Here is a 144,179-nt window from a genome sequence, read left to right as displayed (position 1 = left end):
AAAACTCAACTGGATACAACCCTGAGCAATCTGCTCTGTGTGGCTCTTCTCTGAGCAGAGTGATTGTACTTGACATTTTTCAGTGGTGTCTTCTAGCATCAGTCACTCTGTGATCCTGTGTAAAAAGCACACAAGCTTGTCACAAGCCAAGGTGGAGAGGGCACTAGGAACAAGCTGCAATCTGAAACACTACAATCATTTTAGGCAAATGGTGAAAAAAGGAAATGGTGAAAAAAATGGAGGCATGCAGATGCTAAATTACATCATGCAGTTGAGTAGTTTTCATAGCAATTCAAGATCTAGAAGGCACAAATGTAGCTTAAAACTTGTCAGAGGGACTCCTCTGTACCTCAGCCCCTATGTGTTGATTTCTGACCTGTTATAAGGATCTCCACCCCATGCACTTTCCTTAAATACTGAATTTAAGCCCAACGTAAAAGTTACTTGAGATAAAATTTTGTGCTATCAGAAAGACTACTTTCAGAACTCTCTGAACATCCTGGACAAGACTCTCATCTCTGTAACTTGAATAGCAACTAAACAGATGTAATTTCCTGTTGAGAGCTCAGCTGGGACATTCTAGCTAGAATTCTGCTGGCTAGCACTAAGAGCTACTTGTCTGTCTTGTACTCTGACATTGATCCATTTAGTATTCAGCACCTGTAATCTGCGTGCTCTTACTGCAGCACTAAAAGGATTTCCCTGACTTTACTTTCCTGTAATTCTATGCCCAGAAGCAATATGATTCCTTCCTGGTGCTGCACAGGATGACTCATTCTTCTCTTTTAAGAATTCCATTACCAACAAGCAGTGACTCATCATGACCAGATTAGCACTGCTGAGGTTTTGTGACTGGCCATTTCTCAAGGCTCATCCTCTGAATACCTGAAATTTTGCATGCCCACACTGTCTGGGTATTTGAAAAAGAGTGCTTATGTACATTGATCTGTTGGTTTTCACTTTGTGATAAACATGCATTTACATTGACCTATGTGTCACTCAACTCCTTGCAAACGAATAGTTTCTCCAGGGAGTCATTGTCATTTGGCAGACATCTGTGTGGGTATAGAAGCTAAGCCTTCAATAGTTCTGCCCCTCTCACCAGTTTTGGAGCCTATCATCTCCATCAAATGTTGATAGGGTTACCATTCTTCAGCCAAAATATCTGTTAGGCAAAATCAGACACTCTTGAAGAAAAAGCATCTTCACTCATTATGTTTGGAAATCAGTAGGAAAGTAATTTATTTCTGTAGTATAACTTTTTTTTGTGAAGAGAGTACATTAATAATCCAAGAAAAAAAATGCTTGTTGTAATAGAATGTGTTCTATTCAGGATTTTTAAAACTCAGCTTTCAAAACTGAAGCAGTGTTCTTTTGTTTTGCATATCCTCATCAGTAGAACATTTCATACCATGTTACTGTGGTAAATGTAGTATAGACTATTTGGACTTAATTTCAAAGGGAAACAAGTAGGATAGCTGAAAGTCGGGCCCAAGCAAGGGCATTGGGATACACTTCACCAGGAAATCCCAGTGACTGCTGGACCAGGACTCATCAAAGCACACCCAGGCTCTGCTGTCATATCACTGGAGTCGTTCATGTGAGGTGACCTTTAGTGTTACTACTAGTAGCACAATATCAAAGCATACACCACATGGAAGGAAATGGGTCTTTTATTTTAGCAGTTATGGATTACTGAAAGATGCTAAAACTGATTTTTTTGTTAATTAGCTCATACTGAGAAAAAGCTATTAGAGCTAAAAAAGGTAATCAGATAATTCCTGAAAGTACTACAATGAGGCAAGGTAGGAAATGTGATTGCTAAGATTTCCTCTAGATCCAAGACCTAAGTTCTAGAATCTTTATAATTTCTCTGCATAAATGATTCTCAGACTAATGCTGCTAGCAATACTAATGCTGCTAAACTTGTCAGAATGAAATAAAGCATCCATCAGCTCTTCCTTGAAGAAAAATAGAGAATGATGAAAATAACACTTTCTACAAAAAACATGCAAAAGGAGAATTAATTCCAGCTGCATTTCTAAATAGAGGTATCCAGCAAGACCAAAGAGAAAAATGAAAAAGACTTTCACTTGATTCTTCTTCTCTAAATACAGTAGAGACCCTTTGCTGCAGTTCTTCATCATTTCTTTTGGTTCGGATAAATTGCATTTGTAGATTGTTCAACCTCCTCGTCAGAACTGCTTTGTCTATTCTATTAAGATGATGGAGGAAAAAAAATAAACAAATAAAAAATTAAAATCTCTCTCCTATTTCACCTTTCTGCTGAACAGCTTCCTGTCACTATGTAAGCTTGTATTTGCCCACAGATTACACAATGTTTCTCAGGTCATTTGTCCACTTTACCAAGAGTGGCTGAACAGAGAATAAGTCATACAAACACCTAGCACTACTTTTTTTCTCCTCCAAAGGAAATAAAGCAGTTATTAAAGATGAAAATGTTTGAAACACTTTCACATGGACTCTGATCTAAATGCTATCTGCTATAGGATTTCAGAGCCAAGAATAAAATGGGAAGTTCTGAAAAGACTAAGCAATTTTTCTTTTTTCTTTGAAAACAACCAACCACACAAGAACAACAACAAATCTCTTAAAGTCTGTGAGTGCCTTTCTATTAAAGAAAGTGACTGAATTAAATTATGACTATATTGTGCCACATCAACTGTAGCAACCAACAGTAGACTTTATTTGTGTCAGACACTGGAGCATCCAACAGTGCACCTGGAGCAATGCTGGTTATTTGGCTGTCACTGTGTGCAAGTCCACAGTGGCAGGACATCTATTTAGTCCTCTGAGTCTCTTTCATCACTGTGAATATTTAGTTAGCACAAATAGGACAGAATCCAGGATATGGAAAGTGAAGGCATAATGAAAGCAAGTATTTTCTTTGGAAGCTTTTTACCTCTGCTTATGTTAAAATGTAAGTCTTCCCTATTAAGATTAAAATTGCTTGCTAATGTTAAAGTTGTGACCAAATAGCTGCATCTTTGTAGATTCTCATTCATTGCTACTGCTCTCATGTAGATTTTTTTATTTTTGAACCAGGATCCCACAGAACCAAAGGGCATGTCTTCTCCCAAAAAACGTTATTATAAGATGATGCAGAAAAGTTATGCATAGTGGTAGACAAGTAATGAAGAAGAAAATAGAAATTGTAATGAGAGATGTTTTGCAAAATAACTGCAGCTTAATCTGATAATTAATTTTTGTGCACATCTTTGTGAAGGCGAACATTCAGGGGAGCTATGCAGAGTGAAACTGAGATAGCTTTGAAGACAGTGTCTAAGTATCTTTCCTCCACCTTAGGCAAAAACGAGTCAAGAAGAAGGTAGAGGCTAGACTGAAAAAAAAATCTATCTATACAGGCTGATGTTGCTGATAAAATGGAAGCCAACACTGACTTTTCAATATTTAATAAGGAGGAATTATGTCTTGCTTGGCCTTTAAGAGAGTGTATATAGTCAGCACTTAACACTTTAGAGAAGGGAGATGAGCAGGGTCTGACGTGATCAGAGGAATGGAGCTGAGGCCGTGACATTTACAGCAAAGTCAGTCATTTTCAGCAGCATGTGGAAAATTTCCTCCAAAACATCTCCAAGATATCATGGCAATATACTGATTACTATCTGCCTTGCATTTTCTGTTACATAGCCCATAGAGACATCCAAGATTCCAAACCAGAAGCTGGACTCCACATTTTAGTTACCAGAGGATACTAGACTAATACAGATTGCATCAGATATCATGCAGTAATACGGCCAGAAATCATCACTGCCTGAGCACCGAAGACTTTTTATTTCATAAGCTTCATTTTGCTTTAGCATGTAAACTCTGAAATAATTTAATTCTATCAATACATTCATGAGCTCATCGAGAGAAATGACTGTATTAAAAGTAATACCAGAGAGCTGGCTTTGCCCAGTTTGCCAGAGCTTGAAGAAAGCAAAGCCTGAGGCCAATTCATGAGATCCTCAGCTACAGCAGATGGGATTATAATCATATAGCTAATACTATAAGGTCAAGTCACGCTGTGACACATAATTGAAAATACCTATTGCTGAGTCTAGCCACACTTTTAAGGCCTCAGAAGACACTTAAGCAGTTCATGGTAGTCAAACCTGGTGCACATACACCTGTCATAACGTAATTGTTCCCTCTTGTCTTCCATGTTATTAAAAAGTGGGTTGGAAAGACGCTATGTGTTGCAAACCTGTGTTCACTCACCCTGATGGAACATTCACCTATGTCTCATGGAAGTCAATGAAAATGTGTGCTGTTATACAAATTGTGCTAATTTGCCATTCATTTTCAGGCCATAACAAATTTAACAAGGCAAATGATTAGAGACATCTTCCTAATTCACAATTGCCCACTGGCCAAAAGTTTACAATGGGAGTTCAAGCTTGATTCTGCCAATCAGTAGGGTGCAATATCACTCCAGCTAGACCATAGAAAGTTTACCAGAACTTTTCCTGGGATAAACTGAATCTGTTCTCAGATGTAATACTTTGCTTATTATCCTTGCATTTTCCCAGCAGCTTTTTCTTTGTTTAAGCAATCTGTACCACATGTAATTTGCATTCCCTTGCTTTTCTCAGCTTTGTCTGAATTTAAGGAAAAATCATGATTTAACTCTGTACTTCTACAAATCACTCATGCCTTTCAAATTGTCAGAGATTAAGATTTTCCCTTCAAAAGTAAATGCTGGCTAATAATTGAAAAATCTGTACAGTGGGGTTCTTTTGCCGGTACTCTTTCTGACTATTTCTTTTTTCCTTATAGGTCCTCTGGGGCTTTTTTACAATTTTCTGTTCTTCTCCCGTTCCTAATTATGTTTTGAGAAAAAATAAAAAAATCTGTGCTACAAAATCTAGAGATTATTAATTATGATTTATTCCCATTTGCCATAGATCACCAGGTGTTATTATGATAGCGCTGAGCTTTCCATAATTCACAGTGTTCCCTCACTCCAGGACATTTGCACAATAAAAGAATCACATTTCATTTCAGACCAAGAAAATGGCATGGCAATTTTCATTAAAACACACTTCTATTTCTATCTCATGTTCCAGAAATATTGTATCCTTAAAGTCAAATGTGGCACATCAATGGTTGTACCATATTAATTATTTTCAGCAATTTTATTTGAGAACAGGAAGCTCAGTAGCCAAAGAAAGGGACTAATTTAATTACTACAACTTGGATTAATTCAAATGTTCATCTTATGTGCTTGCAGCCAAACCAGTTCAAATCTGAAAATGAAATTCACTCTGCTGTCATTGACTATACAAAATGATAAGAAATGGCAGACAGTTTGTTCAGGATTGCTAAAGGATGGTTTCTTTCTAATAAAGAGTAGTGATTAAGGAAAGGCTGAAAAGAACATCATTCTTTTAGTCCACTAATACAATTAAAGTTTACTTCCAGGGCATGGAGTCAGACATTTTATAGAACAAGTTATTGAAAACTGGCAACAAGATAACTTGGCTTTGACCTCCCTGGAAAACAGAGGAAGTATTATGACTGTGCAGCATCCAGCAACTTGCACTGCCCCGTTTACTTCAGGCACAAAGCGTACTGGAAATGTATTCATGGTCATACAACACAACCAGCCAGGGAGACTAGCATGTCTGACTGTTGAAGCGTGGATAACTCATGATATCAGCTGTCCAGTACTATTAGAACCTTATCAGCGATGTTTATATCTCTTCTGCAGATTTATGGAATCCCTTTTCTGTGTTACACTAGAGTGATAAATTATCAGAGTGGACTACCATGAGTCAGGCATAATTATTAAGGGGCTTTCTGTGCAGATTGCCTGACAGAACTCATTAAATGGCAAAAAGGAGGATCAATATCCCCAAAGAAGATACTGAGCCCCAGGTGGTAACTAATATGTGTCTCTTCACCTTTCTGGCCATGCACATCTCACATGTAATATTCCTGCAACCATGAACCATGCTGAAAAGATCCTGTGAAGGAGGAGGATAGAGCAATACCTCTAGCACTTCTGAAATTGCTACCCAAACAGGAAGACTGAGAGGAAGATGAGCAGAAAGACATGAGAACTGAAGGAGTAAAGGTCTGTATTTTGAAGCAGAAGTGAAGACCTGTGTCAGTGGTCTTGGGCTCAGTTCAGCCTGGTTTTGTGACTAATGGGATGGGGAACTCACAGACCCATGCCTCAGGAGAAGGGGAAAACACAAAAGGTAAAAGATGGAGAGATGAGTCTAAAAACAAAACAGCTGCAGCAAGCTAAGGAAGAAAAACTAATTTACTAAGTATGATAGCAGAATGAGAGATAACAAAATATAATACAATATACTGTATTGCCACTCACTGCAAGAAAGACATTGAGGCCCTGGAACATGTTCAAAGGAGGGCAACAAAGCTGGTGAGGGGTTTGGAGCACAGGCCATATGAGGAGAGGCTGAAGGAGCTGGGAGTGTTCAGCCTGGAGCAGATGAGACTCAGGGGAGACCTTATTTCTCTTTAATACTTCCTGAAGGGAGGTTGTAGTGAGCTGGGGGTTGACCTCTTCTCTCATGTCATTAGTGATAGGACTAGAAGGAATAGTTTCAAGCTGTGGCAGGGGAGATTCAGGATAGACATTAGGAAATATTACTTCTCAGAAAGGGTGGTCAGGCACTGGAATGGACTGCCCAGGGAGGTGGTGGAGTCACCAACCCTGGGGGTGTTCAAGGAAAGACTGGATGTTGTGTTGAGGGACATGGTTTAGTGGGAGCTATTGGTGATAGGTGAACAGTTGGACTGGGTGATCTTTTAGGTCTTTTCCATAGAATCTTGGTGATTCTATGATATGATTCTATGATTCTATGGTAATTGGAGTTGAAGCTAATAAATCAAATAAATGAGAGAAAGTGTCCAAAACCGATGACCTTACACTAATGCTGCAGGTGAGATGCCAGGAAGCACACACTGCATAGACAAGTGGTAGAAGAATAGGTGACAGTCTTGTTACTCCCAAACAGTTTTATCTTTCCCTCTGAATGGAAAATGGAAACAGAACAGTGAAGTATTTCAGGATTTGTAGTTCTTCTGAGAACCAAGTACCTGGAAATACTGACAACCCACAGGACTGGAGAATTAACTGCTTAACTCCCAGAGCATTTCATGATGTTATGACATGGAATTCCAGTAACAGAAATCATAAAATAGTGATGACCTGCAATCTCTTGGTTTGGTAAGTGCAGCTCCTTCTGCCCTTGCAAAGACAGCTAAACCCTTTTAAGATAAGGGAGGTCAAAGTCTTATGATTCTATCTGCAAGCTCTTCTCAGCAAAACAGTATTTCTGCCTGCATCAGTACTTCCACTCAACAAGCTTAAGGCTAAGCAGAAAAGTGAACAGTTGAGGGACAGGAGTGAAAGTTTCTTGGTACTCCATGGATGATGGCTCAAAGCTGACATACATAGCATCAGACCTAACCACCAGACAAAACCAATTCTTCCAGGAGGAATTTATCAGATGGGGAAGCCACATTGCAAGGAACTGTGCCTGAACAAGAAGTTGCTGCAACTGAAGTAGTTTCAAAAAGGTGCATAAGGTAATGTATATGAAATCAAAGAATAATGTAGGATGAGACTGATAGCAGCTGTTGCACAGCAAGAAGGTTTTATCTCAACACAAAGGGGATGAAGGGTGTTTTGGATAAACAGCTATGTCAGCTGAGTGGTACTCTTGACTGTATCAACATCTGAGTGGATCAACCAGAGAAGTAAATGTTATTCCGAGTTCCTTCTGAGTCTCTTGAGTTAGATAGACTAGCACAGAGGGGAGTGAACAAGTTCAGCGTAACACGGGGAGTAAAGCTAAACAAGAGAAGAATTTGGAAGAGAAAAACGGGCTTGAGCTACCTTCAATCTGTGTATTCCTTCTTTACGAATGGGTACACCTAGCATTATTACAGGAGCATATTAAGTATAGAGATCAGGAGTGGGATTCACATTGGTGCTGTAATTGAACTGTGTATTGCTGTTGATATATTTTGCTAAGTGTAACTTAATATTTGCATTGTGCTTTCTGTGCATTTTTGTTTCATTATTCTATATAAAAAAAAAAGTAATAATAATAATTAAAAAAAAATAAATGCCATGTGTAATCAATCAGTTTCAGACAAGTAGGTTTGATGTTAAACACTGTATCCCTCACACGTGGAATATCCAAAAGAACCTGGTCAGAGAGTATAGCTCTCCTTATGACACTAACCCAAATCATAATCAGTTCATCCAGAGACAAGAAATTCCAGACATAAAGAAAAAAGATTCATCAATGTGCAAACAGAAAATAAGGTGCCAAGCTAAAAATCTACCCTGTTAGTCAATGAGTGCCGGGAAACAGGCAAGTGCATGGATGGAATGATACCAAGGAAACAGAGAGAAGTGGTCACTATGGCAAAGCAGACAGAAAATGAAAGGATGTGTGTCTGTATGTTTCAGATTTCTCATTTCACTTTCAGAAGAGACAATCATTCTTCCTTGCTGTGCAAGAGATGAATTTAAATCCGAGTCTGACCTGAGCTGTTCTCCTACCAGGAAAATAATTTACAATGGAAATACAGAGAAGAAAAAAGGTTTTATGGGCTCCATCCAGGGTTATAAGTGTTGCATAAGCAACGTGATACGCTGAATTCATTTTAGAGAACCATTTTCCTTGGATAGGTAACTAAGGGACTGTATAGTATAGACATGACAACAAAAAACTGTATTCAATTTGCTTGATTTAATCATGGAAACAAAAGACAATGAAAATAAAAATTGCATTATAGTAAAAAGCAGAGGGAATACAACTGCATAAATTGATAAAACAGCCACAGCAACCATAGCCATTCTTCCACTTCTAACAGTGGAAGTGCATAACCCTATGATCTGAGACTCAAAGAAGAAAAAGGAAACAACCAGGCATCACTGAGGGCACTGCAGCAGGAAACTGCAAGGCAGAAATGGTATCTACATGGGCAGTAAACAAATGCATTCAAAACAGACTGAGCAAAAGATAAAGCTTGAGCAAAGATACAATATAGGCATCCAATCTTGACCATTTTCTTGCTATCAGATATGGGTCGTTCATACATTCATCCATAGCTCCACAATTAGACCAAGAACAAAAAACCAGGATGGGCAAGGTGGGAGACAGGCCAAGTATGTTCCACAGTTCTTTCCTAAGTTTCTTATCATAGTCAGCTCTGATAGACATCTGGATGGCTCTTCCAGAAGGGCTCCAGAACCATCCTCAATTGCCACCTACATCAGCAGCTGGATTAAGGGAGCTGGTCCACAGCACTCTCAGCATCTTTAACCTTGCAACTATAGCAGCACTTAGACAGATCCAGATACTTTCTGCTAATGAAATCACAGCACAGTGATTTCTTCCTGCTTCCTTCAGTTCTCTTGCTAGCAGCACATATACACCAGCAACTCAGAAAAAGATGTGCTGAACAGCAATATGCTGATGGATGAGCGGAGAAGCAAGTCCAGTGCTGCAGGGGACACAGGAATACATCCACAGTCATTGCTGGGAGGACTGCAGGAAAAATATTTGAAATGTGTGTATATGGACAATAGCTCTGGCCCTAGGTAGATGTACTCATTTGCAGGGGACCTAGTGACATGCTCAGCACCCTGTTTAACTTGAGTGTTATCAGCAGTGGAGGCAGGTGGCTGTAAATCTCACTGCTGCACTATGGTGGAACACAATAGAAACATGTCTACACTATTGAGGACAGGCTGCCAGGCTGCAGCAGCAGATGCTGCTGGTTTTCTCCTATTTAGTATAGATGCAGGAAGCTTTTTTTCTCAAAATCCTACTACGTAGTTTTAGAGAACCTGTGGAAATGTTTCTCATACTTGGTAAAATAAATAAATAAATAGGATCAACTCAAAAGGAATAGGGCAACCTGCAGATACTATGTAACAGGTCCATGCTTGTGTGTTGTCATATCATAGTGCTATGTTACACTGATTTTGAATGCAGAGGGAAACTCTCCTACAATATCTCTCCATCCATGCTCAGTCTTGCCAGGTTTATTGCATAATTTTCTTCCAGTGCACATACAGATCACTGACTATAGCATTCAGGAAAGCTTCAGTGAGTTTCTTACCCATAGTAGATCTCTTCAGCTTCACCAGGCTTCCATATGACCAGCTAGACTTGACACTGTGTCATGGTTTTGTGCTGTCAATATTCTACATCATGACATCATGTGCGGTATGAATCATTAACTGAGGGTACAAATAGTGGTAAACTGTTTTGGTGGTATAAGAAAGTGTAACAGAGGGTATGTGGAAGTGTAACAGAGGGTATGTGGAAGTGCAACAGAGGGTATGTGGAAGTGTGGAAGGTTCATGCTCCAGACCTGTGGAATGGCAGCATCCCGAGTACTCAGCTCTTGGAGGAAACTACATATCCCAGGGGACGACGCGGCCAGAGACGAATCACCAGAGGAGGAGGACACATATATAATCTCACTCCCAGGCTGGAACGTCCCTCTTTTCGCTCTGTCTATCGCTTTGGAGCGCTCCATCCCTGCCGTCTCCCTCTATCAGCAACGTTCCAGCCTGTCGTCTAGAGATCGCAGTAGGCCCCCCGGTTCTCGGGGACTCTTTTTCTCTCTTTCTTTTTCTCTGCCTTGTTTGATTTAGTAGTTGTAGTTATATTGTATCATATTGTATCACCTTGTATTCCAATATTATTCGTATTTAGTAAAATAAGTTCTTTCCTTAGATTGCTGCCATTGTTTTTGTTCATTTCCCTCCTTCTAGGGGCAGCAGCCTCTATCACGGGTAAATCTAGATAACCCGATTACACACTGAAAGGAATACCCTGTGAATCACTGTGCTTGGAAACAGCTGCTACAGATTACATTATACCTCCATGAATGAAATGTATCAGGCAGACAGGAGAAATTAACCTGCTGGGAAAACACGGTTAACGACCACTGGAAAGAGGGAGTCTCATACCAGGCCGCAGATCTGGCTTAAGTCAGATCTGGCTTGAGTCTAACTCAGATTGGCTTTGTAAGTCAGCTTCTTTTGATGAGCTTCCAAAAGCTACCCTACTTGCCAAAAAAAAAAAAAAAGAAAAAAAAAAGAAAAAGAAAAAAGCAAATCTCAGCAAATCTGTATATTTAGGGAGCTTGCTGGGAGAAGATTTGGTGATTGTTTTTAAGGGACACTAGAAATGCAGCTTTTGCATTTCTACCTTTACTGCTTGGTTTTCTTGCTGATGATTTATTGTTTATACACTTCTTCAGTCTTGAGTGGTAAAAGCTTCAGGGGGTAAATTCTAGATTCTTAGTCTCAAGGCTGCAAAGAAAGTGGTGCTTCTGTTGGAGCAGTGGCACAGAGTCTTGAGGGAAGACTGTGTCAAGCTTTTTCATACTAATGTTTAGGTTTCCAGTGAGATATAGTACAATTTGAAAGCACTGATTTTTCTCTTCTTGTTTTCCCTTTTGTTTTGGTAGGAGATTTTTTGCGTATGTTAAACTGACATATTATTTAAGTTATGTTTTGTAGTCTAATTACAATGGAATAAAGGAGATACAGGGAAGGGACTGAGTAAGAAGAAAGCTATGGAGGAGAAGCATCTTCCAGCAGATGTTTCAGGAGAATGTCACCATTCTCAGGTCCAGAATGTTTCTGCATGCTGTCAGACTGCTCAGCAGTGCCAGGCTTTCGGTGGCCCGAAGACTCCAGACTGTCTTTGAGTTCTGATATTTGTCCTTGTACAAACACTTGTCTTCATACTATGTAGAAAAGCAAATAAATAGATAGTTTTCCTCAAAATGTCCACATGATATCACTGGTCTTTACAGAGAAAGAGAAGAGAGGGCTGCTGCCATTCTGCAGGTACCATCATCATCATAGTATCATAGTATTGTGCGAGTTGGAAGGGACCTTAGAGATCATCGAGTTCAACTCCTGGAATTCGAGGCCCTCTGTGTAGCAGAGGGGCACTTCTACCCCTTGTGCCACAAGGGGGATTCGAACCTGGGCCCTCTGGTGTTACAAGCGGCAATTCTACCGCTGCGCCACCGGGGCACACATCATGAAGGCCCAGCTGTGGGCATTCTTCCCTTCACTGAGCTAAGGACAAAGACATAAATTCTGGTTCTCTACCTCTCCAAGCACTTCCAGTCAAACACAGCTCTAGGCTGAATGCACTCAAAACAATCGTCCATGAACAAAGTTGATGACAAAGACAGGCTATCCTCACCAAAATCAGTCCAGCCGCATTATGAAGAGGTACCAGACACACCTGCTTTGACTAACAGCATTCTCACTACAAATAAAAAGAATAAAAGAGCTTTGTTTTATGAAACTGTCTTCCCCATTCCTCTTTCTTTAAAGACTGTAAACTTTTGAACCCTTACGTCCCTGTTGCTCCTGAAGAGGCTGGTCCTAAAGAGCAGCATAGCAGGTAACAGACCTGCCAAACTATTTTCCTACTCCACCCAGACTGAAGTTTGAAGAAATTTTCCTGAAGTAACTCACTCCTCACTGTGGGAGCCCTTTATTATTTTACCTCGGACATCTTTAAGATACTTTGGAGATGGAGTGCACAGGAATAAACTTTCTAATATTCCTACATAGAATTTGCTCTCATCAGTTCATGCCTCCCTTCTCATTTGTTGGGCAGATTTGTGGTCTCTATGTGTTCTTGTCTGTGGCATCCTCCTTTCCTTATTAACCTTTTTTTACATTAAAAAGGTCCTTCACAAGATACTTTCAAAGGAGCACTCTCCTTCCACTTACCTTTATACAGACACATGGAGCTTTCAGACAGACAAATGGACAAAAAGCAGCTCCAGCCCTTCATATTCATAATGCATAAATCAGTTGGAGATGTTTAAGTCCAGAAGGAAAACAGTACAGAGAGCAGTCCAGGCAAGTAGGCATATCTCAGTGGTGGAAGCACAGCAAATCTAACAGAAGTTGTTCATTTAGCCAGCAAACTAGAAGCTGCAGGGAGAGTGCAACACAGTTACTTATTGCAGCAGTTCAATGAAATATGAAATACAACAGTATGTTTCTGTATGGCTCCCTGAGTCACTGAAGGCCGAAAGTGACCTGTTCCAATCTGTAAGTTTCTTATACTTCCAAAATGTGCACCAGAATCTCAAGGAATTAAATAAAAATGGACACTGGGAAAAAAACTTTCAGACAGATCCAAGCCCTATGACTTAAGCCTAAGTGAAACGAAACGAAAGACAGGAGAGCCAAAGAGAATGAAAACACTAGCAAAACGTTATGTCAGTTCCAGCGACAGAAAATCAACAAAGACCTACCTTTGCCCACCAGCAGATCATGGTTTACCCAGAGGGCCCAGTGACTGCAGAACCAGTAGCAAATTACCAAGTGCAAAAGGGAAAAAGTGACTCTGATTCTGCTTTAAAGTCCCCCTTTGTGCACACATGCGAATGAAATAAACAAACTCATAAAGCTGCTTAACTTCTCCATCCTACTCCTTCCTCCAGCAGAGTGAGCTTCTTATTTTAATTACTTATCTGTGTCATTTACACAGAGACTTGACATGAAGATATATGTCTAATAATTTTTTTTTGTTTGTTTGTTTGTTTCCAGAGTCTTGGCTGAAACATACCAAAATATTGCAGCACCATCAGTGCCTGCCAAAAAGTCTGTTGCCTTCAAAACCAACTTCAGCAAGTTTAGTCCCAGAAACTTCAGGACAGACCAATACAATTCTGTACAGTCAATACAAGTGTCTCAGTAAAGCTTGCAGTGCTCTTCAGCCTACCTCACATGTGACACAGCATTCCAAAGTAGTTTGACTACCAGAAAACATTCCTAGGCACCAACTTAAAGCACTTGTTATGTTAGATCCTGACCCAAAAGCCATCAGTCATCCTTTCTCTTCTTAATATCTCAAAAAAAGTAGTGGTAAGGCAGTAGGCAGTCAGAACCACAGCAGAAAGTGAGAAATTTTGTTAGGCATGCAGCGTCTGTGTCTTAAGAGGCCTCTTGGAATTCTCCTACTCTTATCTCTTAAGAGCTCACTACAGGAAGCAAGTAGTGCACCATCCTTAATCACAGTGCATGTTATTTTGTCAAATGTGCCTAATGTCTGTAGACAAATAAGAGATGCTATATTTAGACAAGAATTTCCAGCAATTATTAGAATTATTAGAGCTGTGTCTGGATCAGTCACCTCATCGTCTCTGCCCAGGATGGAAGAATGACACTGAAATTTATTTGTATCTGTTCTGAATAAAGACCCTAAGCTAAGTTACATGCTTCTCTAGCTGACCACCTACGCCACGTTTAACTGAATGGGAACTATGCCCAATACATTTGATTCTGAATAATGTTGTCAAGTTAAAAAAGAAAGAGGCAATGATTTGAGAGGGTTAAGTGTTTTATACAGTCTTTTGCAGATGTTTTAAAAATAAATTAATTAATTAACACCATATTACCTTAAACATTTTTTCCCTAGCAGCTACATGTCAGCTCAGCTGATTGTTTTTTTACACAGAAAAGAACAGACTGATGAAAAGATTTAGTTCTCTTTCTCTCATACTACTAAAAGAGAAGGGAATGGAAAGAAAAAAAAAAAAAAAAAAAAAAAAGGAAAAGAAGGGAACAGCAAATCAAGAAACAATTTAAACTAATTCAATATCAAAGTGTGAAACTGGATTATAGCTGCCATGAATGCCACTGACAAGTATTTTCCTCTTCATAATGACTATCAATTGGTAACTCTATTCTTATAAGTAATAACAAAGAATAAAGAAATGCACTCAGATGCCTTACACACAGCCAGAAAGGTAAGTCAAGTATATACTTCCAAAGTCTTATCCAGAGAGTACAACGTTCAGAGATGTGAACACACCAGATGAATTAGTAGCAGTTGAATAGAATATTCACTGGTCTTTTATAGTTACCAAAAAAATTGGACAAACCCAATGGGCCAGAACACCACAATTTCCTGCCTATTCTAAGCCCCTTTTCTGCCTAGGGCTTAACAACATATGCTGACAAATCATCTGTCTGGCTGAAAGTCCACTTGGTAAAGGGGATGTATTCCTTGCCCATAGCAAGATTGAGTTTAAGGGCTTGATCACTGCAGGGGCTAGGAAAGAGTAAGACCTCATTCTTTCAAACAGAGGATTTATGTTTAAACATAGTACATGAAAAAAATAAATTCAGGAGCTGCCCATGCTCAGTGCATTACAGGTGACTGTGCTCATTTCTTCACCTATGGAGAAATACAGGAGATATTCTACTTCTCCAGGGCAGTAACAATTCTGGCTGTCCTGTGCTGATCTTTGCCCCAGAGAAGTAGCATCCACAGAGAAAGTTCAGTCACCCACTTTGTGTTTGCCTTAGATGCGGTTTACTAAAAAGTCATTCTTTGACCCACAGGAGAAAAAAGGATAAGTGAAAAAGAAGAAAAGAAGAAGAGAGAAATGCAGGAAGGGCTTTGCAATATCAAGGACATAACTGCTTAGTTATTTTCATGATCTCCACAGAGAAAATACATCTTTTTTTTTTTTTTTTTTTTTTTTTTTTTTTTCAGTATGTTAAACATTTTTATGTTTGTATTGCCACATCTGTTCATAGGTTTTCAGTTTTCTGTTGAGCAGCAAGGAATGTTCTCAGAAAGGAAGGGTTACAAATGCACTCCAGGGTAAAAGTCACAAACCACAAAATTTTCTTTAAATTCCTCTTCCATGTTTTATTCTACTACCCTGAAGTTTTTGTAGCCCTGCAGTGAATTTCTGCTTTGCACATAGCAATGTGCTTGCCCCAGTGTGTCACCAAAGAACTAGTAATCCCTGTTAGTAATCCCTGTTGCCTGGTCAGAAAAGTCCTTCCTGTGACATATGCTGCGAGGGGAAGTTTCCCAAGAGTCACGAGAATAATATTTTCCCTTCTTGATCTAACTTTGAAAATTCTGACAGATGGTTGAGTTTTTCCACCTTCCTACATTCCCACATTCAGTTTAGCAAAGCCCTGCCTACATGAATCCAAAGCACACTGTGAAATGTTTTTTGACTTGCCCTTTGTGTTGCTGCCAGGAGGAAATAAAAACAGCATATACAGAATGCAAAGGGGCTGCCTACCAACTTGCCCTAGTAGAGCTGTTAACAATCTTTCCCGGGATTCGAGCCTTCTTTGTAGCAGAGCAGCACTTCTGCCACTTGCGCCACAGGGGGGATTCGAACCCAGGCCTCCGGTGTTGCAAGCGGCACTTCTACCACTGCGCCACCGAGGCACACGATAGATCTTTCCAACAGGAAAATAGGTTGATACCGGTCACAGTCATACCTGAACAGTAATAGGTCTTAGGAAGAGATTTTGTTTCCAAATAGGAACAGTCACCCTCCATATGCCTCTCTTTACACAAACACACACAAAGATGTGCTGAGATAGCACAGTTGCAGTACTGTGGAAACAATGAAGGGTTATGGAAATTTTCCAAAGTCACAGTGACATATCATCAAAATTTTACCCCACAGTTTTCAGTTTCAACTCTTGTGATTAAAAAAAAAAAAAAAAAAAAAAAAAAAAAAAAGCCCTCATGCTTTGGTAATAACTTATCAGCTTTGTTATTTTTTCACTAAAGATACATGAAAATGCTGCCATGATGTAGTTCCTGAATCTCCATGTGAATCTGAGCAGGTTAAGTTTACATCATCTAACATCCCACTAGGCCATTTGGGCTGGTGCTGGTGCTATGCAGTTTTCATGTCACATCTCATAGCAGCACGGCCACTTGTGGTGCATCAAGAGATAATGCTGCACAACCCAGTGGCGCAGTGGTATAAGCTGCCGCTTGCGGCACGGGAGGGCCCGGGTTCGAATCCCCCCTGTGGCGCAGGGGTAGAAGTGCCGCTTTGCTACACGGGGGGCTCGAAACCCGGGAGTTGGACTCGATGATCTCTAAGGTCCCTTCCAACTCGCATGATACTATGATACTATGATGATGATTACGTACCCAGTAAATCATACTGCTGTCTGGACAACCAACCAACCAGGGAGTATATTAGACTGGACCAATTAGACAAATTGTTCTTCCTGGATAACATCACACATTTTCACATAGTACAATCTACAGAAAAGAGTTTTGTGGATGTAAAATCATTCTGCCCCTCGTTCCATTTGGTGTAAAAAAATTATAGAGACAGAACCATCCCAGAATCCTAGCATCCCAGCCTACCCGCAGCAAGACTCATATGGATAGGCACTTGTTATCAGAACAAACAACATCCTAGCAGTTATATAGGCAAAAAATAAACAAAAGCAAAGATGCATGCTTCAAAATAAAAATCTCCTAGAGGATGAATTTGACTGTCATTGGGTGTCTTAATCATCAGCCAAGTTCCAGATACACTTTTGTATCTGCAACACCTCTTACATTTGGGCAGTTCTTTCACCCCTTCCCTCAATACAGGTATGCATGTATTTGTTTGTGTGCATATGAGGTTTATATACCAGCTTTTCTACTGACTGTTGTTTAATTTGCATTTAATTGTAGATATGCCACAGGAGAATTTTCACTGTGGCATGGTAGTGACCTGTACAGATTAGCTTAATTTCCTTTGACAAGAGTCAAGGCAAAGCCTAGAAAGGGAGAAATTTATGACTGTTCAGCACATTGGCTGGGAGACTCCCTTGGGATACAGTCCTGAAGGAGATGTGGCAGTAAACATCACTGCAAAGGACAAGGAAAAGGCCAAAATACTCAATGCTTTCTTTGCTTCTGTCTTCCATAGTGAGAACAGTAATCATCAGAGTACTCTGTGCAAGAGTAGAAGGAAGTTGCTAGGGTGCACAGAGAGAAAAGCCTAAGAGCAGAAATCCAGCAAGAACTTAATCTGTCCACTGCTTTAAAAGATACCAAAAATGTCTTTACAAATACATTAGCAACAAAAGGAAGGCTAAAGAGAATAATCATCCTTTATTGGATGTGGCAGGGAATGTTACCACCAAGGATGAGGAAAAATCTGAGGTACTCAATGCCTTCTTTGCTTCTGTCTTCAGTAGTGAGAGTGGTTACCTTCAGGGTACTCAGCCCCCTGAGCTGGAAGACAGGGATGGGGAGCAGAGTAACCACCCCCAGCAAAAAATAGAAAAACAGCTAGTGACGTGTTATACCACATGGAAAGTCACAGGTCCATGGCATAAACTGGGATCCATCTGAGGGTATTGAGGGAGCTGGTGGAAGTGATTGCTAAACCACTTTCCATCATTTATCAGCAGTCCTGTCGACTGTGGAGGTCCCAGGTGACTGGAGACTTGTCAGTGTGCTGTTCATATACAGGAAGTGTCAAAAGAAGGATCTGGAAAACTACAGGTCTGTCAGCCTGACCTTGGTATAAAGGGAAGGTCATGGAGCAAGTCATCTGGAGTGAGATAAAACGGCACATGTAGGTCAACCAGGGGGTGAGACCCAGTGAGCAAGTTCATGAAAGGATGAGGCACCCTTCAAGAGCACATCCTGAGCCTGCTGGCACGTGAGGGACCTGGCACAGCCTACTCAGCCCCTCCTGGGCTGCTCCTTGGACCATCCACACAAGAGAAGAAATGGATGGAGGCTGGCTGGGACCCTCACGAAGGGCAGCATTTGAGGTGACATTAAGATACTCATCCATGTTGGCTTCCCGGGTGCTGCTAGAGGGCTGTAGGCTGTGGTCAGCAGTTCCCGTTGAGGAGGCAGCTGCACCAGGGGCTGCTGCAGGGCTGCCCTCCTGCCCTGTGGAAGCATGCGAGGCCTCCAGACCAGGCAGATGTTGCACATCCCCGATGCACATCTGCACAGCTTGGAATACAAGCTGTCGCACAAAGCTGATGGCATGGCTTAATGGGGAGCTGAGCAGCCGCACAGTCAGCATTGCCTTGTACAGGCCAAAGAAGGACAGGCCAAAAATGACAAGCTGGAATGCTGAAAAGGCTGCCATATTATTAACCCCAAAGTGTTCACAGAAAGACATAGGTTTTGTTGAAGGTACCACAGTGCTGTATGGATAAGGAGATGTTTGTCACGGCTGGGACAAATTGGGGAGTCTCGATCAGTGCCTCAGACAATGCTGCAAAATGCCAACAGTAAGCAGATGAAACACAGGGAATGGAACAGACCAAGGCACAGTGGAGAACCCAGGCGCCATTGTAGCAGATGATGATCACCTGTTGTGATCAGTTGTGATGTGTTGTTGATGCAGCTACACCCTCAACAGGAACTGTGGACCACAGACTGCAGCCCTCCAGCAGCACCAGGGAAGCCAACGTGGAGGAGGAGCTTCCTGTCCCCTCAACCTCTGCCCTTCCTGAGGGTCCCAGCCAGCCACCATCCAACCCGACTCCGGTGCACGTGGTCCAAGAAGCAGCCCAGGAGGAGCCGGGGGAGGCAGTGCCAGGTCCCTCCAGTGCCAGCACGGGCAGGGAGCGCTCATGCAGGGCACCTCGGCGAGCCCCGAAGAGGAGGGCCCACAGCTCTGAGGCCTCTGCATCTCCTGCCAAGAGGCCACCCCGCAGGCGGCGCTAGGACACCACCCCAGCAGCTGGCCAGAACACGGCCGGGCCTGCAGCTGGGCCACAGGCAGCCCTCAGGGGCTCGGGCTGCACCAGACCACAGAGTTGAAGAATGGCCCAGGTTGGAAGGGGCCTCAACCATCACTAATCTTCAACTCCCCCCTTCCCCTTCCCCCGGCCACAGGCAGGGCCATCAGCCTCCACATTTATTAGACCAGGCTGCCCAGGGCCCCATCCAACCTGGCCTTGAACACCTCCAGGGCAAGGCATCCACAACCTCTCTGGGCAGCCTGTTCCAGCACCTCACCACTCTCATAGTACAGAACTTCCCCCTGACATCCATCCTAAATCTTCCCTCCCTCAGCCTAAAACCATTTCCCCTTGTCCTGCTCCTATCCACCCTTTCCAAGAGTTGATTCCCCAATAAAATTCCATAAAAATTATCCATGTTGCCACCAGTGCATCTGTCAATGCCGCACACAGGGCAGGTCTGACCTCTGCTGGGCCTGGAGGCCTCCCATGCTGCCGCTACCGTTCCCTTGGCACCTCTCACAACACATTGCAAAGGGAAATGTGGAGAGGGGAGGCACTGCTTTAATTCTACGCAGGGAACAAGGTGGTTCAACTCCACCATTTGAGCGCACCTGTGTCTTTACGCTGTCCTCTGCTTACAACCCAAAATGTTTCACTCTACTCCTACAGTAATGTTGTAATGCAATGAACAGTGCAGGAATGGTATCACAGTAGCAAAGTCCTGCTCTACAGCAAGTGGAGATATCCTCAAATACAGCAGCTGTGGGCAGAGAAAGAAAGGAAAAAAATCTGCTTTCCTTTGCAAGGCCTCAGGTAGGCAGGTTTCACAGGATCGCAGAATCATAGGGGTTGGAAGGGACCTCCAGAGACCATTGAGTCCAACCCCCTGCCAAAGCAGGTTTTCTACACTATGTCGCACAGTTGGGCATCCAGGCGTGTCTTGAATATCTCCAGAGAAGGTGTCTCCACAACCTCCCTTGGGCAGCCTGTTCCATTGCTTCGTCACCCTCACTGTAAACAAGTTCTTGTGCACATTCGTGTGGATCTTGCTATGCTCCAGTTTCTGGCCTTTTCCCTTTGTCCTCTGGCCTCTCCACTTTGCCTCTCACACCTTAGGTGTCTATAGACCTGGATCAGGTTCCCTTTCAGCCTACTTTTCTCGAGGCTAAACTGACCCAGTTCACATAGCCTTTCTTACTCCCCAGATCTCCAGCCTGTCCAGGTCTCACTGAATGGCAGAAAAACCCTCTGGTGTGTCAGCCAAGCATCCCAACTTTGTATCATCAGCAAACTTGATGAGGGTGGCCACTATCCCCTCGTCAAGGCCATTGATGAAGGTGGTGAACAAGACTGGACCCAGCAAATTATCCCATATCCATGTGCAGTTATTACATCTGCTTATTGTTGTCATTTCACAGCAGTGTCTGAGGTTTTGATTGAGTCTTCCCATGTCACCCCAGCCATGGTAAATCTCCAGATCCATACAGCACTGGGGTGCCTTCAGCAAAACCCATCTTCCTCTGAGGCAGCATTACACAGACCTATTGACTCTTCACACAAGCCAGCACTGCCCTCTGCATGCATTGGTTCCTTCCACACCAGGTCAAACATGGCCCATGGGTCACTCTTAGCTGGGGGCAGCAGGGGTGATCCACTCTGCCCAGCATGCACCAGGCCTAGTCCAGGCTCTGTCTCCCAACTGGACTGCAGACAGGAGTGACTCTGCCCATCCAGAGGGGCTCACTGTACTGTGTAATATGTGTGTGCAATGCCAGTGATTCACTTAGGTTTCAGGTTGTTACAGCAAACAATATTTCCCTTAATGTGTGGTTGGCTGCTCAGCCCAGGACACCTTCCTCCCTGCTGCATTGTCCATTGCAGCAATGCAGGAGCTCCTTTACTCCACCATGCACTGAAGCCTGGAAGGTGTTACAGCTGGGAAAGCAGTGGTAGGTCACAGTAATCTGAGTATAGTGCCACATACCCATAGAAAGCTCTGACATAGCAGTAAGTATTTGTTCTATGCCGTACTTTCTTCACCTAGTGATGAGGAGCACTACCAGGAGCTGTCAGTGATATCTGATGCCTAGACATACTTCAAACAAGTTGTATCAACTATTTGCGTGCATATGTTTGCATGCATGTGTGTATAATGTTTTTCTTTGCATCCAAAAATAATAGATTAAAATGCAATAAACAAAAACAATCTACCCTTTCATATTCTTTTCCAAATTATCAGCCAAGATTAATTTTTAATATTTTCAAGCTTTATCAGGCTGTCTTTCTTAATCATTTCATTGCAAATGCAAAGTGGAGTAAGGAACTTTACCGACATCCTGTACAACAGATAAAAACAACATATGCAGCAAGGCCCTCATGTTATTCTAAGGCACAAGCGAGAGATTTACTTGTCTTGACTGTTCTCTTTTGTAAATGCAGAGTGCAAAAGAAACACAAAAACACAGGACAAGATATTCCTGCCACTTCTCATTACTCATGTTGAAATACTGCCTTGTATCAGCACAAAAATACCTATACATCTCAGGAAATACCTGTATCAGAATATCAGTTCAGTCTGTAGCTGGAGCTAAGGAGAGAGGAGTTTAAAAAATGATGGGAAAGTAGCAGTGGATTGTCTCAACTCTCAAATTATTGACACATTATCATCACAAAAGGATTCAGTACATGAAGAAAAAATGAGAAAATTTTCTCTGTGGTGATGCCTTGACCAAAAGGTGGGTTTTCATTTCCTTACAAATGTAGAACCACAGACAAAATTCATGGCCATGCTTTTCCAGAACTTTCCTTTACATACTTCACACACAGGTACCAAGCTGGTTTCCAAACAGATTGCTTGGAAGACTCCAGTAGGTTTGTCTAAGAATCAAGGTTTACTTTTAGTGATTTGGCCATCTGTTCATTCAAGAAAAACTTTCAACATATGCAGCCTGCTCACATCTGCATTGTCAGCCTTCATTGTGCATATTTTCCACATGGACTTTGTCATTTGTCCCCTTTTTATCCCAGTACTCTGGAGGATAACAGCAGATGCAGAAAAATGGATGATGTAATCTTTCAAATCATCACAGGAAACCACTGTCCTACGGATACAAGGAGATAAGAGGAAAGAGCTGAGAGAAAGCACTTTTGAAAAATAATTCAGGGACAGATCCTAGTGCTTTGACTGGAGAACTGAGCTTGTGACACATACAGGAAGAGTTGAGACTACACTGACATTAAGAGTGCTGTAGACCATGTGGTGTAAGACTTAGTGTCCTTATTTTTCTCTGGTAAAGAGATTGCAGCAGATAACTTTACTTAACCTAACGTTATCACCCACCCTGACATCACCTTTTCCGAGCATCTCTATCTCTTCTACATCAATTCCTCTGTATCTGTGGGAAAGACACATAAATTTACGTGCCTAATGTCAAAGAACACCTATCCCCTTGTTCCCAGCCCAGTTGTGTCACACCTGGCACATGACATAGAACAAACTGTTTAAGAAAAGATAATTTTGTATGCATGTTTATTATAGAATACTGCTGCACAATACTGCTTGCTCCAAGAATCTAGAACACATCTCCATATCTTGGTAGTCCTCTTTCCCAAAAAAATGACTCCTCAGCTCCCCTGAGGATTTTGTTCCATAGTCCTCAAGCTGGGCTTTATTCTTGAAGGAACAATGCTTCTCAAAACTACACTCACTAAAGAAAAAAGAAGCAGCAGAAGTATAATAGAGCAGGGAAGAGGTACAGCCAGTCTCCACAAATGCGCACAGAAGGAAGAACTGCCATTGTCTGGAGGTCCAGAAGTCAGTCACACACCTCTTTACACAGCCATAGCAATATGTTGGGCAAAGCCACTTATGTTTGCTGTGTCTTGCCTGTCCAAACACAAGCTGTTTCAGTCTATTTATTCGTATTTGGACTGTAACACTTCTTATGGTCTGCACACCACAGTAAAGTAGTAAAATAGGACACTGAGTGTATCACAGGACCACAGTTCAGATGGAATGTCCACATGTTGAAGACTGAATTCAGTGTGCCCATATTTCCCATAAACTGCAACTTCCAGATGGAGTCTTAGCTTTACATCTAGAATTCAACAAAAAATATCCTCTGAGAAGTCAAAGCTCAGGCCTCTAGAATGTTCAAAGGAATTATCCTGCAGGAACTATTCACTGTATAATACAGTTTTTTGACAGACACAATTGCTCTTGACCTTTCTGAGAGGGGTGAGAGGAGCCCTGAACTCCTCTGAACAGAAATGCAAATAATTTCAACTATCAATGAACAAATCTAGACTCATCACTTTCCTACTCTGACCTCAGATATCCTTTACCAAAGGTAATGTTCAGGAGTTGTCCAAACAGTGCTCCCTCAGAACTGAGAGGAAAACTTCACAGTCAAGCACACAGTAAACAGCTACAAACAGCTTTTACCAGTGATTTTACTTCAGTTGCACCATGAACAAAAGCTTTTTGCACTACTACCAGGTCAAGTCCGGACACACTGAGCTCCATGCCAAAAAAAGGGGCAGAACTGCACTGCTGCTGCTGCCCTCCATTGCCAACAAAGAGGGAGGAACAACAGAGAAGTATTCCAGAGGGCACAAAGCCACACTTGTTTTATACTTGTACCAGGTACACACTCCCTCCAGGAAGAAACGTGTCTGATTAAACTGTGAGTGAATGCACTCCATCTTCAGCTGTGACTATGCAGATAAATCCCAAGATGAAAGAGAGTAAATTGGGAACGCTGTTATAAATTAATCATCAGCAAGGTATGCCTCATCTCATGCGCCAGAGCAACCTTGGTCAGATTTCAAGCCTTCTTCAGGGATCCTTCTGTAATTCAATCACATTCTAGCCAAGCAGTGGTGATTTTAGTTCTCACCTGGCTGTTAGGATGATGAGAAAATAATACATTTATATTCACACATGATGCTTCTGCAAGTACAGACGTGTAGAGGATTAATACTCGTACATTACTGTTTTATGAATTTTACATATCAGTTAATTATTGAAACAAAATATTTTAAAAATGATTATTTTTTTTTTAACAGAACTTGAGAAAAAAGTCCTTTCAGGAGGTCTAATAAATGCTCACCTATTTATATATATATATAGAACACACCTGCGTATGTTACTCACCTTAGCTGAGGACACCTGAATTTTTGTAGACAGACACTGGAGAGCATATTTAACAGAATCTGTCTCAAAGAGAAAACCAGTAACATCAAGAGATCTTCAGTCAGGTTTGCTACACTACAGTTAATGAATAATCATGACATGCCATGCATTACTAAGATACAAATATCCAAGCTTCTTCGGGCAGTCTATAATCAGTGCATAAACTAAAGAAGAGGAAGAACTGTGACTGAGAGAAATAACACCAACAGTAACACTGGTTTACTAAAATCATTCATCTTGAAAAGGAGTATGATCCATTGTTAGTGTCAGTGGACTCCATGATGTCACTCTGACAGGTGTTGTGCAATTGCGCTGGTCAGCTTATGCTTTAGAGCAGGCAGACGAAATGTGGACAGGTGGCCTGAGCTCAGCTGAAGCTGGAGCTACAGAAAAGTTTTTGGCAGAACTAGAATCTCTGAAGCCCTTTTCAGTGTTCCAGTCAGCTGCTGTGCTGAAGAAAACTGCCCTGCTTATTACTCTTGTTCAGGAGTTATCTCAGCTCATGTTTTCAGGAAGAAAGTCAAAACACAAAGGCTATGAAGTAAGACAGCATATATAGGATGAACATTCTAATGTTTCTTACATGGGTGAAGCATCAGGACAGATGCAGAAAATTTGTTTAATTAGGGTAGGTTTCTCTGGCCTGATCATTATTCTAATTCAGCTGTATTCATCCATATTTACTTTTATAGAGAAAATCAGTTACTCTCAGTGACTAAAACTTGTGACCAATTTTTAGACCTTCAGATGGTAGCAGTTAGATCCTCACAGCGCCTGTTCTTTGCAGCTCACTAAAAGTACAGGTAGAGATACATACATTCATTCAAACAGGTTCCAGACAGAACATCTTACACTGCCAGGCCTCAGAGAGGTGACAGTTTGCATCACTCATTATGGCTATGCAGATAATGTGCTGTAACTGGGGACAACAAAGTGCTCTCAGAGAGTTAAGACGTACATTTCTGACAGTTCGTGTTTGGCACCTATTCCCTTGTATTTGGGAGCAATGTCATGGTTGAAGGATGAGAAGGGAAATCAAATCCATGCTGTTCTTAAACTCATTTGCCAGTAGATGCTTGTATGGAGGGGAAGAGCAGAAATGGATGATGTAGAGAAGTATAACACTAGTGGACATGTATCAATGGGAAATGGTGATAATAAAAAATTAAAAAAAAAAAAAAAAAAAAAAGTTAAATTAGGCAAATCTGCACAGTATAGATATGATTTTCAGGTGCAGACAAATCACAGAATGGTCCAGGTTGGAAGGGACCTCAAGGATCGTGAGTCTCCAAACCTCTTGCCACACACAGGGCCACCAGCCTCCACATTTAATACTGCACCAGGCTGCCAGAACCCCATCCAACCTGGCCTTGAACACCTCCAGGGATGGGGCATCCACAGCCTCTCTGGGCAGCCTGTTCCAGCATCTCACCACTCTCACAGTAAAGAACTTCACTCTGACATTTAACCTAAATCTTCCCACCCTCAACTTAAAATCATTTCCCCTTGTCCTGCTGTTATCTACCCTTCCAAAGAGTTGCCTCCCCTACTGTTTATAGACTCCCTTTAAGTACTGAAAGGCTGCAACGAGGTCACCCTGCAGCCTTCTCCTCCTGGCTGAACAAGCCCAGCTCTCTCAGCCTGTCTTTGTAGGGTAGGTGCTCCAGCCCTCTGATCGTCTTTGTGGCCCTCCTCTGAACCCTCTTCAACAGCTCTCTGTCTTTCTTGTACTAAGGGCCCCAAACCTGGATGCAGTACTCCAGATCAGGCCTCACAAGGGCAAAGTAGAGAAGGACAGTCACCTCCCTGACCCTGCTGGCCACCCCTCTTCTGATGAAGTCCAGGATACCATTCACTTTCTGAGCTACAAGTGCTTATGTGAAGTTTTTCATCCACCAGGACTCCCAGGTCCTTGTCTGCAAAGCTACTCTCAAGGACTGCTTCTTCCAGTCCGTATATATGCCTGGGATTCCTCTGGACCATGTATGAAACCTTGCACTTTGCTATGTTGAACCTCATTAGATTCACCAAGGCCCGCATTTCAAATCTGTTGATGTCCCTCTGAATGCCATCCCTTCCACGGTGTCAACCATAACACTCATCTTAATGTCATCAGCAAACTTGCCAAGGGTGCACTCAATTCCATCATGGATGTAATTGATAAAGATGTTAAAGAGCACAGGTTCCAAGACAGTCCCCCGGGGGACACCACTCATTACCAGTCTCCACCTGGACAAAGAACTATTAATCACCACCCTCTGTCTGCAGCTTTTCAACTAATTCCCTATCCATTGGGTGGCCCCTGGAAGTATTCAAGAACTGCATCTTATTGGTCTTTTTCAGCCTGAGTGATTCTATTCTATGAAGATACTCAACTGACTGATCTCCAAGCTAATATAGAGGGGGCTCAAAGTCCTTGCTTTCCAGATGCACTGGGTTGTGTCTGACCAGCAAGAAACTCTGATGACTCCTTTTCAAACTTCAGAAAAAGTCTTTTTAAAAAACCTATCAATTAGGAGCTCTTCCAAAAGATTTTAATGGATCTGGCTGGGCTGGAGCTATCTCACCCACAGTGGCCCACACAATGCTATGACTTGCACCTGAAGTCAGAACAGCACTGTTTCTGAGCAGTTCTGGGGCTACAGCCAAGCAGTGTGGCACAGTGCTGGGGATGGCTCTCCAGCTGCCCCCAGGGGCCAGCAGAGCAAGGTGGGAAAGAGGTGGGAGGACGCAGGCAGGACAGTGACAAGTTGAATGGAGAGACACTCCATTCTGTGTGACATCAATCTCAGCAAAGAAAGATGGGGGAAGAAGTTGGGGACACTCATTTTGAAGGTATTTATCTTCCCAAACAACTGCTTTGTGTAATGACTCCCAAAAGGTGACTGGGCATCACTTGCTGGTGACAAGTAGATCATTATTTTTTTCCTTCATGACCTTACCTTTCCTTTCATTTAACTGCCACTACCTTGGACCCACAAGTATGTTTTTTCTCCATCTCATTTTCTTCCTCCCAACCCGCTGAGAAGGGAGAGTGATAGAGGGGTTGAGTGGTAATGTTGCTGCCTACCAGTGTTAAACCGTGAACTCAGTGTTGCATGTAGAAGTAGAAAACACCTGGGCTACTATCTTGATTGTATTCATGACAATAGTAAACAAGTATTAGAGCACAGCAAAGCGCACTTCTAATACAGGGAAAGGAGAAATACAGAATTTGTGTTTCTATCATATGCAGTTCACATTGCACTGAATTGGTTCCTTTTGCTAATCAGCTACTTCCTAGAGAAAGGAAACTTGCTAGTTCTCTTTCACCTGGATTTCAACTGCCAGACAGGAAATTTTTACTTAGAATGGAGAGATGGGGAAATAGCAAATGGTGCTGGAGTTAAGTAGATGACTGACAAAATGAAGGACAGGAGCAGACAGCACGAAAAGTGTTGAGAAAAGCTAAGGATCTGAAGCAATTTTCGAGAAATCACATCAACCACACTGATGCTGGTATGTGACAGAAGGTTTCCAGTACAAACAAGTACTTCTATGGCTAAGAAAAGGCAGCAGAGGAATATGTGTCTTTCAAGAAGGTTTCTGGTATCTTGAGTACTGACTCAAACACCAGTCTTTTGCATTCATCTAACTTTGATAACCATTTTATCAAAAGTTTAAAGTAATCTTTGCTTGAGACCTCTTGTGAAAACTTGGCTTAAAAGTAGCTGACAGCTTCAAAATTTTGGAAGGGAACAGAAAAACTGGCAAATACACCCACGCACATTTCTCCATAGTCTTTTCCCTACAGAAAGCTTGGCTTAAAATATTCATCTATGTATAAATAATGCATTAAATTATTTATAATGTAGCACATTTAATTATAATTAAATATTAATTATCATACTAAAAAGAAATAGACTTAAAAGATCATCTGGAGCACTGAAATTATAAAGCATTAAACAACGTTGTCATAAAGTGGTATTCTACATCACTAGCAGATGATCAGAGCTCTCACACATTAACCTCCACAGCTGGCAAACCTTTTGTTTGAAACCAAATTTGGGAGCTCTTTCCTATGGAGGACAGAGGGGAAAAGGATCATGTGGGATGGTATGGAGATGTTCTCTTCTGTTGCTGCTTACAGTGTTGGATCCACCTGCCTTGAAAACAGAATGAGGCAAATGTATAAAGGGAAGAGGAAAGCCAACATACAATTGAAAATAAATAAATAAATAAATAAATAGAGCTTCTGTGGCTCAGCACCAAGCGTCCAGCTTTGCAGTTCTCCTGTGGTGGTGTAGAGCATGATCAGCACCCGCGCAAAGCTTTTTTGTCAGACCTGGAAGACCTCATGCCAGTGTTGGACTGCTCTACGCCTTCCTCCAGATGCATCTTCGGTTACTGACTCACAACAGTGCTTCAGAACAAACAGCATAGTCCAGCTCAGTCAGACTATGCACATCACTGTGTGAAAAGCAAGGTTTTAATGGAAAATGGCCACAGTGAAGGCCAAGGAGACATCAGGAAGATACTTCTGTCCAAGCGCAGTACACTGCAGACTCAGTGGGGATATGCATGTTTTCTGGATTCTGCTCTTTTCTTTGCCTTAATCAGATTATTCAGAGATTCAAAGTGTCAAAATATGACCCAGGAAATGGGAGAATTTGTGTAATTGTATGCAATTAACAGGTCCATTTGGGAAACGTCCAAGTGCAGATGTAACACTTCACATTCTCTGTAATTCATTAACGAAATAACTCTAATTTTCAGGGAAACATTTTTGTTTCTTGCTATACAGGCCAACATTTTTTTCTCTTTTTTAGATTTTCTTTTATTTTTCCAAATCTGCTACCCATTTTTCTTTGAACACACCTCAGTCATCATCAACTGGCATTTCTGGCAGATGACTATTATCATTTTTTGCTGACTTTTATAAGCAGTGTAGTGTAAGACATTTGACCTGACTTTTGCTGCTCTGATGCATTTCAAACATGGAAGACTACACACTTGGGTAAAAATGTGAGACAGAAGCCATATTATAGAAATTAAGCTACACCAGCTCTATGCAGCTTCACTGTCTCTCTTTTTGTATTCTGCAGGACACAATCTCACATAAAAATCTTAATACAATCACACTAATGCCAGAGCTGAAGTAAGAATGAGCAAAGGCATTTAACGTACTTTGCATGTCTCGAAGTTTTATCTTTGTCAGTTACAGAATTTAGCTATTTGCTGTCACATGAAGACCACTGTCTTTCTTACACAAAACACTTCTACACCCACAAGCTTACCTTTAAACTCCTTTTTAGTAAACATTGTGATTCTCACCGAGTTTGCACATGGTAACATCTTTCTCTCTCGTTTTCCTGTAAAACATCTTCTGCACTTTTTCCTTTCTGTTATCATCATAATTAAATTGCAGGTAGTATGCATGTGACTAAGAGCCGCATGTGCATGAAGAAAAAATTCCCCCTTTCCAAAAAAAAAAAAAAAAAACAAAAAAAAAAAAACTGGGGAAGTAAGTTCAAATAATGCCTATAGATCTATAGATTTGGGTCCACTAAATTGAACAGCAACAAGCTAAAGTCCAAATTCTCAGTGAGATATATACATCCATTGTGATATTCATGAATTCATGGTTTTACTTGACAGAAAATATTGAAAGCTGAGCCTGCAATAATTAATTATAGGGGTCTTTAAGTATAGTTGCTGTTAAAAATGTTTCTGCAACAGACAAAAACTGTGTCATCTTCCACCAGTCCTTTGCTAATTTGGCAACTCCTAGTTCCAGCAAACAGGGGCTGTACTACCAGAAACCCTTCTGACAAAAGGATTCCCCAGAATCTGGGAGACGGTCCAATTATAAGTTAAAGAAACTCGCAGCAAGAGTGGCTGACTAAAGATAGCAGTGTCTGAGACTAACAAGAAAAGAGAAAGAAGGAATATAAAAAAGTGAGAGGTGGAGAGAAACGCAGCTTCAGTGTTTCATGTAAGTAAAGGGAGGAGAATTATAGGTGTTATATGTGGTGAGTGGAGTCAAGTTACCTGGGATAGGGTTTGGACTGGTTTGTCTTTCTTCTTCTTTTCTTCTGCTTCTCTCTCTCTTGCTATCTGCAAACTCTGTATTTATATGAAAAACTTGCAGTAATTCTTATCTTTATACTTCTTAGGTTTACATGGATTGACAAAATAGGGCTCGTAAATTAAAGGTCTGTTTGGAGTAGTACAGAAGAGCATGAAAGACTGGTGTCAATCCCACGTTGACCCAGGGAAATGGAAGATGGTGGCTTGTCCTGGAAACATGAGGGAAGTTACAGAGAGACATCACCCTGGAAATGCTTCCCAGAGAAGGATTATCCAGAGCTAGCTGCTCTTCCCAGTTCTCTCTGGTACTGGGAGATGTCCACAGAAGGGAATTGTAATGTCATGCCTAGAAGGCAAATTAAATGATCACAACTTCCCATCCCATGTCTGTCACAAACAGTTTGATTTTGAACTCTGAACTGGTACAGAGAAGTGTGTAGTTAATTCAGAAGCATTTGAGAGAGACTTCTGACCAAGCTCATTTACTCTTCTTTGTGATTAAAAGCTCCTGAGTCACACTTAGGCAGGCTAGGCAAACCTTACCGTTCAATCCTTGCAGGCTCAGAACTGTCCTTGCTTCAGATAGCAGTGAGTCAGCAGATCACCTGAGTACAAGATGGGAGCTATGTGTTAGATTGTTATTCTCACATGCACTCCTAAAAATGATTAAATAAACTACAAACTTCACTGGGCACAGCCTGTGTTGGCAGCACTGCTTCAGTCAAACACAGGACAGATGTTGCACAGTATTTTGCTAGCAGATGCAAGTTTAGTCCAGGAAATATACTTTACTGCATCCTCTGGAGTTAGAAATTATGATGTTCAGTGCAAAGGGGAAATAAAATGGAGAGGAAAACCTTGGCTGGAAACCCTGGTTGTCCTTCATCTGTTGAGTGATCAGACCTTCAAAGTATATTCCATAACTCTGGAGTCTCATAATTTGTCTTGGTATAGTGAGATTTTACTCTAGTTCAATGAGATTCTCATCTTAACAGCAATCTTTAGGAAATTGTCAGTATTTAATAAATAGTGATAACGCACACAGCACAGAACCATGGTAGGAAGGTCTGCATTGTCATTTTCTGCCTTTCAAATGCTTTTCCATACAACTTTATACCCTTTCAAAACAAGTTACCTGGGGGAGTTTAAAATTGTTTGTGAAGTACTCTGCACACAAAAAGCCTCTGTTTAAATGTCACATATCTATTACTCCTAGTAATAATGTGGGTGACACAGCAGACAAGAATAACTGCCTTTTTGAGGTTCATAGATACTTCCCATCAGTAAGAACAAAGAGGTGTCAAGTTCTAGCTTCAACATAAATATATACAACCCCCTTGGTGCTAAATTCTTCTTTTAGCACTAAATAAAGTAGAAGGATGCCAGAGAGGCACAAAGAACTGTTATGCAGGCAGGAGTTGAAGGTTAATATCCTCTACATTAGAGGCACTCAGCGGTCCATGATAAAAAAAGCCAACTAGCACTTAAGGTTGGAAGCAGAATTTTTAGGTCTTTGTACAGTGCAAAATAAAAAAGGTTGTAAAATGTACATTATTTCAGATTATACAAATAAGCGCAACACAGTTTCTAGAACAAGCAAACAAGCAGTATGCCAGCTGCTCCTTGCAAGTTCAGAGAACATCTTCCCAGAACATCGAGAGAGAGGACATCGTCCCAGGAAGCAATGTGTGAGAAAATTCTACTCTGAAGATGCCAGCAAGGTCTCCATCCTATTCTGCTTAGGAGGTCAAATTGTGACATCTCCTCCACTTTCATCCCATCTTTCCTATAGCCTCAATGAGCTGCTTGAAGACAAACTGATGGGAACAAGCCCAGACATCCACACACCTCCTCACACCATGCTGGCAAAATGAGGAGAAAAGTTGTCCTCTGTTTCCCTCCCTGGTCCTTGTGCCACAGCTGAGCACCCTTAGAAAAAAGAAACCCAAAGGCAGCCAATGTCCTCAGCATTCAGCAAGCAGAGCTTTTGTAAACGGCTGCTCTGAAGAGTCTGAAGGGAAACAAGCAGGGAGGACCAAGAGGCACACAGCCCCTGGAGCAACAGGCCAGCTGAGTCATGATGTCTCAGGACTCAGTGCTAGACTGTATGCTGTAGCCATTCAGCCATCAGTATTACTGGTCAACCGGCACCAGACAGCCTGCTCTCCTTCCAGTGGGCTGGAAATCAAATCTCTGATTTAATGGCTCCAATTAGCAAGCCTCAGCTAGACAAGCTCTGACAGACACAGGGGAGTTTCTAGCTCTGTTCTGCCCTGACAGACTAACCTCCTTCAGAAATAGTCCCGCAAAAGCTCTCTCTCCAGACTCACAGAGAGTGTGTGGGTAGGTCCTGAAGACAAAGAAATGAATATTAAGCAGTGCTCATCCCTGAGCTAGTGATTAGTTTCCTACACCTGCACTTGTCTAAATTAATCTTCAAATTACAAGCGGATAGATAGTCACATTTTCCTATACTTCCCTCCCATGGATATCTATATTCAGACACATGGGCACATCCCTCTGCTTCTCTGCATGAGTAAAGATGCCAGTGGGGCTGCTGGTTGATTGATGGCAACTTGCATAGCACATCCATGCCTGCCTCAAGCCAAGAATCACCACCAGTATTTGCTAGAGCTCCAAAATGCTGTCAAGTTATAAATTGACTGGTATGACAATTCTGCTTCCAGAACTTTGAGTAAGGACTGTTGTCAGTGCTGTGGCAGGAAAAGCTAACCAAGTGTGCCACTCAGAGAAGGAAGGTGGGTTAAGCATAGTGTCCCACATGCTCCCTACCCTGCAGCTCCATGGTAGGAACAGAACTGCAGGTCCAACACTGTTCCCACAGGCCAGATGGGTAAATCATGTGTTCACAGTGCTATGGCACTGCTCTCTTACTCCCACTCCACTGAGGGCTATGACAGGGGGAAAAAATAATAATAATAATAAAAAAATTAGTAAGGACAGCACAGATCCTTTCCCACCTTCAGAAGGCTGCATTTTCATTTCTCCCTAAAGAGACCAAACATAGTGTCCAACCAGTGAAAGGTCACCCTGTCAATTGATCGGGTCGCTGGAAGGCAGACATAACTTTTGCAAAGATGAGCACATGAATTAGACAAGCTGATGGCCAGGTATGATTTCAGTGGCATGCAACCTGTTCTGATGGGCAGCTTGGAATAAACAGAGCACAGCAACCTCCTGCAGTGTTGAGACACAGCCATTCCCAGAGGCAAACAATACTTGAATTTTTGTAAACTGGCCTTTGTTAGATCTCTACTGCATAATTAACCACTGCAAAAAACATCTGAACTTCTCTTCTGCAAACCATTTCCAGAATTATGATCAGCTAAGCAGCACCAGGTCTGTTACATAAAACATGAAACACATATCTGTACTATTTTTAGTGCCAATATAATGTAACCAGGTTTCTGAGGTGTGACTCCTTCTCTATAAACCTGTGAGGGGTAGATGTGTTTTTCTCTGTGAAGGAGATGGGGCATCTAGGTAGCCCTCCTTCTTATTATTTTTCACTCATGTAGAACTAAAATTCAACTTCTGCCTGGATGCACACACGGTCTTCCTGTCATTCACTGAATGGCCAGTAGAAGAGGATGTCTTCACTTGTTAAAGGAGTTGAATACAAATGTGCAAGCTATACTCCACCCATTTCGTTTCATCATGTCTGCAGTCACTGCAGTTGAGTGAAAGAAAACATACTCCCTAATTCACAATGCCCTCTCCAGCTGTGACACCAATATGGAGGATCCATACCATGTCAGCAGTAAAAACAAAGAGCAGTTATTGTTTGGACGGCTGGACTGAGCTACACATGAAGATTTACTTTTACCAGTGTGCTGCAGCAGGTGGTGCAGCACTGTTCTGACATGGAGAACTGCTGGGCTCAGTGAGCATGGACCCTCCAGCAGCCCCTGCTACCAAAATGTAGCCATACAAGCCCAGTACAAAGTCAGCTATTTTTTCCTAGTGACTTCTACATATTCACCCCTCAAAAATAAAAATAAAAATAAAAATAAATAAAATAAAATAAAATAAAAAATTATCTGCTAACAGAGTTAGCTATGGCTAACAGCTATACTGTTAAATACAGCAGCTAATGCAGAAATAGCTATATAACTTCTACTTGAATTTGTATCAGCTCTCATACCCACAAGCCCTAATATATTCTCTGAAGAGGTGGACCTAAGCAGTGAAGTTTCTTCATGGTTTCAAAAGCAAAACCTGTAATTATCTTACCCAAAATGTAACTTCAATTTTCTTGTAAACACTGCTGCATAAATTTCAACAGCACGAAATGCTATTAGAATAGAAAAAACGCTGTTGAACTGTAGTGAATCAAGGCACCTGGTAGTATTTGTCAAAAGAACTAGTCAGATATTGAACACCTGGCCAAATATTTCCTAATATTTTAGTGATGAGCTGTAAGATAACCTTCTTAAATTCACAGAATCACTAAATTTGGAAGGGTTATTAGCATCCCTGCTGTGTCAGAAGTAGTATGAAACAGAGACAGGCATGAGAAATGCATGTTTTTCTCAGAAAACTGCACATTCTTGCACTTGAGACAGTGGTGGCAGGTGTGAGAGGCACCAGGCTCTGAGCATTACTGAATCCCAGGGCTGAGGGAGAGGACTGCCACCGCTCTCTCTTTTTCTGCCCCAGGTCCACCTGGGGTGCACACCTCCAACTCGGAGTTGGTGAGGTGGGGCACGGGGGGAACCCACCTTTTCTTTGTTCCTCTGCCCATTCGTTAAGGGAAAGAGCCTCCATGACTCTGTCTGACTAGGGCGGACAGCACTGAGTGTCACAGGGCTTGGCCATGCTGGGGTACACCAGCTAGGTGAGCTAAGATCCAAAAGATGATTAACTATGCCTGTGCAGGATGAAGCCACAGGAAACTCTGGTGCATGTCCATAGCAGTCCTGACACGTGCATTGGTCATCCAATCCGGGTACAGGGGCAAAAGAGCAATTGAACCATGTAGTAGTTGGTCCCTCTGAAGTTTCCCTAAGGACAGCTGGCACTCTAAGCGGTAGAGCAGTTTTACCTGGTAAAGTGAGTGATTAGAAGTCTTGAGGCTGAAATGATCTCAACCTATTACCAAACTTTCAATGGGTAAGATGCCCAGCTTGCAAGCATGAAGCTGGGCCATTGAATACTGGCAGTCAGTATGCCTTCCAGCTTGCTACCAGTTTTTCAGGCCAGTTTGGCCCAATTCTGTGACTAAATGTGGTGGGAAAGACTATCTACCCCTTTATAAAGTAGGTTTATCTCTTGTTTATAAACATACATTAAATACTGAAAGGCCACAGAAGACCAAGACACTGCAAGATAGAAAAGCAATTTTGAACTCCAGATTTTAACTCCTGCATCCTTATAAACACTTGGCTTCCACGTGACAGTCATCTCTTTGGTAAATTTTTTATGATATCTCCAGCTTAACTAACAAGAAGTTAGGCATATCATAAGGACCCTCATTCACAAAAACCCGAGAGTCAAAATTTTGCCCTTTTACTCCACAGGAGATGTCCATTGTACCAGGACTCAGTCTCAGAAATAGAACTATAACTTGACAGTAGATCTGGTCTGCAAACAAGATTTGACAAATCATCATCCCAAACAGCTTTCCCCAGAGGTGTGGTATCACTTCAAAATAGAGCAGAGTCATTATGGACACATTAGACGAAGGTAACATTCTCCCATTTTCATGAACTCTTACAAAATCAGTCCATCGTACTTGGTAATGTTACTTTTGGCGGAAGATACAGCATCTAGTAGATGCTTTAATACCCCAGCCTTTTTCTTTGCCTTCCAAACTTACTGCAATCTTAGGTGAACAACCAGGACTGTACTAGTTCCTTCCACTAGAGATTTATTAGCAGAGACTACAGATTTCTCCATAAGTCTGTGACCTTCAGTGGCAGCTTCTCAAGAGCAGAGCATGTACACAGGTGCTGTCCATATGCTTTGCACAGTTCTTTACCCTGGCAATCTCCTTTTCGCTGCAGCAACTCCATTATCTCACCCTACCTTCATCTCTTTTTCTACTCACTGCCTAGACAGGAGGTTCAGCCTGGAGTTGTACATCCGGAATCGGAAGTGGTGTGTACTTAGCAGTGTGCACATCTACTTGCACCATTTGAAACAAGACTCTTAAGCATGTGAGCCTTGCCTGTGCTTTGTCTGAGTATATTAACAATGACCAAGATCCTCAGAAATCCACCTGGGAAATACCTGACTCAGATGCTATCACCAATATCATGTGAGTTAATTTACAAATCAGAGAGTTAGACAGGTTCATTAGGTAGACAGGAATCCATCTAACATTTTAGGGTAATTATCAGTGTCTAGACTTAGACCCTAATAGCACTGAAGCAACATTGCAACAACTTTGAACAGCAAGTGCCACAACCCTAGAAATCTGCTTCATGGTCATTAGTCCATTAAAACACCACTTAGAAAAGTACTCAGTTCATCAAATTGAGAACCAGAAGACATCTTTCCCCCAGGGTTTATATTCATGGGTCTGGTGATATGAACATTTGACATGCAGTTCATGGATATTCAGATTTTTTAATAAACAACAGGAACATACATCTGCATGATCATCTAGCAAAGCAAATACCAAAAATGCCACTAACAGGAGTGCATTCAGATAAGCAGATTTAGAGGATATAAATAACTGTGCTTTCTAGTTGTAGTCTAAGAAGGATATGTAGGCACTAGTGAAGTGAAGCAAATGAAGCTGAATGATGCCTTTTCCTGTCTCTGCACAGCTCCAGGGACTCTCTTCACAGGTTCAACTTCTAACTGTTCCTGTGTACAGTATGTCAAAATGGCCAGCTGGAAGCTGGGAAAACCTGCCTTCACCCCTGCATTGAAGTTGACAAGATGCAAGCCACCTCCAGAGTTCAGAAACCTTTATTCATACCACCAGGTTTATTAGCTGAAGAGGATGTCATATTAAAGAGCCCTGTGCTCTATTGTTTAGCTCCATGAAGTTAGCTTGTGACCCTTTTTCTAATGTTCCAAGCACAGTTTTGAGAATGTTTTCCTACCATGTCGTCTGCTACTACATTCTCACAACAGAGAAATCACTTGACTGCTCAATCTGCTTTTGCTTTACCCAGAAATGGACTCTTTGGGGATTAATACTCAGCAGCCCTGCAGAGAAGCTTCTTCAGGCACCTCAGAATTACAACAAGCATGCATTTTTCTGAGCTGCAAGGGAACTTTGTCATCTGCGGAAATAACAGCATTGTGGAGTAAAGCAGTCTCTGGTTCTTTCAGTGACAACTCTCCCAAAGCATAAGGGAATCTGGCAGATCTGCCTCCAAGAACGATCTCAGGAGATATGATCTGTAGGGCCCAAATTGTTTTCTGTGTTTTACAGCATGATCATAAGGAAGTCATTATTTGTTACAAATGCTCTAAAGAAAGCTCAGCAAAATGGGTCTGACTGGAAGAACACTGTTGATCCAGCACAGAGACATAAAAAGACTGTGCAGGCATCAGACATCTTTTGCCCTCTGCCAAAACAAAACAAACAAACAAACAAAAACAACAACCAAACAAAAACAAAACAAAAAAAATCCCCTCTTGTTCATATCCATTTGAAGAAATCTCTCCAGAGACCATGCTCCATCCCTTTGGAGAAATAAAAAGCTGCTTAGAGGTACCGAGCTAGCTCTCATTTTCTGAGGGCAAAAAGCTAAATGCAGGTTTTCATCACTTGTTTCTGCCCTGATTTAGCTTCAGACTCAGAACAGATTTCAAAAAACTAAGCACAGTTTGTCTCTTCCCTGTTTTTTGTTTGTCTCCTTTTCTCCATTTAGAACAGTTTCTCCTCTTTGTTACACTAAACAGGTCATTTTGTCCCTTCCGTCATGGTTAAGGCTTTGGTACCTCTTATGGTCTAGGTATGGGATTACTATCAGTATCAGAAGTCTATCGAGCGACTTGCTCAGCAGTTGTTCACGACTGACATTATCCTGAGGAGACCGAACCCTGTGCACTCCTCCCAAGGCATCTGCAGTCACAATTTTCCACTTGCTCTAAATGTAGCATGAGGAATAAGCATGAAAAGAGATGGAGCTTACACAGGACAGCAGTAAGTCAGAGAAAAGCTTGTGAGTCCTTGCTCAGTTGCTTGCATTCAGAGTGTTGTTATTATGTAGAAAAATGAATATGGAATTCAGTTAGAGCACATTTGGTTAGTGCAGCTTTGTGCCAGTTTACCAGGGTCACCCAAACTACCATGGGTGTGCTGTCCTGTTTGAAGTTTCTCCTGATTTGTCTGTGTTACTGCTGAAAACATAAAATAATGTGTGACTCAGTGGCGCACGTGGTAGAAGTGCCGCTTGCAACGCCGGAGCCCGGGGTTCAAATCCCCCCTGTGGAGCATGGGGTAGAAGTGCTGCTCTGCTACACAGAGGGCTCGAATCCCGGGAGTTGGACTTGATGATCTCTAAGGTCCCTTCCAGCTCGCAGGATACTGTGATACTGTGATACTGTGATACAAGAATATCTCTGTGGCACACAACTAAATGGCTGACCTGGGTGTTTGTGTCCAGAAAGTAGAGCAGTCCAGCAGTAGCTTAAGAATTATCTCTGAGCATCAGATATCTTCTGTCTTCTCAGAAGTGAAGTTCATGCAAACCCTTTGGCTGCATAACAATTTCCATAGACTGTAAATGGTCACCTCTAGGGAGTAATATTTTAACTCCACTGGTGCCTGTCTCTTCTGGAGGCTGGCTGATGCTTCCTTAGAGGATACACTTCCTCACTGCAGACAAACTAGTTTCCCCCAGGTACACCCAGACCTGGTACCTGCACCCATGCTTGTTCCCATTTGCTGCTGTAGTCTGTTCCCTTGAAGCTGTGTTCCTCCCTTCCATCCTCTCTCCATTTTTGTGTCTGAAGGTCAAGAAACAGCACCTAGACAAGAAATAGGATCTTTCTCACAAGTAGGATTGGTGGGTAACGGGGATTCTGAAGGAATGTGCAAAATGAGAAAAACTTTTCTGAAAAAAAAATAAAAATAAAATAAAAGGGAGAAACAAGAAAAGCAAATAAAGACATTAAATAAAGGAAAAGACAAATGGCAGCAGATGAGACCTTATCCTTCAGTGACACAAGCGCATAACAGTCAGCTCTGAATGACCAGGAAACACATCAGGGAAAGCACCTCCCAAGACAAGCCATAGTCACAGCACATCAATCACAAATTTTGAATATAATGGCAGCCGATAGCAGCTAAAAATTTTGGAGAGGGAAGCTAGTGTTGAAAAGAAAAGCACAAATCTTTCAATGTCGGTGTTTCAGCACAAGAGTAAGCATGACAAGCCCTTTAAGCCATCATATGGTTCAAAGTGGGGATGGAAAAGGAGGTAAAGACACTGCTTAGCTTACTGTATTTCTTCAGGATGTAAGCAAGCTTTCAGGTTCTCTGGACCTTTTTGCAATTAAAGTCATGTTTTTGTTACCAACAATCAGTTTAAATAAGCAAAGCACGGGCATTTTTCACTCACTCACAATAAAACGCAAATAACAATTTAAAGCCATTTGAAATAAGTTATTAGGAGAACTAGATCTGCAGTGCCACTTCTCAGATTGGCTTCTCAAGTCAATACACTATCTCAGAGACCTGTGTATCACCTCTTTTTTATTCAAAGGAGCTCAAATCAAATGAAGCTATCAGAAAGCAGAATGGCTTTCCCATATTAAAATTATCATTCAAGTGTTAAATTTTAGTGCTTGATTACATTGCATAATTGCTTCAGGTTGCCTAATTGGTGCAATATATGGTGACATAAATGGTGAAATGCCAAGAATAACGCATTACATGAGAACAGGTACCAGGCTGTGAATGCAAAATAGTTGTAACTAAGTGATGCAGCTGTGAATGTGTCGTTTGGTGCAGAGGTTTCCACAAATCACACAGCAGTCTGGATCAAATTTCCTTTTTGATAATATACCCCAAATACTATCAGTTTCTGCCTGGTTTTCTGCAGGGATCATTTCCGCTGGTTGCTGCTACTTTACTTGTGTGCTGTACCTCTTCAGTTCTTCAGACTGGCAGTTCAGTGTAGGCAGCTCCTGATGAAAACAAGACAACAGGTGATGTCAGTAAACTAGATGGTAAAGTAAAAATAACCATCTACTTTCCTCTCATTCCAAGGAATAAAGCATTTCCAGAACACCTTAAACTCTGTTTGTTCTCTGAATTTACTAATAATTTTATAAATTCTTAAGCATTTACATTATCAAACCAGTATAGCAAGTATACAGTTGTATCAAAACTTGTTGTAAATGAAGAAATAATGTTGGTCACTGTAGGGGTCTACTTTCATTTTTTCCTTTTCCTGATTTCTGTTTCACAGTTCCGTCACTGGCATTGCCACAGACGCAAACAACTGTGAAATAAATGCAGGAGTTATGTATCAAGTAAAGCTCTTGAAGAATTGCTGTAATGAGAGCAAAATGATCAAGGCAGACAATACATAGTTTGAAACTAATTAGGACAATGGTATAATTATGTTCTGGAGACTTAGCACGGCTGTTTAGTTCCTGCTAAAAACTACTCAGTCAATTGCAAAATACCATTCTCGAGAAACAACCACATCATTTAAGAGGAGCATTCAATGACCAGCTCTTTTGCCAACAAGAATCATGAGAGCTGCAGAGCCATTCAGCAGGAGATGTCAGATGGGCACTGCATGGGGCACCTTGGAAACTGCTACAATATCTATTCTTCTGAGATAGCCCTGATTTAGCACAAATACACCTCTCCCTCTTAACAGCACTGAAGGCCAGTAATGCCTCAGGAACATACAAGAGAGAAAAAAAGAATTGATAAAGTAGGCAATAAACACATTCATCTTTCCAGAGATAGGTTTGTCATCCCTAGGACCCTCCAGCTTTCCCAGACCTGGAGAAGTGCTTCCCCCTAGGTTTGTGAGGTAGCTTTCTCTCTCCCTTAACTCATGCTGCTGTGCAACTGGAAGCTTTGCATGTGCTTTGCACCTTTCACCTCACAGAGACCATCATTCCCTGTCACTTGGGACGTCTCATGATCTGAGGATCCACAGTGCATATTACACAGAAGGTGCCAGCTCCCATGTGAAAAATGTTGCTGTGGAATACATTTGTTTCTCACATTAACCATCCTCAAGAAGAAAGCAAATAAACTGTATATTGACTTATCACAGACGGAATGTCATACAAAATACAGTCCCTAAGACAGCTTAATTAGGAAATTCAGGAATATAATCATTTCCCCTGATTGCCTGGGATACAACAGTTTTGTTCTGCTCAGCACCACAGAATATTGGAGTATTCTGTGCTGAGACGAATCATTCAAAGGTAAAAAGGCAAAATGCTGAACAGCGACCTAAGCAGGCAGAAACATCTCAGGATATGCTTAAAAGTCTTCTCATGGACGCTCAGCTTGGCCTTGAAATTTCGATGCTGAAGCATAACAGAGAAAGTCTTGTAAATACTGAAGCAGCTAAAATTCCTGTCCTTAAGCTGTATGTGCATTTATTTTCACACAGTGTGTAGTGACCTATGGGATATAAGCCATTTTGAGTGCACAGAGCAGATATTCAGCAACATAGATTACTGATGGTGAGTGATCTTACCTGGAACACCCCAGAGGTGCAGCCTGATATATGGTTTCACAAACCGCAGCAGTGGTAAACACATTATATAAGCAGAAAACATTCTTTTTCAATTATTCCAAGCTGCTCTTTCCTCAATGTTCCTTGTCTCAATGGCAGATTACGCAGCACTCAGAAGTCATACAAGTGAGAGCCAGTTTCTTTACCTGTGAGGGAAGTACAGTATTTTAAAATCTTGTATTATGATTGCAGTTGGCACGAGATGAGAACGTGTTTCAGCTAGCTGTATCATCAAAGATACTTCATCCACCTTAAATCCTCCTAAGCTTTCAAAGCATTAAATATACTCCTGCATGACAGAATCTCCAGAAAAGGAGTTCAGGCTATGTTCCTGAAGCAAGGCTTCCAAAACACCTTAAACCCTACACTTCTCTGTACCACTTGTACACCACACCACTAAGATGCTGAAACTCTAATCTTTCAGCTTGCTTGACGTTTTGGGGTTGTTTTTTTTTGTCAGTTCCTGCATGCCCAGTCAATTCTAATCTATGCATATGGTAGCACCTTTTATCCTTTCAGAGAGTGTACATCTCTCCTAAGCCAGTGTATATCTTCAAATGTTAAAAGAGTGGGAGTATGCTTTCCTCCGGTATCTGCATAGCTGTTGTGTATTAGGCGAAATACGGGGAATATCGTGATGTTACGAGGCAGGCCCTTCCCCATTTCTAGAAGAATCGGAGACGTGTAATGCAGTAGGCGTACATGAAGGGCATAGTTGATATAAGTGTGTGTTTGCTTTAATAAATCACCATTTTACTGCACACCACCTTGGTGTCACTTCAGTAATTGGCCCGGCTGCGGGCTTCTAGGGAGTCAAGATCATAAAGTCATTAATGATCGTAAAGCCTTCACATAGCCCTTAATACCTTACAGAAATCGCTGACAGTAAATTTATACTGTTTCGTTCTGGCTGAAAAAACAGAACAGATTACTGCTGCAGGTTTGGAAAGGCACTGCAAATTCTATGCTAAGGATGAAGAGGACAACAGAAGCAGCCAAGCGTTTGCTGTCCACAATTCTTAGTTCACGTCTTAAACTGGTCAAAGTCAAGTACTGTATCGAATACCTGTTCCTGTTGAACAAGTTTATCAGCAATGCTCAACTTAGTTTGTCCTGGTTCTTTCCTAAGCTTAGGCAGACACAAGTCCATCTGATGCTTGAACAGAAACAAAGTGAACTCAGTTCACTTTATATAATTGGAGAACTGCAGTGAATGTAGCCCTTTCCATGTAAAACCTCAAAACAGTCATTATGGGGAACTGTAGTCCCACTTTGCTAAAAATCTAGCCAGTTGCAGCAGTGCTATACAGTTCATAAGATCAAAGTCCTGTGGCCTATTAGCAGCAAAAAGCATTGACTTTTGTATTACTTTTTTAAGAGGAGACAAGGTAAATTATATCACCATTTTGCTAACAAAACAAGTCTCTCTTAGCTGCAGAGTTAAATCAGTTAATCAGTGTAATTAACAATCCTAATTAACATGGTTAACTGATCATTTTGATATGAACCAGAATCTAAAAATTTCCATATTTGAATTTTTAGCATCATATGACTGATTTATGTCCCATTAAACACAAAACACACTGGAACTGGAAGTATCTGAAATAGCTCAGACATTTTAGTTTCCCACATTCTCTCCCTCATGAGGGAGTTCATGAGTTTAAATATATTCACATAGGAAGCTGTGCAATTCTTCTATACACTAAATCACAGTACTCTGGGAAACTGAGTTCCCATATAAGTTCTATATTGACAAATTCATGGATGTATATAGAGAAAAAGTGCAAAAAAGCCTCACATCTCAAGTACTCAATTACACCAATCTTGCTTCTATATCTTGTAATACAGTGTAAAAATAAACTGAAATATGGACAATTTCAACTAGACTAGAGATTTTTGAAAAAAGCATAGTTTCAGAGGACTCAGTTCTTTTTTCTTGCAGCAGACTATCATCAAAGTGGATCTTCATAAACAAAGCTAAAATGGTTCATCTTTTGGTTATTGTGCAAGGATCAATGAAATAAAACTGCTGGCTGAAGTGCATGCAGAATTTATAAGTAAGTTTATGTTAGCTGCTTCATAAAAGGCCAGTGCACAAATGTTGGAGCTTTTGTTTTGGTGAAGACTAAGAGAGCAATTGACAGCTGCAGGTTATACTTAGAACACAATTGGAAATGGAAATAGCAGATAATAGTTGATAAAAGCATACTTTTTTTTTTTTAATTATTATTTTTTATTTCTATTGCTTTTATTCAGAAGATCAGAGAGAGAAGCAGGAAACTTTAAAGTCATGCAGTCTAAGTTAGCAATTGAACTTCTTTTTAGTTGCAAAACTCTAAATATTTAAACTTTCATTTAGAAAAACTATCAAAACCAACATCAACAAAAAAACCTACCTCCACTGAAATTTTTGGTGTGGGTAGAATTTTATAAGCTAATCTATTCATTTTCTAAAACTGGGATATTCACCTTCACACTTAAATGAAGTCAAGTACATGTGAAAGTGGGAAACTCAATTATATGTAGGAGGAGAGTCTGCTTCTTCAAGCATACTTGGCCAAGGGCCTTTCCAATGAAAAGAGTGACAATAAAAGGTAGAAGCCATAAGCAAGACCATCCAGAGGCACAAACTTGACCAAAAATGTCTGGGGTAGTTGTGGGGCTTTGAAGAACACTCATAGGTAAGTTGACAGTTGAGCAGAAGGAAAACACACAAATTGTGAGCAGGAAAACTGAGGCTTGGGTTAAATGTAGGCTGGAGTTTTTCTGCTCTGAGAAACAAATATTCTGTAATCATTCAGAGAAACTTCTCGATCACATTTTACCACCACATGCAGGCTACGAATGGAAGGACTGACAGCAAACAGCTAACAGAATCTGTATTACAGCAAAACTTCCATTTCGGTTCTGTGTGACTTATGTCTGCAAGACCTACAAAGGTAAATCCATGTTCCTCCAAATGCACAAGGGAAGCCACTCACTTTACAATTGCTTCACCTATAAAGGAGGATTAGAAGAAGAGCTACACTGAGACCTCTGCCACATGGTATCATCTAGCAAGCTCAGAAGCACCGTTTCTGGGTGAGTTTCCATTCTGAACCAGCAAAAGAATGAATTCCAACAGCAAATCAAACTAGAGAAGCATAAGTTCTCAATTTTTGATCACTGTGGCTGTGGGGGAAAAAAGTGACATTTTTTCTGTCTCAGATTTTGTGGCAACGCCATATGGAACTGGAGTATTGTGAATTATCTCTCTCTGATAGGTTAAGAGACCAACTTGTGGCTAAGTGGTGACTGGCGAAGAAAAACTGCAACAGACTTGTGAATGCCTCAGAACAAACGCTGTACTGTACCACTCTTGTAAAAGCTGTAGAACAAATAGGTGTTGTATACAAGCACAGTGGACCCTCCACAGCCAACACATGAAGGAAGAAGCATGACTGGGACATCATGCACACAGATACCAGACACTCTCTGCCCACCAACAGCTTCTGTCCGTAGTTGGAAGAGACAATCATAAAAGGAATTGCCAATGCCACAGCTGGCAGCACATGACCCACCACATCATTAGCCACCCCAGAAAGAGAAGGAGGAAGACAGACCTTCAGGATAGCATGCGTTCCACAGTGGTGACTTGCTTACTTTTTTTTTTTCTTTCCTTTTTACTCTCTCTTCCTTTCTTCTATTTTCTTCTTCCTCTCTTCTTCTCCCATCTTTTAATAAGTAAAAGCACTATCTTGCTCAGTCAAAAGCTTATTTCCATTCTGAGTCTTAATTTAGAGGGATTGGGATCAATATAATGAACCACAAGCCACTTCAGCTTGCAACAACGGGTAAACAAAATTTTCCTTACAAGTAGAAGAAACCAAATTGGCCAAGAGAAATCCTCTGGAGTGAAATATAAAACATTTTCCATATTTAATATCATCATTGGAGGATAAACGCTGGAGAGGAATCTCAAAGTGAAGACTACCTCTCATAGAAATGTTCATTAACGTCCCATTTCTACAGTCTGCTGTTGTTATCTGTGTTTGCAGGATGGTAAAAACTTACTCTACTGATCTCTTAGATACAAGTAACACCAACTGGATGACTATTCTTCTTTTGGCCAGGCAGGAATAATATTTGTCAATGATCAAGGTACTTGGGAAGCAAATAAGGTGACAACAGATAGGTCCCTCACACACCTACGCATATGTAAGAAGCCAAAAAAAAAAGCTAAGAAAATCCTGAGATTTTGTTGCGTTAACTGCGATGCATTCAGGAAAGGGTAACAAGACCACAGGCACAGAGATTTCCCCAAATTCCCTTAGTACATCCAATTTTGCACATTTCTACAGAGTCTCTCATAGCTCATTTTCTTAATCCTTAGAGACTCAGGATAGTCTGGTTAATTGCAAAAGGAGAGAAGAGAGTATGTTTTATTTCTTCTACATGCTACAGATAAGTTTGATGTCTTATTTACATGAGAACGTGATTTAGACCAGTGTTTCGTTTCCACTATGAATAAGATAAAATAGGAAACAGGTATCTGAGGAGGTTAAAAATAATGAACATATTTTACCACATGAGAAGAACGTTTTGCAGATTGGCAGTGGTAAATCCATCTTCAGCTCTTCATGTTTATAGATTACGCAACATAGGGTTTTAAACTGTATAGAAAAACAAGAAAAATAACTGATGCATTGTGAATGGCATTCAGATTTCAGTAATTTGTGGAGCCAGTGGAAAAACATGTGTGGCACGCAGGTAGGATCTCACAGACAAGAATATCTAAAGCACAGCTCAGAGAAGTGTCAGCTGTCAGGGGAAGGAAAAATAGTTGTGCTTACCAAAGTTGCTGAAGTTCCATGTATGAATATCCACACTCAAAAAGAGCCACCAAAAATAATGATTGGTGGACATGCTCTAGTCCAATAATATGCAGAGACATACTTTTTCTGACAGTACACCTCCTAACTAGGATTCAGCTTTCCCCTACCCAATAGTACCCATTCTGTCCTGCAGTGAGCCAGATCTACCATCCAAATGCTCATCAGCCTTAAAACTGAGTTTCCAAATTACTCAAATTATTCATAACTTCCCTTATAAACTTGTAAAGTGTATCAGAGCATCTTCTTAGCCTATCCGTACAGCTGCTTCTGAGCAGGGCTGGGTAGATTGGGTAGGCTGTCCACAGGACACAGCTGAGGTAGGCTGGCTCAAATGTAGTAGTATTCTTTTCTCCATGTTTCAGCTCCCAAGCCACAGTGTACAACTTTCATCCATGGCAAGAAACAAACTTCTGCACCAACATATGCGGGCAGTACAACAGATGCCATAGCTTGGCAAGTCGCTTTTGCTGGTGAACTCTTATCTAGGATAAATGCTATGAAAACAGCCCCAAATGCCTGAGGACTTTTAAAACTTGTTGCTAGAAACAGCTCTCTACTGACACAGAGCCATATTTTCTCTGCTTCTTTCATCTTAATTCATAATTTCATTATGCAGACTTAGAAAAAAATAAATATATGCAATTAGAAAATTTCAAAATCAGTCCATAAATAGGAAGAAGACAAGCCCACAGTTAGATCAGTACTTAATGGAGCTGCATAATATCCACAGCAATTAAGCTGCAAAGTACCATAATTTACATAAACAAACCAAAAAACAGGGGTGGATGTAGAAATGCTTGTTCATAAACAAACCGAATGTAACAAACAGCTTTAATACAAGATTGTACAACAAGCTACAGCCAATATAACACTGCCTATTAATTCTGGATGCTGCTTTTACTCAGTTAACCTTCCTTCCAGATGGAGTGGCATTTGGGAAAAAAGATGGACTGTTTCTACCAGAGGTATAGTGCCCACTCCAGATAAAACACGTAAAAGATGTCAAGAGTTATGTAGCATCTAACAAACATTTCTTCCACATCCATGGCCACCAAATGAACAACAGAGGGACTTGACTTAGAAGTGTATCATTATCTGCAGGATATGATCTCCCCTGTGAATCTGAGTAAATATTTATTTGTTTGTTTGTTGAGACATTGCAGTGTCCCCGCAGGACAGAAACTGCAGTTTTAGCCAGCTCATATCTGAAATTTTCCAGCATTCTGCTGCTATAACTGCCACTCCAGGCAAACCATGCACCACTCATCTGTCCTGCCTGTACACGCAAGCCACAACAGCCAAGGTGTAAGAGAGAATTAATGCCAACCTGTTTCTTCAGGTTCCCCTCATTAATTTTTAAGCAGACAACAAAAAGAGTACTATATCAACAACGACGAAGGCGGCCCTTACTGCTGAAAAGTATGAATTATTGGCATTCAATGGTATCTAGAGGAAGGAAATTCCTGAGCAATTTTACAACCTGAAATCTGAAACAAATTCAGTTCTAAAATTGTGTAAATGCTACACCAGCAATTTCAAAATATTTTCCATCTCTTTTCCTCAGGGAACTGAAAGCAACTTACATTTTAAGTAACACTATGCAGACAATGTCCTGCAATATCTGCAGATCTCACGTTTCTCCACAAGGGTCAAGTTTTCCATGAAAATTGTTTCATTATTTCTGAGTCCTGTCTAAACTCTCAACTATTTTCAAAACCATTTACTGCAAATGGAGAATAACAGAAGACAGTCCTGATCACCTTCCTGACTTTGTTGATGCATGTTTCACACCAGAATCCTCTACCACCATGAAACAGACTCTGTGTGCTGTCTCTGTGCTCCAGGTTGCCAGGCCAAGGGCACAGCGTGGTGCATGACCTCCATGCCCATACCCCAAGGTAGCTCCCTAGGAACTGTCCACAGCAGTGCACCCACAACAACACTCATCTCAAGTCTGAGGCACGTAGAAACCCCATGGTCCACAGCACCAAATCCTGATGGGATGAGACAAGATCTGATCCCAAAGATGCCTGCCTGGTATAACAGTTTCCTTGAGGACTGCTGGTACTCAGGAAGTCATAAGCTATTTGGGATCTGACCACAGGTGGTTCCCTCACAGCTCTTCACACATCAACACCTGCATAAATCCTCTCCAAGAAGCAGTTGGGCCCTGGCTGATTCCAGGCTGACATTAACAAGCACAAATCTCCATCCTGTTCCTGGCACTGCCACCTGCTGAGTAGATGTACTATGCCAGCACATACTGAACCAAACTGTCCTCTGCGTAAATGGATTCTCTGCCAGTATGGATTCAGTAAATCCTTCAAATTCTTTTATTCTCTTCCCCTGTGCACTGGATGAAAGCTACAGTTAAAAAAGTTAATGCTCTGCATTGCTAGGAGAAGGTTAAAATAATTTAAAGGCAAATAACAGAACAGAATACAAAGCTCTTCTGCTCTCAGCTGATGTGTTCTGGCAGGCAGCACAGATGGTTTCTCATGGTTTTACTGTCCATGGTGACAAGTGAAGACAGAAACAAATATTTAAGGCTTTCATCTTCATGAGCAGTAAAAACAGAAATGTGAATCTCTCGGGCAGGTCTGCCTTTCCTTGCTGTGCAGTCAGTGCACGGCCAGAGGCAACAAAATTAAATTCTCAATGTTAGCAGTACTGATGCTCGTGAGAGGTGGAATTTCTGTCAATGTTAGCGGTGGATGGATGATCCTCTAGGACTTGGTTTGCCACTGACATTGATCGAGCAAATTTTCATGCCCATTACAATGTTTACGCAGTTCTGCTGAAGCAATTGTATTCAAACCTTTAGCTCCCTGATGCAAGATTTCACATATTTAATGCATGTGATGGCCTCAAAGATTCTCCTCAGCTCCTTTCCAAAACAAATTAGCAGCATGCATGCTTGATGCCTATGAACCTTCCCTCACTGTAGATTAGAAATCATTTACATCAACTTCTTTGGTTTAAGCAGATTCATAGCCCTTAAAGGACTGAGTGTCTATAATTTGAAGCCTGACCTCACTGGCACTGCACTACTTTCAGGTTGTTACCTACTTACAAGAAAAGTTTCTATATAAGGAAACTTCTCACGGACACAAATCCTGTAAGGGGACACTTAGCCTCTGGCAGTCTTTAAATGCTTGGTTTCAGGTATTCACCAATAACAAGCTGTGGGGGCTCACACAGCCTGTCTCTGCAGTTCTACAAGTTAATTTGAGTAATTTGAAAGTTTTCCTTTGCATTTACCTGTAAGTCTTGGGTTTGTGCAATGTTGTATTTCAAGTAATAACACCACACGCTGGTTTGTTTGTCTTCCTGAACTTGTAAGATTTATCTATCTCATTTTAGGCTGAAATTTTCTGTGACTCATTTCATTCCCTAGGTGGTCCTATTGTCCTGTTGTCCTTAGGATAACTTTAAGGTCTGTAATGGCTTTCTTGGGATCAGCTGTGGTCCCAAGGTTCTGTGGGTACAGACACCTTGGTGAAGTACACATCTCCTTTACCACCTGAAGAAGAGATTTCACAGTCTCCTGTTTACTATTTCTAACGAATTTCTATCCAAAACTCTTCTCTGAATAATGTTGCTAAATCCACTCTTAAAAATCAGGAAATGCATAAGTAGATAAAAGAGATTTGGATTAAATTGTCACTTGCCCAGCTAGCTCTATTCACAGACCCAAATTTGACAAAAAAATCTCCAGAAAAGAAACATAAAGAAGGTTTCACAGTCCAGAGGCTCCTGGGCTAAACAAAAATTGTTCTCTAATATCTCTGAAACTAAATCTGAGCCTGCACGCATAATAAAAGAGTGGTGAAGAACAAAGTCACAAGCCAAAGTTACTCTCTTCTGCTCCAGTGTACTTTGGGATAAGAGAAAATCAATAGTAGCTGAGAGACTCACTTCTGAAAGATCAGCTTATGAGCACAGCTCCCTGGTGCCCTGAGGATGTCTGCGCTGTCCCTGCAAGCAGGTCAGCCTGGCCCAAGGATAAGGAAACCCCACAACAGAGTACATGGCAGAAAGATAATTTTTGGAACTCTGATAAACTGAAGTTTTGATAGAAGAAGAAAGGGAAAGGGCACAGAGATATTTTTGTTACCCTCCTATAATCCAGGAATCTATTTTTTAATTCCTTTGTGTGCAGCAAAACTCAAGAGAACATTTCTATTTTTTTTTCCTAGTTCTTGTTCTTCAAAATTCTCTTTGCTGCTTGAGAGTTTCACAGCCAAGAAGGGACTTCTTAGGATGAAATTTGGTGCATTTGTCCTGCTGAATGGCACATACTTGGTTTTCTCTCTCTCACTAAAATCCAAGGCTTTAGCAAGGTCAGACCTTTGCAGCTTCACCATCATTCTGCAAGTCACCTGCTGGCACAGGGACCTCACTTCTGGCCTGCTACCACAGCACCCACAGGCTTAATCTTAGAGAAAGCCACCTGTGAACTGGAAGGAGATATCAGCTTCCATAAGCCGTGGAAGATACTTTCTTCTTTCGCAAGATTGAACTGAGTTGCACAGGTAGGGAGCTGAGATTTGCCATTGCTCAACTGCACACAAGGGCTCAGTGTACCATTGCAAGGAAGCTCTTGAGGAGCTGTTATGTCAGGCTCTAAAATGCTGCTGCAGACTGAACTCCTCTGCACATGGGAAGGTCATCATGAGGTTTTACTTTGAGGGAGTCAAGCTGCAACAATCATGCATTCACCTCAAATCCTTCTTCCTATATACATTCATCCTCCAAGAACATTGCCCCTTGCTCAATAAGAACTTGTAAGTTCAGAGAGACTTAAGTATGCTTATGTAACAGTATATTTAAAAGTTATATAAGCAAATATTGAACAAGCAGTAAATTATTTAGGCAGCAGCTTAGCCATAATTTCAAGATTCCACCTTTCTTTTCTCACTGTGATTTTTTTCTCAAAGGTGAGAAGAATTACTGCTAATAGGACCTCTTCCTGTGCTTAGTCTCAGCAGCTTCACTAGGCACAGAGATGTGACAAGTCTGTTCACTCTTCCTGCAGAAAACAGGTTCTCCCAGAAGAATTCTCTGATGTTTATGAGCAGTGGCATGGAGTCTAGGTGGAGACCTGTAGCTACTGATGTTCTCCCGGGGTCAGTACTGGGTCCTGTCCTATTTGACACCCTCATCAATGACCTGGATGAAGGAAAAGAATGAACCCTCAGCAAGTTTGCTGATGATACAAAGCTGGGACATACTAGAAGACTGCTGCCATTCAACAAAACTGGAACAGACCAGAGAGTTGGGAAAGAGGAACCTGATGAGATTCAACAAGTGCAAGGTTAGGGTCCTGTACCTGGAGAGGAAAAACTGCATTCATGTGTAAGTGTTACAAGCTGACCTGCTGGAGAGGAGCTCTGTGGGGATGGACCTCGATGTGCTGGCAGACAGGCTGGCCATGAGCCAGCAGTGCTGATGGTGGGCAGGTAGAGGGAGGTGATCTGCCCCAACTGCTCCACTCTGGAAAGTCTGTATTTCAAGAAAGACAGCAAAATACTGGAGAGAGTTCAGTTGAGGGCCACAAAGATGATGAGAGCACCTGGAGCACCTTCTGAATGTGGAAGGGCTGAGGGACCCAGGGCTGTTTGGTGTGGAGAAAAAGAAAATGAGAGGGGATCTCATTGGTGCTTTTAAATATGTAAAAGGAGGGTGCCAAATGGATGGGGCCAAGCTCTTTTTGGTGGTGTTCAGTAACAAGGTGAGGGGCAATGGGCACAAACTGGAACAGTGAAATAAATCTGCCAATAAAGATTGAGTCTCCTTCACCAGACCTGTCTGGATATCTTCATATGCAACCTGCTGTAGGGAACCTGCTTTAGCAGGAGTTTTGACTGGGTGACCTCCAGAGGTCCCTTCCAATCCCTACAGTTCTGTGATTCTGTGACCTCACCTAAAAGCACTGAGTATTTGGCAAGGAAACATCGGCATTACAATTCTCAGCAAAACAATTCTGTTTAATGCAATGTGGTACTCACATGACAAATGAATCAATCACCCAGTGATCCAGGTAAAGCTGGAGTCACAAATACTGTTCATATAACAGAAAATCTCAAACATTTGACTACTTAGAAGAACATTCCACATTACAGAGCCAGACTCTAATCACTCACTTTACTTGTGAAAGCATTGACAATTTCCAGCTACTCATCACAATTTTCCTCATCACAATTCAGGTTCAGAAAAGATTGCTTCAGTCTGCTTTCAGATCCAAGTTTTTTATGAATCCAAGTTCATCTCCGTCTGTGATCCACAGATATCAAATGGTGCCTAATCTGTTTGGCACTCAGCACCAAGAGTCTGAACTAGAGGAGGATCTTCCCATCTGCCAGGTTGCCTGAACTTTCAGCAAAGGAAATCTTTCTGGTTTTACAGTAGGATCATTCACAAAAATGACAGTGAAACAAAAGCACCTGAGCAGAGCTTTGAAGAGAGTATACAGAGCCACTAAATATCTATTACTTAATTCTTCTTAATTTTCCAGAGTTCTCTCTCTGAATGAATGGCTCACATTGTAAAGATGCTTTCTTCATGACTACCTTAACTATTACAGCAGTGTTGACTCTAACATGCTTTGTAATGTTTTGTTTGTGATGGGCTGCATCTCACAGAAGGTAAAACTATGAGCACAAGTATTGACACAAATTTTACTACAGTATAAAATGGATTGTGCAAGAAGTGAACAGAAGCTTAAATATCAGATAGCACTGAGAGACTCCCATCAGCATTGAAGCATACTAGCTGTGCTGGGAAACACTGCAATAAGCAAGAGACAATATAGTTTTGTTTACCAAGTCAGCCTAAATTGCTGAAATCTTCCCCATCTGTCCATAAAATGATGCAGTCTTTGCTCCAGGTTACAGCAATTCTCATCGAGGAGGAATCAACTAAAAACAAACAAACAAAAAAAAAAATCAGTTTCAGAGACCACCTGCAGAAAAGGAGGCAGAACACCATTCTTCTACTCTTTTGTTTCCAGGAATCAATTTGAGGAAGCAAATGTTCCTTAACAGAGAAACTGCAAGACAAAAGAAACATCCCTTACCAAGTAGATAACCAGAGATGAAAAAAAAAAAGATGTTTACCCTTCTCCCTCCTGTACACAATCAGACCCTCTAGAGTCACAGAAAAGTCCTCAGTCACAGGCATAGGTTTAGATCTATCTATTCTCTGTAAAATACAGAAATACAACTGAATGAGGATGGGACAATGTTACACATGCCCTAACATCTGCCTTGATCCCCCAAAAATTTGTAGGCAGTACATGAATTGCTTCACCAAAATGTCAATGTGGGAACAGGTGCTGCATAAATTTTCAAGGAGGACCAGTGGCGAATTAACGAGCAGTCGTATCAAATCAATCATTACCAGCAGAAAGGTAACTGCAAAAGAACTGGCCCCACAGCACCAATACCAAATACAAGGGCTGGAATGAGTTCCTGAGCAGCATAAATGCAGTAAGAAAAAACCATCAGTATTCAACCTGTAGGAAAAGATTTATTTCTGCAAGTGGTTCACAAGAAGACTTTTTAAGATAACGAGAGATATATAATTTTCTTAAAAAAAAAAAAAAAAGTATGTAACCTGATTTTTGTTACAAAATTCACTTCTTTTAAAGTGTGTATGTGTGCAGAGGCTGAGGATTTCTTTTTTCCATTTTTAGCCTATAGTTTATTTTTAGATCTAACCTTTCTTTCTGAGCTAGGAAGGGGGAAAAAAAAAAAAAAAAAAAAGAAAAAAAAAAAATTAAGCTGCAAAAATTCCCAGAAGGCACTAAAAAAAAAAAGGTGTGCCCCCGGTGGCGCAGTGATATAAAGTGCTGCTTGCAGCACCAGAGGGCCCGGGTTCGAATCCCCCTATAGCGCAGGGGGTAGAAGTGCCGCTTCGCTACACAGAGGACTCGAAACCTGGGAGTTGGACTCGATGATCTCTAAGGTCCCTTCCAACTCGCACGATACTATGATACTATGATACTATGATGAACATCAGTTCTTGAGGAAGACCTGGAGTGACCTCAGTCCATCCTCAAGTCCCCATGACATGATCCCCTCTAGCTTTGCCTGCGACCACATTTTAGGCCCTTCTCCCCCTTGGTAGATGACCGTAGCTCTGCCCTTTAGACACCTTTCTCCCTGTTATATCACACATTGTTTTCATCTGTTTTCAAAATCATGGAAGGATGCTGCAATGTGCAAAAACCTTATAGGAAGCAGGCCAGCTCACCTCTTGAGTATCTAGAAATTACCACCATTGTATAGATCAGTGGAGACTGCCACAGCACACTGGAAACTTTAATTGTTTAGAAAACACTGTAATGTCGAAACACTCCTTAGTGACAGAGGGAAACAGCCAAATATTTAACAGAAAGAATATCAGATAAAGCAAATCTGTTTTACACAAAACCCATTCAAGTGCTTCTACGCACAATTTATGCCAGTGTAGACATGTTAAACTGTCTAGGTTACAAAGGAAAAAGGGAGCATTTTTTCATCTTGCAGGTAGAGCTAGTTCGATTCCAGGACAACACCGTGGACCCAAGAAGTTTCTCATTTTTTAATCCTTAGCCCCTCATTTTGAAAAAGAGCTATTGCAGATTGAGAGGATCATCTTAAGTGCAAATATGCATATAAAAAATTTGCTAGACAACAGGTGCCATCATTAGAAAGTTTGATTTTGAACTGTATGAAAAAATAAAATATGCATAATTATTCTAAATGGCAGCCTGCTCTGGCAGTCTGAGTTGCCTTCAGACCTGGAAGTCACACCAAGAGCTTTTAATTGCTACTTGGTAGTGAAAATCAGTTGAATTGGAAGTGCTTACCCAGCATGGTTTGAAGGAAAGAGCAGTGACCTCGGACAGACCAAAGCAATGGATTGCAAGAGGACTGTGATGCCTCATGTCCTTTCATCTGGAATGGCAGTGGCTTTCAGTCTCACCTCTTCCACAAAGGCATTGCCTGGATGATAAGGTCAGTCAACTCATTGTCTGCTTTGCTCACGCTGAATTAAAAGCTTTATCAACACAGTTGTTTGCTATGCTATATGTGTTTCCTCCAACCCACCAGCTGGGAAGCAGCTGCACTAGCAGAACTACCCATTGCTCTCACATCTCCAAAAAGTCCTACACTGCCCTCATATACAACCAGCTTGAGAAGCCACTCTCAAGGACAGCCCTCACAGCAGTGTAGGCTGCAGTGCAATCCCCAAGGAGCCTGCAGAGAAGCAGCATCCCTTTTTGTTGATAAATGTGGAGGTTTTGCACCAGTAGGTGTCTCAGCTCCACACCACTCTCACTGAATCTGTTAAAAGGACAATTGGAGAAGATATGGTGCCCACAGGGATGCTGCTCTCCGGTGTCTCACCACACTCTCCTGGCTCCTGGCTGCTGCTGTGCAGTAGTTTAATCCTTTCTTAACCTTGCTGAAGTGTTTCAAAATGCTTTTTTCTAGCAAAGAAACATCCTGCCTGTTTCTCAACCACTGTCAGTGGCTTACTGAGCCAATTCTTGGTGGGCCCCTTTGCTCTGGGTAAAGTTCTGCTAACAGAAAGTCAGGTGATTTTACTACTAGAAAGCACCATGCCTGTGGGTTGTTCCTCCCACTGCCCAACCTTGCAACTCCTGGTTCACAGTTTTCAAACACTTTAGGAGAGTGCCTGCTATGCAGGTGCAATAAAGAGTTTAAAGAAGCAGCCATCAGACCCACATGGGGTTTCATCTACAATGGAACTGTATTCAAAGGGCCTTTTACCAGTTCTTTAAGATGGCTATTTTGAATTTCAGAAAGCTTTAGAAAATACATGTATTTTCCCCTTCTGGTACATATAAGGCTACAAAGATTCTGAAAACGTTGTTGTTGTACTTTTTTTTTTTTTTTTTTTTTTTTTTTTAAAGTACTCTGCAGTACTTTTCCAAGTGAGCTATGATGTTGGATGGCCCAAAGGAGCAGAAGCTTTCCCCAAGACTGAGCACGTTTTGCAGCACACACACACAGGTACATGTGCAAAGGGCAGGATTGTGCCCTTGGGTTGCCTTTCTTCCCAAGGATGTGAGGGTTCCCAGCTTCCATTTGATTAAAGCATGGAGAAGGCTAGAAACCCCTTATTCCCGAATATTACATCGTGCCTCTTTGAAGGAAATTTGAAGGACTTCATATTCCCCTTCTCACCACTTAGAAACTCCACCTACTGACATGCACAACACAACAGTTCTTTCTTTTAACCCCCATCCACTTCTGCAGCATTTTCTCTTTAACAACACAGAGCAGCTGTTCTATTCTGCTCATGTGAGTTCTGTAGGAAGAAGAGCAGCAAGGCTGTTCTGAGCTACATGCCTGTTAATTCAAACCATCTAGAGCACAGTGCAACGCAGTTCTTAAAACCAAGGGAGATAAAGAGATGTACCAAATCAAGCACATCTGCTTCCAGTGTATCACTGAACCTTGTAAAGGGCGGTAATACAAACTGTTGTCATAGAGCTGCCTGTAGTGAACTATGGCTCAGCTTATCTTTTCTTAAAGGCTTGGGAATCGCAAAAGAGCAGATGCTGCCACAGAATGGGCTTGTAGCTGTGATTCATCATAGCTGCACCATTACACATCCAACATTTTTTGAGAGCGACAGCTCTACTGGGAACAAACAATCTGGTGCTTATGAATTCATATGCTGAGTCCTGAGTCTGACTTGTGGGTAGGAGGAGAAATATATCTGTACATGTGCACTGGTCAGTGAATGAGCAGAAGGGGAGAGCATGATAGTGTCTCGGCTCTTTGTTAGTCCCCTAAAGGAAAATGTCTTTGCTTCTGTGAGACAAGCACTGTTGAAAACTTAATAGAAAATCATGGAATCCATGATAACAGCTTTGGGCAGGGGGGGATTCACAGCATTGCATTTTAGAACTTCAGAAGCTTTTGTAGTTTGGAGACAAGGATAACATTTTTCTATTATATCAGAACAGAAAGGTTCACAAGATGTAGAATGCTAAATGCATCTCTCGACCATACACTTTTCAAGGTAGCAATCATTTCTTTTCCCTGTCTGTATATCTGCCGGTATAATGAAGCCTTCACTCTATTAGACGCACCTAAAATGATAACTTTCTGCTAGCACAAGATGATTGCACTAGGACTGTGGCCAAAGCTCAGTTCTGTACTAAGAGAAAAGTTTAAGGCTGTATTCTTTGGACAAAAATGGCACAGGGAAGGTTTTGCACAACATTATTATTTTCCAGACAGCAGCTTCTGGAAGCAACTCAGGAGGGCAAGAACAAGTGTTGCAGTCCTAGGGCAGGTGGGATAAGCAGTTATGATGGCCAAAGGTAAAAGCAAAAGATGTTCTTAATGCAGTTCTTCAATTAACAGCCAAGTCACATCTCCCAGATGCATTTTACTCATGCATGAGAGGTTTGCCTGAACAAACACAGCCTTCAGTATCATGGATCATGATCACATTACCACAACTGAGAAAAATATCCTTACCAGTCAGTAAGTCTGTCATCATTTCTCTTCTGTCAAAGTAACTGACTTTGATTTCGGACTCAGTTAACACAACCTCCCTGTTTGCTTTTATGTTGTTGCTTCTCTTGTTTATGAGTCACCAAAAAAGGAAGTGAAAATCCTAATTTCTCCACCTTCTGTATTAATCTAGCCAAATGTCAGTCTATGGTCACATGTGTGTTCTTCACACAGAGAAGTATTCTGTCAATAATTCGCCCATTATCCCCAAACACCTTTCAGTTCCTCACTGAAGAGCTCCCAAGTAACCTTTTGTCTCCACTCCCCTGCTGCTCAGAGCAGCCAGCAGTGCTAAAAGCTTCTCTATTCCTTTTTCCCCTGAGTTCTGTTGTGGCTAAGGGAGGAGCCTACGTGTCTCTTTCTCCCCCCTCCCGCATCTCCTTTTCCCTTCTAACACATCCATAGGTAAATCTATGTTATCCAGATAGACCTGATTAGTGTTCCCAGACTGCTGCTGACTGGGAATATCAGTTGGGACCACTAGGTCACTAACAGACAGAGCCAAGAGACTTGGGAGGCACAGACCTGCAAATTGGCAGAAACTTCTAATAATCAGAGCCAGCAGACATGTGGATAAATCAGACTTATCAAGGGAGGGTCACAGTGGTGTTTGTGAGAGGGAGAGCTCTGACTCACAAACCCACCGGTGTTCCTTTGATGACTGGGACAACTTGCCAGCTTCAGACAGTTTTGATGGATCTCTGTGTGGCCCTCAAGAGACCCAAAACTCCCATGAAATAACAAGTTATACACAGTTAAATAAATGGTTAAAAGACAAGAAATAAACTGTAGGAGGAAGCAGCAATTTCTTCCAACTTAGAAAGATCTCCAAAGAGATGTGCATTAGTGACCTTTGCTGTTCAACACAGTCTCAAATAAGCTGTAAAATAAGCTGTAAAAATAAAGAGGGCAGGAACTTCACTAATAACATGAACCTACTCCGAGCCATCCACACAAGAGCCAACTTTGCATATGTACCTGGTAATACTCCATGACTAGGCAGTAAAACAGCTGATGAAATTCCATGTAGCATAAAGTGTTGCAGTCATACAAAATGATGACCTCTGAGCTAATCATAACCACTCAGGAATAAAGTCCTGGCTTGTAATACAGTAAAAAACACCGTGCTCCGCAGTAGACAAAAACATCACACAGTCAGAACTATTATAAAAGGGACAGAACACACTAGAGGCATCACAATTACTGCCCTGAATAAGTGAATAAAACTTGAATGCTCTATGCAATGTTTTTCTGGCACTCGGGAAAATAAAAGGGATCTACAAAAGATGCCAAAAGGCAAGACGAATGACTAGGTATCCAATACAGCTCCTGCCTAATGAACAACCCAAGACACATCTGGAACAGAGGGAGAGGATTATGATAGGGGGTACAGGTTATTGTACAGAACAAACAAAACAAAACAAAACAAAAACAAACGTGTGGTGTTACCTGGAACAAGGAGCTCAGAGAGAGCAGTCAGGAAGTTAATATTCTGCTTTCTCCTCTGGTAAAGAGTTGAGGACGACACATGAATATTCCATCCATTTGAAACAAATGAAAGAAGGTGACTTTTGAAACAACATGTAATCCAGCTCCCCCCTACAGACTGCAAGAGGCTTACATGTGTCCAGAAAGAAACTTGGTGATATTCACAGATAAAAGCCAGTTATGCTGTCAGCTTAGATCCTCCTCCTGCAACAGTCCAGGAGAAAGAGCTAGGAAAGAACTGCTTTCATGCATGACCCTGTTAACGCAGCCTGTGGCATCAGCTGCTGGCCAGGGCCCTGAGCCAGGGCCAGACCTCTTGTCTCATATCAGACAGCTGAAGTGACCATCCTTGTTACTGACACAGACATCTGAGGAACAAATTATGACCGTCATAGGAACAAGTGTTTTGGACCTGCCAGAGCCCAGCAGCAGCTCCAAGTGCTGCCTTCTTGGGTCTTATGCCGCATTTGAAGATGAAGCTGGAATTGTTTATACTGGTAAAGAAGTATTAGCTGCAGTGACAACTCACAGAAACTACAGACTTATATCTAGGTTAGGTATGTAACAACACAACTACAGTCTAGACTACAGCTTGCTTCCCCTATTAAATGCTGTCCTAGCATTTATCCCATCAGCTTATCACAGCATCTGAAGAATGGGGGTAAAGAACATGAAGGACATAGGGCTTAGCTGAAGGAAGAAGGAGTTTATGGGGTTAAGTAGCATCAGTAATGCTGATGTCATTCTTTGCAGCACGTTTTCTAGGATGTGTGCAAATATATCTAATTATAGATTATAATTCTAGCATTCTGGAATACTAGCACCTGCCAAAATCAATGATGTCAAACGGTGGACATAATTTAAAACAATATAATTGTAGTTCTGCCAAGAATCAGCCCTGGCACACTATATTAACCAACTAAGAGCTGCTCATCAACATCTTAAATGAGGCACTGCCATTTTCTAGGTTTGTGACTCCCACATTCAAGTAACACTATTTCTCTCTTATTTTCTCTGTGCTCTAGAGAAAGAAGTACTCAATTCCACTGAACCTCAAAGTGCATGGGTTGCATGTCTTACAAGTAACTTCTGTCTGCAGTTTGTCCACAAATTAAAATGCCTTCCTCTTTGATTTCCATTCCATTTTCACTAAGTTTCAAAATCCAGTTGTCAAAAATTTGACAACTTTCTGATGCAGGTGGTCAAGGAACTGACGTGGAGTGGGGTGTTGCTGGACCTTATTCTCACCAACAAGGAAGGACTTGTTAAGGAAGTAAAAGTTGGGGGTAGCTTGGGTTGTAGCGATCATGAGATGGTGGAGTTCGAAATCCTGAGTGGAGGAAGCAAAACAAAAAGTAGGATTGCTACCCTGGACTTTAGGAGAGCCAACTTTGATCTCTTCCGGTACCTACTTGGGGCTATCTCGTGGCCCAGGGTGTTAGAAGGCAAGGGGGCCTGTGAGAGCTGGTTAGTTTTTAAACGGCTCTTCTTCCAGGCTCAGAATCGGTGTGTCCCTGTGACTGAAAAATCAGGAAAAGGTGCCAGGAGACCTGCGTGGATGAGCAAGGAGCTCATGTGCAAGCTCTGCTGAAAGAAGAAGGTTCATGATATGTGGAAAAAGGGTCTGACCACTTGGGAGGAATATAAGAATGTAGTCAGGGCCTGCAGAGATGTGACGAGGAAGGCTAAAGCCCACCTGAAGGTGGATCTAGCTAAGGTGATAAAGTATAATAAAAAAGGCTTTTTTGAGTACGTTAACAGCAAAAGGAAGGCTAGGGAGAATGTGTACCCCATACTAAGTGAGGGGGGTGTTCTGGTAACAGGGGATGCTGAGAAGGCGGAAATACTGAACGCCTCCTTTGCTTCTGTCTTTAGTGAAAGTGATCTCCTTCAGGAGTCCCAGACCCTGGAGGTTAATGAGAGAGTCTGGGGAATGGGAGATTTCCCTTAAGTCAGGGAAGAGGTGGTCCGTGAGTACCTAGGAAACATTAATGTCCATAAATCCATGGGACCTGATGGGGTGCATCCACGGGTGCTGAGAGAGCTGGCGGAGGTAATGGCTGAGCCACTCTCTGTAATTTTTCAGAGGTCTTGGAGAACTGGGGAGGTGCCTGAAGACTGGAGGATGGCCAATGTCACCCCGGTCTTCAAAAAGGGCAAGAAGGAAGACCCAGGTAATTATAGGCCAGTCAGCCTCACCTCTGTCCCAGGGAAGGTGATGAAACAGCTTGTGCTGGATGCCATCTCCAGGCAACTGGGAGTAAAGGAGGTTATCAGGAGTACTCAGCATGGGTTCACCAAGGGGAGGTCGTACTCGGCCAACCTGGTAGCCTTTCATGAAGATGTCACTAGCTGGGTGGATGGGGAGAGAGCGGTAGATGTAGTCTACCTTGATTTCAGTAAGGCTTTTGATACTGTCCCCCATGACATCCTTATAACAAAGCTGAGGAAGTATGGGATAGATGAGTGGACGGTGAAGTGGATCGAGAATTGGCTGACTGGCAGAGTGCAGAGGGTTGTTGCTGGCGGTGCGGTGTCTGGCTGGAGGCCTGTGACTAGCGGTGTCCCCCAGGGGTCTGTGCTGGGTCCGGTCTTGTTCAACATCTTCATCAACAACCTTGATGAGGGGATAGTGTCGACCCTCAGCAAGTTTGCTGATGACATGAAGTTGGGAGGATTGGCTGACACGCCTGAAGGCTGTGCTGCCATTCAGAGAGACCTGGACAGGCTGGAGAGCTGGGCAGTAAGAAATCAGATGAGGTTTAACAAAAGCAAGGGTAGAGTCTTGCACCTAGGAAAAAGTAATTGCATACACCAGTACAGGCTGGGGGAAGACCTGCAGGAGAGGAGCTCTGCTGAGAGGGACCGGGGCGTCCTGGTGGATGACAGGTTGGCCATGAGCCAGCAGTGTGCCCTTGTAGCCAAAAAGGCCAATGGCATACTGGGGTGCATTAAAAAGAGCGTGGCCAGCAGGTCGAGGGAGGTGATCCTCCCCCTCTACTCTGCCCTGGTGAGGCCTCATCTGGAACACTGTGTCCATTTCTGGGCTCCGCAGTACAAAAAAGACAGGGATCTCTTGGAAAGAGTCCAGCAGAGGGCCACAAAGATGGTGAAGGGCCTGGAGCATCTCGCCTACGAGGAGAGACTGAGAGAACTGGGTCTGTTTAGCCTTGAGAAAAGAAGGCTGAGAGGGGATTTGATCCAGGTTTATAAATACCTGAGGTTTGGGAGCCATAGTGACGAGGCTGGTCTCTTTTCAGTAGTGTGTGGGGACAGGACTAGGGGAAATGGGCTGAAACTTCAGCATAGGAAGTTCTGCACGAATGTGCACAAGAACTTATTTATGGTGAGGGTGACGGAGCACTGGAACAGGCTGCCCAGGGAGCTGGTGGAGTCGTCTTCTCTGGAGATATTCAAGACCCGCCTGGACGCCTACCTGTGCAACATGGTGTAGGGAACCTGCTTTGGCAGGGGGTTTGAACTTGAAGATCTCTAGAGGTCCCTTCCAACCCCTACAATTCTGTGATTCTGTGATTCTGTGATCCTCCACTATGTAGTTCCAGTATGGGATTTTTGCCAAATATTGACTTAAAGCGGATGTGGATACTGAGAGTAAACAGAGCTTTTGGTGATCTTTCCCTCTTTTTTGTTTACATTTTCAGGTGCCTTTCCTGTTGCCATTGTTGGCAGTAATGGACCAATCACAGTACATGTTACCATATAATGAGGGAAATTGAAGTCTGCTTATGGCTGAAACAAGAAACAATTTCACTTTCTCCCTCTGAGTTTCTGCCTTCCAGTGTTGGGAGGGAATCACACTGAAGTAGAACTCATCAGGGTGATGATGAATGAAATTCACTTACCAGACAGAAAAATCATAAACCTGCGCAGGTCAAATGATAAGATGCCTTCTGAAGCTCTGCTGCAGAGTCATCAATGAAAGGCATCATTATCCTTTATCCCTCACACCTCCCAGTGCACACATACACTGTTCACATAGTCTGGACTCCTGCACTGGGGTTTGTACCAGATCCTTTCCAGGGAGGGGACGATGTTTGCTTGGTTTTGCTTACTAAAGGAAGTTCTTCCCTGATGATACGGCTGTTGTAATTCCCAAGCAGCAATTTCCCAGCTTCTGTTTATCCCCCTTTCCTGTTTCCAGGTGACCCCCCTCCAGTATCCCTCTTCAGCTTCTTGGTCTTAGGAGCTGCACACATGTAGATCAGGGCTCTTGGTGGCTAACCAGAATGTTTGACTCATACAGTCATTGGTTCCAGCTGTCAGCCTGCATTCCAAGCATCATTCTGGGTTCCATTGCTATGAAAATTTCCTTTGGACTGTAATGTGATCCATTATCATGACTTGCGTAGTCAAACTCCATAACCACAAAGTAGTTATAAAGCAGGTATGTTTAATGAGTGATGCGCACACACCCTGGTGCAAGGGGATAGCTCCACCTCACTTGCACACCGTCAAGAGAAAGCGTGCTACAGATATAGTCTGAACTAATACATAATCAACAGTTTGCAGGAATTTGGATGCATATTCATTACATTCCTGAGACCCTATTAGCATGCAGTCCCTCCCTCCCCCCTTGCATGTGCGTAGTGAGTCGTGGGGCTGGTCCTGGGATGCTCATTGTCTTCCTCGCTGTACACTTCTGACCCAGCGGGAGGGGCACCCCCCAAACTGGTTCCATCTTGCCCCATGGGTATTTAATCACCACACTGTTCTCCAGCTGTTCCACCCTTATCTTTATGGCCTTCATCCCCCTTGTTATTCCAGACCCAGTGTCTGCACTCCCCATTCTTTTAACAACTTTTACATAAACTGTCTTTTCTTTCCCCCTTTCCCAGTTTTTGTGACAGTTTCTTTCTCTCCCTTACTGTGGGGCCCTTCTCTCATCCTTCAGTTATGGCAGGCCCAGACAGGCAAACTGGCAGGCAGGCTCTTGGACATCTTGCTTCTCCCAGGAACAACCTTACAGCCTCTCACCCAAGGGCTGGTTCGGCAGGTCTCAGTGGCAGTCATGTCAGCATAAGGCAAAAGGGCTGCCTCTGTAGCATGTAGCAATTGACCTCCCATATCATCATCTTGGGAGTATATTTAAAGTCAGTCAGAGCTTAGAATGTTAGCACCCAGCCCTTTGTTCACCACGTGCCACTTCTGGGAAAGGACTTCATCCTGTAGCAGCCCAAGAGACAGTTTCCTTACTGCCTGTGGCAAAGCTTCTCTGGTCTCAGAGCAGAGAAACAGTATTTCCACTACCAACCTCCATACTCAGTTTTGCTCAGTTAACCTGTCCTTCTCATTTCCAGCACAGCAGCTTCCAAGGGATGATCTTCACCAGCTATGCCAAGATCTTATCAGTTCCCACTGGGGTTGCTTTTCCTGACTGGAGCTTGTGACACCGCCAGCCATCCCTGCAGCAAGATCTCTCTGTAACATACCAACATCTTAGCCAGCTGTGTTCCTCTGGAGGTGGAAAAGTGGTGCTGCAGGTTTGGACACACTTCACAGACAAGGCTGCCCTCACTGAAGCACTCTCTTAGCCAAAAGCCTTGTTAGGATTTTGGACACTTTGAGCCAAGGATCCTATCAGGAAGAGACAAAGAGATTTGATTGATAATATTTCACTGAGAGTCACCCTGCACCATCATACCCACCTGTAAAATTGATGCTCTGTTTGGAAACTTAATAAGTAATGGTTATTTCAGCCCCAGCTCATCCTGATGACCAAGGGCAGAAATGTGTGCCCTTCCCATGTCTGGGCTTCATCCTCCTTGTCTAACTGGACCAGGCTGAGATGCAGATAAACTCCACAGACAGCATAAGGATTCTCCTTAGATTTCTCCTAGTCAGAGAAAATTATTTTTAATTGTAGATTACAAACCATATGTTTTAGTTCAAAGTCCAGTGTCACTTTGAGCAAAAAACATACGTTTTCTAGAGCTTGACACTACATTAAAATTATGTTTGATACTGATTTTTTCCTAAGTATATAACAGTAATAAATAACAGAGAAATAAGAATAAATGTAATTGTAAAATATGTAGTGGTACTTCTCCCTGTACAAAATCATCTCCCTGGTTTTCTTAGTCTCCATAGGCTAAAAAGTTTAATTAAAAAAGAACACAGCTATCAGACCACTTGCAGAAAACTCATTTTAGCATGAATTTCAAGGTGGAATCTGGCTTTCCTGAGGCAATGGTAATTCACTTTTCTGGCATGACTTCTGGAATCAGACTAAGCAAAGCAAAGGGAGACAGCTAGGATTACAGAATTATAGAACCTATAGGATTCTAATCTGAGTTGGAAGGGTCCCTTAAAGACCATCTAGTCCAATTTCCCTGCAGTGAACTGGGCCACCTATAGTTGGATCAGTGCTCAGAGCCCCATCCAGCCTGACCTTGAATGTCACTGGGATGGGGCATCCACCACCTCTCTGGGCAACCTGTGCCAGTGCCTCACCACCTTTATTGTAAGAAACTTCTTCCTTATATCCAATCTAAATCTCTCCTTCTTTATTTTGAACCTATTTCTCCTGTCCTATCAGGATCTGTATGCTCACATTATCTGCTTGGATAAAGGAATGAAACAAGGACTCAGTCTCAAAAACAGTAAAGAATCAACAAGTTTGCAGAAAAACAGAAGACTATAATTATATCTTTTATTTTGCCTTGAATTATAGGATTTTTTAGTACATATGGCCACATTACACAGAATAAGCATTTTCTGAATGCTTACAAGGTTGTTTTTTGTTTTTTGTTTTTTGTTTTTTTTTAATACCCACCCAAATCCCATTACTGCAGTTTGACTTTAAGGCTGTGGTCTGCAAAATTAAGTAATTGAATTTAAGTGGGGAATAAAATCAGTGATCGATGCTGAAGTAGTTTCACTAATGTATTTTGGGGCAATTTTGCCAGCTGGACTGGTTATTAATATAAATCAAGGACAGCCAAGATCAGCTTATTGCTCAAAGAAGGAACAAGATGTGTGAGCAGGCCCTGCAACTCAGCACTGCGCCGGCTGCCCAAGCGCCACTGGGTGGACACGGGGGCAGCTGCTGCAGCATCATCCCATGTAGGGTGTGCTGGGTGGGAAATGTGAGTCACCATGCTGCCATTTTACCCGTGCTGAATTAAACACATTGCTCTCCCTGGAGGAGCTACGAGAATCACGGAATCATAGAATTGCTCAGGTTGGAAAAGACCTTAAAGATCATTGAGTCCAACTGCAACCGAACCATACTACCCTAACAACCCTCTGCTAAATCACGTCCCTGAGCACCACATCCTAGTGGTTTTTAAACACATTCGGGGATGGTGACTCAACCACCTCCCTGGGGAGCCCATTCTGGTCCTTAACAACACTTTCTGTAAAGTGATATCCAACCTAAGTGCCTAAACCCCAAATTCTCATCTCAAAGGTTCTGAAATAGCCCAAGGTAATGAAAAAATGGCAGAAGTTCCACACCTTTGTGCTAAATGATGTTTTATTTTACAAAAAGGTGACCAAAAGAGAATGTTGATCCTTTGAAGATGCAAGATATTACTTAGAAATACTAATTTCAATTGTTTTGGCTTGATTAAAAAACAAACAAACAACAACAACAAAAAACAACCACAGGGTAACGAAAGTAATACATGTTTACTACTATATCTAAGGTGGGAAATGTCAGTGGCAGATATACTGGCAGGCCAGGGAATATATAGAAGAAAAAGTAATGCTGAACTGAGTGTTAAACCAGCAGCCTCAGCTGCCTTTCTAAAGGATGTGCAATACAAACCCTCTGCTCATAGAACCCAGGCCAGTATTACCAGAGATCTGAATGAATGAAGTAAGCTAGTGATCAAAGCTGCAAGAGATGCCCACAACAAATCACCATACAGAATGTGAGACATTTCTTTAGCTTTGCAGATGTCCATCCTTCATTAGCATTCTAAGGAAACTTGTGAGCTCTCTCTGATCCAGGAGAGCCTCAAGGGTAAGAGTGGAAGGAAACAGAGATTCCTTCTACCAGCTGTGAGCCGTCACTTGGTAAACAGAAATGCCACCCCTTGAATATCCTGCTCCAGATATAATCTGGAGTATAATCTCCAGTTATAATAAGAGTTATATATTAAATCTATTGTATTTTCAGAGATAGAACCATCCATCTAGAGAGTTACAAAGGTAACTGGCAGCCTTGACAGTCAGAATGTATGCTCCATCCCACTCTCCTGTCAGACTGCCCCTCTTTGTGAATTTTGAATCTTGTTGCTTTCAAACAGTGCCACTTCACGGTTTAACTGAACACTGCACTGCTTCTAACAGATCAGAACAGCTGTGGTGTGGACTGAACACACTGCCTAAGCCAGGACTCAGTGCAGTAACCCGACTTGCACTGCTGTAGCAGGCTGAACTCCTGGGACTGATAGTGAGGGACCTTGAGCCAGTAGAAGGTCTTTCCAAAACCTTTTCCACTTCAAGAGCACCTCTGCCAGTTCCAAATCCATTTACTCCTGACTAAATCTACTCAATAACCATCATACTAAAGCACACTGCAGGTATCTCCAGCAGCTCCCTGGTACAGACTCTGCTCGTTATCAAGCTCATGTATTACTAAATCAGCCTCCTGCATTTCACGCCCTTCTGTTAGCTGCTCATCACTCGTAACATTCCTCCCAGAGAGCTAAATAAAATTTGCAACCACGAAATAAACAGGAATCATTGTTGCCTTCTCAAGACTGAGTGCATTGCAGACATCTAAATTGAGCTCCTCATCCTAGGGCCGATAGTTAATTTACTTCACTTATTAGCTGTGAAATCTCTCATAGAACCAAGCAGCTTTCCAGCTTCTCTCTAAGGCAAGTGATAGTTGGCAGCAGGTGTAAAAAAAGGAAAAGGGTGAGCACAAAGGAACACCATGATTACTTAATCACATGCATGCATTGTACATGCTTCCTGTGGTACTACAAATATTTGGAGAGTATCATCTTTGTCTTTCTCCCAGTTCAGGATAGCTGGCCGTAATATAACTGCAGTGCATGGGTATTAAGAATACCTCCCTCTGGTGACTTGTGAAAGCGGTTTATGTGATGCAGGTTTCACTAGCCTTGCTTATACTCTAATCACCTGAGGTGCCCTGGAAATATTTCAAAGTCAGAATGTAGCCTTCTGCTCCCTTTGTCCAGAGCTGACCAATCTTTTGTCCTGCCTGAGCCATGCTGAGTGAAACGGAATTGCCTTGAGTTGCATACATGTGGTGCTCTGAAAGTAATGCCTTGTATTTTTTTCCATGAAAATTACAACCAATACAAAGAGCACAGTCGCACTATTTGGTAGAGCAAATTCTCAGCTACCAATCACTATTTTTCAACATAGTCACCACCATTAGCTGTGCATTTTCACCCGTGATGAAGAAGAGCTTGCATGCCACACTTGTAAAAATCTACACCAGTGTAGTGACCCACTGTCATAGTTGCCATTGCTGGCACACACTGGCAAGAGAGGGATTAAAGTCTAGTAAAGAAACATGGTCAGATTTTTTAGTTGAGTATCTGATTACAACTCTTCACATTGTATTTGAACATGTAGAAGTCATGTATTTCTACCAACTGAAGCTGGTATCGCAAACATAAACCAGTGATTCTTTTGTAGTCTTGAAACTCATTCTCAAACTCCTTTATCAAACCAGGAAGCACAACTGCATATTCTCTGCTGTTCAGATCACTGTGGTTAGCCAGTGTGTCAAGATGCACACAATATTTGCCAGCCCTTAAGTCAGCACTGGACAGCCCTGCCCACCCCACCACCTGTTTTTAATCAACACAGCACTAATAGCACGCAGATGATTTGGATTCTGCTGCTGAGTGATGGGATGCTCTTCATGGAGGAGCTAACACCTTTAAACTGTGGGTCAGTGGGCAAGCCACACTGCCAGCCAGGCCAGGCTGCAGGTTATATTTGCCTGCTTAGTCACAAAGCAGTTAGAGGTGCTCCTGCAGAAAGCGTGTGCTTTTCAGCTTTAGGTTATGTTCCAGAAAGCCCATGAAAGCATGGGAAGAGCTCCAAAGTAACCCAGATTGAACGCTAACTGGACATAGACCCACAGTCAGCTTTGTACTGAGTAGTTGGAAAAGCCTAGATTCACCTATCTGTCCTCAGGATTGCTGCCAGTCTCTGCTGGTTCCATCCTCTCTGCCCCATTCATTCTGTCCCAGCTGCAAGCCAAGCCCACTGAAACTCACAGGCTGCACAAAAAGAGCACAGCTGGATGAGGGGAACTTTCCAAAATGATGGGGATAGTGTGAAACTGGCCAGGTTGAAGGGAAGGAATCAAATATTGCCTCAAACTGAGCTCAGCTTCTGTTGCCCTCCCTGCAGTTCACAATTAGATCAAGAAAACTGGCTACAGAGAACATTAATAGGGACAGTCCTAGAATGCAAATCGGCAGGGGGTACAGTGAAAACAACCATTAGTTGCTTTTTGAGTGCTCCTTAAATGACAGCCCCCGGCACCTGCTACAGGATAGAAACAGTCCGCCCCTGGCTGTGATCCACCTCCTGGCTGCCTGGAGAGCCTGTCACTTGAAGGAGCCATCAGGTAGCTGCTGCACTGCTGTTAGTGCCAGCAGCATCCACCGACCAGCAGCTCCACACGTACCTATTTTGTCAGCTGTAATCCATTATTCCTGCCCTGGAGAAATTGATTCCAGCCCTAGCGAAGATGAACACAAGAGGAGAGGAATCTATGCAAGTTTAGGATGATCATCTTTAGTAGCTTTCCAGAAATTATTTCACACATATCATGTTGTAGAGAATTAAACCAATACAGCATATGGTGCTGTTTCACCTGTATCACCTAGCTCACAGTTGGTTTTCTCAGCAAGGGACTTGCCACCAACACAGGAAGAGTATTCAATTCTTGTTTGTTTGTTTATTTGTTTTTTGGTTTTGGGGTGTGTTTGGTTTTGTTTTTTTTTTGCTTTTCCCCACAAGGGAAAAGGTTTTTATTCTGAGGAACACTCCTCTGGTTTGATATCTGCAAGGCAGAGAGCTGAGAAGAATCCTTCGTCCTGGATACTTTGCAGAGAAGCATAAGGTCATGGAAAGCTAAAGTGGTCTCAGATAGCATCTTTGGTGCACAACAACATGAGTAGACATCCAAAGTGATCTGATAGAAAAGCAACATGGTACAAACACATAGTCTGCTTATCTGACTCAGCCTCAGCACTGCCATACAGCTCCAGTTGTGCCAGTTGTGGTGTTTTAATGAGGGCCACCAAAATGGGGCTGTCCATGGCAGTATCTGACTCATTGCCCACAGGGAAGCCTCACTTCTTCTTTTTTTTTTTTTTTTTTTTTTTTTTTTAACTCTTTTTTTATTATTATTATTTCTTTCCTGGAAAGAAAATCATTGGATGTATCAGAGCACTCTTAATATGCCTCTATCAATGTTTCCCTTGGTCCCACTCACAGGACATGCTGCTGCAGCTGAGCTCTTCTAGGAAAACAAGTTTGTGCATCACTTTCACTGCCAGTGCTGTGAACTCCTCCAGTGCCACAACCATTTGCATTACCACAGGATCTTCCGGGGTCAGTTTCTGCACGTGCAAAATATGGAAGGCTGGTGGCCAGAGCTAAAATAATGTAGGTGACGTTTTACTGGGAGAGGTGGGAGGTGTCAGTGTGGATGGGGAATGAAAATATTTTATCATTTTAATGAAAATCTGACTGGGAAGCCAGCCTATAAAGTGCTCTCTTTCAGTCACGCTGGTGTCTGAGGAGAACTTTGTGTCATTCATTACGGTGACAGCTCTATGGCAGAGGAGCAAATGGACAGCCAAGAGGAAAAATGTGCATATGCTTTTCTTCATGAAGGTTTAACACAGCTCCAATGAACTGTGACATAATGCAGCAGAACCAATGCTGAGGCTTGTAGAAAGCACCAAAGAATCAATCCTGCATATTGTACATATTTTGCATTAAGCTTTCTGCTAAAATTAAGCTGGATCCAATATCCCGAACCAAATTCAGTGCTGTTTTTTAATGTGGTGCAGCCCAGTAGAATGCTGTTTTCCTCATTGCTAGGGACCAGAGGGGAAGATGTGTGAGAAGCAGCTAAGGTCCCTCAGTGTGCTCAGTGCAGAGCAGAGGAGCTGAGGAGAGCCCTCATGGCAGCTGCAGCTCCTCACAGGGAGCAGAGGGCAGCGCTGAGCTCTGCTCTGTGTGACAGCGACAGGGACCGAGGGAACGGCATGGAGCTGTCATGGGAGGGGTGGATGGGGGTCGGGGAAAGGGTCTGCACCAGAGGGAGGTGAGCATGGAATGGGCTGCACAGGGCTGTGGGTCTCAATGAGATCTTAGACACTGCTCTCAGACATGAGGTTTGAATTTGGGGTAGAGTTAGACTGGTTGGTCCTTATGGTTCTTTTCCAACTTGAGATATTCTACGATTTTCCTCCCTAATGTTGTCTTTCCTCTGTTATCATAGTATCATAGTATTGTGAAACTTGGAAGGGACCTTAGAGATCATCGAGTCCAACTCCCGGGATTCAAGCCCTTCTGTGTAGCAGAGCAGCACTTGTACCACTTGCGCCACAGGGGGGATTCGAACCCGGGCTCTCCGGTGCTGCAAGCAGCACTTTATACCACTGCGCCACTGGGGGCACACTGTTAATGTAATATCATACTGGAAATATAAAAAAAACCAAAACAAAAAAACAGTGCTCTGCAGACACTTGTGAACTCTGCACCTGAGAAATCTGGTGTCAACTACCTGCATTCCCCTGCTCTCCAGGAACTCTTGCGCTGTGTCCTTTAAATGCTGCTCCAGTACAAGCAACAGAAATTTCTTAACCACAAGAACAAAATCCTGAAAATGACAGCATAAAAATACCCTCACAGTTCTCCTATGTTTTTAAATCCTTAATTTGACACATGTATAAAACAAACACAAAAGTTCAAAACAGGCAAAGAATCTCTGAAATGCCAATTTAGAACAAGAAGTCAGTGGCCTTCTCAGACTCAAGTGGCTGATGGATGTGACTGGCTAAATTCTGGTGTGACACCACTGCCCGTAGCTGTCTGGGAGTCCCTCAGTCAGAAAATGGACACACAGCACTTGGCACACATTCTGAAGCATAAGGCCTGATGTCCCTTACAACGCAACTTTTTACCCAACAATGCAGACATTATTACCTGTACAAGTGCCAGTGACAGTCTGGGCCCCAGCTCTCCTTGCCCATCTGCTGCAGTTTGCATTCTGAGCTTCCCACAAGCATATGCCATTGCCACGTGCAGGAGCATAAGCTGACATGTGTGTTTTTGTGTCTGATGTGTGCTTGGGATGACTTTGCCTGGTTAGAGCACGTATGAAACATCACTCCAAGACAGTTTCTTTGCAGAATGAAATTACATGTACTCTGAAAACTGCACCAGCTAAGCAAGGGAACAGCCAGAACTTGGCAGTGAGCCACTGTGTGGCATACATCTCAGAGAATTTGAAAGACTTACAGCTTTTGAAGCCTGTTCAGTGACTGAAATTTTCTTGGAGATATTATTAAAATGGAGTTCTGTTGTTGAGCAAAGCAGCCCTTTCCACATCAGCAGTGCAGCACAGGCAGATGACCAAGAATGGGAGGAAAGAACTCAAGAGAGGGTGAAAACAGCAGAGTTGTGATGGGAGGACATTCTCAAGAGGGATTATCTCCAAAACTGTTTGGGCACATGGAGCCAATGGTCATTCCACTCAAAAATGGTTTGAATTTAGTTCAGGAACCAGAAAAATAATTAATACCGTAAACCTGAACAACAGAGAAATGTGCAACTGGGGGAAGTGCCAGGTAAACTGCAAGAGCAGCCCCTTGTCCCAAATTAGATGCTTTACATCAGCTCCAAGCTACTCTGCGCAGCTGTGTTCCAGTTTCCAGTGTCCCCATACAGCCCTGTGATTATCAAGCATTACTCACAGCTTTCTCTCCACAGCTTTCCTTGCACAAAGGACTGCACTTAAGGGATAGCACATAGATTTCTTTAAAGTGCTGCGGGTCCTCAAAAGCAGACAGGTGCATTGTAAAAGGTATTTCACTGGAAGAATTTAATAGGCAGGTGAAGGAGGGTTTTAAAAGAAATTTGCTTTTGTTGGGGTTTAACACAATGTAGGTGGGGGTTTTAAATAGCTTATTCAAAATACCTTGTCAATTTCACTGTCTAGTTTTAAAAAGAAAAATCATCCTGATGTTTCTGATACAGTACCTGATAGATCAGCCCTCACTTTTCTGCTCTTTAAGGTTCAGGGTAACAGTTGCTAAAAAGAAAAAAAGCAAAAAACACAGAACAAAATTATAACTTCTTCAAATTGGCATGTCAGCAAGAAAAACAAGTGGTGGTGTGTTTCCAGAGTTCTTCTTTCCAAGTACAAACTAGGGGAGCACTTTGCTTAGAACACAAAAGCTGTGTCAAAGACTCCTCATCCTGTGTAAGCTACCATCTCTGCAGAATAACCATGTAGTCCAACTGCGAGGCACCCAGCTAAGCTGAGAATGTGCATCATTGTCATCCACGTGAAGACAAACTGCAGCAATGGGCATCCTGTACAGCCCTTCCAACATGAGAAACAGGCAAAACCAAATTGTTTTTGCAACATGAGGAACCTTTTTTTCACCTCTATTTAATTCTGAACAGAGACAAGAGTACCTTTCTAAGATTTATTTTCTCTACTTCCAGTCCTAGAGATGTCTGAATGCAGAGGTACTCACTAGTTGACAATAAGTTTGCATTCCTGATCTTTTAAATAAATAGGCTGAGAGGTGGCAGCAGGAGCAAAGCAGTAGGGGTTGCATCCTCAGGTTTCAATGTCCCATTGCCAGCAACTGGGGACACTGGCACCCAGGGTCATGCTGAGGTCTGAGCCCCCTGATGGAGGGTTCTGTCCATTTTTCAACCAAGGTGCTTGAGCAGTTTTTCAGGTTTATACTCCAGGAGAGCCTGCTGTGAGCCTGGGGCCTGAGAGCTGCAGGAAAGACATTGTTGCTGGCATTAGAATCAGTGGTTTAAACAGTCTTAGCAAAAAATGTAATCTTGATTTGAATTTTCCCAGTGCTCAAATGCTTTCTTTGCTTCAGAATTCTTCCAGTAGATGAATACATGTGAAGTTTAAAGGCCACAGCATACATGGAAATACACAGGCAAGTGCACTCTGCACACACTGTTTCTGGTACCATTTCTGTGCTTGTTTCAACTTTGGCTTCCAGATAGAGGAGACTGGACATCAAAACTACTCTACTCTCTAGATCCCTAAAGACCTGTGCCATCAATCTGTTCTTTGATCAGCAAAATAAACTAAACCTGTAATTTCATCCACTTTCTGCTCCATCAAGCATGTACATCTCATTTGGTGTGTTCAGAGGACAACCTCTTACACTTGGAAACAGGTACCGAGAATTGAGTGCAGCTTTGTGTGCTGGACCGAGTTAATCAATTTTGGAAGCAGATTCAGAGGGCTGAGGACAAACAGTGAGTAATCTGACAGCAGGGTTGCATGGGGGGATTTAAACAACACCTCAGGACAGGTTTTGCTCCAGTACTGACTGACGGAAAGCTGACAGAACTCAACAGGCCTCACTGAACCCTGAACCCCAAATGTAGCAGTGCTGCCTGGAAGCCAAACTAAAAGCAAGCATACTGTTGTAAGCAGAACACTGCTCAGCATTTGTGGTTTTTTTGGGGTTTTTTTGGGTTTTTTTTGGGTTTTTTTTTTTTTTTTTTTTTTTTTTTGGTTTTTTTTCTGCATTGCATGGACATCTCCCACCATTCTAAAACAAGCTAGAAGTGGATCACCAGCTGGCAAGGAACACAGATTTGGAATAGAAAATCTTCACACAGCAAGGTAAGAACAAGTGCATCAGCCTGAAAGCTTTTCTAGCTCAACAGGCAGGTATATAGCTTTTATGCTTACTGAGCAAGAAGCTCTTATAGTGAAAAAGAAATCTCAACATCCAACCCAGTGTGAGGATAGCACATTTCTCTGAGCCTGACCTAGGATAATGAGCCACAAGCCTGCCATGAAGGAGGCTGTGTATTTGCAGAGCAGTGTCCTGTGCTGCTTGGAATCCATCAGACGAGTCTGCAGAGGCTGAAGGCTGGCCAGGGGTAGTCCTCCCACATAGAATCCCAGTGCACCATGGCCTCAATGAGGCTTGGAGTAACCTTCATCAGCAAACACCGAGTGTGCCCCGGTGGCGCAGTGGTAGAATTGCTGCTTGCAACACTGGAGGCCCAGGGTTCGAATCCCCCCTGTGGAGCATGGGGTAGAAGTGCCGCTTCGCTACACAGAAGGTTCAAATCCCGGGAGTTGGACTCGATGATCTCTAAGGTCCCTTCCAACTCGCATGATTCTGTGATACTGTGATACTGTGATAAATTATGTGCCAACAGAAGGAATAAATCTGCTGCAACACCTGGTTGTACAAAAATGCCCTCCTCCTGAGAGCAGGCCTGGAGCAGAGCTGCTCTGCATCACACTGCTAACACAGCCTAACTCTTCTGATGACACCTGGAAGACGCATCCTGAGGACACAGGAAGGGCCACTTCAACCCCTGTCTTCCTGGAAGGAAGCACATGTTACTCTTCACTGTTACAGCCAGAGAAGATGGAAATAAGACAAAGGGCTGTCTTGTAGTTGATTCACCCTGCCCACTGCCTTGCAGATGTGGATCAATGAGAACCTTACCAAGGGAAAAGAAACAAAAAAATCCAAAGAGCATAACCATACAGAAATGAGTGACTACATTAATTGTCACTAGCAAGCATCACATTAGCTGTAGCCATTACTGCATCCACTGCTCTGCAGATACAAAGCAGCAGACAGCAACACATTGCTCCCAGGGCTTCATGGTTTTGGTCAGATGAACAGTCCAACATTGTCCTATTACCATAAATAACCCCTAAATTAACTAGAAGCACAAAAAAAAAAAAAACACCAAAAAAAAAAAAAAACACAACAACAACAACAAAACCCACCAGGACATTTGCAGCTATGCCTGTTCAAAACCCAATAATATGCAAAGGAAATACATGTGGCTAAAGCAAATGTGCACTGTCAGTGATAAGAGCTCTGTCCTCTCCCATGCTCTCCAGCATGTGCTTAGGCTCCATAAGCCATTGCAGTGCTCAGTCTAGGAACAAACAGCAGCTTTGCTGAACAGTTTCAACCTGTTTTTCTGAACAAAGAGAGACTCTATCACTATTTATAGCCACATTTGCCTTCAGACCATGCAAGTTCCAGGGCAAAGCACAGCTCCTCTTACAAAAGAAAGCATAGCTTGTGTAGTAGTCCTAAAAGATGCCCAAAAGGGACAGAAGTACATTCCTGTGGCACTGTAGAGCAGAACTGCTATTCGCTGTCTCTGAATCACAGTATGGCCCAGGTTGGAAGGGGCCTCAAGGATCACAAATCTCCAGCCTCTCCCCCCCCCCCAACCCCGCCACAGGCAGGCCCTCAACCTCCGTATTTATAATACTAGACCAGGCTGCCCAGGGCTCCATTCAACCTGGCCTTGAACACCTCCAGGGAGGAGGCATCTCTGGTGCTAGAACAGCTCTACTACTTGGGTGTCACCCCTCACAAATAAGCATGTGCCATAACTGCAACATTCAGCAGCCCCTGGACCAGGGTAAGCGGCCAAGGGAAGATGAGCAAAGTTGGTGAGGCTTCTTCACACCCAGCAGAGAGAGCTCACCACAGTGACCAGGACAAGGAACCCAAAGAAACAAAGGAAGCAAGGACAAGGAAGTAACAGATTCAAGGCAAGTTTGGTGCACAATTTGCTAATATCATAGAATTGCAGGGGTTGGAAGGGATCTCAAGAGATATGGAGCCCAAACCCTCTACTGAAGCAGGTTCCTTACACAGGTAGGCATCCAGACATGTCTTGAATATATCCATAGAAGGAGGCTCCAGAACCCTCTGGGCAAACTGTGCCAGTGCTCCATCACCCTCAGCGTAAAGACACTCACTCCTCTGCATGCTTGTATTGAAATTCTTATATTCAAAATTTAGGCCACTGCTCCTTGTCTTATCACTACACAACATTGAGTCTAGCTTCATCCATTTGCCTCCCACCTCCCATTTGATATTTATAAACATTAATGAGATCCCTTGAGTCTTCTTTTCTCAAGGCTGAACAGACCCATGTTACTCACCTTGAACACGAGATGCTCCAGGCCCCTCATCACCTTTGTGGCCCTCCACTGGACTCCTAGAGGAGATCCCTGTCTTTCTTGAACTGGGAAGCCCAGAACTGGACACAGTACTCCAGATGTGGTCTCACCAGAGAAGAGTGGAGGCGGACGATCACCTCCCTCAAACTGCTGTCCAGACTTTTTAATGCACCCCAGGGTACCATTGGCTCTCCTGGCCACAAAGACACACTGTTAGCTCATGACCAACCTGCTGTCCAGCATATTACACCCATGATATTGAGGCATCAGTAAAATACAGATGATGGTGAAGAAGGGAGTCATGTTGCAGTTCAGAACTGAGACTTCTGATAAAGTTACCCATCACATAACTCCCACTCTCCTGGTAGTAACACTTCTCATGTGTTCAGCTTGAAATGCTCGTATATTTCTTAAAGTTTTGTGAACCACAGTGAAACTATGTAGACTTTTTCTGAGCCTGAGGATCCCATAATCCTGGAAGCTCTTGGGGAGAGAAGGTGAATCAGACATTGGTCTACCAAAACGCATGCAGGGTTGGGAGTGCTTATTTTGAATGCAGAGGAAAGAAGAGACTGCTTCTCCAGAGTGAGAAGCCTGTTGTGCCTATGGAGCCACGACATACAACATCTGCAGAGGTGCCAGTAGTAAAGGGGCCAGAACCATCTATTCAGTATCTGTTTCAAACCAATGTTACCACTGTTTTCAAGCAATGTCCAAGGCTGCCATAAAAAGATGCACTGATAGCCTCAGTGCTGAGGAGGAAACAGGTAAGTGGAAACAGGTAAGTAACAGAAGTTGCAGCTGTAGTCTGTAAGGCTGAAATAAAACAGAAGAATGGATCTTTTTTCTAGATGATGTGAAAGCAGAACCAGAAGACACGGTATGCTTGACATCCATGTTCACTAATATACCTTTAGTCTCATTCCAGACACTCTGGGAATCAACAAAACACATTTATCACAAATCCAAGTAATGCTGTCACGATCCATTGCAGCTGTTTATGGATACATTGCTCAAATGGGAACAACTTTCAGATAATATATTATGCTGTAAAACACAAAGTAAAGCAGAATTTTTGCTCTGCAGACTGCTGAGAACTAGCAGACCCACACAGAAGTAGCAACATTATTTGCTGCATCAGCGGTCAGCATTTTCCACCACAGCAATAGTGCGATCTTAGAGCACCCAGAATCAGACGCTCTGTGCTCCTGTGAATAAAGCAGACTAAACTCAAGGCAAGGGACAATAAACTTTGCATCCAAGGGGAAAATAACTAAATAAATAACATTAAAGGCTTCCACAAAAATGAAACTTCTTGTTCATCAAGTGTGGGAATGAAGGATTGCGTGCTATGGACAGAGGCAGAGAACAAGAGCAAGGCTTGTAAGGGCATCATCCTGCCATTGGAACAACACAATCAACTTTCCTACTGAAGGCAGTTGCTTGGATTTCTGTTTTGTTCTTACTTTCATACTTAGGCTGTGCATTTAGGTACATCAACATAAAAGATATGAAGCACAGATCTGCCTAATTCAAGCCCAACCAATACAAATCTCTAAACAACATAAGTGCAAGAATGTGAAAGGCAAGACATCTTTCCATAGATACGGCCCTCAATCCTACCCTTGGTAGCGAGTACACCTGTAAACATTCTTCTCTGCCAGGTCCAGAGAATAACTGAATTTCTAGTGGAAAAGCTAATTGAGGGGGCTTTTGAAAAAACAGAGAGAGAAAAAACAGAAGGCCAAATGAATGCTAGACATGCCAGGACTTTCCACACAACAGTGCGAGAGTTTCATTGTGTTATAACCCCATCTGGATATACTCATATATTCAATTCATATATTTTCTCTTTTTCTGACTACTGCAGCTTCAAGAAACTTACAGTATTGTACAAAAGGAGATATTCTTCTTGTCAACACCAACTCATAGCAAAATATTCAGTTAGTGAAAGAAGTTTTTCATGTTGGATTACCTCTGGGGGAAAAACGTACTTTGCTGCTCATTAGCCTCAGGACACATGCATGCTTTCAGGGATAGCAGCACAGCTATTAGCAGTTTCTTACTCTGAAGCTTAGGAACTTCACAGTGAAACAGGAATCATTTCCTCTGTCATTTATCAGATCGCACCATGTTCAAATAACAACACGAGGAGTTAGTTCTGCCATGTCGTGTGTTCCTGTTGTTCAGGTTTTCCACAATCCACAAAGCAAGCTAGTTTTAAAAGACTCGTTTAAAACTAACATAAAGTAGTGATAATAGACGTTAAAAGTCAAATAATTTATTATTATTTTTTTTTATGTCCAAACCAAAGCCAGAGAACATTTTGAATTACTACAAGTATATTTTACATGGAACAATATGAAACATTGACTTCTAAAACAATTTTTGCAACAAGTATTTCAAAAGTCACATGTACAACAGATGCTGATGGCATTGCTTTAATCATTCCTTAAGTGAGGTATACACGTTAAGTTAATCCCCATGTAAACCTGAGCAATTTCTCCATGACATAGATGCCAAAGAAAGACACCACAACTTGTGTGCGGTGTTACGTTGCTATAAATTTTTGCATGTGTAAGAGAAGCAGAGGTTTTCTTTTTCTAGCTACTTCAGTGTATACAGAGGTCAGAAAGTCTGTAATCACACTGGCGTGAAACAGAAGCCCTCTGTTCTAGCACATGATCTCTGCACTCCTGGGATAGCTGCTGAAAATGTAAGAAGGGAAGAAGCAGGCTAAACCAAGCCATCACAGGTTCGTTCAGTGATAGATGAAAGCAACCAAGAGTATGAAGTACAGGGAAGTGTTAGAATCACAGAAAATGTGACCATGGAGGATTTACAAGAAGTAACACTTGCTCAGGAAGAATTAGTGCTAACATTTACCTACTTTTAAGTGACTACATATAGGCAAAGGGACCCTTCTAAGGTGAGTGTCTCACAAGGGTGTTTACATGAAGCAAAAGCAGTGGCAAATGGCTGATTTCCTCAGGGCAACTATATATTGGTACTATCAGTGCAAGTATGAGCTATGTGTAAGAGCCTCTGACTTCAAACCAGCCCACAGTTGCTGGCAATTGCATACAAGCCAATAGCAAAAAAAAAAGGAAAGAAAAGAAAAAAAAAATAAAGAAAGAAAGCCCTAACAGTTCTCTCAGTGTGTAGACCGCAGTACACAAGCTTTGTATTTGCATTACCACAAAGAGATACTGCAAGGAATTCAACTACTGCTTTCCCATTTAATGTAGCATCCTAGGTATTTTAATTAATTTCAGCTAAAAAGAGAACTCTGTATCTATGCTCTGTCCATGAAATTAAATAAACCTCAAGGACCTTGGGGGGAAAGAAAAAAAAAAAAAAAAAAAAAAAAAAAAAAAAAAAAAAAAGCTCATGAATTTACCAAGATGGCAAGCACCAATATTTGCCAAATACCACAACAGATCATTTTGTTTTTTTCAAAGGCAAAGCATTTTTGGGTCATCGTAAGTTTCCTACAGGCATGAGAACTTTCTTCCTAGCAGCTTGCAAAGAAAAGGTGACACAAGCATGACAGTCCCCAAATTAAAACCAAATATGCATGGATATTCTTTGTAATTCGACATGTGACACTTAGTCACATCAAATCTTTCACCTAGAATGCTGCAGTCTGCCCTTGTGCATCAGCATCACCAGGTAAAGTCAGACTGAAAGCAACACACAGTTCTCATAAGTACATTTCTATCTACAAATACATATAGACATCAGGGTAACTATGTTTTTCCTGCATGCAGCTGAAGCCATTTCATTTCCTAGCTGGCATTTATATGCCATACGTTTGTCACAGGCACATCACTGCTCTGAGCAGTGGGGTAATACTTCAGGCCATGCTTTTGTTTGTTTTGATTAAAATGGGTTATAGACATATTGACTGTGACCATGTCATGCCACAGAATTATTGTTTCAGTCATGCTGGGTTAGTCAGTGCCATGGTATTAGGCTGACTAGTTCCTTATATTCTTGAAGGAAAAAAATGGGACAATAACTTCCAGCTTGACAGGATTTCAGTTAGTTTCTCTGCTTTTATTAACAAGCATATAATATTAATTGGCAAAACACTGAATACAAGCTTCACTATCATAAAATCAAAACATTAAGCAATAATCCAAAAAGGCTTATTTAGACAAAACTATCCACCAATAGTACAAAAATTACACAGCAACACAAAGCATAAAAAATTGTAAACTTTCAAATGAAGCTAAGCCAAAAATATGGTTTTACACTGTGACAGTTTCAGTATCTTTATTATGCCACATGAGAGAATAAAGGCTTAGTGGTTGCACTGGCTTATTGTCCCTCAACTGTAAAATAATCTTGTTGCAGAAGGAAAGAACAAACTCTCCTTTCTTCGAATAAGTAACTTGAATTCAAGATTCTAGTAAACCTATGTTTTCAGTTCTGAATAAAAATTAATAGTACTGGAACATCATTCCAGCCTTTAAAAATCAAGACTCCATCCTCCAGCCACACCTACCATCACCTGAACGAACCCTCTGGTTTCTGCAGAATCATTCAGGCTATTTGCAAAGTTAGCAATATAAACACTCGTGGAATCGGACATTTAGTTCCCACCTTCTTACCACTCAACTGGGTAGGTCACTGCGGCTTTGAAAGATTTTCAGGAAGCTCCACAGATCAAACATGGATTAAACAGCAAGACTGGAGCTTTAATTTGTATACAAATAAATCATAAATCCGTGGTAAAATATTACTGTTACCTTGCCACAGAAAGCAAGTTCCTAGAAAGTGTTTGTACTGATTGCAAGTTTTCATGAAAGCAGAGATTGAAGTATTGTTCCCATCTTCCTTAATGTTCTCTCTATAGGTTTTTACTTCAGCAACAGATGCCAAGACCTCTTGGTTACAGTTAATTATATCTTACGTGCAGATTCTGGTGTACAGGACAATTTTTTTTCTCCTCTCATCAACTTTATGCAAAGGAACTGAAGCATTAGCATCTCCAGTGAAATATCCAAACTGAAGTGATCACCTGAGGAAGTAGAGAAACTAGATTTTTTCTGTACAGTTCAGCCTTCTGAACAAAATGCATCTTAAGTTTTGTTGAGAGCACAAGCTTACTAAGATTCACCTGCTGACATACAGACTGGTTGGCTTTTTCCTATTATATTTAGCTCAATGGTAAGATGCATCATGTTGTAAAACAGGCTAGTACTATGGTTACATTTACCATCCAGAAGGAAAATAATATTATATATATATATATATAAAAATATATATATATATATATGTATATCAATCTCCTACAACTAATTATGCTGTTATGAAGACAAAAGAGCCAGATAAGCTTTCAAAGGCTCAGAGCCTATTGGAAAAAATAGCACCATCATAGTTGTAGTCTGATATTTTTTATGGTCCCATATCCCCAGAGATGATAGTGTTGTGTACACTATTGCACAACCAAAAATAATAAATAAATATTTTCAGATTTGATGGTACACAAAGATACCAGACATAACAATGGCACAAGACATTTTCAGATAGGCTGCAAGTCTTGCCGATTGCTTCCACAGTTCACATTAAGATTTCTTGCAAGATCATTTATTTTAGAATATTGCTGACAGAGAGTTCTTGTACTCAGACAGATTTAAATCCCGCACTTCACTCTTAAAATAAAATAAAGAACAAATCAAAAACCAACCTTCCCAGATAACAGTCCCAAATAAAACCCCGTTTGAACAAATCAAAAGTTCCATCTACGTTCCTTTTTAACGGTAAGTAGATGCTACATTTACAATTTAAACATATGCCTAATAAATGCATGTTTCAAACCTATTGCACAAAAACATAAGTAACGTTCTTTGTCCACACAAAACAAAAACATACAAACAAAAGCTAATTAAACTCAATGTAAAAGGAAGAAGCTTGTAAAAACATCTTACAATTTCATTTTATATGCCCATACATAAGGTTGGACCATTGAAACTAAAAATACTTGGATGGCAAAATAAGACAGAAGGCTTAAAATAGAATAAATAATTTCATAGAGTTCACTTTTAACACCCCAAATCTTATTTAAATTTAATATCATATATTCTATCTGATTTCTCTGTTTTTAATGAAACTATATTTAATGAGACTCTGAGCGTGGGTGATTCATCAGTCTCATTGCTGCTGAGGATAATGTAACGAGATATTTCTTTACTGCAATTATTTACCAGCGTAAGCAATTGTGAAAACTACTTCACAGTAGTGCCATTTTGACAAAATCCAAAACAAACTGAGTATGATCTCACTAGGACAGAGAGATATCTATGCTGAGTCCAACTTTCAGTTCAAGTTTGAACAGAACCCCGGTTACTATATAATCTCGATATAAATTAACTGTCTCTTAAGCTTCACAGAAGTGAAACAGAGCTCTGACCCAAAGGAGGCCTCTCTCTCTCAGTTCAATTCAATTGCATTGTCATCTTCTAGTAAGGCTAAAGTAAATAAATATATGGTCCAGACACAATCCCAACCCCTCCTGAGGGAAAGAATATCTATAGCAATGATGCTATGACATATGATTTAGAAAAATAACTGGGATTTATCTCTCTTTTTTTTTTTTTTTTCCTTTTCTTTTTACTGATGAAGCTTTATCAAATGAAAGACATTGCAAAAGCAGTTGCGCACAAATGAGGAAACAAACAAACAGAGAAAACAAAACATCAAAAAAAGCATTTGTAGGTACTAATACTGCCTTGAATTTGCCTATCTATATTGTAATTAACAGAACTTTCAATGTACTGGTAGCACCATTATATATTCAAGTGATTCTAAAGAGAGCTACAAACTTTCAAATATATGTTTTGCACTGCAGATTATTATAGCAAGAGAAAGATTTGAAAGGCTTCTGCATATGCTTTTTTTTGCAGCTGAGTTCTCAGCTGCACAACTGCAGTGGAAAGTGCTAAAATCCTAGCACGCTTTATAAGCACTGCTTCAGAGTCTGGATGTACAAAAGCTTTCTGCAGTACACTCCTTCTGAGGTAGGCAGATCTCACTCAGGAAGCATGCATATACATAAAGAGCGTGGGTTAGTGTGTATGTATCCACATACACATACACACACACACACAAAAACCACCTTAGTCAGCATACATTTTGGGAGCTTTAATTCTGTGTCTACATCAGGTGTAGAGTGTGACTCATATACAGCCCCATTTGTACTCTGCCTCACTAGCTGCAGCCAGTCCCTTACTTACACTGGAATGGTAACAGCATGAACAGTTCCAGAAGGGCCTGGTATGTCAATCTGCATATGCATTTGTAACACCTGCTTTCAGTGTTCTCATTAAAGATTCTAAAAAGATAGACTCATGATCTTGTCTGCTAATTCATGTTAACCAGAGGTAAAAGCTGAAATACATAAGAGCTGGAAACAGCAGAAAAAAACTGGAGCTGAGTTCTGATTCCATTGCTCATAGGTGCATGAACACTCACACAGAAGGCCTGGATATGGAGTTCGGCCTAATGCAAGCATTCAGTTTACCCATCATCTTGCCCTCACATTTGCAGCCCTTTTTAGCATTTGCATCTCCTTTACATCCCCATATTTCAGTAAGCTCCCTTTCTTTCTCTGCCTGCACACCTTTTGATTTACTTCCAATTCTCAATAAATAAAAATGAGAAAGATATTTTATCTTTGCAAAGATAAAGAGAAAATGGAGCATCCCTTCTGCAGCAGCTCAGCTAAGAAAGGAGGGCTGAAGACCCCAAAGAATGAAAGTGCAGGAGATATGCTAAGGAATGTGGTGCTTTGAAAGCTCAAGAAGATGACTTAAAATGCTGAGATAAACCTCTTGCACTATCAGCTTCCTGTTATCAGTAATAAATAATAATTTCTTGCTGAAGAGAGGAATAAGCACAGACAGACAAAGCAGGGCAGTTACAAGCAAGCTTGCTTTCTTATCCAAAGGCAGTTTATAAAAAATAATAATATGTATAGCAGCTAGCATTTTCAGCTGACTGGAAAACCCTTCCAAAAGTTATAAGGTTAACTGTTTCCAGGTATTAATAGTATGTTTGGAGTTCTAGGTAACTCGACACGCTGGCAGCCAAATGCTCTTGTATCTGTACTACATGTGCTACACAGTATACAGCTTGCAGAAATCACTTTCAACTCTGTTTTTAAAAAGGTGACAAATTCAAAAGGCCTTACAAACAATGCAGTGAACACTGCTAAGTGCTAATAAGGGTGCATTCCGTAACATAAACAGTTATATGTGTGTATATGTGTGTACACACATGGCGTGTATGTTACCTTGCACCTGTTAGGGCTGATGCAAGTACAGTTATCATTTAAGGCCAGAAGGTGTAAAAATAATCTTGTCTGACCCCCCAGAACAGTAAGTAACTGTGCTAAAGAAAATGGTACTGTTCCACAGGAAAACAGGTGAGGAAAATACAAAGCTGTTACTAAAATATAAAGCTGCTTCTACTTCTCTGAGGAATTTTTAATCAGTGAAAATTGTGCAATATCACCCAATGTTGTCCACAAGCCAGTGTTTCATTAGCCAGTGAGAATAAATTCTCTTTACAGTAAAAACTGATTTCTGCAAGCCACAGCTACATAAGAAATGCTTATTTATATATATATACTTATATATATATATATATATATATATTTAAAGATCATAAATCTAGCACTTTTGAGTATTTATCATTATGTGGTGCAATATATGCCACAGCAAAATATCAGGGCACATTAAAATCAGCTGCAGAGATTACTATTAATTTTACCAAATCACCATGCAAAAAGGGCATTAAAACTTTACTAAAACAGAAACTGAGGGAGAGCAACAACTGGATAAAACCAACAAATAAGCCCATTGTTTTCCCAGATTTTCAAAAGTTTTCAATGCAGCATAATAAATATCACCAGTCACTATATCATTAGTCATGTTCAATGATCTACAGAACTTGATTAAAGCCAATGCAATCAGGCATACTATACAAGACAAGAACACTTTGCAAAAATATATTTTTAAATATTCAGAATGTGAAAAGTAACTAAATGCAACTTGGTGTCAAAAGCAACATTTTAAAATCACCCCACAACATTCTAACTTATTTCTGTGTAACTGTAAGAGATGAGTCAGGCTGAGCTACATGGAACTGTGAAGTGTTTTCAGTATCTGTAAACTTAGTGCTGGTAGTGTCTTGTTGAGTTTCGATTTCTTTCTTTCATATAAAATAAGTATAAATATTTTCTGTCCAGAAATCCAGATAACACATCCCCAGGAGAAATATTCAGGACAGTCAGCTATGAAAGCACTACAGTCTTCCAAAAGTATTCGGCTGATTCATATCATGTGATTAGTGATGCACTAAGAAGGTGCCAGATGATAGTCTCTGCAAAAAACTCTGTCCAGAAGGACAATAAAGTTCTCTTACAGCAAGTCCATTTTGGGTCTGTAATGTAGCAGTAGAGGTGCTTTCTGCAAGATAGAAATATAAGCTAAGTTAAGAAAAACAAAGCCAGAATTCACCTTTCCAGTAGATAAAACTTTTGTTTCATAAACCAAGGCTTCAACAAACTATCAGAATAGCTGTCTGGTCAGTCAAAACTGCATCAAGACAAGAAGGAATTTCATCTGTGAAACTCATCAAAAGGAGAATCCTTTCCCTTTTGTCAGGAATAGATCACCTTACTGTCAGTTCTATCAAGACTGTTTAACTAAGGAAACCTTGTAAAAGACAAATGCAAATGTCTAGAATTCAGTATAAGATCACACAGTATTTCATATATTTAGTAGTTCAATTCCTCTTCTATGAATATATCCACCGTTCCTTTTTTTGTATATAGGTAAACTTGTAAATTTCTAACATCTAAAACATCTCACATCAAGGAGTAGTGCATCCTGCAAAGAATCATTTCCCTTTATGGAGGTTCTGGAGCCTCTATGAGTTTCATCTTACACTCTCCACCTATTTCACTTAGGATATCAGTACACATTTGCCTTTTCCATTTGACTCAAAAGTACACAAATCTCCATGATAAAGGTGAGCAGCAGAATTCTGCAGATGTAGGTCAATTGGATGCCCTTGTACAATTACTTATTTTTTATAAAAATTCCTAGCACTTTTTTTTTTTTCTTACATTAGGATTTAAATCCTCACAAATTCAGTTAGCTTACAAGCCATTTTTTTTTAAAGTTCAGCACACTGTTTTCCCTAGTATTTATTCCTCTGCATTTACCTACATAGAACTTGAGGCATCATCCATCAATCTCTGATCACACAGTACTGTAAAGGCTTGCTAAATCCATTGTGATTAATCTGTTTGCTATCCCAAATAACCATAGCATTGTCACTGAGCTATTACTGCATTTTCAAACCTCATTCCTGATCACTCAAGAGCAAATTTCAGTAGGATGATAATTGTGACATGTCTGCAAATCAGAAGCTGACCTTTGCCTTCTATCTGTATCTGCAATGCAGCTGTATGTAGAAAAAAACTGTTTTACTACACACAGACATGGAGACACTTTCCTACTTCCACCTGCACATCTTTCAGTCATCCGAAGCCACTAAGTTGTTCTATCTCAGTATACACTGTAAGCTTAGGTTCTGTTTGTTGTTCATTATTCCAACTCCTATTTCAAAGAGCACCGAATATACATAGTGAATCTGTAGGTGTGACTATTCATAAGTGCCCAACTTTGCAATTCATTCTTACATCCATTTCACTTGAGATGCTATTATTAATGTGATAACTAACACTTACAATGAATGCTCCACTTTATTATTCAGCTGCAAAGGGGTTGTTCAGTGAAACAACAATCGGTAAGTCAAAGATGTACTCCAATACATTTAACATGCCATGTTTATGCCTACTAAACCCTGTTGGAATTCTCCTTAACTAAGACAGGCAAGCATTGCAATTACTCTTTCTCCTTGAGAAATTAAGTGGTCTTGTTCAGCTACAGGAAAGAACTGCTTTGAAAACTTTTGCCTTTCCTGCATCACAGTTCCTTTCCCCACCTACACAGAGTACAATCAGTTTCACCTGTCACAGCTAAAATTAATACTTTCTCGCAGCTTCCAATTAATTTGCCAGTTGATCACAGTTCGACAGCTGACACGACATACCATTTTCCCTTGTTTAGTTATATTTAATTCTACTTTCCTTCACTTTCTTAGAATCAAATTTAACACTTACTGTTTAAAAGTGCTGCATTAAATAGCTACGAGTTTACAGTTATTGCTTCGTAATTGTGAGCAGCACACATTTCAAAAACATTCTTAATCCAGATGTTTTATGGTTTATTTGAAATCACTATGTCATACCTTAAATCTCCATCTTGTAACAACTACAAACTTGAGTGTGTGGTCCTTGCCAAGAATCTCTTCATTGCATAATATGTCCAGCTGACAAAAGAAGACAGTGAACGTGTTGAGACACAATCTGTGAAACATTTTTCAAACAATACTACAAATGTAGGGCATGATTTCTTTTCTCCAAAGACCATGGAACTATTCATCTTGCAGTTGCACTGCAGACAAAAGTAGTTTTAAAAAAGAAAACAATGCCTTTTCTCAACATAGAAGTGCTGTACCTATCTCTAATACACTGCATGAACTGGAAATAACTGTTTGATTTACCTTCCCAAGCAGAGCTAATGCCCTCTTCCCAAAAGCGTTACAATATTTTGCTGGGCATTCTAAAAATCTAGCAATAACTCAAACCTTGAAAAACTTGCAGTAAGCAATTGCCTAGAAACTTAACACTTGCTACCACAGATAAATTACCTGGCACTAGTACACTGACTGCACCACAGTTTATACATCCTATAAGAAAGTGGAAGAGGTAACAGAAGAATAAACAGTACCCATTACAGTTTGTTCCTTCATTAGGAAGGATAATAGACTGTTACATCAGAGACTACTGGCATGGAACAGGGAGTTTAAACACAAAATCAAAGCTCTGCCTGTAGAAAAATGTCTAATTCAAAGGGTAAAAAATCCCCTTTTGAAACAGTGATGCTACTGTTGGGCTCCAGCCATGATTCAACAGTTTATAAACCAGATGATGACAAGAGAGAAGATACTCCAGTTTTGTCTCAGGAAGCCTAGCTAAGCTAGGGGACATACTCCAACTAAAAGAGAGTGGTGTGAAATTAGAGAATCTAGAAAGCAAAAACAATATAGATACAAACCAACTGCTGAACAATTTGAGTAGAAAGGTGCTGACACTCCAGACTGGAAAGCAAATGATTGAGATGAAAGGAGACTGTGAGCAAATGGTAAAGTGAGAGAAGTGGTAAACAGAAGCTGCATTACATGTTTGCCTTAAATGTTAATTTGGAATCTGAAATGGAAAGAATTGCCTTTCTTATGGTACAGTTCACTGTAAGTTCTTCACATCATTCCAAGTATTCCCTTGGAAAGCATGGGCAAAGCACTTTGCTTGTGGTAGGCAGCAACTTCACTGACAGCACAGAGAAGAGCAAAATATTCATGCTGCTTTCCCTGATGGTCAGCATCAGTAGTGCTTAGCTATTTGTTACTGGCTGTTCCCTGCAGTGAATGTGAAACCTCTGCCAAGGACCATGCATATGAAACAGCCATATATGTACCTGGATATAATGTATGAAACAAAGCTCCTTGAAAAGTCTGTTACAGCGCATGTAGAAGCTCATAACAAAGCCATTTGGTGCAAGTATAGATATGAAAAGATGCACTGCAAACTAATAGGCAAAATCTTTATAAATCCAAGAGAGAAAAAGAAGTACATTTTAATTGTAACACCTAGGATAAGGAGATTATGGGAAATCTACAGGAAATAAGACCATAACTTCTAAACTGAATGTGAAAAAACGTATTTGTAGAAAAAAGACTTGTTTAAGTTCACCTCCTTAGCTTACAAAAATGGCTATACAGAAATACAATTTAAGACGCTGTGATTGTTGCTGCTCTCAGAAAGTAAAATAAGATGTTGCCTTGAAAAAGAATGATCCCACACTTTTTCATAGGACTTTTTATACACAGAATTCTATTTGAAGATTAAAATATTACCTCATTAAAAGAAGAAAGGTTTAGTTTTTTGGCAATGAACTTCTTTAGATGCAGGACTGTTGCTTGTGCTGAACAGCGAATCCATTTTCGTTTTAATCCACGCAGTTTGCTGCTATTGCATTCCAAGCAGATGCTTACCTTCAGGAAAAAGCAAGCAGTCAGGGCTGGCTGCAGCAAGTTACTGCAGTCCTCATTATGTGTCCATAAGCTTACATTATGTTTACATTAATATAGTGAAGTGAAAAATACTAATATTCCTTAAACTGAAATACATGCAGTCCAATTAAAGAAAACATTTCCTAAGAACTTGTCACTTAGTGATAACCATGCTTGACTAAAAATTCTTCTCTGAGCTTTTTTTCTCAATGATGAAAAAGGAATGTGTCAATGCATATTCACAGGCTGACAACTGCTCATGAGGGCCCTACATCTAATAAGAATCTGAAATACAATAAGAAAACTGTTTTCAATTCTTAACAATTGCTTCTACTGTAACTCCTTGCTTTTAATGTAACTGCTAATTCCAGAGAAATTCAATTTAAGTTTAAAAGAAAATTGCAAATTTCAAAAGGGTGGATAAAAATGATTTAACATACTTATAAAATTCTAAGGAGATAAGCATCAAAATAAAGTTTATTCCGCTTCTATGCTCCAATTCTCACTTTTCTCATCCATCAAATTGTAATTTAGTTTAAGCTCTGTGATGATTCGCTTTATGTGCTAAGAAGATCTAGTATTAGGTACAATCCCTCTGGAAGTTCTCTTGTTTTATAATTGAAAATTAATGCAAGCTAAATTTACACTGGAGACACAAGAAAAATATAAAAGGCATGGCTAGAATATCCTAGCAATATCCTAGCTATTTCACTTTCAAATGTGCACTGTATTTACAACTTGATGGTTGACCTTCTGGCGTTCTTACTATTTTTATGGTATAGAACTTTCACTGTCTAAGTATTAGAGATCTAAAACAAAATAAATATTAAGTAAAGAGAAAAAGGTTTAATTCATAATTATTGATACACATTCAGTACAGTGTATCAGAATAACATTAAGATACTTCCATTCATAAAGGGACCCGTGTAATCTGAATCTGTATTAAGCTGAAAGCCAGCAAACAGCTTGAAACTCAGTAAAAGGTCAAAAATACGAAGTTTTAACAAAAAAAAGCCTTTAAAATATTATCCATTCCTGCTGTCTCTCAAAGATTAACTCATACTTACATGAAAACACAGTGCAACACTGCATCTTGTTTTTGGCAGAGAACAACAGCAAAACAAAAATAGCATGAGACAGTTGCTTTTCTTTGTTAATATAACTAAGCCCTAAAGCTAGAACACCAGATAAAAATAAAACACGATCTCTGAGCCTACCTGTTCATCACTTCGGTGGTAGTCATTATCTTCTTCCTGTTTTTCCTCAGAAGTTTCTTTGTTTGAATTTTCATCTGTTTTAGTTTCACCTTAGATAAGAAAGTAGGTATGTGGGATAACATTTTTCAGCAGATTCTCATGTTAATGTGATTCAAGCAGCAGAGTTCAGGAGTGCAATACAGAATAACTTCCTAGACAGTAATTATTTGGTTTAGCAACACTAGCTGCTAACAGACCCACATGTAAAACAGCAGAACAAGCATACAGTTCAACTGCTAGCACTGCAGGAGTTGCATAGTTTCACTGAGTCCCCATGTGGGTACTACCCTGGAGATCACCTTCATCAAGAGTGAAGGAGAAGCTAAAAACAAAGGTTTCATGAACAAACAGGAGGCAAAACCAGACTACATGCACCATGTTGCACAGCGTGATGAAGTAATTCTTAAAAACCTACTGGACATACACCAATGGCAGACCTGTTAAGATAGTTATAAGCAGCATCCTACCCAAGAAAGAATAAATAAATAAAAACATTTACCATTCCGATGAGAATCCAGATGCTGCTTTGCAGAACATGTCTCCCCTTTGATGTCTCCTGGAACTTCCATGCCCAGTTTGTGATAAAATTCCCTTTGCTTTTTCATTTCCGCTGTTTAAAAAATTGTAAATATTAACCCCTGTAATGAAGTTCTAATACAATATTTCTGATGTTACTCCAAATCTCTCTCTTCGCAGGTGGAACAAAACTGCCAACAAGTAGTGATGTTGTCACCAGTTAATGTTCTATCTTTGCTATTGCATCAAGACATGCCTGAATTGAAGCCAAAACTACAAAGTCATCTGTATAGCTACTATTATAATATTCTTATTAAAATGAGACAATTTTAAGTACTTTGCCTTATTCTGAATCCCTCCCACAACATTTTAGTTGAACCACTGTTTTTGAATTTTCATTTACTGTTCTCATTTTCAATATGCTAGAAATAATTTTCCATTTTTTCATCATAAGTGAATTAAGAGATTCTATTTAAATGAAAGGTGTGACGTTAATAAGACAAAAACATCACAGGGCAGTTACTGTAAAGTACTTGTTTATTTGAACAGATCCAGTCTCAAAGAGAATTATGAAAATACGAACTGCTGAGGAAGGACTTGCTCAGTAGAGGAAAACCTCACTGAAACTAAAAACAGCCTGGAATTATATTCTACCTCTGGGAATTCGGGAAATTTGGCATAATAGGTCCACAGCTTATATAGAAAAAAAAAAAAACCAACACCAAATGACAGCTGCACTGTGACAACATGTAAAAGCTGAACTAATGTTGTGGTTTAGGTAATACTGTTTTTTGACTAAATATCCCATCTTGGTTTTTTTTTTGTTTGTTTTTTTTTTTTCCCCCTCTCCATAACATTACTGGTAGTACAGATACGAAGCCAAATCAATCACAATAAATAGAATTAATGAAAGAACACATTTTCCACTGTATATTTTATTTCTCCTCAGTCTCCCTTCCCCCTTCCCTTTCTGTATGTCGTTACTTGAAACTGTGGGATTTTTTTATATGGTTGTAGGTTTTTCTTGCTTGTTTGTTTTGTAACTCTTACAGAGGTATGTGCAAAACTATGTCTGATAAAAGGATCATACTACAACTTACCTTCTTGGAGGCCTGGCACAAGTTTGTAAACAATATCTTGCATTGTTCTGTCATGACTATCAAGGGGGAAAAAAACAGAATCAGAAGCTCAACCCAACTAGCTTGTTTCAAAACATTTGTGTTAAACAAGCCCCGGTGCTAGATTTATTTACAAGCTCTAAATCTGTTGAAGAAGAATTTGAATTCTCAAGTTGGTATTTACAAAAAATAAGAGGTTAGAGTAGTTAGAAAGGAACTGAGATAAAGTAAAAACTAAGACAGAAAGCCCATTGAAATAAGAGGAAGAATTAGGCTTTTCCCAACAGCAATCAGGCTCATATGTCAATCAGTAATCTCAAAATTCCTTGAAATTTTAAGGTGAACACATTTTTAGTAGAAAAGAATCACCTATAGTATGTTTTCTGTATCTACAGATTCATCTTTCACCTCCCTGCATTATCCCTGCTAGTATTAACAAAAATTAAAGAAAATAACACACAAACAAGCACGCACACACATACAGAAAAAGAAAGGAAAGAAAGGGGAGGGGAGGAGAGGAAACAACATAAAGAAAATTTGATTTTGCTTTTAAGCCATGCTTTTATCTATGAAGCCCATGTGGATAATGTTTCCCAAATGAAAGAGGAGAAACAAACTCATACGTGCCAGGTATGTCTGAAATTCTAAACCTTAATAGCAAGCTCACAAATACAGATCTCAGTTTTAAATCATAACTTACTTACTGTTTACCTCAGTTTCTAGATTAGTCTACAATAAGACACTGTCAGAAAGAAACACAGGATTACCCTAAATTCTAATTCATAAATAAAACCAGAAATAATCTAAGTATCTGTCTCAGCTGCTGCAAGGTCATTACCTCAACAGACCCTGCAGTATGAAATCCTGGATCTGACTTAAATAAGAGAACGAGCTTCCACAAGTAGTCACAGGTTTCTCATCACCTGACGTGCACTTCACAGCAGTGGAGACCAGTGAACAATTACAGAAATGATAACAATTCAAGGAGTGTAATGGATGATTATGTATCTCCTGAAGTAGGACTACACAGAGAACCAAAATATTAATCCAAAATTCATATAATTTCAAGCAATAGCAATCCCATTTACACGGGATTGGATTTTCATGTGCCATATGGAAGTTTTGGCAACATATCCAAAAATATTTCAACAGAAATGAGTGAACCTACCATCACCTTGAGATCAGAAGTGAGCAGTTAAAATCATTAAGAATTGTAAAAGAGAAGACACATTTGGTTTATAGGTTCTCCAGACAAGGTAGATGAATACAAATGAGAAATCCATCCAGTGAAACTTTTGACCAACAATTCTTTATTCCATAAATAAATAAATAAGACAAAAGTAAGCTAGGCCGACTATTTTAGTCTCAAAGGAGTGGTACTTTATAATCATTACAGGTACAATACTTCCTTTGAAGTGTATTCAGTGACCAAACACAATTTGTGAATTCCTTTCTATATTTTCTCAATTTGATGCTCTGCTTCCTGGCCCCTTTTGGCATTGAAAACAAACTTCTAAGCCAAGACACTGTATTCCTGTAGCTTTAGAGTAGATGAAGATGCTGTCTTGAGCCACACTAATTCCCTCCTCCCTATTGGCATCTACTTGTGCATTCAAAGCATACACTGATATTATCTGACATGAATGTGTCATATGCTATCATATATATACACATATCAGACACTAAAGTTTTGCTGATTTAGTAGAATTATTATTTTTATACATGTTTCACATGTGACTTCTATGATCCATTAGAACTTGTTCAAAACTAAACAGTGAAGTGTGTACTCTGCATGTTATTAAGCCTTAAGAATCCTAACAGATATGGAGAAATTTAAAATTTGTAGGAAAATCTGATCTTGTATCTCCTCATACAATTTCATCCAAACTTACATTTAAATTTATAGCCTGCTGATCAGAACATAAGACAATCCAGGAGAAAGCTGTCCTGTATTAGAGAGTTTAAAACAGCCTAGAGTGAAACTAGTTGCATTTTTGCTTTCATACTTACCCAATATACTGCAAAGGGTGGCTCTGATGTATAACAATTCTACATGTGGGACAAGTGTTGTTTTCTTCCAAATATTTCACCAGGCAGCTTCTACAGACTGACAAAATGGACATCCATAATTAAAAAGAAATAAAAAAAGCATACTGAAAAACAAAAAGCTTGTTTTTTATATCCTTGCAAATACTTGTTACTGAAGTATACATAAGGGCAATTTTTTTCCATCATACCAGCATGTCTAACCATGCAGAATGCAGTTTTCAACATTTTTCACAAAGGCTCTTGATACAGGGAAGTGCTGCACTTAGCATTAAAGCACCTTTACTTAGACAGAGTCTGCCTAACACAGCACACAACACACAATCCCATTCTGGAACTTACTAGAACAGCTATTTCTATTAGGTCAACTTGCAGCATCCTGTTTGCACAAATGATATTACAGGCACTGTATGTCATTAAGGTACTAAGCCAATTTGCTTTAACCATGGCCACTTGCAGAAGTAAGGCATGCTGTGGAAATGAAACTAGAACAAAGAAATTATTTTAAGCAGCATTTTTTTTCCTTCCTTCCTTCCTCTCTTCCTCCCTTCCTCCCTCTTTCTTTCCTTCTTTCCTTCTTTCTTTTTCTTTCTTTCTTTCTTTCTTTCTTTCTTTCTTTCTTTCTTTCTTTCTTTCTTTCTTTCTTTCTTTCTTTCTTTCTTTCTTTCTTTCTTTCTTTCTTTCTTTCTTTCTTTCTTTCTTTCTTTCTTTCTCTTTCTTTCTCTTTCTTTCTCTTTCTTTCTTTCTCTTTCTTTCTCTTTCTTTCTTTCTTTCTTTCTTTCTTTCTTCCTTTCTTTCTTTCTTTCTTTCTTTCTTTCTTTCTTTCTTTCTTTCTTTCTTTCTTTCTTTCTTTCTTTCTTTCTTTCTTTCTTTCTTTCTTTCTCTCTCTCTCTCTCTCTCTCTTTCTCTCTCTCTCTCTTTCTCTCTCTCTCTCTTTCTCTCTTTCTTTCTTTCAAAAAATAAAAGAATTTCTGTAACTACAGTGCCATCTAGCTCTCAGATAGGATGACGGTACATTTCAATAAACAGCTGGTGATATCAAGAAAATTACACAGCACCAAAGCAGGCATAAGAACTTTGTACTTTATATTGCATTTACACATTCATAGTGACAATACCACATCTGGTAGAGGTTGTGGCCATGTCAAGACTTATAGCTATGAACACAAAGCACAGATCTTGCATAGCAATATGCAGTGGAATGCCACAGCAGTAGTTCTGTTTTCCTATTTCAATCAATCTTCCAGTCTGGAAGAACAGCACGTCAGTTCCTACTAATCTGAACTCAGTGTAAGTCAGCCTAGATCCTGACAGGCTTATTAGTCCACCTACAGCACCTAAATAAATTCAATTTGATGGCTTATATTTGATGGCTCTACAGTCTTCTTGTCAGTTTTTTGTTGTTGCTTTGTTTTGTTTTCTTCTCAAGGTCAAGTTGGGATTAATAAACTCTCCTGAACATGGAAGTCCTTGGAATACAGGACAGATAATATGCTAAATATTCTAGAGTCTGAAACAAAGTAATACTAGAGAATTTCCATTAAGTGTGTTTTCAAAATTTCTTCATTTATTCAGATAGTTGGACACTGCAGCCCTAAACTGAGTTGTATATTTTCTTACTTTCACAGTACACTTAAGGATTTCCAAGAACATGTACTAGAAAAGGAATAGTAAGGTTGATTATTTGTGCAGCTTTACTCCTCTTGACAATATCCATTCTATATCTAGATCAACAAACAGGTGTTATTCACCATCCTCACGAACTCACAGAATAACATCTTCTTTTTCTCATTTCAAAATATCATTTACACGTAAACATCAGTGAACGTCAAATTGAAAATATCAAGGTTTATAAAGACCTACATATTTCTGACAACCTGGAACTTTGACCAAGAGACAGAGGTGCACTAAAAGAGATTTAATAATGAGTTTCTACTATTGAATCTTTAATCTGCTCATTTGAAGGCCTACCTGTCACCAACAATCTAGAGATAGAGAAATCAAGTATAAGCGGAAGTGAAAAAGTGTTTCCCCTCAAGGTGATTCTCACCACAGGTTTCAAGCATGCTCTTTACCGCTGAAAAGCCTGTGAATGTCTGAAGTGGGGAATATGAAGAAAAATGAGATAACTGCATAGCTATGAGTAGAAGCAGAAAGAAAATTACAACTCAGCAGAGAATTAATTATCTCAACAGGCAAGACACTTTCAGGGTAGACTCTGCAAGGATGCTTTCCCAGGAGTATGTATCATTAGTACTAACATTCACAACATAAAAAATGGCAACTTGCAGAAAATGGGTTTTGTTTGTTTGTTTTTAATATAAAGCTGTACCTCCTGTACAATAAATAAATAAATAAAGCAGTAGAACCTAGCAAGCGGTATTCCCCAGCTACTGAAGTACTACATATTAATGAAGACTTCATAAATGAATGTGAGAAACAGCATAGATTATATCGACAGAGAGAAAGGGCTGTTTGTACTTGTAATGATCAGAAAAGAACTCTCTAGATCTGAGTCAGCCATGTGACTTTGCAAAATAATGTCTTCATTTGTAATCTTGTTAACAGTAGTAGTTGAGAAAAAAATTAAGCAGAAGTCAAGCTTCAGGATCAAACTGTCTCCCTACACTCCAGGAAGTACACTATGGAACTTATAATATGAAGCATTAGCAGAAGGGACATGAAAACAAACAGAACGGCATGGAAGTGTGACAAGAACAATAAATTTATTAGAACTGATAAACATAACTTAGAAATGAAATACAATGGAAAATGTAATCTTAGACAAGTATTCTAACTTTCAGGTGGTAAAAACTTTCAGTGGAGATGAAGCAGTTGCAATAAAATAATTAATTCCCTTCCAAAAAAAAGCTTAGGACAGTGAAGCTATTCAAACAAAATACTAGTTTTATCAGAGTAATATGCTACAAAATGCATGTGGTTTCTGAAGTTGCATGGCAAGTACTATTAAATAGTCTAATACAGTTCTAAACAAACAAAACTAATGAAGTTCTAAGCTCTTAGAAGATAAAACCAGACAAAGAGAAGGGTCCAGCTTACATAAATGTGTTGGTTAACTGTAGGGATTCTGAAGACACAGCTCAAAAATTACTTTTGCTAAAACCTTGTAATATAAAGATACCTTTGAGGCAGCTACAAAAGATATTTAATGCTACTACCACAAGTCTTTTGATTGGAAGGTTAATTCCTCAGATGACTTGGCAAAGGAAACTCTGATTCAAGACAAATAACAGCTCTGGCACTGCCACTCTGGACTATATTCCTCCACAGAAGGAATGATTTATATTGAGTATTTCTGGACCTTTGTCCATCACCATTTTTCAAACCTCATCACTTTTATATCCCATCATGTCAACAATGAAGATACTGGGGTGAATTTATAACTTCAAAAGACATTCTTTGTTTTTTATTGTTGTTGTTTGTTTTTGTTGTGGCTTTGTTTGTTTGTTTGTTTTATATCTAAGGCTTTGTGATGTTCTAAGGCCTAATTCACTGATGTGAAACTTGAAATTCACAGTGCAATATAACAATCTCATTAAAGTGTTCCAGAACAAAAACCTACTTCCAGACTACATAATATATTTATTCCTCACCAAATGTGTCTGCTCTCTTCATGGGGACAGGAGAGCAAGAGATATTTGGGAAGCTCCAGGTAGAAAACATATACTGTGTCAAATGTCATGGAAGAGAGAACTTTGCATACCACATTCTTTCAGCATGAAAATAGGCTGCATTTTTGAATATGTATATTACCACTTCTATATGGCTTCAACTTTGTGCGTTACAGTTTTAGCATCCTCTCTTCACTCACTTTGTAAAGACAATGACATCATTTTGTCAAAAAATAAATTAAAAAGTCTAGAAAAGCATGTATTTTTCCGGCTGCTGCACAGCAAAGTTCCGAATCTAAAAACTGTTACATCATGTTGCACATCAAGGGGAAAAGAAACAACAATCCCTTGAACGTAATTACAGTCATACTTACATGTATGTAAGCATTCTGTTACAGTGGTAGCATCAATCAGGTATCCATTGCACAGACGACAGGTTATGTGGGCATTAATGTCCCAGAGCTTAATCTTTCTTGTTAGCATCTTTGGTTTCTATAGAAAAGAAAACATACACAAACACAGTTGCAGTGATGAAGTAAAGTGATAAATTATTAACTATAACTTCCCTTAAAGATATGTTTACACAACTTAAGGTTCTCATACGCTGTATACATATACACACATGCATGTACATACATACACACACACACACACACAAAGATAGCACTAACTTTTAGAAAACTTAATGGAAATAGAAGGTGTGAAGTACTGGTGATTTCACATTATTTCAAGACAAAGTCTCACTAGCACAGAAAACAGTCTTTCTACCACACTGTTAATAAGCCCCCCACTGCTTGGAGTTAAGGCGAAAATCGTATCATTCTGCTGATATAAGCAATTACCAGTTACAGAAGAAATTTCACCAAAAAAAAAAGAAAAAAAAAAGAAAAAAAGAAAAAAAAAAGAGATAAAATCCTCAGAACAATTAGAAAATATTTTTGAGACTGAGAATTCAAAAGAATTGCTTCTGATTTGGCACAGTATGTTCAACCACACTTAAGGCCTGCCTTTATTCATTATATTAAAGCATCATTTTGAAGTCATCTCAGTAACAGCTGGAAAGCAAACATGGAATTTCTTTTTATTTAAATGGGGGTTAATAGAAGAACATGTTCCAGACTAAAATTGCCTCACTGGTAGAATTGCGGTTTGTTGTACTAAGCAGTGTGAACTAGAAAGCTTTTCTCTTTTCAGTACAAAGGACAGCATAACTACCCTTAAGCAGGCAAAAATGAAAAATTAAAACTTAAACAGCTCATTAACTTCTTTGGCAGCAACCTTAGCTGCTCCGAGAAAACGGTTTACAAAACTTATGACTTAGGAAGCACACTGTTACCTTTAAAATATGTACATAAATATCTTTTTCAATATATGTATACATATACCCGTATATACATTAAAAATATGTAAGTTTTCAAAATACACTGAGAAGAAAACTAAGAGAATTTTATTGTCACACTAAGTTGACAGCATTAACAAAATGGCAGGCCAAACTGGCTTACAACTCAGTACATTTGCCTCCTGCACTGCAGATGTGACCATATTACACTGCTCTCTGTTACAGTAACTGTCCGTGGCTCATGAACACCAATAGTATTCCCACTAAAGCAGATGAAAACACTTCAGAATTTTCATGGTAACTCATCTTCCCCAAATTTCACAAAGAAATATTTTAACAAGTTTGTCTTACCTTTACCTCAGTGCATCATATCTTTTTTCTTTTGTTTACTGAAGTAGTATTAAGCAGAAAAGACTATACATCATATAGCAAACCTTCATACCAATCTAATCTAAACTAGTGTTGACGAAGTACTTTATGTTCCATTATAACATTGGAAAAGCACATAATTTACCACAAGTTCATGAAGTTCTGTACTGTCCTTCACAAAATGGACTAGGAAGAATTCTAGTATTTGTGGTTAAGAAATAGACAAGTGTCAAACTTTTTCTATGGCATCTGAGATTTCTTAATTAAGCTAGCAACTAGCTTCTGACAGAAGAATGAGAAGCACAAACTCTAGCACCCAGATCAAAACACAGTTCAGAATCTATTCTAGGAACTTATTTACTTTTCTAAATCTTAATTTATAGTTTTGTTTCTAACTATTTCAAAAGCAGGTGCAAAAACTCAACACTTTCAATCTAGTCTATGAGGTGTCCAGTTAAAGAAGATACTACATGAATCACTTAACATTTCTAACACTCGGGGTAAAAGGTTTTTAGCATCATTCTCACAAACAGTTCAGGAGATGGATTTAAACTACTATTCATGTATAGAGCACTTTGTAAATCTTAATTCACAATGCATAAAAGAGAACTTAAGCTACAAGGATACTTAGAGAGGCATTACTAATACAACCCTATTTGTCAAGACATGAATTCAGAGAGAAGTGTTCAGGATTACCATAAACTGACTTCAACAATTAAAGAGGCAGAAAAGTCAGACATTACGGTGAAAGCTGATGCAATTTATACAATTCTCAGCAACAGAAAAAGAAAAATAAATAAAATACATCCAATATAATATCCAAAGCAAGTCTATCTGGCAAACTCATGAACCAAAATGTTAAAGAAAACTATAATCTGACATGAAATCATGTAATTTCAGGGCACAGGCCAGAATCCTAATTTTTTGAATAGCATTTTCAGAACATAACAGCACTTTTTCACAGTTGAACACTGCAAATATTAGGTTCATATAAAAATTAACAAGGCAAATCTGTATGACACAGTGCTCCATTTGTACTCCCATACAGTTATCTTCTTAAATCGTAACGCACATGCAAGAAATCTCAATCTGAAGGAAATGTAGATATCTTCCTGAGTCTCTTAGTCTGTAGGCCGAACAGTGACATCTGATCTAAAAGTGAAGCTTTTCACTCCTCACCTAGCAAACATTTTAGAGTCAAAATACAATCCTCCTCCCTCAAAATCTTGTTGCTGGAACAAAAAGAAGTCACAGTTCTCAAGCCTAGAATCACAAAGCACTCTGAACAACAGATGCTTCCTAATAATCTGAATCTCACCTGCTTTTACAGGAAACAAAAAACACAGAGAAATGATCACTCAGCAGGTTACAAAGACTCACAGGGTCATGTTGATCAGAAGTAACTTCCCAAAAGCTCTAACCCCACTTTGCACTCAAAGTGACACAATTTAAAATTGAGTTACTCTTGGGCGCAGTCCTGCTGCACTCAAACATATGCAAGAAAGGATACTCCACAGTATCTCCAGGCTATCTATTCCAGGCTCTGACCACCCTCATTGCCAAAAAAAAAGAGCTCCAACTATTTAATGGCACTGAATGGTCCTGTGCTGTAATTTGTGTGCAATGCCTCTCATCTGAACAGGGTGCGCCTCTGAGAACAGAGTGGCTCTATTCTCTTGGTTACTGTCTGTAAGCATATGAACATAACAACACCATCTTCCCTTACACTTACAAAAAACAACTTAGGATACACATACAAAAAGCACAGCATACAAAAGCAGCAATACCAATATCTCAGACAATAGCTGAAGAACTACTGATAACCCAAATATTTAGTACTTTGCACTGGAAAATATTTTTGAGTTGGGACAACATTAATTGGAGATGTACTGCCTTAAAGAATTAGGAAACCTTCAGGAGTTTGACAGACCTGAAACAATTCTTGAAAGAAGTGATGTTTGAAAGTGCTGTGGTTAAACCAGCAGGCAGCTAAATACTACAAAGCCACACTTGGGTGAAAAAAGGAGGAGAACCCGTGGCATGAGATAAAAACTATTTATTAAGACAGAAAGCAAAAAGAGAAATAGCAGTAATCACCATTATGTGGATGTGTACATTATCATTATATGTATACTACATATATATACAAAACAAAGTGATGCACAAGCAATTGTTCAATACCCAGCAACTGATACCCAGCCAGTCCCCAAGCAGCAGCTGTCCCCTAAGCCAACTCCTCTCAGTTTTATATTTTTTTCATATGATGTCATATGCCATGAAACATCCTTTTGGCCAGATTAGGTCATGTGTCCTGTTTCTGTCCCCTGCCAGCTCCCTGTGACACCCTCCCCAGCACTCTCACTGACAGGGAAGTACAAGAAGCTGAAATACTGAAACGTCTCTGGCTCTGTGCAGCACCTGAAACATCATGGTGTTATCAGCACTGCTTTTCTTCAAAGCCAAAGCACAGCATCATAGTAGACACCATGGTTAAACTCTGTTCTAGCTGAAACAAGAAACAAAGGAAAACAAGAGCCCCAAGAAGACTGGGCTAGATGAATTTTCTCTGTGAAAGACTAATAAAATCTGCTTTCCTAAAACATGCCACTGACTAATCTTGAAATGGATAGAAGACCTATCCAAATCAATTTTGAAGAGATTGCTTTCCTAACAGATGTACAACAATGGATTATTAATGAATTATTTAGAAACAGCCTATCTACAACAGAGAGAAGAAGAGGCAGTCTCATTAAACTCTGGGACATGGACTCCATGAAGCAAAAAGTTCCATGCATCCTGCCAACATGCCAAAAAGATAACTTGAACCAAAATTTGTATTTCTTCTTAGTTCCAATCCACATTATTTGACACCTGACTGTCAGATCATCAGCCTTGGACAGTCTAGTACATACTACATTGTGCAAGGAGGAAACAAATGAAGACAACTACAAAGACATCTGTACTATATTTCTAATTAGTATATTTAAATATAAACAAACAAAAATAAACACAGTCAAGAGATGCTGGCAGTGAATACACAGTCAACTGGTTTTAGCCACCCTGCGTTTCCTCCACTAAGGCAGCTTTCCATTAAGATGATCAGGCAGTGAATTACAAATCTCTCCACTACAACTGTGTCACCAACAAGATGTGGACAAATGCCCCTGTACATGCTTTTCCCTTTCAGAGAGATTGCAGCACTGAAAACTATTACTAATTCAAATTCAAAGAGAGGATAAGCAAAGAAACTCTGCAGATGTTTGGCCTTATCATTAATATATACACTAGTCAGGAATATTTGGGCCCACATGAGGCATACCTCTCAAACCAGCATCTCTTTTCAGAGTTTGCCATCCAGAGACCTGAAAAGACAGAAAAATAGTCTGAAAGTTAACATCCAAATTTCCTCAAAATCCAGCTGCCACGTAGATATACTTTGTATTTCCAGAGTCTCTATAAATTTATTTTGGAAAATATCTAGAAAGAAGATGCTTGTATCACCTTCCAGAGAGAGGATAATCTCATACGTATATCACAGTTTGAGAAAAGAAGGCAATTTTTCTTATGAAGTGATTCACATAAGGAAAACTCAGATGTTAAGAGACAGGTAATGAGTACTACTGCTTCCATCCTCTTGTTCCACAAATCAAAGCACAGCCTGCAGTTGCTGATATTAGTGTGACATTGCTAAGGGAATTACAAATGCCATGACACAAAATATTTATGGTAGTATTAGGCACGAATGTCAATGCAAAACAAATAAGAAACTCTTCACAATTGTACTGTGAGGTGCTTTTACTGCCTTCATAGAAATAAATATTGCTAACTGAAAACAAGGCAAGGCTGCATCAGATACTACTTCATTGGAACCCACGAAGAAGATCTTCACAGAGGAAGTAAGATGCCTCATATGAACAGGCTGAGAAACAAAGAGGTATCTGTGACCTGCTGCAGGGTTTACTTCCATAGCACAATACAGGGAACACAGCAGCCAACTACACAGCTGCTGAAGATGGAGTTAGAGGTTTAAAACCAGTCTAAGATCACACAGCAGCATAAGCCTGTGAGCAACACAGTCCTCCAAAGAAAATGCCATGCATCTTCCCTTGCTACTGGGAGAGGACAGGTCATACCTGAGTTAAGCTGGAAGAATAAAGTGGTACTTAAGTGAAAAGGAAAGTGCCAGCAGTCAAGCTTGTCCTAAAGCTCCACCAAATGCTTCCAGTTCTGTTTGCACAATGACAGTGACGCACTACTAACGCTTCATACAAAATAAATTAACACATTTAGAGATACTCATTCAGAACTGGGAAAGCAGACTCATCTGTTGATCACAGACACTAAAACATTAAAACAGACAACTACTATTCCAGAATGATTTTATTCAAAGGTTTTACCAAACTGCTACTGCTATTCTTGATAACTTGACAATTTATCTAACTGTAATTCTCATTTGTATCACACAGCACTGTAAGGCAAAACAGGTAGTTGCCTCGACCGGGTACAAATCCAGAACTGAAGCAAATGCTTGAAGGATTCACAAGTTATTACAAAATCCCTCTATTTAAAGCATAAGCAATTTCTTTTTCTTGTGCTGAAATACAGCATAATGTTACTTCGTTAAAAAGCAAGAAAACAGAGCTCACAGTGGAGAGAGCCTGAGGAGAAGCAGCTGTATGCAGCAGATGCTACTAATTTTGCAGAATAATTACTGAAAGGTATTAAAGTCATATAGCACTGGAAGCAGAAAGAAAACAATGGCAGGTATACTTCAGTGCACAAGGCATTTAAGTGAAAGTCACAGCTCTAAGAACAAAATATTACACTGAAGGAACTTTGTGCAGACCCAAAACTTAGTAAAGAAATATTTTTAAATCAAGATTTAAGTCTGAAGTACATTTGTTAGTAACTGCATGCAGATGAAATGCAGTACACACACACACACACACACACAGAGAGAGAGAGAGAGAGAGAGAGAGAAAGAGAGAAAGAGAGAGAAATAAATAATAATAATAATAATTAAATAATTTTTTTAAAAAATAGCTAAGAGTATCACTTAAATTTTAGAAAAAAAAACAGCAGTTTAATATTACTTATCTTCACTTCTGCAAACATTTTCATCATAGGCCAAGATATTTTATGAGTTGGACATTTATCATTGGAGAACAGGTATGACCAATGGGCTATTGTAAAAGCCTGCACAGGGCTCTGGAGAATAACAGGGCTATTACCTCAGGTAATTAACTTCAGCTGCAGGATACCTTCATTCAAGGAATGGAAGAACAGAATAAACAGAATATTTGTGGATCTTTTGGCTTCAGATATCATCCATTTTGTTTCAATTGTTTTCAGTTTTTATTATCCTTGAGTATTTAATTAAACAATTTATCAGCCACTTAAAACAGTGATTTCAAATACACTGGACATGAGAAGGTTCTGAGTTTGCTAAAACACAAAGGTAGTAGAAAAGACTCTTCCAAATTGAGTTGTAAAATATTGTAAACTTAAACAGAATTATTTGTGTTGTATTTGTGAAGCACTATTTAACAAAAGAACCTACCAAAACTAAATACTTTTCTTAAGCAGGATAAATATGGCCCAATGCTTACACTTGCTATAGCAAGCCAATTTAGGATAAACGGCTGACAAGAAGCCTTTTTATTACTTACTTTATCCACATAATTACATGTTAAAGCAGCAAATGTGTACAAGTACTTTTTTTAGTATAATGCCAGAAATTCCTCACATCTCCTGGCAAGTCATTTTTTCCTATTTTAAGAAATGTATCAGCACCAGCAGATGGCACTAGTTCCCTAACTTCACAGAGCTGGCCCACCTGCTACTAACTTCAGCACTGAGGATATAAAACACCACTGCCCAACATTTCTGCTTGCCTGGTTCACACTGAGCAAACAGGAACTGTCCTAGGCCACATATAAAATTTATAGTTAAAAAATAAGTATTTTTATTTATATACATTATGTGTTTTTAATTAAAATGTAAAAAATAGAGACCAACAGAAACATAAAACCAGTGGGATACTGTTCTTGTGATACTACTGCATCAATGTCTGGTTCGACTGAAGTAGCCACAGTTCTTAGTGAGCTCTTAAAGCCTTCATCAGAGATATTTAATGAAATATTGCTCTTCCTGTAGTTTATCCTTGACATTAATTGTTCACAAATGTATGTACTGCCAAAAGGTGATGGAATTGATAAGGCATGACTGTGAAGCATGGGATATTTTTCTCTGTTAAGATAGGTCTTATGAAAGTCAAGTAAAGAGACATGACTGAACTTTTCTTTGAGTTGAACATCTGATTGCAACTCTATGCATTCGATCTGAAAAAGCAAAGGTAATATACCTATAGCAACTGAAAGCAGAGTCACAAATATATCAGAAATATTTATGACTTTTTGGAAACCTTGAAACCTATTTTCAAATCCCTTTATCAAAACAGAAAGCAGAACTGCATATTTTTTGCTCCTCACAGGACTAATTTCAGCTAATGCAGGTATGAAACTATCTGCCATAACATCAGCTTGCCATAATTTAAGTTTTATTTCAAACACTGCTACAGTTTGAAATGTCGCACAGATTAAGTTGATTTTCACCTTGAATATGTAGATATGTAGGTTTTGCACATTTCAACGAGCAGTCAAATCTACCAAAAATGCTAAACCTGAGAGCCGTTTCTTATCTTCAAATTCTGGCACAAGTTTCCCTCTTAACTCCAAAATCGACTTGATTTCAATTTGCAAATCTTTACATATTTTTAGTATTTTATCCTGACTTTGCCACCTTCCTCCAAAAAAAAAAAAGCATGTCCTTATAATCAACATCCATATTTCTAAGAAACTCCTGGAATAGGCAATGATTTGACCCATTAGATTTTACGAAATTCATGGCTTTGATGATGTTTTGCATGATGTTACCCATTTCTAAGGCTTTCACACATAAATTTTCATGATGTACAACATAGTGATATTTTATCAAATGTGAGTTGTCAGTGGCAATTGCATCTTCTTCTGTTAATTTTATAAGTCCTTTTCTCCCAGCCATCACTGGGATGTACCATCAGTAGCTACACCAGATATGGTGACAAAGGTTGAAGAAACTCACTTTATCACATTCTTTTACTGCTTCATATAAATCAAGCTACTTATTGTGTCTTTTAATGGCACCAAATGAGCCATTTCTTCAGTACCTCTAATGAAAATGGCAAGTTGAGCCATATCTTGCAGCATCAGTACTTTCATCTATTACCAAAGCAAAAAAATTGAAATTAGCAGCTTTACACTTCAAAATTCTTTCAACAGATGTTCCCATTTCTTCAGTTCACCTGGCTACAGTCTGGTGACACAAACTGATTTCTGAAAAATATGTTGTTTTTTTTTTAAATCAGGACACATTATGTCTGCCATGCTTTCCATGCATCATTTGATAAAGTCACCATCAGTTAATGGGTTTTGTTTGTTTTTGCAATTAGATCTGCTACCACATAACTAGCTTTTAATAACAGAGCATGTTAGAATTTTATCTTTTTTAAAAAGATATTGTTGAGATGACATTTTTTTCAGTTCTGCTATTTTGTCTTTCTGAAGCATTCTTTGATAAGCATTGCACTTGGCAGCATGTTTCTGCATATAAGATCTTCCTAAATTGTAATCTTTGAAAACTGACACAATTTCCTTCCAAATTAAGCATAGTGCCATATTAGTTGTCTTGACAAAGTAGTACCCATCTGTCCATTTTTCCTTGAACTCTCTTCCTTCATCTGTGATTTTTCTTTTGTGGGGGTTCTGTTTTCTTCCATGATGCCATATGCAGGCTGAAGTATTAGTATTGGAAATCATTGTTTCACTCAACAAACAGCACAAGCACATGTCACAAGTAATGTAATGCACACAGGTTACAGTGTGACTGAGTGGGTGCAACTGGCATGAGAAGCAGTCAGTGCTCTCCCCGTGTCCTGGGGCTGAGCCAGGCCATGTGGTGGGGAAGAATCAGTGCCATGGTGATGCAGAGCAGGGAGCACGGGCTGCAGTGTGGGCTGTGCCAGGCTGCATGTGGCCTGCAGGCCACTGGTTGGACGTGCCTGAAATAAAACTAGCAAGTAAAACCCACCCAACCTTACAAACCTGTTGTTTCTGTTTTCCCAAAATAAAGAGCTATTGAGCACAAATGAAGCACGCAGTTTATGCCAAGCAACTTGCTGGGGTCAAGTATAAGCTACCTGACAGTTTAAGAGTCTTGAGTTCCATTAGAAACTGAACTACATGCTTCTCAGCATCTCAAAGATTAAAATGGCCTGCAAGAATTGGACATTATTTGCTTCACTTTTCTGAGTATCTACCTCACTGCTACGCTGCTACCACACTACAAAAATTCATACGCAATTGATCTAGAGAATAATTTTAAATGATTTGATAATCCACTGTTACAGTACTTCCTCAAGGAACGCCACTTCTCACCCACTTTTATCAATAGCTTCTTAAACAAAAAGATTCAAGAGTGAGGACAAATGAGATTACAAAACTATTAGAGAATGTCTAGAAGAGATCTATGAAGACAGTGAAGGGTCTGAAGAGCAAGATGTGTGAGGAGTGGTTGCAGTCCCTCAGTGTGCTCAGAGCAGAGCAGAGGAGCTGAGGAGAGCCCTCATGGTGGCTGCAGCTCCTCACAGGGAGCAGAGGGCAGCGCTGAGCTCTGCTCTGTGTGACAGCGCCAGGGACCGACGGAAGGCATGGAGCTGTCAGGGGAGGGGAAGCTGGGGGTCAGGGTAAGGGTCTGCACCAGAGGGAGGTGGGCATGGAATGGGCTGCACGGGGCCGTGGGCACAGCCCTGAGCTGCTGGAGCCTAAGCAGCATCTGTACAACACTCTCAGACACTGGGTCTGATTTTTGAGTGATACTGTGTGAAGTCAGGGGTTGGACTCCATGGTCTTCGTGTGACCCTAGAAACTTGATACATTCTATGATTTCTCCACTGACGAACGCTGTAGAGATTAAAAACCTAATGAGACTGCTAGGGGAAAATCACGGTGCATCTGAGAGCATGGAGGAAGAAACATTACAGCATGCATCCAGGTCCAACAGGTAGTGAGGTGCAGTGTGTATCCCTAGAAGGCACACATATACCTACCTATATAGGCAGTGATAGATCAACCAAGACACAGTGTTCACAACCACAGACAATATCAACAGACTAATCCTGCTCCAAGCTCTGCCAAAGTAGGATGGAGATATGCTAGTACTTCCTTAGCAGCCACTCCTGCCTTGCAGACACATCATGGACACACAAAGGTCTCTACGATCCAGGGTGCACATCCAGTTGCTAGCACTTAGGTCCACTTACGCTCTCCCTCAGTTGCTGGCACCTTACAGACCCTGTGAACTGAAGTATTGACTGCAGCTGCTGGCACTAAAACCCTCGTACACACACACACACACACAGAACTGAGAGCCCCCTGCTACAGAAAATGTTAGAAGGGAATTTCAAAGCACTAACTGCGTTATCAGGCACAGGACACAAACAGGCAAACATATTAGGAAAAATTTCTTCTCAGAAAGAGTGGTTAGGCATTGGAATAGGTTACCCACAGAAGTGGTGGAGTCACTGGAGGTGACACCTGGAGGTGTTTAAGGAAATCATAGATGTAGTACTTCGAGGCATGGTTAAGTGAGCAATGCTAGCAGTACTAGATGATCTTGAAAGTCTTTCCCAACCTTAATAGTTCTATGATTCTATTATGTCCAGTCATCTGTATACACGTGACCTGCCCATAGCAGGGGAGGGTTGGAACTACATGATCTTAACATTCCCTTCCAACCCAAACTATTCTATCATTCTGTGCCCTTTTATCCCCTTGTCTGTTTTCTGACAACTGTATCTCCATAGATTACCTAAATTCTTTCATACCCTTACCTTTGGCTCATCCCCAAAACATCCTTAAAGTCCTATGAAACCTCAAAATGCTCGTTATCCATGTCTTACATGTCTCTCACCCTTGCGTGGCTGCCTTGTTACACCAAAAGGTGCTACAGCATTGCATCATGGGCATCATGACTGATCAGAAAGGCTGATAGTTTTCCAGGGACAGCTCTGTCTGTCTTCACCTGCTGTTGTGTCCCTCTGATCATCTGGGCTTGCAGAGATGGGCTTTGACAGGCTGATGGATCCCAAGATGGGCCTTGAAGTATTTAGGAAGGGTATAATTCAGCCGTCTTCCTCCCTGGCTTTGGGTGTATGCAGATGAGCTGTACCATGGAACCTAACAGGTATCATTAAATATGTTCACAGAAGCAAATTAATGCTGTTCTACAAAGGTTAATACTGAAACCAAGGGTTCAGAACACGGAATGGACCCTCACTCATTAAGTACTAATCTTCTTCCAAGAAGTTACTTTCCAGGTGGCCAAGAATTCTTCACATGTAGTATTTTCTCTGCACAAGACCTATCATTACAAGGCATTCCATTGAGCAGTCTGAAATACTTCTTCCTCCTCAGTCTCTCAGTTATGTTTATGAAGCATTTGAAACGTAAATTTGAACGTGTTTTTCCTGACAATTAAGCATACACCTGAGCTGCAGTTCAGAAATGAGAAGAAAAACAAAGTTTTCTTCAGCTAACTATTCCAATTACACACCAGTGAGGCACATAGTTACTAGATAATCTACACCCTCTATTATTGTTTTAAGGAATAAACTTGTAGAAAAGCTTTTCTACTGTGAGGCTGATAGAGCATTGGAGCAAGCTGGCCAGAGACTGGTCACTTCCTTTCTAGAGTCAAAACCTACCCAGATTACATTCCTGTATAACCTGCTCTAGCTGACTGTACTGGAACAAGGCAGGTCATAGAATCACAGAATCAGAGAATGGTCATCAATCTTCAGATCTGGTACGAGATCGGTTCAGACTAGATGACCTTCAGAGGTCCCTTCCTACCTCAACATGTGTTTTTATGTGGTGCAAACATGGCTTGCCTGCCCAGAACTTGTTTGTCAGCTTGACTTCTTTAACACAACGTTCTCTACAATTTCAATTTGAAAACAATTAGTCAGACCTCTGCTTCTTCATTATCACTGCCTTAAAACAGAGAGGCTTATGTTAGTTTCACTTACAAGATATAATACCACATTGTAAGAATTTAATGAAAAGATGAGAGAGCTATTGACCTAGCTTTCTCAGCAAAAGCAAGTGTTAGTATCTAGTTTTGTTTTTACACATTTCAGAACTTCAGAGGTTTAGGTTGGGTTTTGTTTTTGAGACATTTCACTGTTCCCTAATCAAACAGAAACCTTCCTTAGAAGGTGTAATTTTCTATGTTGCGGGCAAGTTCCCAGTTTCTTCCCAGGATCTAAAATTATCTCATATTTGTGTCAGAAATAGTTTCAACTATACTCTGTGTACAGAAGACATTCACAAAGCCAGTCATATAAGTAAGTAAAATGTAGCAGAAAAAGAACTACAATGGAACATAAACCTTTAGCCTACTAGCATGAAATAATAGTTCTTACAAACAACAAGCAAAAAAGAACAACCAAGTTTGTTTTGTAGTCAGTAAGCAAAAGTCCTTTCAAGACAGATATCCAGAAATTTTCAATTGATGTATAAACACAAGTAGCTTTATAAGAGTAGGGAAGAAAATTTTAAAAGAAAACTACTTAGTGACCCCAGTTTTAAACTGGTTATGTGTGTTTATCATTTGAAGAGCTGGTTTGCTGGGTTTGTTTTGTTTTGTTTTTTCTTTCATCTGTTGTCTTGTTTCCATAACCAGATAAGTGAAATGTTTTTTCCTTTAACTTCCTGCAATCACAACAAGCTATGCCTGAATATTTCAGAGGTAGAACTGCCTCTGTGGAATAAGCACAAGCTGATCTTCAAAATTACTCCCAGTAGTTTAGTGGTAGGTTTTATTCTAAATACATTTTTAAGTCAGAAATTCTTAGTATATTAATCATTTCACATTACTCTTAATTTTAAACAATGGAGATATAATCAAGAATCAAAGAGTAGCAGGTGACTGCACAAACCAAGGAATGAATATGAGCGTTAGCTAACTTGCTTGAAAGAATTATGATTTAAATGTTCTAAAATAACATGACACACTCATGCTAATGTAAGCCATTAGGTAATTATTCAAAAAGGGGGTGAAAAATGTTAGTATCACATCATTTTCTGGAAAGTATTTTCTAGAGTGACGTTTCATTTAATTCTTTGATCTACTAAAGAGACTTGAGAATAGAAAATAGAAAATAGAAAAAGATCCACTTTGGTCTGTTTTGAGGAGACCTGACTAGGAGGTTAAAGGGAAACTACCACCGTTACTAACAGTTGCACTTAGAAGGCTAAGATGTGCACACCCTGCAGTGAAACACATCTGCTTTTTACACATTTGTCTCAAAGAATCATACAAGCATAGGTGTTGAAAGGGACCTCTGGGGATCACTGAGTCCAACCCCCTGCTAAAAAGCAGGTTCCCTACAGGAACACATGGAAAAGCATCAAGGATGTTCTGAGCATCTCCTGAGAGGGAGACTGCACAGCCCCTCTGGGCAGCCTGTTCCAGCACTGTCACCCTCATAGTAAAGAAGATCTTCTTCATATTCAGGTGGAACATCATATGTTCCAGTTTGTGTCTATCGCTGCTTGCCCTGTTGCTGGACACAGCTAAAAAGAGACTGGCCTTACCCACTCGACTCTCATCCTTCAGATATTAATAAGATCCAACTGGGAGATGCTCCAGGTCCCTCAAAATCTTTGTGGCACTACACTGGACTCTCTTCAGAAGTTTCCTGTCACTGCTGAAATGGGGAGTCCAGAACTGGGCACAGTACTGCAGATGTGGCCTCACTGCAGCAGAACAGAGGGACAGGACCACCTCTCTCGGCCTGCTGGCAACGTTTTGCTTGATGCAGCCCAGGATACCACTGACCTTCCTGCCTGCAAGGTCACTGTGCTGGATCATGTTTATCTTGGTGTCCACCAAGACACCCCCACCACTCTTCTTCATAGCTGCCTTCCAGTCAGGTGGCCTCCAGCAGTTCTGGTGCCTGGAGCTATTTCTCTCCAGGTGTGAGACTTCACCATTTCCTCTCGCTGGACTCTATTTGGTTCTTCACCAGCCTGTCCAGGTTCCTCCAGATGGCAGCACAGCCCAGGCTCCACAGCTAGTAAATTACATGTAGAAAGCAGTACAAATTTTTGAGATACAGAAAAATAATAATCAGAACATAGACCGGAAGCTACCTATTTAATCTTTATTTACCTGACATACTTATCATTCCTTATGTAACAACCAGAGACAAAGCTGTTTCTTACTTTACCATAAAACATTTGCTTTTGATTATACAAAGTAAGTTATGCCCTGGTATAAGTTGTCAAGACAACAGAGATGACAGTCTAAGTTTCTGCCTTGCACTCTATTACTAAATCACACAACATCAGGAAAAAATAATAATAAAATAAAATAAAATAAAAGGAACTCAAATAAGGTAGAAGAAATAGCAACTCTTGTGAAGACAAGTTAAAGACTCAAAACTGAATCCCATACCCTTTCACACGAACTTCAGTAATGCATTTTTTATTTCACTTTATAGAGAGGAAAAAGGAACAAACAGTACTACATCAGAAGTGTTGTAGTAATTAACGTTTTTGGTAAATTCACAAGATACTATATACCATACAAAAGTTACTACTGCAGAAGAACAGTATTCACATGCAATTTCATTTCAGCATCTTTAAACTTCCTTTTAGAAGCACCCTACATAACATTCCAGCAGGTGTACATATTCACACCCATCTATGTTTATGCATGCATATGTGGAGGGAGAGAAAGAGAATGAAAGCACACTTAAACTGTACAAATGGTAATTTGAAAAAGCATGGAAATTAAGTACTCTGATCCTAAAAAGTCAGCAGAAGATTTTAGCATTACTTTAGCTCTGAAGGTGAAAGTAAATACCATGATGAAATACAAGACTACAGTCTTCCTGACTACAATGAGGACTGAAAATAGCCTCATATGAATATGGATAAAGGATCAATATTAAATCAGAGACAGCATTTTAAAGGATTCTCTTTAGGAAGAGGAACAATATTAGTAAAAAGTAAGAGAAAGGCAGATTTTTAAGTATAGAAAATACACATACACACAGTAAATGCAACTTGGTCTACTTCTCTCCTTCCTACCTACTATCACAACTGTCAGCCCCACTGTGTCATTCTGTATATCTTCCTCCCCCAGTCTTCCCACTACCTTAACTCCTTTTACAATCAGAAAACAGATAAATATGTATTACATTCAAAGATATGTAGGCAAATACAATTACAGCAGGGATCACATTCTCATAATTCAGCAAGAAGAGGTTTTTCTAGTGTCAACAGATGGCAGTCATCTCCTATCAGAAACAAAACATGATCATGAATGAAAAAGTACTCGTGATGAATTTTTTTTTTTTTTTTTTATATATATATTTTAAGTTTCTTTTCGGAAGTTACCTTAAGTGTTGTTACAGTGAGCTCACAGATTTCAACAGATCTCCTTGTATACGGATGCATTATCTTAAAAGTCAATACTCACAAATCATCGCTACGAGTCTTAGAAACAACTTCTATATTACAAAACAAGAAAGAAAAAAGAATTATATAAAAGTGTACTAAGTTAGAAAAAAAAAAAAAAAAAAGCTGACCACTGTCAAGAGCACTCAGAGGAAGAAACAAAAAACAATAACAAAATCATGCATTCATGTAATTAGCCAAAAATGTGCAAAACAAAAAATAAATCCAATTCTCAGAGGACATCAAGAGTGGCTAAAAGCTAAAATGACTGCTGTTTTTAGTCTTTTCTTGAGGTGTATTAGGACATAAATTTTTCAAATATTATAACCGTTTTAAAAGCAGCACATTACAAACAGGGTTCCTAAATTGTGTCATTCTCATCCATGCTATTATTGTAAAGCAAGCCTGCGAACACATAAAACACTACCACAAAACTACTGGGACACTTAATATTGTGAATTTCTGTAATTTAAAGCAAGACACAGTAGGTAAATTTTTCATGCTCACACCAGACATTAGGAGGTTCCCTATACCCCTCATCACAGGAGTCGGAACTTCCAAGTCCTGTACTGACATTCTTCAGCCATAGCAGGAAAAAATGGTTTTGTGAAAAGCTCTGCAGTGAGCAGCAGTGATTCTGGAGACTTGCAGGCTAAGAGCATGAGCTGGCCTACACAACAGCATGAAAACTGTAGGCTTCCATTTGCTTGCAGCACCAGCTGCTAAGGGAAAACAGATTCTTCTCACCTCCAACTCCAATCTTCCCAACCAAGTGAAACAAGTGAAGTAATGGGCAGAGTAAAACTCAACAGCAGAAAGGCAAGGAGAAGAACAAAACAAGACAAGAAGGCTTTGGAAATGTCAAAACTCTTTCAAAGGGTGGCGTCTTGCAGTCATGTCAGTTGTTGCGCTTGCAGTGAACTGCACTGGGCTTAGAGATGTGGTACTTAAGCTATGTTGTAACCTACTGCAGTAATATTAAACCTGTTTATAGAAAGCTAGATTGCAATTATTATCTACAAATTTTCTGCCCACTTCTGACATGCCCCAGTTGATTCACTACCATCTCTGACAAAAACCAACCACTATTAACTAGAAAGAAAAATAGGAAATGTAAGGATCGTTTGTGACTTCTGCACTCAACAGATAATGCAGTGATACCTAGCTGTCACAGAAACTACAGGCTTATATTTTACCACAGCCAGTACCTTCCTCTCTACAACAAACCGCTTCCACAATGCTGATTTCACTGGTTTTGGGAGCTGCAAAAGAATGCAAATATTGACTAACAGCAAGCATAACTGAAACCATGTTTCAATGGTGTAAATCATTTCCACTTCATTTTGATAAAGCTTAGACAGCTGTAGCATAGGCAGAGACTTCATTTGGTAGCAGACAACCTGAAGTAGTTATACAGTCCCATTAGAAGAGATGTTTTGATGGTTTCAAAAGCTCCACAACATCAAAATTATTTTTAACTTTTGAGAGATTTTTTTTTTTTTTTAAATCAGATGGACCTCCTAGCTTCAATACATGGTTTATTGCAGAAGTCTGCACACATACTAGTCTTTCATGCAGATTATTGAAGCATATGATTACAGTGAACTTTAGTTAATTAAACTTTTGTTTAGAACATATTTTATTGACTACAACCTCACAAAGTCAATCTTCCACACATTCTCTTGCAAGAAAAAAAAACACTTCTGAAAGCTGCAACTTTTGAAGCAGAACATAATTAGGTTTATCTGCTATCTACCTCTCTTGATTAGCAGAACTCCAGAACTTCATCATTACCTTGTTCAAAGAAGCTCTTAATGGAATCTCATTAAAACAGCATTTTCCACAACAGGTGATGTTGCTTTAAAGATTTGGGACACATTGGAAGTGACTCATAAAACTGTATAGAGTCTTCTGCTGAATGGATATATTTATTTATTCACAGGAAAGTTAGAAGAGAGTTGGAGAATACTCAAGGGAAGAGTCTGTGCTGCACAGTGTTAAGTGTGATTTTTCCTTTGGCAGCAGCAAACCATTAGTTTGGCTCCACTGCTGGTGAAACCACAGCCTTCAAAACTCATAAGCAAGCTGTATTCAACCTGCCTCTCTCAAGTAAACCACATTTGAATTGTTATTGATGGACTCCTAACACATTTCTAGGAGCAGTGGGAGGCTAAATAGCATTTATGCCACAAGAGAAGAGTTGCTTTTCTGTCAGAGAACCTAGACTTTAGCAAAGCCTTTGTCTCTCACAATAGTCTCTTGGAGAAGCTGACAGCACATGGCTTGGACAGGCACACTCTCTTCTAGGTAAAGAAGTGGATCGAGGGCTAGGCCCAGAGCATGGTGGTAAATGGCATTAAATCCAGCTGGTGGCTGGTCACTAACAGTGTTTCTTAAGGACCAGTATGGGGGCTAGTCCTGTTTAATATCTTTGCTGATGACATGGACGAGGAGATTGAGGGCACCCTCAATAAGATGAAATCAAGTAGGGAGGAATCATCAGTCTGCTTGAGGGTACTTAGACCCTACAGAGTGATCTGGATAGGCTGGATAGCTGGGCTGAAGCCAGTGGAATGACGACACCAAGTGCCAAGTCCTACACTTTGGCCACAGTAACTCCAGACAACACCACATGTTTGGGGCAGAGTGGCCAGAAGACTGAAAAAGAACCTGAAAGTGTTGGTTGACTTCTGCCTCAACATGAGCCAGCAGCATGCACAGAGAGCTAAGAAGGCCAACAGCACCCTGGCTTGCATCAGAAATAGTGCAGCCTGCAGAAGCATATTGGCTTGTACTCAGCTTTGGTGGCCAAGGCCACATCTTGAGTACTGTGTTCGGTTTTGGGCCTTTCACTAGAAGAAAGACATCAAGGCCCTGGAACTTGTCCAAAAAAAGGGAACAAAACTGTGAAGGGATCTGGAGCACAGGTCTTATGGAGAACTGAGGGAGTGAGGATTATTCAGTCTGAAGAAGAGAAGGTTCAAGGGAGACTTTATAGCTGTCTACAACTGCCTGGAAGGCGGTTCTGGTGCACTGGGAGTTGGCCTCTTCTCCCACATGACCAACAATAAGATGAGAGGAAATGGCCTCAATTTACACTGAGGGAGGTTCAGATTAGATATCAGTCATTAGATATTCTTCTCTGGAAGAGTGGTCAGATACTAGAAAGAGCTCCACAGGGTTCAGGAGGTGTTCAAAAAACATGTAGGCATGGTATTAAGGAACATGATTTAGTGGGTAATATTGGTAGTAGGCGGATGGATGGATTGGGTGATCTTAGAGGTCTTTTCCAGCCTTACTGGTTCTAGACAAGAACAACTTCTCACTGGCTAGATTTGATTCTACAGAAATCAATTTTACATGTCTGATAAAGAATCACTGCCTTAACTATATACAAATTCTTTACATTCTGCTTTTTCCTTTATATAGTGCTAAGGGTACAATGTCATTCCTGATCAACACCCATTACAATCACTTATAAAACTTGGAAGAGGCCTTAAAATATCAAAGTCCCTAAAGACTATAAAAATATGACAAAAACCACAGCATTATGTCAGGAGCTAGTTTGCTTTTATTAATGATACCACTACAACCTTGTTGAAAATTTAGATCCAAAACCAAACAATTGAAAAGGCGCTTCACTTCCATTCAGATCTTATGGATCCAACACAAAAACTTCAGTGAGCCTGTACAAGAGAGGACCTGAATACGTATCAGGGTTTTTTGTTTTTGTTTTTTGTTGTTGTTGTTTTTTTGTTTTGTTTTTTTTTACAATGTTTTAAATCTATACATTTGGGAGAAAGAAATTTATGAGTTAACCACAGCAGAAACAGATCTTAATTTTCATACTGTGCTCTCTTCAGAACAGATGAGTAACTCACAACACCAAATTATTTTTAGCTGCTACTTGAACTGATGCTGCATTTTCACAGATTGCCCTGTAATTCCCTCTTTATGTGGGAGCTGATAGAGGCTTGAAAGGAACTTGAGAAGTCCACCATGAAGTCAGAAGCAGCTTAATGGACTATGTCATCAACTCAAAAAAAAAAACAAAAAATACAAAAAGCCAAACCACTTTATGTTTCTGACACTGTTTAAAAATCTTGCCCTTTCTCCTTCCCCTTACAGCCTTAAGTTTTAACTTACTTTATTGAAAAATCTTGATCCTAGGTATCAGTGAAACTTTCAATGTATACGTAATGTTGTGTGTGTTTCTACAATGCTGAAACCAACTGCTTATTAAGGATGAGAAAAAAGTTTATCACTATTAAGTAATTGCCAGGTAACCCAAAAACATATTTTTAAGTCCTTTATCCAAAGCAGTTACAGAGTTCTACTAAAAATAAGTGTGCCAATCTCATGCAAATATCACTTAAGAGAGAGAGGACAAAGAATCTCCACATAGAGACTGAAAAAAATTCCATTTGATATTCAGAAAAAGGCTAGGAATTCAGGTCTTCAGTCCTTGACTTAGTCTTTCAGAATGGAATCTGACAAGACCACAGAAGTTACCAGCAGATGTGAAATAGGAAGGCACTGCAATTCAACTAAATAAACATTTTATCAGCTACCACTTTTCTTTTTAATGTCCTCATGTAATTTAACAAAACCCAGATTGCAGTTCTTAACTGTTAACCAACCCAAGCAAAACAAAGATTTGGAGGAACTTGATAAAACTATACGCTCATGCCTTTTGCTTAAACAGTTTCATTTATCAAAACTTTCAGCTTCACCGATCTGCCCAACAATCATCTTTGAGCTGCTATGAAGAAGAGTAATGTTACCAGAATCGTCCCTAGATCACTAAGATGGATAGCAGATATTTCTGTGTTCTTTCTGAATTCAGCTGTACACACAGTAACTAACATACAAGTAGACACTCAATATACAGACATACAACTCAAAAGAAAAAAAAAAAAAAGCCTTACAGAATCTTCATTTGCTCTTGAAACCACAGGCTGACTAAGATGTGCTCTGCACTCATTCAGTTCTTTCAGAACTAATGTGTAGCAACCATTTTATAGCTACTGACTCTCCTTTGAACGTTTGCTGCTGCAGATTTCTTAATGCAGACACATTCCTGGCCTTCCAAGTGACTGCATATGTTAAAATGAATTTCATGTTTAACTTCATGTGCAGAAAACACACTATTTCCTTAATATGAAGTTATACAGCTAGATTTTAACCAAAGAGCAGGAAAGCTTTTTCCCTTCCACCAACATCAAGCCAGTCTACTTTACCTTTTAGTTTTCAACTAATTTTAATTCTTACCTTGAAGTGTTGAAAGATCAGTTTTGAGAAGATATTCAATTTTTAAAAAATGAAAAATACTAAAACTAGTTAGCTTAAAACCCAAAAGAAATACATTTGTTAGAGTGAAAGATATCGAGGCAGTAAGTGCAGAGATTCAGGACCATCTAAGCTGAGTGTTGCAACAGAACAAAAGTAACAGAGGACTGTGCGTGTCACTTTCAAGGACAGAAGATTTCTCCTCATTAAAAATACAGAATAACGTGTTACTAAAGCTCCCTCAACACAGTGACATACAACTATTTCAATAATACATCATTCCCATTAACAGTTTAAAAACACTTGTCAGTCACTGTCAGTGGGAAAAAAGAATCCATAGCCTTCAAAGTTCATTCTTATAGCTTGTATTCATTTTTCTGTCAATGTATGCTGCAAAGGGCCGCATTCATCATCTAAAATTTAACACTACTTTGCCGTTGTGGAATGTTTTTCAAGTACTTAAGCAATCTCCACTCATTATCTTTGAGAACATTTCATTTTGTTCAGTACAAACAAGTTTGCACTGCTAGATATCATGAACCCAAGAACGATAGTCAGCACTGAGTCTTCACTTCTTAAATCGAGTCAAATTTTTAAAATGAAAATCTTATGTGTTTTAGGCACTGTATCAAATTCTGACACTGCTGTTAATTTTACTGCGGTCGGTATCCTGCACGTACTTTATGTTTAGAAGATAGAAAGTACAGGGAGTATAAATGGCAGGGAACTCAGGCATTATTATGCAAAGCATACAACAAAATTATTTTTAATAGATGTTGATGCAAACAACAGAGAAATTTTTTTCCCACTCTGACCATATTCAGAGTTTCACAGGAAACTACTGCAACTACTTCTCAATGCTGCAAGACCTTAAGTACAGCAGCAGAGGAAAAGGAGAGGAAGAGCTGTGTCACTGACACCACTTAGGACATTTCAAAGCTTGAGCAACACCAGTTTTCCTGACAAGTCCCTACCAGTTTTTTATTTCCAACACTGCCTAGCTCAGAAACGGAGGCTGCCAAAGCACTTGTGCTTAAGTCTCTAGCCTGACTAAGGAGTCAGACAACAGCCTATGGTAATTCAGTGCTGGCCTGCTGCAATCATGTTCTCTGCCCCTTTCCTTGGAAAAAAACAACAAGAAAAAAACCCAAACAAACACAAAAACAATGGTTTGAGCACAAACTAAGCCACACTGAATAACTGACTTTGTCCAAAACTACACAGACATAATTACAATACTTGCCTCAAAACCACGTAGAAAACTTCACCAAATGATAAAAAACATATCAGTACAATTTTACTTCTCCTCACTAATACTGAAGGCACAAGTCAAGACAACCTTCTGTTCTGAGTTCAGCTGGGCTGGAGTTACCTTTTCCCCAGCAGCCCACACAGCACTTGTGCTTGAAGCAAGCACAGCATGAGCACCAGACAGTGTGGCACAGCACACAGTCTGGATCTCCAGGTGCCCCCAGGGTTAGCAGGTCAGAAACAGTGGGAACACAGGTACAACAGCTGATCCAAACTGACCAGAGGGACACCCCATCCTGTGTGATGCTGCGCTCAGCAAGGATAGAAAAAGGAGCTGAGATGCTCTAATTATAAAGATGTGTCATCTCAAGCATCGGCTACACGCATGAGGCCATGGCTCTCAGGATAGGTGGTTGGGCATCATCTGCTGATAGGAAGTAGAGAATAACTTTTCTCCTTTTACTTCTGTATGGATTTTAATTCCAGTAAGCAGCAAAGCTAAAAAAAAAAAAAAAAAAAAAAAAAAAAAAACAAACGAAACACTTTTTCCTCCTCTATCTCATTTCCACCCATCTTTCTAAGAAGGGGTAGAGATTAAGCAGCTGCGCAGTAACATGGCTGCCTTCCAGCATAACACCAGTTTCATTATTTGAGAGTATTTTACCTGAAAAGGCTTGACTATTTTTAATAAGCAGGAAGAGCAGGGAGCAATAGCTGAAGTAATCAATTCAGTCTTCTTCAGTTCAGATGCAGTGATGAACTCCTCCTAAGAATGTTCTGTTCCTCAGCAGGGCAAAAAAGCCTGTGAGCTGTCTACCCAGTACAGAGAAAAGAGTACAAGCTAGTGCCTGCCACCCCCAGGAGGACAGGAATGATGTGCAGCTGGGGCAGAGCCAAGGTGCTCAGCTGAACTCCCACCCTGCAGCTGGTCTGTGGAGTTACAGTCAGACATACTCAGAATAGCCTATCAGATAAACATCACCTAAACCAAAGACTGGCATTTGAATGACAAAAGCACACACCCTCATGGTAGAACTCTCATAGGTTACCCTAAAATCTACCTGCACCCATGACAGGGGGCAGTCGGCCCGCAGGCCGCTGGCCCAAAAGGAAAAGAAAAACAGGGAAAAAGAAATAAATACAGCGGCAACGATCTAAGGAGGCACACTTATTTACTAAATACTATATCAGAATACAGAATAACACAATATAATACAATATAATTGGAATTAAAGCTAACGAATCAAGTAAAATAAGAGAGAGTGAGTCCCGAAACCGAGAGGCCTACTGTAGCTCTAGGTGAAACGGCTGGAACGCTCCCACACGGCTCTCCCCCTGGCTGGCAAGGTCCAAGAGAGCGAGTCCAGCACTGAAGTGAGATTATATAGTCCTGGTCATATGACTGACCGTGGTGTTCCCTGGGACATTCAGTCTTCTTTTGTGAGCAGCAGATTCGTCAAAATTATCTATGCTTAACATGATGTTATGATGTGGAATACTGATAGCAAAATTACAAAATTGCAAAACCATGACAAGAACAAACAGTTAAAGGAATTAGGGAAGAAATAGCAAGGTTGGTGTATTAAAAGGAGTGTGGTCAGCAGTTTGAGGGAGGTGATCCTTCCCTCTGCTCTGCCCTGGTGAGGCAACATCTGTAGTACTGTGTCAAATTCTGGGCTACCCAGTTCAAGAAAGACAGGGAACTTCTGGTGACAATCAGTAGAGGGCTAGCTAATCAGATGACAATGGGCCTGGAACATCTCCTGTGTGAGAAACAGCTGAGTGACCTGGGCCTGTTCAACCTGGAGAAGAGAAGGCTGAGAAGGGGTCTTACCAGTAGTTACAAATATCTAAAGGGCAGCTGTCAAGTGGATGGGACCAGGCTCTTTTCAACGGTGTCCAGTAATAGGACAAGGAACGATGGGCACAAACTTGAACACAGAAGTTCCATCTGAACATGGGGAAAAAAATTCTTTACTGTGAGGGTGACAGAGCACTGGAATAGGCTGCCCAGAGAGGCTGTGAAGTTTCCTCCTCTGGAAATAATTAAAACCTGCCTGGATAATTTACTACATGACCTGCTGCAGTGAGGCTGCTTTAGCAGGGAGTTGGACTCCATCATCTCCATCTTCGAGCTCCTACCATTCTGTGGAGAGAAAAAAAAAAAAAAAAAAAAAAAAAAAAAAAGGATGTAGGGAAACAAAGTTACTCCAGACAGTAACTCCCTCTCCGGAGAGGGGGGGTAAGGGGGAAGGGAAGTTTTTTGTTTGTTTGTTTTTAAATTCCTTCCCACTCAAAATGGCATAAAAAGTAAATAACAGAAAAAGCCCTACATTTGTGCAAAGTGCACAAGAAACTTTAGACCGACGCTATTCTATCCTTACAATAATTTTAGTTTTTCCAGTTCTTGTCTTATTAGACAAGCTAACAATACTGGCTTAATTGTTTCAAAATATTAAAGAGAACATGAGAAGCATCCTGAATTACTGATATTCTGGCCCAACCACGTTAACAGATTTTCATCTTCACAGCTTTTCAGCAATTAAGTGCATCACTAGATGCAGCGAATAGCACAGACATTCAAATGTGCTTTTTACCAAAGCACATATGACATTTGTAACTACATTTTATCTTATCAGCCTGCTCCTCACAGGCCATGAGTTCGGGACCTACCAAGCTGTTTGTTTTGGGCATTGGTCACACTGCTCAAAGGAAAGATACCTCAGGCTTTTGGCAGGCTTAATGAAATCATTACAACAATATCAGCTCGATAGCTGATTTAAAGAATCATAAAGAGATATACATGTTTGTGTAAAATGTGCACTGCATTTTCACACAAAAGTCAACATTTGTATCTGTCTGACGAAATATTTTAGCAGTATTGCTTATTTTCCCCCTTTTTCTTATAAGGATTTAAAACAACATCTTTAAACTTACTTTTCAACCTTTTTTTTTCTTCTTTTCCCATGGCAACAGTAAAGAATTCTTCAACCTCACTATGCAAAGAAGTTCACATTATCAACAGAATAACAGTGCTTGAAAACTTAAATTTGTGATAAGAATTTTACCTTTAAAGCCATCACATTGATTTTTCATTTCCTCACAATTAGGTATATTGTTTTGCACATGTCAGAGAAGGGAGAGAGGAAGGTCAAAGTCGAGCAGTGTGAAAACATGCTTTATTTTCCACAAATAAATAGCATTTCACAAAGAAGGACGCCTGCAATTATCAAACTGTTTTGCATTTATGTTTCCTGGCCATCTTGCAGCAAGCAAGGACTGCCAAAAGTTAACTGTCAAGGCATTTTTTCACTGCATAATCTAATAACGTGTTACAGTTGAAGACAATTTCATGTAACATATGAATCACCATTCACTCATTCCAAGCTTGGTGTTAAAGAGATTATCAGTAGGTAGTTTTGCAAATTCTGTTTTTTTTGTGTTTTGTGTGTGTGTGTGTGTGTGTGTGTTTAAAGGTACTAAATAATGTTGAAAGCCAGACTACAGAAAAGAGCAACACCATCACATTACAACCATCTCATCTGTCAGCCCTAACAGCGCAACGTGACACCAGTTTAAGAAACATAGTCCTCAAAGAAAAATCCAGCGCAAAACCGTGGCACAAAAGGATTCAGCACTTACAAAACCAATTTTTTCTGCAACCCAATCCTGGACTTCTTGTTTTGTTTTGAATAACAGCAGCAAAGTTTTGCTATGCAGTGAGCTAATCCTTAAGAGTAGCCAGAAGACCTGAAGGTCATTACAGCAACAAACTGAAGTGACTCTACAGAAGACTGGTTTGATCTGACATCTGCTTTTCTGCTGTTTTAGAAATTACTAGCAGTTAGTGTCCACTCCTTGCTAGAGAAGGCCACCTTGCAGCAAACAAATCCTAACACATCAGGTGCTCATTTTAACATAAAGAACATGCACAACACAATCATGAAAACAGCTTTAAGCCTGTCAGTATAAGGTGAAAGTAGCAGAAGAGCAAAAGGAAACTCTTCAGGAAAAGGCAGGTGGAATGAGAGCAAGATCCACCAGCTTGCTGTTAGCTGCAACTCACTAGGGCTGTTCTTTCGCTCCAGACACTTCAACAGCATATATAAGATCTCCAAAGATGGAAGCCAGTATTTCCCTTCCTGACTTTGCTCAGTAAGATTTACACTTCAATGAAGTAGTCATGAAAATGTTTTCTAACCTGCCGAACACCAACAGCTTAGCTCAATCTTTGAGAAAAAGAAAAAAAATACCATTTTCCATTATCACAATCTGCTTGGCAGCAGCTGCAGTTAAAGTAAGTTTTGCGTACTTGAGCTAGCAAAGCAATTAACCACCTCCTGAAATTTCCTTTCTCAGCTCCAGATAGTTATTTCACCACATACTTAAATCCAATTTGTTAGAAAACAAGCCACTAAACAGGTTGTTTTTCCTTACCTTGTCACAGTAATGGTACATTGCAGGTTCTAGGGTAGGGCAGTTTAAGTCCATAAATGAACTGAAGATATGCTCTGCACTGAGACCATTGCAGAAAATTCCTCAGAATCCCTTACAACAAGGCACAGATGCCAGCTTACATATGTAAGTGATCAAAGCTGGTAAAAAAGAAGTTTACATATACCTAACTGCAAAGCCATCGGTTATCCCTTTACAACTTTAAGTATAGATGATAGCATTAACAACAAAGAGAGCATCAACAGCCAGCTGAAATAAAACAATAGACAAAAACAAAATCAGTAGGAAAAAAGATCAGCAGTAGATACATATGTAGTAATACAGTATACATAGTATAAGAGACAGTCGTGTGAATAGATAGCATGAAAGCAAATAACCACTGAATCGCTACTATGCTGTCAGGAGCCAAGTTCACACAGCACCATTTCATATGGACATTAACAGATAGTGCATATACTGCAGAACCTTTCTAGTTCACAACAGCAGATCAAACAGCATCAAGTTGAGAAGAAAGAAACTGTATATCAGCTAAAGCTTTTTACAACTTGCATTTTTACATCAGTCTTTTTATTCATTCCACATGAAAAACCGCCAGCTATCCATCATTAAAATATCTTTAACTTTCAGAATTATCAGAATTGATGGTTAATTAGCATGCAAAGTGATGACTTTATCAACAGAAGTCTACTGCCACATGTTGACACAAACTATTCAAACACTTTAGGAAGAAAATATCCTCAGAAAACATTCTGTCTAATGAGGAACATCCCATGCAAGGAATATTATCAAGTAAATAAATAAACATCACTGTTTTTATTGTGCCATCATAATTAGATTCTAGGTATACCTCAACTCTCCCCCAGTAACTTTTAAATGCAAAATCATTTTTATATTATGTTATTACTTCCTACCATGTGTTTCAAACACAAGACAGATACATGAACTGTAGAGTAGAAAAATGGAAGAAACGGTATCTAAATGCAACACACTAACTACTGCAGCATCCCAGCAGAACTTAGACTTGCATTTGGCTCCTCTCAGCACTTCACCAAGATTTACTTTTGGAGTCTGAACTATGGCATAAGAGACAATCAAGATAATTTACTGAAGTTATTAAACACACCTCAGTTGTTTAAGTACATGACACCTGAACTGATATTCTCCCCTTCTTCAGAACACAACTTAATGAAATATGTCATAGGAAACACATAACACTAAAAGTTGGGCTGACAAGGACAGAAGGGGACACCGCTACACAGCGTGCTCACAACAGATCACCTACAATGTAAGCACTGAGCAGGGTTTGTCTCAGGATATACCATATGTAGATCTCTTTGTACATTACAGGCATTTGAAAAAGTAACTCCTGAGGAAAGACAAGTGCCTTGCTCTGACTTTACAGTAAAGCTAAGAGAAGGGTGAGCTGCCTCCCCGCTGTTTGCATGTTAAAATTGTCAATCTCTGCAGATGGTGATAACGGATGACTAACTCAAAGGCTACTTGTCACAGGAGCAAGTGGCTAGGGAATCTGGGGTAAAATAAGCTAATGATGGTGGCTACTGAAGAAGAATCTGGAATATTTACACTTATGCTTATACTTCATAATCTTCCCATTCACTTTCAGAAACTCAATTCAGTATCAACTCTTCTTCATGACTGTAGAATAAAGACCCTAACAGAGTGGTGCTTTAGGAAGTCTCTCTCTCAATCTCCACTAGGCAAGTCATCTGAACCATTTTGTGGAGAAATGGAAGGAGGACATGCAACACTGGCACAGAGATAAAATGCAAAAATGACTTCATTTTAAGACCATAATCTATTTACATACTCAATTAAAGAATGTCTTATAAGAATACAGCATTGGTCAAACACTCATTTAGATCCCATTGCAATAATCCCAGAATATTTTTTTTTTTTTTTTTTTGGGGGGGGGGGGGGGTAAAATGTTATGGGGTTTTGTTCTTCTTTGTTTGTTTAATTAATTTATTTATTTTATTTTTTCCCAAAACACAAAAGCATCTGTGACACTTTTAAATTTAATCCATTTTTTAGATTACAACCACACAACCCATGGCCACATTAACAATTTCAGAATTTGACTATTGCAGATTGGAGGAAACATACTCCTAATAAACAATTTCTGGTGGCAGTGTCTATGCTTCTGCCGAAAAGATTACATTAAAAAACTGACTGCAACTAATACAGAACTTCCCACATCCACCAGTTTCAAGATAATTCAAGAATAGAACTCCAGGTGCTAAGAATCAATACCCTGTGGATCAATAGGCGTAGGTGACTTATGTCAAATGAGAGAATCTGAAGTGCAGAAAAGTAAACTAAAATTAACTTCACTAGCTATCCAGAAGCTTTTTATATGGTCAGGCAACATTTATGGTACCTCAGAAATAAGCTTATAGGGATCTACACTCATTTTCTTGTGGACAATGGCCAAGATAAGATGCCTGAACTTAGGGATATAAAACTTGAGTCTTCTGTGAAAATATTTGAAATAATCTGATCTTGGGATCACTCTCACATTATGGGAAAACACAGCAGAGATGACCTGCTAAAGCACAATGTCATTCTTAGTTAAGCATTTTAGTTAAGATTTGCACTGTATTCTGTAAAATGGTGATGATCATGTAATAATTGTCTGAATATGATCATGTAATAATTGTCTGAATATAGTATCCTACACTGACTGTCTGATTGAGTGAAGAGCTCTTAATTAAAACAGAAAAACTTGTTGACCGCTTGCAAGTCAGCAAATAACATGACACTCATCATAGTGACCTGAAAATATAACCTCCCTCCCTTAGTTAATCAAGTACAGCACAGCATATCGCTGCACACAAACTAAACACAGAGAATGCCTCCCACCTTAAACAGGAATGAATTGATGCTATTCCAAAAGCAAGGCCAACCTCACTTGCAAACATTATGGATGGTTATAGCCACCACAACACACGCCCTTACAACACAGGCAAAATTTTAAGTAACTGTCAGTCACAAAGGCAGATCATGAAGTAGGTATCTGTTAATGATGGCCTAAATACATGTCTACAGAGATAATAAGACATCTGTTTCTTGTCATTTTGAAGAGAGAGAAAGTAATGGTAGAACTAGTTGCACATGCCTATTTCTTCCTGATAGTCTCACTTGCACTGTGATGATGCCAACACGCACACTTTAGCTCCTTTTCACTCCAGTCCCCTGAACACGTTCCCTCGCAAGCTCTGCCAGTTTCTAACCACTGTCTGAATTAGAGGTAGTCATTAAAGTGTTCAGTAGTCATCTTTTCAACACAAAGAACAGTAACTCCAGCTCACCAGTTTTCACTCCCTCTACTTCTGGATGACCTGTGCTATCCCCCAGTTGCGAAGTACTTGTTCTGCATTAAAATAAATATCAAATAAATAGAGGAACTAATGTCATTATCATGCCACTGCTGTTTCATTCCTTCCTACAGTACTGCAATATGACTTGCAAGACTTCCAGTTCTCTGCAGAAACAAGTTTCAATCAAACCTCCAGTAGCAAAGAAGGCTTTCAATCTCACATGATCTCACCACACTGTGTATTTTGTTATCATAGTCTGTTGATTTAAATATAAAGTACTTATATTCAGTAAAACTAATTCAAGAATCTAACTCAGAGTAGCAATCTTTTTCTTGGCCACTTAAGAGTAGATTACAGAACAAACCAGTGTTTACAGCACATCTTCATTCAGACGTGAAACAGTGTCACACACCATAACAGCAAGGATTGCTTTTAATGCAGAATAATCCTCTCGTCTCCTGTTTATTACTCGTACTTCCATATATCGTCTAAACTTACAGTCTAACACACAAAGCTTGTGTTTTTAAAGAGGCAGGCATGAAGAATATGAAACCATAAACTTACTTCAAGACAGAACTCCAAAAGATGTCTCACATAAGTAAAAGATCTTAGACACGGGCAGCTTCCTGGCTTTTAGCTTACTTCAGTCAAGCTGCCCTGAGTAAGTTTTCTCTGCATTTCCTTTAAACCCAACAATGTACCTAACCTAGCAAGCTGGAGTGGTTTAAAACATCATTATGCATCCTTCCTAGCAATAACAAAAACAAAACCATGTTCAAATCACTGAACTAGTCAGGACTATGACAGCCTTTTGCACCTTCAAACACCACTATCAGCAGAAGCTTTTACCTCTACTTCCAATTGTCTGTCAACTGGACAACATCTCCAAAACAATGACAACAACAACAACAAAAAAAAAAAAACACAAAGAAAACGTTTAATACATATAAAGACTATCATTACATTTTCCTTACATTTGTAAGCCAACATCTCTCAAGACAGGACAGTAGCTAAGAAGTGAACTTCTACTGACGTGCATACTTTCCAAAGCATTATGTTCACATTCACTTTGCAAGCCATATCTAGCTCAGAGCTTTAATGGCAGTGCTTCTACTTCTTCTTACAGAAAAGTCAGTGTTTTATTCTAGAACTGCTTCAGTCTTGGGAGATCACTACATGCCTTTTTAAGAGAAATATATACATATATAATAAGAAAGACAAAATCTAAAAAGGCCATCTAGATTAAACAGTCATTTGAGAGAAAAAAAAAAAAAAAAAAAAAAAAAAAAAAAAGGTGCAAGCTATTAAAGCAAATGTAGAACTTCACAGAATCACAGAATTGTAGGGGTTGGAAGGGACCTCTAGAGATCATCAAGTCCAACCCCCCAGCCAAAGCAGACTCCCTACAACACGTTGCACAGGTAGGTGTCCAGGCGGGTCTTGAATATCTCCAGAGAAGGAGACTCCACCACCTCCCTGGGCAGCCTGTTCCAGTGCTCCGTCACCCTCACTGTAAAGAAGTTCATGCGCACATTCGTGCGGAACTTCCTATGCTGAAGTTTCAGCCCATTTCCCCTAGTCTTGTCCCCACGCACTACTGAAAAGAGACCAGCCTCGCCACTACGGCTCCCACACCTCAGGTATTTATAAACCTGAATCAAGTCCCCTCTCAGCCTTCTTTTCTCAAGGCTAAACAGACCCACTTCCCTAAGTCTCTCCTTGTAGGGGAGATGCTCCAGGCCCTTCACAGTATCACAGTATCGTGCGAGTTGGAAGGGACCTTAGAGATCATCGAGTCCAACTCCCAGGATTCGAGCCCTCTGTGTAGCAGAGCAGCATTTGTGCCACTTACGCCACAGGGGGGATTCGAACCCCAGGCCTCTGGTGTTGCAAGCAGCAACTTATACCACTGCGCCACCAGAGGCACACACTTCACCATCTTTATGGCCCTCTGCTGGACTCTTTCCAAGAGATCCCTGTCTTTTTTGTACTGGGGGGCCCAGAACTGGACACAGTATTACAGATGAGGCCTCACCAGGGCAGAGTAGAGGGGGAGGATCACCTCCCTTGACCTGCTGGCCACGCTCTTTTTAATGCACCCCAGAATGCCATTGGCCTTTTTGGCTACAAGGGCACACTGCTGGCTCATGGCCAACCTGTCGTCCCCCAGGACGCCCAGGTCCCTCTCAGCAGAGCTCCTCTCCAGCAGGTCTTCCCCCAGCCTGTACTGGTGTATGCAATTACTTTTTCCTAGGTGCAAGACTCTACACTTGCTTTTGTTAAACCTCATCCGGTTTCTTACTGCCCAACTCTCCAGCCTGTCCAGGTCTCTCTGAATGGCAGCACAGCCTTCAGGTGTGTCAGCCAATCCTCCCAGCTTCGTGTCATCAGCAAACTTGCTGAGGGTCGACACTATCCCCTCATCAAGGTTGTTGATGAAGATGTTGAACAAGACGGGACCTAGTACAGACCCCTGGGGGACACCACTAGACACAGGCCTCCAGCCGGACACCGCACCGCCAACGACAACCCTCTGCACTCTGCCAGTCAGCCAATTCTCGACCCACTTCACCGTCCACTCATCTATCCCATACTTCCTCAGCTTTGTTATAAGGACGTCATGGGGGACTGTATCAAAAGCCTTACTGAAATCAAGGTAGACTACATCTACCGCTCTCCCCCCGTCCACCCAGCTAGTGACATCTTCATAAAAGGCCACCAGGTTGGTCGAGCACGACCTCCCCTTGGTGAACCCATGCTGAGTACTCCTGATAACCTCCTTTTCTCCCAGTTGCCTGGAGATGGCATCCAGCACAAGCTGTTCCATCACCTTCCCTGGGACAGAGGTGAGGCTGACTGGCCTATCATTACCTGGGTCTTCCTTCTTGCCCTTTTTGTAGACCGGGGTGACATTGGCCATCCTCCAGTCTTCAGGCACCTCCCCAGTTCTCCAAGACCTCTGAAAAATTACAGAGAGCGGCTTAGCAATAACCTCCGCCAGCTCTCTCAGCACCTGAGGGTGCACCCCATCAGGTCCCATGGATTTATGGACATTAATGTTTCCTAAGCACTCACGGACCACCTCCTCCCTGACTAAAGGGAAATCTCCCATTCCCCAGATTCTCTCATCAACCACCAGGGTCTGGGATTCCTGGGGGAGAGCCCTTTCACTAAAGACAGAGGCAAAGAAGGCATTCAGTATTTCCGCCTTCTCAGCATCCCCTGTTACTAGAACACCCCCCTCACTTAGTATGGGGCCCACATTCTCCCTAGCCTTCCTTTTGCTGTTAACGTACTTAAAAAACCCTTTTTTATTATCCTTTATCTCCTTAGCTAGATTCAGCTCCAGGTGGGCTTTAGCCTTCCTGGTTGCATCTCTGCAGTCCCTGACTACATTCTTAATATTGTTCCCAAGTGGCCAGACCCTTTTTCCACATATTGTGTACTTTCTTCTTTCTGCGGAGCTTGCACATGAGTTCCTTACTCATCCACGCAGGTCTCCTGACACCTTTTCCTGACTTCTTAGTTACAGGGACACACCGATCCCAAGCCTGGAAGAGGAGCCGTTTGAATGCTAGCCAGCTCTCACAGGCCCCCTTGCCTTCTAGCACCCTGGCCCACGGGATGGCCCCAAGTAGGTCCCGGAGGAGATCAAAGTTGGCTCTCCTGAAGTCCAGGCTAGCAATCCTACTTTTTGTTTTGCTTCCTCCACTCAGGATTTCGAACTCCACCATCTCATGGTTGCTACAACCCAAGTTACCCCTGACTTTTACTTCCTTAACGAGTCCTTCCTTGTTGGTGAGAATAAGGTCCAGCAGCACCCCACCCCGCGTCGGTACCGTGACCATCTGCATTAGAAAGTTATCTTCAACACATTAACTTGTTGGCAAAAAAAACTTTACCTATGTCTCAAATATAAAGTTGAGAGGTGACCTTCCCTTAATGCTTCTACACAGTCAGTATCAGTAGGCTGGGCAACTGCAGCAACTACAGAAGACTTGGGTGGAAGAAATGCTGGATGCAAGCCAGCAATGTGCCCTCACAACCCAGACAGCCAACTGTATCATGGGCTGCACCAAAAGCAGTACGGTCAGCATGCTGAGGTGATCCTGCCCAACTGCTCTGTGCTGGTGAGGCCTCACCTGGAGTACTGCATCCAGATGTGAAGTCCTCAGTACAGGAGAGACATGGAGCTGTTGGAATATGTTCAAAGGAGAGCCACAAAAATGATCCCCGCCCATGGTGACACTCAAGGTCAGGCTGGATGGGGCTCTGACCATCTGACTGAGCTGTAGGTGACCCTGTTCACTGCAGGGAAGTTGGACTAGATGACCTTTAAGGGTCCCTTCCAACTCAAGCAGTTTTATGATTCGATTCTATACTAGCAACTTCAGAAGATGGTACTTCACATTCTTCTAAGAGCAGAAGTTTTTTGAGGCGTGGTAATTACCAACACCTAGAATGGCAGAAGTTAGTATACTCATATTGTTACAGGTTGACTGCAACACAACATTTTAAAAACATTCAGTCTTGATTTTCTATGCTGACATCAGTCACCAGATAAGGTTGGCTACATAAACCCATGTACAGAAATGAAACAGATTTCCATCATGTAGTATTTTACAAAATGCTTTGAAAGCTATATCCTTCCAAGCTCCCAGTTACAGTACCCTTATACATCTCTTCAGTAAAGGGTCAAGTGTTTTCCTAAGTACATGGTCTCACTGAGTACCTTCGATTCTACTCTAGTTCTGCTTTCTCATAAACAGACTGTAAGATAGCTGTGAGAACAATCTAAATTGAAGGAATCACAGAATGGATTGACTTAGAAAAGACCTCAAATATCACCTACTCCAAGCCCTCTGCCATGGGCAGGGCTGCCCCCACCAGCTCAGCTGTCCAGCACCCCATCCAACCTGGCCTCGAGCACATCCAGAGATGGGGCACCACAGCTTCTCTGGGCAGCTGTGCCAGGGCCTCACCACCCTCTGGATAAAGAATTTCTGCTTAAGATCTGTCATAGGTTACCCTAAAATCTACCTGCACCCATGACAGGGGTATAGACAGCCTGCAGGGCCGCTATCCCAAAAGGAAAACAGAGAAAGAGAAAATAAATACAGCGGCAACAATCTAAGGAGGCACACTATTTTACTAAATACTATATCAGAATACAGAATAACACAATATAATGCAATATAATTGGAATTAAGGCTAACAAATCAAGTAAAATAAGAGAGAGTGAGTCCCGAAACTGAGAGGCCTACTGTAACTCTAGGCGAAACGGCTGGAACGCTCCCACACGGCTCTCCCCCTGGCTGGCAGGATCCAAGAGAGCGAGTCCAGCACTGAAGTGAGATTATATAGTCCTGGTCATATGACTGACCGTGGTGTTCCCTGGGACATTCAGTCTTCCTTCTGTGAGCAGCAGATTCGTCAAAATTATCTATGCTTAACATGATGTTATGATGTGGAATACTGATAGCAAAATTACAACATTGCAAAACCATGATAAGATCTAACCTAAATCTCCCCTCCTTAAGTGCAAAACTGTTCTCCCTGCTCCTATCACTATCTACTGGTACAAGAAGTTGATTCCCCTCTTAAGATCCCTTCCAGTATTGTAATGCCACTATCAGGTCTCTTCTGAGCCTTCTCCTGGCTGAACAAAACCTGTGGAGGGGTGCAAGGATTTTATTTCATTTTGTCTCCAACCAAAGGGATGTGTGAACTGCACAGCACCCTTTAAGGAATACACAGGAAGCTTCACCATACAGACTCCTATCTGACCTGCCACTAAAAATAAATAAATAAATCACTACCTAAAGTTCACAGCTGTCCTACCAAATGGTAACAACAGTTTAGAAAAAGCAAAACAGCAACAACAAAAAAAGCCACAGTACCTGGTAGCTAGAAGACTTGTAACAATGTACTTAGCAGGCTTCAGAGAGGGAATCAGTTTACACTAGAGGATCAATCTACGGATGAGACGAAGTAGTAAAGATGAACCTAAGCTTGAGCAGCAGCTCAACTTCTCTCCCCCCCTTTTCTGTTTTATAACACAAATCTTTTCACACATAAACTTAACTGATCTGTGAGACTCCAGAAGACAGCTGTGAAAGGCAATCTGGAGAAACACTGGAAGTATTAGCTGTTTTTCTTGGATGTTCAAGAGCATATAGGGACCATGAAATGGAATTTCTCAGTCCTGGCTCCTCAGACACATCTATTTCCTGCAGAGGGCAGGAAATGGCTAGGCTGCTTCTACACAAAGCCTGCATACAGCGATACTTCCATACTTCCAAAAATACTTGCTTAGCAGCAAAAGACGACCCAGGCAGTGGTAACAGCAGACCCCCAATGCGCCTCATTAAGGTCAGGGCACGGACACTCCGAAGGAACACCTCTCTCTTTGAGTCTCGAAGGAACCAACCCAAGTCACTAAAACTTGGAGAAAACCACCAGAAGCTGACCATGCGAAACGCGCACACCCACACACCTCGGACTAGGCGCATCCAGCCACTCCAGCACCGGCAGCACGACTTTATTTTCCGTTTATCGGGGGCTCCGGGCTCCCCCACACCTACCTGCGTGCCCCCAGCCCACAGGAGGGGCTGCGCGGGGATGGCAGCACACAGTTCCAATAAACCCATACATAAGCCCCGAGCTCCCCGCCACCCCCGACGGCGCACACAAAGTAGACGTGCAGCCCCTCCCCCCCCTCCCCGCGGGCCGCACAAACCCCACGCACAGGCCGCCCCCCACCCCGGGGACACCGCAGGCCTCGGTCCCACTGACCTGCCGGGGTGGGGGGCGGCGCCGTGTCCGTGTGCGGGGAGGGGCGCGGTCTCCGGCCGCCGGGGGGGTCCGCCGCTCCGCGAGCCGCCGGCGCCCTGCCCTGCCCTGCCTGTCCTTCGTTGGGAAAGGGAGGGCGAAAGAAGGGGAGGGCAGGCGGGGAGGGGGGGGGATACCGGCCCCTCTTCCCCTCCCCTCGCGGAAAATGAAAAATAAATAAAAATTACAAAATAAAAAGTAAAAAAACGCTGTGTGTGAGGGGGTTAAAATTAAAAGGCTCGGCCCGGAGTTTAAAACAAAGAGGCGGAAATAGCCGAGCGCGGCCCGAGAAGAGCCGAGTGGGGGCGCCGCGCGCAAGGCGCATGCGTCGGGCTCTGCGCTCGCTGCTCCCTCCCCCGAGGAGCGGGGCGGCCCGCGCGCGTGCGTGCCAGGGGGCACAGGGGGGCACCGTGCTGGGGGGCGGTTGCGGGATAGTTAACGTGCCGTGTCGTCCCTTCGAGATCGGTGGTCCGGGAGGTGCTCGTGCAGGTCTTCAGCCGTGATTGGGACAGCAGGGCCCAGCTTGCCTAACAGTGACGTGGGACAGCTAACGCCACTGCTCCAAATGTCCCCCTCCCACCTTATCATTCCCAGTTCACTGTCTCTCCCGGCGCAGTCTATCGTATGTCCACTAAGCCCTTTCAGTCCAAGGCTTACCCGTTAGCTGAGCACTCAGAGCACTCAGAGCAGGGAAGTGGTGCGTTGTGGTACCTGGTATCAAATTGGGCTCAGGTAGGGTCTGTGCTGCTCTCACATCATGCCTTGTGTGGCTCATCCTGTGTTCCTACTACAGGCCTTCCTATAACATGCAGCTTAGACCGTGGGTTAGAACAACTTCTAAAGGTTTACCTGTCACAAATGGACCAGGTAGAAGGTGCAATATTTCAGCGAACTCCTCTCACCCCTGCTCCAGTTGGCCAATTTGGTCTTTAGGAGTGTACCTGCTGTGGCATAGCTTTTTTCATGAGCCACACTCCCTTCAGAGATCTGCCAGCTGTGTCACGGACTTATCCACATCTTCAAGGTCTGCCTGCTCAGCCGTGGATTTACTAACAGGCCACAGCTTTCTCAGAGTTGTACCTGCTTCAGCATGCACTTATCCAAAGCTGCTGTTGTTTCGGGTTGTACCAGCTCTGGCACAACATCTTTAATTGGCCACAGTCTCTTTAGATACGTGCTGTGTTGTGGTCTCATCACTAGCCACAGATGCTTCAAGGTGTCCTGGCACAGCCTCATCCACAAACATGGGTGCTGCAAGGTGTACCTGCTGTACTGCAGACTTTTCCATGGCTACAAATGCCCTGAGGTGTATATTCTCCCATGTGGACTCACTCACAAGTCACAGACTCACTAGCTCAGTTTCAGTCTGGAGCTCCAGCCTGCCAAGTACAGCAGCACAGAAACAGCAGCAATGCTCTGGCTCTCTACCAGCCCAGTCACGTGGCCATGGCTGTTATCAAAGTGATCCCAGACACAGCAAAACAAGATGCTAAGGGGTACAGCAAAGGAATACAGAAAAAGGCAGAAATAAAAGCAACCAGTAACAAGCTCTGGACTCTTACATACAGTGAGACAAGCAAGTCCCATGGCAAGCACAGGATCCTACCAATTTGCAGCTAAACAGCCATAACATCTATAAATTTGGCCTAGCACACTCCATGCTCCAATCAAATCTTGTCACCTCCAACCCTTTGTGCCTCACAGTGGGCCCAAAAAGCACTGTTGTGTCTAAGCCGAGCCTCGTGCAGCTGCTCACTCACTCTTCCCAGGTGGGATGGAGGAGAAAAATGAAAAGATAAAAATGTAGGAGCTCCTGGCTTGAGATAACAGCAATTTACTGCACCAAAGCCACAAGAGCAAGCAAGGCAATGAAAGGGATTTGATCACCAATCAACCCAATGGGAAGCCATTGGCAGGCAGGTGTTCATCCACTTCCAGGACAGCAGGTCTCATCACATGTAGTGGTTTCTTGGGAAGAAAAATGCCATCACTCCAAACATGGCCCCTTCTTTATTCCACACAGCATACATCATGGTGGACAACATCCCTTTAGTCCTCGTGGGTCAGCTGTCCTGGCTTTTTCCTCTCCCAGCTCCTACTGCAGCTGCAGCTCCTTGCTGGCAGAGCAGTGTAAGCAGAGAAGTCCTTGTCCCTGTATAACTGAAATGCCTGTGTGTTATCACTGCTATTTTCATCAAAAATCCAAAACACTGCTCCTTATTGGCACCTTTAGAATTAACTGTCCCAGTCAAAACCGTAACAGGACAAAAACAGCAGAAATAGACTATAAAACTGTACATGAAATTATAAACTCCACGCCTGCTTATTATTTATTTGTTTGTTGATTTCTTATACTGACTGTTTCCAGAGCCAAACAATACAGATTCAGAAAATTATTATGTCAGAGTCAATGGATTTGGTTTTCTTCTGCTAGAGATGTTTTTTAGAAGATGAAACCTGAAGCAAGGTGACATGGCCATGTCTAATTAAGCAGTTAATTTTCTTTAAAATGCACCTTGTCACAAGTGGGTTGTGACCCTGAGAGAGATGAGGCACCAATTTGCTCTGTTTTCAAACTTTTTCCTGTAATATCAGTTCTAATGCCTTTGGCAATGCTGTTGCAGAGTAAGCTAGTCCATCCGTATATGCTTATAAAGGCAGCCAGTAACAAGCATGTTTAACATAATGACAGTTCCCAAGAGAGTAATGAAGCAAGTCTGCCCATGCCATTTCTGAACACATGAAGGAGAAGAACATGTCATACCAGTGGTAAATTGCAGTGAACCAGCTTAGCTACCATCTATAATGAAATAAGAGGTTTTGCAAATGTCATATAGTTTGACTTCAGCAAGGCTTTTGATACAGTCTCCCACAGTATTGTGGCTCCATGGTAGGAAATTTGTGCCTATGTGGATTAAGTACTGGGAGGGTGAAATATTGGCTCTGCTGTTGGTCTTCAAGAGTATTGGTTAATAAGTGGTACTCTGTAGGCTGGTGACACTTGAAGTTCTTCAGGGGTTTTCTGGGAACTGTTTAATACTTTTGTCAATAACTTGGGCAAGTAAAAATAATGTACATTATCAAGTTTGTGGACAGTGCCAAACTGGATGTATAGTCAGTATGCTGGATGACAGGGCTGTTGTTAGGAGGGGCCTAGACAGGCAGTAGAAATAAAATACAACAAAACAAAGTCCTGTACCTGGAGCAGACTCCCTGCACTAGACAGGATGAGGTCTGTCTGACTTGCAGGAAAGTACTGTTGAAAATGCCTTCTGAGTTCTTGGAGACAACAAACTAAACGTGAGCCACAAATATGTCCTGGCAGTGAAGAGAAGCAACAGCACCTTGGAATATATTAGCAGGTCAGTACATGGGAGATTGAAATTGCTTCTTTGTACTTGGTCCTTGTTAGAACAAGTTTGGTACAGAACATCAATTTTTGGGTGCATCTATGTGAGAAAGTTATTGATAAACTTGAGCAAGCCCATCAGAGGCCACCAACACAGTGGCATGAAGTGGGCATGAAGAGCATGGCCTACCTGGAGAAGCTGAGGGAACCAGACGAGTTCTGCCTTGAGAAGAGGGAGTTTCAGTTAGACCTGCTACTGCAGGTCTGACATTGACAAGGGAGTTACATACAAAAAGCGGAGCTGTAATATCTAGTGAGATAAACAGTAGGGGAACGAGAGACAGCAGTCATAAAGTGAATCAGTGGAGATTCTGATGGGAAAGAAAGTGAGAAAGATCCTTCTGAAGACAGCTTAACTTCTGAAGAGGTTTCCCAGATAAACATGTTCCTCTTGGAAGGTTTTCGAGACAAAGCAGGGCAAAGTCCTACTTTAAGAAATAAGTTTTACATCTGGGTGTACTTCTCCACTTGAATGTTTCTATAATTCTCGTTTTAATTGTCAGACAGATAAATCAAAAATGTCCAGACTAATTCAGGTTAACAGAAAAAATAAATAAATAAATAAATAAATAAATAAATAAATAAATAAATAAAAATAAAAAAAGAGAGAGAGAGAGAGAAAGGCTAGGCCATCCTAGGAAGACAGCAACTTTCTCAATCAGCCCAAGAGCAAAACTGTGTCTTAGATTATGTGTGAATTCATTGACCTAGATGACTAAACTTTGTCAATAAACTGTTGACTACTTTTTCTGTATTCACCCTTCACCTTGGCTGATATACATTTTGTATATGCACATACAAGTATGTATATAGTCTCATATTCTAACATCACTTTTACACCTTTTCCTCTTACATTATCAGGTTTCTTCTTCACAGCTTTCACTGAATATATGTATCAGGAGTATAAAAACATTCCTCCTCCACCAACTTTTGCAAAGCTGGCATGCATTTAATTTAATGTTTCCATTCTTAAAGATGCAAAAAAAATTAAAATTTATTTTACAGACTTGTAGGAGGTCATACAGCTTTAGGGAAATGCTTAGAAAACCTGAATGTACTTCAAGTATTTTAGCACCACCAGAATTACACAAGTGCTGTCCTCGCATTTAGTCAGTCATGATATTTTAGAAATACAATCATGATTTTTAAAAGCCTTGAGAAGACAACACCAGCATTTCTTACTGAATTTGTAGTGTTTTCAGCCCAACAAGCCTCCTTTTTTCCACTGACATCTGTGAACAATAAAGAGAATCCATAATGTTTGAGAAGTTGTGGCTGTCAGGTGAAATTTTCAGTGACTGAAAAAAGGGAAAGGTCACTCTCATATTCAAGGGACAGAGAAAGAAAAACCCAAGGAACTACAGGTTCCCCTCCATGCGTAGGAAGATCATGCCAGCATGGCCTCACCATGGGCAGATCATGCCTCACCAATCTGGTGGCTTTCTATGGTGTGTGAGTGACAGCATTGGTGGACAAACGAAGGACAACTGATGTCATCCACCTGGACTTGTGCAAAGGCTTTGACTTGGTCCTGCACCACATCGTTATCTCTAAATTTGAGGGATATGAATTTGAAAGCTGGACTCTTAGGTGAATAAATAATTGGTTGGAACTTTGTAGCCAGGGCATTGCGCTAAATGGTTCTATGTCCAAGTGGAAGCTGGTCATAAGTGGTGTACCCTAGGACACTGCCTTGGAACTGGTACACTTTAACATCTTTATTAATGACATAGATAGTGAGATTGAGTGTACCTTAAGCAAGTTTGCTGTTGACATCAAGCTGAGTGGCAGTTGATATGACAGAAAGAAGGGGTGTCATCCAAAGCGACATGAACAAGATTGCTAGGTTAGCCCATATGAACCTAATGAGGTTCAACAAGGCCAAGTGTGAGGTATTGCACTTGGAATGGGGCAATCCCAGATATGTCTGGGAGAAGAAGTCCTTAAGAGCAGCTCTGCAGAGAAGAACTTGCACACAAGCCAGCAGCGTGCTCTTGCAGTCTGGAAGGCCAAATGTATCTGGGCTTCATCAGAAGATGAGTGGACAGCAGGGAGATGGAGGGGATTATTCCCCTCTGCTCTGCCCTTTGAGGCCCTATCTGGAATTCTGCAACCCTGACTGGGACCCCCAGCCCAAGAAAGATGTGGAGCTATTGGAGTGGGTCCAGAGGAGGCCACAAAGATGAGAGGGCTGGAACACCTCTCCCATGAAGACAGGCTGAGAGAGCTGGGCTTGTTCAGCCTGCCGAAGAGAACGCTTCTAGGGAGAACTTACTGCATCCTTGTGATATTTATAGGGACATTAAAAACAAGAAAGAAGGTAACCTTCTATGTAGCCAAATAATGATAGGACTAGCAAGCATGCTTTTAAGCTAAAAGAGAGAAGATATAGATTAGGTGTTAGAAGGAAATTCTTTACTCAGAGAGTGGTGACACACTGGAGCAGGTTGCCCAGAGAGGTTGTGCATGTCCCATCCTTGGAGGCATTCATAGCCAGGTAGGATGGGGCCCTGGGTAACCTGTCTAGTGCTTAATTTCACAGTTGGCATCCCTGCCCATGGCAGGGGTGTTGGAACTATGTAATCTTTGAGATCTGTTCCAGCTCAAGCCATTCTATGATTCTATTTACAGAGATAAGGTTTAGCATTTTCCACAAACACAGCATCATAGGAGAGGACAGTGAATGGGGGAAACTAACTAAATGAAACAGCTAAGGCAGAATGAAAGGGTATCCAGTGCATACCACTTCATGCAGCACCAGCTGGCTCAGGATGAAGTAATGTTTGGTATGTGGCCTTTCTCATGCTACCATCAACTCTCCTCATGTGCTTTGCCAGGAATACAAGCCTCAGAAGCACACTTCCTCCCCCAGCTATTTGCTGACAGCAAAGGAGGACGAGGTAGGACTGTGAAAG

At 40.9% G+C, this 144,179-nt stretch overlaps 1 protein-coding gene across 3 annotated transcripts; it reads right to left on the bottom strand.

The window, feature by feature from the left end:
- Positions 1-82,034: 82,034 nt before the first annotated feature.
- Positions 82,035-137,943, bottom strand: PCGF3 (polycomb group ring finger 3). Of its 3 annotated transcripts, none has more exons than XM_072360454.1 (10): positions 137,820-137,911; positions 136,925-136,999; positions 100,794-100,911; positions 96,752-96,848; positions 94,724-94,779; positions 93,607-93,717; positions 93,069-93,157; positions 91,696-91,833; positions 89,968-90,048; positions 82,035-88,115 (listed from the first exon to the last, which is right to left on the bottom strand). In XM_072360454.1, exons 3-10 carry the CDS (start codon positions 100,900-100,902, stop codon positions 88,068-88,070), a joined length of 729 nt encoding a protein of 242 aa, XP_072216555.1. In that variant the 5' UTR covers positions 100,903-100,911; positions 136,925-136,999; positions 137,820-137,911; the 3' UTR covers positions 82,035-88,067. The 3 variants fall into 3 exon arrangements, with proteins under 3 accessions (XP_072216555.1, XP_072216554.1, XP_072216553.1); XM_072360453.1 differs by lacking the exon at positions 136,925-136,999 and adding an exon at positions 105,447-105,489 and having other exon boundaries at positions 137,820-137,832; XM_072360452.1 differs by lacking the exon at positions 136,925-136,999 and having other exon boundaries at positions 137,820-137,943.
- Positions 137,944-144,179: the final 6,236 nt, after the last annotated feature.

The sequence above is a fragment of the Excalfactoria chinensis genome, chromosome Z (assembly GCF_039878825.1).
Source record: "Excalfactoria chinensis isolate bCotChi1 chromosome Z, bCotChi1.hap2, whole genome shotgun sequence".
NCBI lineage: Eukaryota > Metazoa > Chordata > Aves > Galliformes > Phasianidae > Excalfactoria > Excalfactoria chinensis.
Note: the sequence above shows the minus strand (reverse complement) of the source record. Positions and strands in the feature narration are given on the sequence as shown.

What these genes read in the sequence shown, in the direction of transcription:
- PCGF3 (XM_072360452.1), bottom strand. Translation starts at nt 100,902, where the DNA reads ATGCTAACAAGAAAGATTAAGCTCTGGGACATTAATGCCCACATAACC. An exon ending in AACAGAATGCTTACATACAT is followed by an intron (nt 96,849 to 100,793) that starts GTAAGTATGACT and finishes CCATTTTGTCAG; the next exon opens with TCTGTAGAAGCTGCCTGGTG. An exon ending in CACCCTTTGCAGTATATTGG is followed by an intron (nt 94,780 to 96,751) that starts GTAAGTATGAAA and finishes CCCCCTTGATAG; the next exon opens with TCATGACAGAACAATGCAAG.